The sequence below is a fragment of the Streptopelia decaocto genome, assembly GCF_964273445.1.
Source record: "Streptopelia decaocto genome assembly, chromosome: 5".
In the NCBI taxonomy this organism is placed as follows: domain Eukaryota; kingdom Metazoa; phylum Chordata; class Aves; order Columbiformes; family Columbidae; genus Streptopelia; species Streptopelia decaocto.
Genome location: NC_138659.1, coordinates 21659504 through 21803682, shown reverse-complemented (window position 1 = coordinate 21803682; position 144179 = coordinate 21659504). Strand labels below are relative to the sequence as shown.

Sequence of the window (144179 nt, the reverse complement as noted above, 5' to 3'; positions counted from 1 at the left end):
AGCTTAATACTCAGTTTTCTAGTGTATAGATTTTGAATACTAATGTAGGTATTCATTAGTGCTGAGATTTTGATTTGTTAGTGGTGAGCATTGCTTAGATGATATAGTAAAAATAATAAAGGAGAATATCTGCACAGAGAAATGGAAAAAAATAAACTCTGTCAATTATTTCAAATCATAAGCCATCTCAGGAGATGGTAAGTAAGGGTGGTTTATAAATGCTACATATGATTAAATTCACTGGGTGATCTTACACAGTTGGCCTATATTCTTCTCATTATCTCTTAATTATAGTATTAAATAGAGAAATAACTGAAATGATGTAAGACTACATTCTTCAAGACCTACTTTGTATTAAGCTTATGAATAGCACCTTCGGAGTTGACAGAGTTACTTGAGTGTGTGTATCAGAAGTGATAATTCTGCATGCAGAAATAGTAAGTTGCAGGTATGATTGGTTACATTTGTCTCTACTCTTATTTTAATAATTAAGTTTTGTATTCATGACTCGTCCAGTAAACTTTGTAACAGCTGATGTTCCTAGGGATGACTAATGATAGAAATTCTTAATATTTCAGAGTCTTTCCAAATACAAAACTTTGTGTGCTTATGTATGCATGTATATACATGCATAACTGTATGTGTATTTTTCAGCTGTGAAGAAAGTTAAGATCTATGCATATGAATTAGATGGAGTCATAGAAGTGAGCAGATATTTGCATTTGTGTTGAGCAGTGCAAATCCTTACACCTACAGTTATGGTTCCAGACTAGCAGAGCCCTCATATCAGTAAATCTGTTTTTCTCGTGAATTATGTTAATTACATGATGGCATGCTGTTTAGTGGTAACTTGAACATGATAACAGTTAATATGAGCCTGTATCCCATCTTAAAATATTAATATTTTCTAAATTGGGCATCTCTCTCTGAAAATCTTGGATTAAGGTTTCCAACTGTACTGGTCAACAGCCAGATTGACACTGATTCATTGACTGCTCAGAAGCTTGTGCCCATTCTACATGAGCTGTAGCCAAATTATTTTTTCACCAGGACACCTCTTTTGCTTTGCCATTTATTTCACCTGTGTCTGGGGCCCGCATACTCTTGTTTAGTGTGATCTTTGGTTGTGAAATCTAATCCTTATTTGTATGAGAACTGCACATTTCTAACTATAGAACAAAATTATTTGTTTGGCTTGACTTATTAATATTCAATTGCGTTTATTTTTAAAGTGAATTTGTTCAGTGCCCTAGAATGTTGCACAAAGGCTGCTTTCTAATGTAAATTTGATTTGATTGAAAATTCTGTGGAAGCCAGATGTATTTGGCAGTGATCTCAAAGTCACGCATCCTGAAGTTAAACCATAGATGACATAAAAGGAAAACTGCAATTCTTGTCTGGGTAAATTGTTTAGAAAAATCTTCCATGGGTATGAAAACTAGACATATGCTCATTCTCTACTGTGTTAATTTGCAGTGTATTAAGAAGGGCATCACATCCTTTCTTCAACATTTTAATTAAGACAGACTATAATGTCCTTTACAAGTTATGTATTGTCTGACTTCAGTAACCAGTTTTGTTTCACATAAAGCTGTGCTGATATAATGTAGAAGTGACTGCAGATGGGAGAGAATTTAATATACTTTTGCCCTCTTCTTTATTTAGATTTTTTGAGTAATCTACATCTCTGAAGGTGTATCCTCTACCATACAAGCTGATTTAAAAGGGTTAAAAAATTACAAGTAATTGAATAATAATAAACCGTAAAGGAAATAAAACAACTGATTGCATTCTCAGACTCTGCAGTGTCTGATCTAAAGCAGTCCTAGTGATGCTTGTGCTAAGTGTGTGTGATTGGCACATAACATACAGGCAAGTGACTTCATGAGGAGGAGAATGGTTTACCAGTAAGAAATCACTGTCCTACCTGAAAAAGTATCTGCAGTAGTAGTGATGCTGTTGGAAAATGCTTAGGTATACAAATGTAATGCATACCCATACTAAAATACTGTGGTGGTATGGGAAACACAAAATAATCAGGTATTTTATGATGTGATGCAGGCCATGTTCTGCTGGGGAAAAATAAATCATCTTTGGATGAATGTGGTGCTCTTCTGCTGCGTGCTACTGGGGCAGGGACATCCTGAGGAGCAATAGTCACTGTAGGTGGCAAGTTGCTTTAACACCGTCAAGCTATAAACTTCCTCTTAGGGAATATAATTATTCAATCTCTCACCAATAACAGGTTTAAGGGTGTGGAGAAAAATGTTATGTTCTACAGATAATTGAGACTAAGGCATAGAAATGAGAAACTTTAAGTCTAACACTTATCTAGAGCTTCAGGCTACTGGAGTCCCAGGGGAGTTTTGTGAACAATTATCTTTTGGACAACATATAGCAGCAACATACAACATCGGTCTCCACTTGTTTTTACTTTTAATATGTCATCCGATCCATTTACTAAGAAAGCAGTTTTTTTAATTCTTTCTCTCAAGAGGTAAGGCCTAAAGCAAGAAATTAATAAGTAATAGCACATTGATTGCATTAGTTTGTCCCTAGACGATTAATTGTCAGAAATCAATTATGTTGAAGAATGCTCGAGAATCTGAAAAGAAACCAGAATTAAAATATAAGAAACATTGTGTTTGGAAAAGAAGGTGGCAGGAGAGACAAACATCAGGAGAGGCTCTGAATTGAAAAGCAACATACTAGAAATATCAAAAAGGGAGGTGACCAGGTGTGAATGCTCACCCTCAAGAAGAGGCAAGATAATAGATCTTATAGTCAAAGGATGAAGCTTCTGGAGTCACTTGTAAATCACGTGATCAGTTCCTGCAGATCATCTCTTCTTAGCTTTTCTCCTGTAATTTACTGTGGTCATGCTTGTTCCTCACTCCCCTCAACAACCTTTGGCTTTCTCTTCTCAGCAAGGGAAAGATTTAAAATTTTATTTTCTAAAGCCATTTTTTTTTCTCAAGCAGAGCTCTCTTGATTACTTCTGCTTTGTAACAATGTCCAGATAAAGTTCGCAAGCACCAAAATATTTGGTTTTAGGAACAGGGATTTGTGTGTGTGGCTGGTGGGGTTTTTTTTTGTGCTTTTACTGCAGCAGCTACCTGCAAATACAGTGGAAGAAAATGAGATGTCAGGTTTTTTGTAAGACCATTTGTCAGATGGAAGATTCCCTTCTGAGAAAGGTGGATAGCTGAATACACTTTTAAAAATAAAACTGAATTCTTCAGGGACAACAAATGCTGTCTGTGGTACTCAGAAAATGGAATTTTGGAACAAAGTTTCTTGAAGCCCTGTGCTCGTGTTCTAGCTTTGACTGAAAACTGTGTGCTTCTGATATCTGTAAACATAGATTTTTATGGAACTGCTCAAGTGTGAGCAGTTTGAAAAAAGCAAATGGGGAAGCAAAGAACATTTAGCTTTGAGTTGTGTAGGATGAACATGCTGTGGTGTTGGGTCATGTGGTGGGCAGGCTCCTCCTGCGTGGGTGATCTCTCCTGGGACAGGGTAGAGGCAAATTGAGGTCCTCTTCCCTTTTATGTGGGAATGCACAAATTACTGAAGATAACAGCTTGAAAGAGATGAGGAAAAAAAATGCCATATTCAAGAAAGAAGGCAAGTAGAAATGACTTCTTAAAAAAAAAAAATAAAAATCAGAGCAAAGTAATCTTTCTAACTTCTTTATTAAGGACGTTCCAAGAAGTGTAACTGTTGAGTCTGCCACATCCAGTGGGATGTGCTTAGCCCTGAGCTGGTCCTACTCTGTCCAGTGCAGCTCTCTGTGTGATGCAGTTGCAGTCTGTTCACCTGCAACAGCAGAAATGATGAGCTACCTGGAGTTTGTTGATTTCACTTGTTTTGATGTGCATTGAACTGTATATGAAGTTTTTGGATGATGCTAGCAAAGCATGTAAATAACTTATTGAACCTAAAGAAAAAGTTTCTGAAACAAAGATACATACGGAAAAGGTGACATTTGGAAGGAGCAATAAGTAATGTTATAGCAGAATAGATGATATTAAAGGAGGCAGCGCATTTTTGTGGTAGAACCAAACTGAGCTTAAATTGATCTTATTGATTTCATTATTTTTTTACTACAATGACAAAAAAGCTGAAAAGGTGTTTCCTTGTGATAAAATAGCTGGGCACAGTCAGGAATGGAAAGTGTTCCCTAGCAAACCAGGCAGTTACTCGTACTGAGGTTCCTGAAAGAAGGGTCAAAAAAACAACTAAGCAAAAAACCACAACCAACCAACCAACAAGCCACTCCAAAACCAACACCTACCATTATTTTATAAGCCTTGTGGAGGAGAGAAAAAAGTCTTAGCAATGAGCACGCTGCAAAGGTAATGGTCATTTGGGGTTCTTGAAATGCCAGCCCTTCATCTGGGTGGTTGGCCCTTCCTTATTCTTTCCTATTCTTATCTTTCAAGAACAAATACAAGTCTAAAGCTGTATGCTGCCTTGTTCCTGATGCAGTGAATCCTGGAGAACTGGATTCAAAGTTATGCTAGTTAACTTAGAGTAATACATTTCTGTCAAAGGGCTCTTTTCTATATGTGAGGAAATAGTTAGCTGTATTGTGAATAACAAGCTGTAGCCATTCTTCCTTTCTTGACATTGCCAAGAACAGCTGTGCCAAAATTCTTCCTGGACAAATGGGAGAATTGGATTAAGTGACCATGGCTCTGCAGAATATTTTTATGTACCACGCATGCAGTGCAACTGGGCTGGATCTTCAAAACTTGCATATTTAAGGTTTTACTCTTGTAGCTTGTGAACTGTGTACGTAGTTTCTGCAATAAATATGGAACGTAATAATTCTATTTCTAAAGATATTAAGAAGATTACAAACCAGAGATTTATCAGCCTAAATAATGGAAAGTGTTTAAGATACTATTTTGAAAAGAAAGCCTTTTCTCTGGGGTGCCACCTCCTACACCCCTGTTCAGTTTCTCTGTTGCAGAAGATTTCTTGGGAGAGCCAGAGTCATGGTTTACAGATTTTCAGCTCTCCTATTTGTCATTCCCTTATTCCTAATGAAGCTGAGAGTGTGCTTTAGCTGCTGCAGTAAACCTTCCATTTGACTAAAGCAAATGTGTGAGAGAGCATGGTTCTGGATTCAGAAGTGAGTGAGGTCAGATTTTTGATAGACTTTTTCATATGTTGATTTGTATTCTTACTGTTAGAAATAGTTGATCTGCTCAGAATAGTTATAATATCAATTTAGTTTAAATATTTTTGTTTAAAAATGGCTATTGATTTCTAAGGATCTCTTTGTAATTTATAGGCACTTGACAGACAGCTCAGCCAATACATTTCCATGATTAGGTTGTTTGGGAGCTGCTAATTTTGAATTTTCATGATGTGTGACTAGTCACCTAACTTGCACATTATTACTTCAGTTTCATTTTTCAGCAGCAAGCTTTTAAAAAGCAGGTTTATAACACATGCACATGTGAGCCTCACAGTTCATCAAATACCACCTATGAAAATTTTTAGGCTTAATATTTCTATGAATAAATCCAAGATCAGGAACAATGAATAACAGATCAAATGAACAAAGTTGCTTATGTTTAAAAAACATCAGCTGCTCACTTGAAGAATGACTTTGTGCAGATGAATGGTGAGATGGGGCACATGAAGTGCTGGGTACATATGTCTGTATTAGTTCTGTTTCAATATTCCCTACAAATTTGTTTATAACAATTATTGGAGTCTGTAATGACCAAAACTACTGGGCTGGCCTGGAGTTGTCTTCTGTGGCTAGTGTGGGCTCATGTAAAGGTCTTGGTCCTCATCCCCAAGTATTTGGTGTTACTTCATTTATGTGTTACTAACTCACTTGGGAAGTGGAAAAGAGCTTGCTTTTTCAGAATTAGTCTGATTTGTGGCATGTCCTGATATTGCTGTGGTAATAAACACAAAATAGTGTGTAAGTTGCAACATAAGCTCTGTCCTAAGAGAGTCTGTATAACTTAACTCTTTCACTTGAAAACAGATGTTTGAGCAAATGTGTTTATGGTCAGCCTTCCTTTACGGATAAGCTTTTAATAGAAATGATGAAAGGTGGATCAACAGACTGCTTTAAATATGGAGTAGATATGCAGGTTAGACTAACTAGAGTGGTCATCTATTCCTGTATTATTTCTTTGTAGTAAGATATTAGTACTCATGCCAGCATAGTTCACCAAAACAGCTATTTCATTTAAGTTCATCTTTTTAGTTCCTGTATCAGCTCTACAGACACCTGGAGTGTTGGGTTAGTGGATGTTATACTTAAGTCTAATTACCTCCAAAATTACGGCATTGTAAAGTGCTTGTCAGAAGTATAATAAAATATTTCTTTTAATTGCACTTTTACCTATTTTTTCCCCTGTTCTTTAGTACTTTATATTTTTTGTTTCTTTATTGCCTCCCATGTCTTTTTTCATTTCATTTCTTCATGCTTTTTTCTCTCTCATCTTTGTTAATTTTTCTCTTTATTTTGTCTTCTTGTCTTGTTCCTTCCTTTTATTTGAACAAAAGCATCTTCCTCTCAGTCTTTCTCTTCCTGAACTGATGCCCTCCTGCTCTTTTCTCCACTCTTCAGCTGTTTTGTTTTCTCTACCTTAAGACCCGTAACTGGGGGCCTGGCAGAACTTAGTAGTGCCTTAGTGCCCACCCCCGCTCGAGGGTTGCTGTTTTGTGGTGGTTGTGGGGTTTTTTTGTTTGTTGTGGTGGTTGTTGTTGTGGGTTTTTTTTACCTACCAGCAGTGGTCTATTGAAATGATAATGAAAAATCACCTTCACATTTTAACATTCTGTGCTACCCATGGTAGGAAATACCACTGTTTCTCCTCTGTAGCCTTTGTCTGATTTACACAAAATTATAACCTGTGGAAATCTATATATATCTGCAGTGTGATATTAATGTCAGAATTTTGCTGTTATAAATTATTTGTAAAATCTGTAACATAAATAGATATATACTTATATAGAAACACTGAAATTGCTAGATAAAACAAAAAAGTAATTTATTGTAAGTGGTTTTGGATGAGTTTGGCCCTAAATCTAATAACAAGCGAGCAAAATTCAGTGGAATTGCTAATGTGCTGCAAATATTACTAACAGGATATGAAAGTCTTGTATTATGGAAGTGAAAAGATAGATTCAATCTATACAGCCTTTTTCAGAATGTAAAAAAAGTAATTCCTGTCCTTTGTTGAAAACATGAGGATTTTTTAGAAGTGAAGGTTGTTTCTTTCTCCGTAATGTTGCTGAGGCTCCACTTGCTTCGGGGTGGGTGGTGAAAGGGCCACCTTGGAAATCCCACTGGTCGCAGTGGCCTTGGGCAGAGATGGAAAGGAGGCCGTGATTGTGGATGATCTTCTACCTGACGTACTGGACATGTGAATATCAGTAGCATAATAGTGATGCAATTATGTATTTAGGTAACTTTTTCAAGCATAATCTTCAGTACAGAGCAACCAATTCAGTTTTCAAGACTTCTGTTTTGCTGCTTGAAAACATAAAGCTGTACACATGCTGTGCTGAAAAGTCTTTTGTTGATTTAAGTGAGAGTCTTGCTCAGATAAAGACTGCAGATGTATAATGATATTTGATTGTTGTCTCTAGGTTATCCTTTGAAATAGAAAGCCTGAAAGGATTTTAATTCTGTTTTTTCTCTGCTTTATTTGTCCTTATTCTTAATTGTTCCTGTTTTATAAATGCTGTTGTTCACTGAACATTGTCAATGTGCTGAGAAAATATCAGTTGTGATTTAATAAGGAAAAAAGTGTATTTCTGGCTGTGGGAAAACTCCTATTTGCTATCCATTAATGTGAAATATGAGTTATTTTTCTTTAATGTACTGAGGTCTGTGTCAGTGAAGTTGCCTAACAGTGCTCAGATGCAAAGGGCTGATATGATGAACAAAATCACAGCAAATTTGCATAAACTGCATTTAACTCAGTACAGTTTTGTGACTGTCTGATGTGGCAGAAATTTAATAGCTGAAGATAGTAGTTTAGTATAAGATATGACTTGTTATATAAGTAGATATCATGGAGAAAAACCTTAGGCTGGTTTAGAAACTGCAATTGCCATGTCATTCCCAAGACTTGCATTGGCAGAGCATATTGCTTCATGCTACTGAAATTCGGACATTTCACAGAACTGCAGACATTGCAAGCAGTAAATATGGGAGTCCTACAGATCCTCAGATCCTGGTGTTTAACTGAAACATGCTCAGCAAACAGGAAGCAAAATCCCATCTCTTACTAAATTAAATATACTCTTGCAGCAGAAGGAATCAGTCAAAACAAGAGCAGGACTTCAGAAGAACAAATGGGTATGAATAATGTATTCGTTAATCTGTTTATATAGAAAACTGGATGAATGTTTCTAACAATCAGAGAAATTAGGTCCTGGAACAAGCTTGTAGTCAGAGTAGTAGGAGCAGAATCCTGCCTGGCTATTAGATATAAAATTTATTTGCTTTACGAATGGGACTACGACTTTTGCAAACTGTAGGAAGAGAGAGAACTTAATGCTTCATTTGGCCCCACATGGGAATGGTTTTGGGTCAGGGCATAACAAGTGTGCAAAGACATGATAATGAATGGCGTTGCTTAAGTACTCTGACTGCTGCTGATGTGAAAATTGGGAACGAGCAAAATTCTGCAGGCTCAAGGCTACAGGAGTTGTCATCTGATGTTGTTGCTGTATGCCATGTCGGAGGAACCTGATGAGAAAGAGTCCTTTGGGGTGTTGAGATCAGTGGTGGGGAGCACTCCCCTTGTAATGGACCACTGAATGTACCTGAAACTCAGGAAACAGCTATTCCTCATTTTACTGCCATTTATTCTTTTTTAGGGATGCACAGAGGGGAAGCAAATGAAAGCCTTTAGTGCAGATAAAAAAGGAGAGTTTTGAAGGCTCAGCAGTTTTTGCTCCAGAGTATTATTCTATTAGATTTTATTATTTATTAGTTTACCATTAAGTTCTTCAAGTAAAGAAGTTTCTCTGCTTGCAAGGTTGAACATTACAAAAGGGGCCTCCTGGGACAGTCACAAGATAACGAAGTGAGCTCCTGAGCATACACAAATGGGTCAGTGCATGTTTCAGATGTTGGGTCTTATTCTTTTACTTACATAGGCTTTAAATTAGTGCAATTCTGCTGGCTTTGGTACCACTACCCATGATTTCCATCAGTGTGAATATTAGAGTTGGGCCAAATGATGTGCAGTTTCACATGCACAATAGAATGCTAATTACTTATCAAACTGCAATGCCTTTCTCAAATTTTGAGCAAGTTTTTTCCTCATAGCTACTGGAATAAGTCTGTGGTGCCATAGGTCAACAGTTGTTACTACAGACTGTAAAAATAACTTGGTTCCAGATCACTGTTCACTAGTAGGCAGTAGATTCTAGAATAAATTTCTAACATACAGATTTGTAGAGTATCAAGCAAAAAAACATTCTTGTGCAGACAATGTTTATATGCAGATAGATGCTCACTGGAGGCTGAATTTATATATGTGAAACAGGCATGTTGTAAACACTTAAGTGGCTTTACTGTGAATATTTAAGTGACTATTTGTAGTTTCCTTAATGAAGTGATAAGACCTTAGTGACCAATTTTTATTGTGTGTCTTTCAGAAAGAAAGGTTCATCTCCACACATGGCCATAAAAAAATATCAGGTGTTTACAGGGCAGGGAGCAGAGAGTGCCAGATAAAATGCCTTCTGTGGCCTTAGGGAATTTAAGATGAACGAGTCAAGCATGTTGTGGAAGTCTGGACCTTCAGTATCTGGATTATGAGAAAGATGTGAAAGTTGAGTTTGTCCTTTGATAAGAACAACTTAATCATTGTGTTCACTTGCCTTCATGTGCTGATATTGTATGTTAACTATTAAAAAAGGGAAATGAAGTATCCTGTGGTCTCTAGAAGATGCTTTTTTTTTTCTTTGCTGAAAAAGCAAAGTTGAAAAGCTGCTCTTCAGAAGTTCAGGGTAAAAAAATATTGTATTTTGTTCTGCAAACAAATGTGCTGTCCCTCTTTGTTTCCTTCTGAGCGCATCAGCCTCCTACTGTTTCAGAAGTAAAGTTAATCTTGCTGTCAGCCAGGATAGCAAGAAATGCAGCAGCACCCTGATTTCATGCAGAGCTCTGAAGATGGTGCTTTATGTTCACAGGCCCAAACTTGAAACAGGAATTAAAACCATGTATTTTCATTGTCTGAAAAGGAAGAATCCATTTATTTCTCTGGTGTATTTTTTAAAGAAGTATTAAAGGATGAAAATAGTATCCGTGCTGTATAGGTCTAACTCTGCTCCCATTTGAGTCAATAATAAATCTGTTACTGAATTTAATGAGGGTCACTGGTGTAAGAGTTGGTCTGAATGGACTGTGACAACTGGGGACAAAACAATGCCTGAACAAAAGAATTATTTTAGGCAATTTAATAAGAAACTCTAGCAACATATTGAAGGAAAGCAATTATGTTGTTAGCCACACATGGAAGTTAGTGCTTATATGTGCAGGTTTTAGGATGAGTTTATCCCACTTAACCCATGTAAAATCAGGCACCTAATGCACGGCAGTCATCTGGACTTTCCTTGTGGTGCCATGAAGGTGAACACCCTGAGTGGGTCTAGGCTAATTCCCTTTCCTTTACTCAAGAAAATTCCCTTGCCAAAGTGTTGATGCTAGTTTGAGCTGCAATCCTAATTTGTAAGTATGAAGAATTCATTTGTAGTCAATGTGGTCATGATGTTACAAAGATCTGCAAGATTATTTGGAGTGGGACCAATGTTAGTAGCCAATTAGTACTGAAGATTGGGGGACATTATCTTACAAGTAGTCTTCATTGCAATTCTTCTGTTCTGTAAACCCATTAATTTTTTTACAGATAAACCTTTCCATTATTTAATAATCAGTCTAAACAAATTGTGGTGTCTGAGAAAGTAACAAAATGAGTATTAGAAGGTAGTGTTCGTCCTGGTGCTGCCCAGAGTTGGTATGGATTTGTGTGATGAGCACAGTAAATTATGCTGAAAGGAAAAGGGGTGATAATCCTATGCCAATGTTAGGAATAAACACTTATGTATATATGTGGTTGACTATACTGTTGTTACTGTAATCTACTGGTTTGAGATGTGTGGTGCATTAAGCCAGATACTGTTGCAAAGTAGGAATAGGAAACGATGAGTCACTTTTTCTGACAAGGGAAGTCAATTGGCTGTTAATGCCCTAAGCATTGGAGATGCAGTCTGTTTAGTAACCTATAAGAAATAATTGTTAGATGAAAAAGATGTCACACAACTTTGAAAATATAATGATTATGTACAGTTGCACAGAGGATGAACTGATTGACAGAGACTGTTATATGGGAAACTACAGTGCTTAATAGTAAAGGTCACACAGCTATCCTTCCCAATGTTGCTTCTGTCTGTGTGCATTTAAAGGCCCTTCATTCTTTACTGCTATTTATTACAGGACCCTGTGATCATGAACAAAGAAATAGTAAGGAAAATCCATTCTTTTGTATTTAATAATGTCCTTGTTTTTTCAACAGTTTTTCATTATTTTTTTTCCATTGCTTCCTTTATCTCTGTAGGGTCCTGTGGTAAATGGCAGTGAGGAAACAAATAAGGACATTATTAAAAACTACACAATGAATTTTTTTTTCTTTAGAATTTCTTTTTCTCCATGTTTAAAAGATCCTGTGATTAAACTCCGTTCAGAGAAACAATACAGCATTACGGATTCAGAACATGAGTCATGCTGTCAACTTGTGTTAATCCGTATCTATCCATCTATCATTCATACTCATATGTGATTTGTATAACCATGGGAACTGCGGTGGTAGTTGATTATAAACAGAAGGAAAACCAGCCCCATTTGTTTGTAAGGAGTACAGCATTTGACGGCAATGAAACAGCATTTTCGGCCTTTTCTGGAAACAAGGGATGTTCGATTCATTGTAACTTCTTGTACATTTGTTTGGATATACACTGATTACTTGAGTTAACACTCTCAGTATGTGGTGTGTGATTTTTCTGCTGTAAAATTTGGTCTTTGTTATGATTTTTCATCACTTTGAAGAGCTTTCTTTTTTCTTCACAGTGGCTGTTTTGAGGCTTTGTCATTCTCTGCAGCTTTCTACAGTGTTAATATTTCTTTTCTTCTGCATCCTCCTACCTTCCCTTTGTTCTTCATTCCACTCTCGTTTGACAGTTACTTTAATTTCTATTCTTTGACTCACATGTAGACACATTTTTTCAATTATGCAAATACATCAGCTTTGAAAGACAGTAGAAAAAGTAAGATTTTTTCCTTTTTTTTTTCTTGTGAAATCCCACTGCTGTCTTCCACAGCATTGCAGCTGTTTCACATTGCTTTAGCAGATCCTTTTGTTGTCTCTGTTACACAGCAATTCTTTTAATGATCATAAGTGTCCCTGTGCTGATATCTTACTCATTTCTAATAAATAGTCATTTAAAAATATTTGGATTATCTGAATAGTAATTTAATACACTGATTTCATTTGGGAAGTCAGTGTCAGTAGCAATTCTATTAATCCAGTACTACCGGTTACTTTCAAATAGCACTTCAGCCACCTCTGATGTTGAGTAGTCTCTCATGTCCTACTTCTCTGAACTCTTTGTAGAGTGCCTCATCAATATATTGTTTGAATGCAACAGTGTGTTTGGATTGCAGGTATTCCTGGAATTCAGTTCCAGATGTTCCTTTTCCATCCTTGTTATGAAACACTGATGTTCTCCAATTGCCACTGTGGCCCAGCATGGATATTGGGACCATGCTTCCTTAGACAGTGTCTGATGGAAGGTAGCAGGCAGTTTTCAAAGATCAGGTTTTGAAGATTAAGTTGGCTTTCCATGCTGGCTCAGCTTAAGCCTAATCTTCAGAAAATACAGTTTTATTAAACTGAAACTAGTCATGAGGTTGCATAAAATGTCCAAATAGATGCTTTGAACTAGTTTCATTTTGATATTGTTGAAATATTTAAATATTTTTATTCAATCTTGATCCCTTTTTTGTAGGTTTTTATTCAGAAGTATTTGTCATTAATATACTAGTAATTTTACGCAGTATATGTTGGATATCACAGGTATAGCCTATGTATGAAGTTCGGTAGTTTTTCAGTGTTATTGAGCTATAAGGTCCCAGCATTAGATACAACTAATTTATATTAGAATGCGTTTTAAAGACTTTCATTCCAATGCTAATTCAAAGCAGAATGAAATTAAAGCATGCCAGTATTTTTTGGAAAATGTAAATTGCTGCTTATGAGCTTTATTTTTGAATGTTGCAGTGTAAGACTATGATTGTTTTTCTGACTCACATGTTTATTCTGCTAGGTTGACATTGTGCCTGGTTTTATGGAGCTTGTCACTGAGGTTTTCAAATGGGGTTACATAACATTAGAAAGATGACCTATATTTAAGGAGATAAAGCAAAATTTGAATGTGTTTCCTTTCTCTCACTATTTTCATAGGAAATTACTGCTTGTTAGAACTTCAGAGAAATGTAACAATATGTTAATGCACAGGTTGCTGCAAAGTCTTGGGCAAATGTGAAATGTTTACCTATATGCCTTTTTTAGTAAAGTATGCCTTTTTAGTCCAGCTGTCATGTAATCGGAGAAACAGTCACCATAAATGCTACTTTCCTGTAGAATTAGTCTTACATTTAAGAGTACCTTGGGAGAAACAAAGAACAGATAATCTTTTCAACTGATGCCTACTGCAGTTCAGTTTATCAGCAGAACAAGATTGATTGATTTTTTTTTTTTTTTTTTTTTTTTTTGTCTCAAAGTTGTAGATTACTGCATATTCAAAAGAAGTGTCATGGAGTGAGATTCTCCCAGTTTATCCTTTCCACTTATTTTTAGCATTCGATTTTAAAATAGCAGGAGAAATGTGCCATCTCTTTCTGACTCCTAGTCAAATCCCAGTCCAACCGAAGGCAATGAACTGAGCTGCTGTATTTTGCTTGTAGTTTATGCAGAATTCATTCTTTTTTGGCAGTGTGTGAATCTATAGTGGATCCATAGCCACTGTTCATCCTGTCTGTGCATAAGCTAACTAAATTCTCCAAATAAGCTCAATAGAGCTGTTATTGATAATAAAATATGAAGATTTAAGGCAATGACGTGTAGAACACACACAAAAAAGATCAGGTCTTTGAGCTTGTTTAGGTGCCCAGTGATGTACAAAAGCATCAAAATGATCTTTTCAAAAACATCTTTAAATCAAGGGATTTATATGCACGTGTATATCCTTTGTTGACCTTGTTTTCAGCTTTAGATGTGTAAGCACTTTTGAAAATACAGCTTCAAGACCATTAACAAGTCAGAGGTAAAGAAATAGACAGACATAAAAATACCAAATGACTCTCAAGTGAGGCAGTGATGAAATTTAAACATATCAGTGTTCCACTCTTATACGTATACCTTAAATACTTGCTTGAATTTTTTTGTCTAAAAATCTGCTCTGATGCTTCATCATGTGCTATTCAGCGTTCATTGTTACTCTCTTGTTTAAACCATTTTAGTAATGCAATCAGAGCAGCAGAAACATTGTTACATAATGAAGTTGGCCAAACATTCAAGAAATAATGAAGTAGTGTGGTACCGAGGTGAAGATTTTACAAGCATCCCAAGGACTGAAATTTGTTGACATAAAATATTCAGCAAAGACTTGCAGGTAATGAATGTTTGAATAAAATTCTGGTCAATTCCCGGAGAATTTGTGATAGGAGAGGGAAGTAAATTTGCAAGAATGATTTGCAATGAATAATTCAGTTGGAGGAGAGCTAACATTTGAAACTTCAGTTTGCTTTGTGTTTCACAAAATTCACATCCTATATTTTATTTACCAAGAGTTAATCTCTGAGTTATTTTTATGGAAATCTGAGGACTTATCAATTACACAAACTTAAAAGAAAAAGTTCCTTTACACAGCTGTTGTTTTTCTTTGAAGTTGGTTCTGTGTTTTCATAAGCATGAAAACACAGTTTAATTGATCCTAATGAGATGAAAATGGTATTTACACATGTCTGCAGAATGAATCTAAATATGTTAAATAGCAATTTCTGGAACCTAAGTGTCTTTTTAAACTCAGTTTGCCTTTTGCTATTTTCTGTATTGTTGACTAGAACCACTTTGTCTCATTTTTTTTTCAGGATTGGGAGATTACACTTGGGTTGATGTTAAAATTGTGTGTGCATATATATATATATATATATATATTTAGAGGTGGTCATCAATTATTTGATAGCTAGAGGCATTGGTGTTCTATGGTGAACATGTATTTTATGTATTTGCCCTCTTTTCAGCTTACAAATCACCCTTGAACAGGTTAGCTTGTGTTCTTAATTATTTTCTGAATAGTTTTTGATCTGCTGAGAAATGAGGATTCAGTGTTCTCAGACTACCTAAGAATATATTTGATACTAGTAACATATACAGAATACTAGTAACATATACAGAATCCTTCATAAATGTAGGATTCTGCTACAAATTATTTCATGCCACATTCAAAGTTAACTTTCAAAAATATGTTGCATTAGTTTATTTATAAGTCATTATAAATGTTGCACCTGCCCCTTTTCTCATTTACTCACAGAAAACAATCACAGAAAGAACATGGACGTAGTTGGTGAGGATTCCGGGCTGCGCAGGGAGTTGTTTGATATAAACTTGAGGTTGGGCTGTTGGCTTTTGGCCAGCCTTAGAGAAAAAGAAACAAGTTGAACTATGATGTTAGTTTATCAGCAGAAAAAGGTTGAACTGCATTCTGTGAGACACATTTAACAAGGCTGGTATTGAAAAAGTGGAGAAAATAATGAGATTGTGGTATCATGAAGCATATAAGCCAGAGGCAGCTTTTTTAAAAAAAGTTTTGCTGTAACTAGTTTAACCATAAATGTCATAATGCCTTGTTATCTACGTGCTGTATGACAGACTATACAAATAAAATTGTAGAGATAGTGGTTTATCAACTAACTACGAACTACAACTTCCGTGTAATACCAGATTTTAATTAGTATGAGTTACACAACTGCCTCCCAAAATGGTTAGAATTATATTGTTTCTAGAAATCAGCTGCTCTTCTACAAACAAAAAATTGCTTAAGGAATCCCCTCCAAATTGACAACTGCAATGTTGGCAAAATCAGCACGCTGCTCTGAGATATTTTACGTTTATTTAGCATTTGCAGACACATAGGGCTGAGAAACAGTGTGCTGGTAAGGGGGTCAGTTCTGAAGATGCAACAGCAGTAACAACTATGGATGCTGCAATGATGTGATAGAAGAAAGCAGAATGGACTAGCGTTTGTTACTTCAAAGATGTGAGACTTGTTTCCTGGGAGCTTTTCCAAGCTTGGAAATAGCAATTTCTGCTGCTCTCCGCACCCTGCAAATTTCAGCTGAATTTTATGGGGTTTTAGAACAGGAGAACACTTGAGCTAACAGGGGGGTGGAACAGCTGAAGAGGCACTGATTTAAGTAACACACAAATTTTCCTAGCGGTGACTTTGGCTTAATGCATTGCAGTGTATCAGGTCTATTTTTCTTATATAACTGTGAGAAAATAGGAAAATGAACAAAAACTGAGTGGCCTTGAATTTGAAGACTAGAGGACAGAGTCTGGTTAGAGCTGGTCTTTCTCTCATTTGCCCAGTACTGATCAGTCACTGTCACTCAGATAAATCAATACAAAACATATTGTTATATAGGGATAAAAAAACAATTATTTTCCTCAGAATGTCTGTCCTGTAGTAATTTCTACAGCCCCCTCTATATGCTTTTCAGGTCTTTGTGCCTCTAATTCTGATTTTTTTCTAATTGCATATAAAGAAAATTTGTCACTTTAGCCAGAGCTCTACAATAATGTCTTGTAGAACCAATTTCAATTGAAGTCACTATACATTAAAAATCTGCTGAGCTGACCATAGAGTTCAAGTTCTGTGAGATGGATCTGATTGGAAAGCCAGTGACAGCATCAGGAATCTCTCAATTTGCTGCAGCAGGTTTTGAATTAAGTATTTTGTATGCAGACATTTTAATGAAGAAATTTGGGTTTTTTTTCTGTCCCTCTTATGTACCAGTAGGTAGTAGATAACTGATTTGCACAACATACTAGAATTCATCACTATTTCTGTTTGGGTCAATTACTTGTTATGGATTATTAAAGTTTTACTCAAACTTAAGAATTCCCAAGAGGTAATTTGGAAGAAGGTATCAAAGCAATACGTACTTGATAACACAGATTTTAATTTCTCCAGATACATAACATCTAATCATTAAACAATTTCTGGTTTATGAAGCTTTGCTTTTGGAGAAGAGGGGAACTAGTGGATGTTCCAGAATGGTTTTCGAACATTGAGGTAAAAAGCTATAAACTCTGTACTACCTGAGGGTTTGGAAAAAAAACAGACAGGGAGCAATATTTTGGACCATTTGTAGTTTTCAGCATCCTAAGATAAGGTGAAGTAAATTCCTTGATCCTCAAGGAAGATAATTACTAATTCTCTATAATCCCCCAAAGGAACTTTCCTTATTATAATGCTAGATCATATACCAGTTTTGTTCCTTATCTAATGCAACTGGCTAATTATTCAAATACTTCATTTGTCTCCAGCTGTAGTCTTCCTGGGTAAACAAATTGCTAAGTTCAATTGGCTTCCATTTGCACTTCATTGCTTCTTGACAGCAAAGGCTCTGTAAAAACTAGTTGCCTCAGGGTGTTTATAATCTCCAAGGGAAGAAGAAACAAATCTATGCATAATTTCTCTAATTTTTTTAATATTGGTTTCCACAAAATATAGCACTTAGTTTTGAGTGCAAAACTGTTTTTTCAATAAGCTAATATCAAGGTTACAATATTACCCTTTTTGTAGGCAGGAAGGCAGAAAAAGTCCTTTAAGTGTTTCTTCTGACAAGTGCAAGGTAATTAAAAGGTCAAAATAAGGGCAAGAAGTACATGGTTTTACTTGCATGCAGTATTTAATTTAGAAATGGCTGAAATCAACTTAAACAATGAACAAACTCTGCTGAAACACATGTACTGATCAATTATTTGGTTTATTTCCTTCATATTAGGGGTCTCAAGTCCACCTGCACCCTTCCTATAGGGATTTATATTGCGGGCATTCTCAGTCACATTTTGCTACAAAATACTGATCTGTTACAAACTTTTTAGCTCATTTTCTTTAAGTGTCAGATCAGGGGTAGAGAATTACTAAGTAATAGTTGTGAAGGAATCAAATTCTTTAAGGGGGTTCCAGAATCTCAGGCAAAAAAAATAGCTACAGGCTAGTAGTTTGTCAGGGTAGTTATTTTACCTGCCAAGCAAAATTTTTAAAGGTTCCTTAAAAAAAAAAGGGAAGGAAAAAAAAGGCAACTGAATAAGCTTAACTGTTGAATTATTACATATTATTTTGCTACTACTGTGAAGCAGCAAGAAGTAACTTAAAACTGCGATTGTAGAATTCTACTTTATGTGGAGGCAGTATGAAAATGAGTGAGCATAAGAGAAGCAATTCATATCTAGGGAACATAATATCTTGTGCCTTGTGAAATCTGTTGGAGTCAAAAGGGTCTCCACGAGAGTTCTATGACTGTAGAGTGGCAGCAGGATTGAGCAGGGGGTGGTAACAGGTCAGCCTCCAGTTTGGACATACTGGCTTTATCCTGCAGGAAGATCATGGTCATGAAGATTTTCTGGTTATTATATTCTGCCGTGTTCTATAGCAAAAAAAAATTGATGAGATAGAAAATTATATTATTTCAATAAAATATTTACAGTGGTAAGAATACCTTAGACATAATCAGCTTGTTTAGTGAAATTTCATAATTAAATACTATTCAAAAAATGTAGAGAAGTACATTTATCTGTATTATTAAAAAAAAAAGTGAATTAAAGACAAAAGCAAAAGCTGTCTTTCCTATTAGTAATTCGAAGTTATGATCAAAGTTATATGAGATCTTACTCTCATATAATACTAATGCTAAAATTAGTACAGCCAGAGCTAATGACGAAGCAAATGGCAATTTCTAGAAGCATAATATAATGTTCAGTCATACTGGCACTTGTTAGAATCCATACATGTGTTATCTTTATTCTCTCTCTGTATTGTGCCTTCATGTTTGGTCTTTCAACCTTCTTTCTGATCACAAGCCAAGACTGCCCCCTTATTGACTAGTGCATATTTATATACATGAGTTCATATACATATATTAAACAAAAAAAATAAATACACATGTATATATGGTTCTTCACTCACATATGGGGAATGCTTTTGCTGTTGGGGAAGTCTGGAGCCACTGGTGGTGAATTTAATTTCTAGCAGTAGATGTTAGCATCTGGTTTATGACAAGGATGACACAGATGTGGCTCTGAATGAATCATTTAATTGCTTCACCTGGGTTTTCTATGCGATCATATAACTTTTTTTAAGGAAAGAAGTTAGTGTTTCATTAAGACGTGTGAGTATATGTATTAAAGAGCTCTATTAGTAAGAATTGATGGATATCATAAAAACACAGCATGAATGCTTCAGCATCTTCTATACTGGAGTAATGTGAAAGAAGAGAGTAGGAAAATGTCCTCAAATTTAACTTCTCAAAGTGAAAAATCATTCAAAACCAAAAAACCTGAGGAAGCTGGTTACATACAACAAGTATAACCCATAGCATTCAAGAAGAAAAGTATCTCTGAGGAACCAAATTGGCTGAAGTAGTATGTGAACATCTGTAGGTATTTGGCTCAGTCTGTTCTTGTGGTTCCTATGTTACACCAAGCTCAGTTTCTGGGTCCTTGTGTGTGGTATTTTTATTTTATTTTATTCCCCCTTCAGTAGAACTTAAGAATATTATAGTGTGTTGATAATCTATAAGATAAAAAGAGAAAAAGGAAGAAAGCATGTAATATTGCCAGTCTGATGTATTCTATCTACAGAGATCCCTTTTGGCGTCCGGCTGTACAATTTTCTGCCACTTGGTCACTATCTTTATTTTACTTCTAGATTAAGAAACAAACACAACCAGTGATGTGGTATAATGTTTTAAACTCAGCCTTTTTGCAATGTCTGAAATATCTTTCTTGAAGCTGGTTTGATTTATATGTAAACTTACTAGAAAACTGTCATTAAGTGAAATATATTCAGATATAGCTATGGTCTGTGATTTTCTTTCTGAACAAAACAGAAACATTTGTGTCAAGGACAAAAAACAGAGATAGTGATCACAAAATAAATGCTAGAATGAGGGGTAGGGACCTGCAAAGGGATGGCTGTCTCCAAGGTGCACATGGGTTCCTGTGGGGACAGGACCTGACCTTCTCTCACACCTAAGCTCGGTGTCCTAGTGAGATCCCAGGGGCCTTTCTGGCTGCCCTGGCTTTGAGACTGAGCTCTGCTCTTCTGCCCTGGCTCTCTGTCCCAAACCAGGGAAATCCTTGCATTGAACTTACTTGTAAAAGGTACAAACAAACATTGTTTTTTGGCAAACTGGCAAATAGTAGAGATATGGCACATTGACCCAACCAGGTCAAATGTATGTATTCAATCCAGTTTTAGAAACACTATGAATAGCAAAAGGTAAAAGATAAATAGGAGTATTGACAGGGGAGAGACACTGTACTTTTACCATTCTTGTTTCATTGAATCACAGAATGGGAGACGTGGGTTTTGCATTTTAATTATGCAAGAGGCAGACAGGGAATAAAAAATTGACATATCTTTGGGGAATATTTAAGAAAGCAGGTAGGGAATACCAGAGACTAATGAGACTGCTGTAGTGTTGCGAAAAGAGCAGAGAATAGCTGATAGGAACTGGCAATATGAGAGCAGAAAGAGTTCTTGGGTATTTCAAGGCTGTAATGGGCACTCTGGGGAAGACACTCAAGAAGCTAATGGAAACAATAATTCATTAGTATTTTATTTAAAATATTTATGAAAGTCATGTGTTTCCAGATATTTCCTGTCTGATTCTATGAGATAGGAATATAATGAAGCAGAAGAATTAGGAGTCACAACATAACTAAATGACATGGCAAAGTTTGCTGATTGTGTTTGATCCAGATTGGCTACTTCAAGCAACATAAAGTGAATGGGTTCTTGCTGTAGCTCGCTGTTTCTTGGGGCACAGAAACCTCTGCAATTCTTACCCAAATGTGATCGCATAGCTCAGTGGAGGGGAGGAGCTGAGACACTTTTGTCACACAGGACATTCCTGTGACATGGATTTTGACTGAAGTTAATAATTCAGGAGCCTGTGCAGAAGATTGTTGCTCATTGTCAATGGTAAAAATGGCCAAAACGAGCTACAGCAAACTAAATTGCTGAATTGCTCTGTGCTTTGTCAGTTGTCTGCATTCTAGATCATAGTAAACTTAATATTTAGGAATGAACAGTAAACATATGTGGTAGAAAAAAGAGCTGTGCACTTTTCTCCCTTCTGCTTGTCTCTTTTGTTTTACAGCAAGCTGTCATAATAGTGGCATGGTCCGTGCTCAGCCTTATGTTAACAACTTTCCGGAGATGATATACTTTTCCCTTTGGGCAGCCTGCGTGCCAGCATTTGGCATATGCACAAAGGGAGGAAATAGGAATGGGAGAGTGGATATTTCTGTGATCAGCAGATATCTGGGAAAAGACAAGACAGCAGACTATTTCAGATGGCTTAGTGGAAACCCTGTATTTTTTCAGTCTCTTCCTTAAAAAGGCAGAGAACTGATTAGACCTCAAATACATTTTTCTTACTGTTTAAAAACAAAACCAACCACAAAACCAACAAAAACCGAACACACCCCCCCACACTTGAAATCGCCTCCTACCTGCTTTGTTTTGGGAGTGTTTTCTTGCTATGGAGGTTAGCTGAGGTTTGGAAAAAATCTCTGCAGAGTACGACTGGTAAGTGGGGCTGCTGTCTAGCTGCGCAGTAGGGAAAGGTGAGGCTGTCTGAGCTGTGCTGCCGTGCATGCGGGAGCAGCGCCGGCCCACGGAGCGCCCTGCAGAATGGGGACTGCTCAGCCCCCTGAGCCAGCCTCCCTGGAGGCGATAAAACTCACATACACAATACCTGAGGTAATTCAGTATGACGTTTTTTTCATTTACGGACGTGGGATCTGAAGTATATAGGTCAGCTCAAATTTAATTTTGATTTTTAGCTTTTGGGTAAAGCACAGTGGTCATCTGCTAATCTGCTCTTTATATGTCATTGTCATGCCCAGTGTAGAGTTTGTTTTATTTTAAGGTGGGTCATGGAAGACCATTCCTAGCATAGCTTTGTATTGTAAATATCTCATATGGATTTGGGGACAGTTAGTCTCTGCCTCTCTGACAAGAAAGTAGAGACTATTTGTTCTATCTACTCCAGGAATGGCCAACCCAAATAAAATCAAACATCAAGTATTTTCTTTCCTCTAGTGTTTGGCTCACTCTTTGAATTAAGGATTTACCAATGCACATCTAGGAGCAGAAATATACTTCTTTCCTTGTCTTGTTAAATTCCTCAGAAGCAAATGTTTTCAGAATAGCAACTCTTGAAATAATAGGTATATATTTAAAAAAAAAAAATTGTCTATCTTTAGGTAGCAACCTTGTGGGTGCAAGCTTTGTGTTACATGTTTTGGTGAGATTTGAAGTGCTGTGGTTTTACTGTTTCAGTCATGATTTATACTGGTATTAGTAAGGTCAGAATCACGGTTACTGACTTTGAAGAGGAAACATAACTCATAGCAGAGTACAAAAATAACTTGAAAAGGTCAGAGTATAGTAGCACCCTGTAGGTCAGAGTTACAAGTGTAGTAAAAACAATGTCTCAGTAGAATTTCACAGACTGCCAAACTATCTGTTCTCTTATCTTGTAAGAAAAGGCAGTAATGCATATGTGAAGGTGGTATAATTACAGTTGCTACGGGAACCTGCCTTGGGTTAGGGAGTTCTGTGAGTTGTGTGGATTAAAATTTCTGTCTCAGGAATGTATAATTGTAAAATCTTGAATAATATCTCTCTTTAAATTATCTCCCGAAGATGTAAAGACTGCCCTAAACAATATTCAGGAGAAAATAATCTCCTCTGAGATAATCCTTACTAGTGTAAGGTTATATGCCTTGTCAGTTGATCTGCCTAAAAGCAAAAAATTCCACTGAGCCTTTTACATGATTTTTTAAATAAATTTATCTTCATAATGAGTGTTACATTTTAAGAGAGTCCAGGAGACAAATCTGCTTCTGGACTTAATGCTTTTTGCAGAACAGCCTAAGCTCTTGGTATTTTTGAAGACTTCAGACAAAATGGACTATTTTGCCCAAATAAAACCATTAAGAAATATGTTTTAAAAACAATTCAGAGGAATTTTTTCCAAGTGCTGGCTCCTGAAAGCAATGGTATCTTTTAAAAAGCTTTTGGTTTCTGAGGTTTTCATTAACATTTGAAGTTCAGATTCTTAAAGTAGCTCCCATTTTTAGGTTCTGCTTACTCTCAGCTTGGGCCGAATTTTCAAAACTAAATCTGTGTTTTCATGGATAATGCTTAATGGTTATCATGTGAAAAGTAAAATGCCAGCACACAGTAATTCCCATAACAATTCTTACAAATGTTTTTTTTAGAACAAGCCCTTTTGAAGAGTCACTTGCGATTTGTGTTCTTTTCCCCAAATCTAGTCCCTGGAGGCTTGTGCTGGTACGTGGCGAGGGTGAGTCTGTGCTATTGGCAGAAACATGCTGTGCATGGAAATGGGGCTGTTTGCTGGGTGAGACTGCCAGCCAAGAACTGCAAATCTCGTTAGCTGTGGTTCTACTCCAGATTAATAAGGAGTGGCAGCTGATCCTGTTGTATTCTGTGTTACTGTATTAACAAGGTGACCTTCACAAAAGCGTTCCTAATTTATTATTTTAGAGAGAAGTCATGTAAATACAATCCATGAAAAGTAATTATGTGCATTACTTTCCATCATGGGAAGCTACACGTAACACAAAGTAATAGAACAACGTAGATAAAAATGAGTAAGTTATATAGTTGTTAAGCATCTATCTTTCTCTGATTACCTGCATTGTCTTCCCCAGTGCTACTACATCATTTCTTTATTGCTACTGCAAAAAGAAGTGAAAAATAACAGGAGATAATCACCAGGAGAAAAAGGTGGAGAAATAAGAGTCAAACAGCATGGAGGAGAAAATGTGATCCTGGGCAGTGGGTGGAAGTGAGGCTGTGATGGTGACTTTTCTCCTGCTTAGACAACACGTCATGTGTCACCCTGGGTACGGCAGTCCCCTGAGTTTAGCTCACACCATTGCTCTGAAGGCAAAGACAACTACTAGGCTTCCTTCCTTCCTAGTGAAAAATCTGTTGTAAAGTTGGACAGTAGTCTGTATTTACCACTGAGTGTAGTTTGAAAATAAGCAGCAAGGGGTTTGCAACATCTAGTGCTTATAAATTCAGGACACTGTCAAAACAATGGCAATAACTTTGGTACTTTCACAACTCTGAAGGTTTTAATTTGCCACCAGGAAATACATATGGACAGTCTCATCCAGTAGTAGCAACTGCAGGATAGCCTTTCCTCAACAGTTAGGCTTTCTGTCAAGATATGACAACAAAACCTAATGATATCATAAATTGTATTTACTTGAATGGCAAAAAAGCCTTGCCAAAAATATTTTTCATCTGTTCCTGGCAGCAATATATAGCACAGATGCATTACCAAGTACATGGGGATATATACTGTATATTAAAATACAGCAGTTTTGGGTTGAACTGTACAAATACTTCCATTTTGACACAATCATTTGAGAAAGAAGATAGTACTCAACTTGAGAAAATTAATCAGAATCTGGTCCAAAATGAATGTTCAAAAGCCTATAGCTTGAGTTTTCTGGTTGCTGGGATAGAGTAGTCTCAGGGTTCATTCCAAGCACAATATTGGCAGGCTTTCGTATTTTCATTTAGTGTTGCGCAGCTGAGGTGTGGCTAGCAGCACTTGTGCATACTTCACAGCAAGTGCTGTTTGGACACTTCGAAGACTGCATTTTGAAAAGACCAACATACCTCTGTAGAAATAATCAAGCTTGGCACAGTTTTATTAACTCAAGCCCTTTCCCCATAAAGCATGATTAAAAATGCTACAATTCTAACTTTTCCAGTAGACATTGTGAAGTGGACTATTTGTGAAAAGGGAAATTTCCCATGTGAATTGAGAGTGAACAATCCTGAGCGATAGGTTTGGTACTGCTCACAAATCATCCCTTTTGGAGGCTTTCCCCTGCCAGCTTCCTTGAGGCTATGTTGTGTCCTGTCAGAAACTGAGAAAGATGAAGCTGCTGGGTTCTTCATCACTGTGAGAGCTAATCCCTGCTGTGGGCATTCAGGCAGGCAGAAACCCTGGAGGCTGCACTCTGTTCCTTGCTCAGTCCCTACTTCTGTGTTTGTGGAGCTGGGATCACCTGCAAGAACAGACTGCAGTCTCTACAAAAGATCATCTAATCCTCTACATAGGTTTATAAAGAAAAATCTTAATTTCTGGTGTTGCTATGAGACACTGTAGAAGTGGTCCAAACCTGTGTAACCAAATGTTTATGGCAGTCTCTGTACAGGTGCTTTTTCACCCAGGAGTGTTTTGGAAACATTTATTCTGGCTTATTACACTGTCTCTTCAGAAGTCTGAAATGAACTATGGACCACTGCATGTATCCACAAATGCTCGGCAGGGTTTTCATGAAGAAGTTACTGCAGTTGAGACTGGTGTGCAGTGATTCCTTTTCACAGTGATCTGGCATCTTTTAAACCACCTGTGTTCTGTAGATGAGTGTAAGAAAACAGCCACTCTGTATAGCCTTTTATCGTGATGTTGCCCAAAAACAAATTTGCAGGTACAGGACTACTGAATTACATGTATTCAATATATTAAAAACAATAGTCTAGAAATTGTTGTAATTGGGCAGCTAAGGTTGCCTACTGGTAAGATAAATTCCTATGCAGCAAGAAGGCAGCAGGTTAGCTGTCTGCTCTATTCTTCATCCTCAGAGTATACTGGATTGCAGCAGCCTCTGGCAGGCATAATTTCCCTGACTTTTGCAAACCAAGTGGAATTTAGAGTAGCTTTGAAGCTGCTCTAATTTACATCAGAGAATAAGTATGTTCAGTGTATCCCTGAAAGGCTTTTTATTATTGGGTCATAACCCACTTTTCCTGACCTTTGGGTATTTTTTAAAAATACAATAACTTGAATCCTTTGGGCTTGGTTGTAATCAATCTGTCTCAGAAACTGTGAAATTCCTTATAAAAATAAAATATTAAGTCACTCTTAAACTTTCTTTAACTTCTGTTTTTCAAAACAAAATACTGCAAGGTCTCTGCGTGAATGGTGTGTGTTCAAGAGTTGGAAAATGGATATATTACCATGGTCATCCGTAGTGTAAGATACAGCTGCAGCCAACCTAGATTTCTGTGCATGAGTCTTTTTTTTTTTTTTTTTTTTTTTTTCTTCAAATGACTGCTCATTTATATTTTCTGGTTTTATCTATATTCTCAAGCCAAGACTACTTTGATTTCCAATACACTATGGGTTTTTCAAAGGTCTTTGAATGAACTTCGCTTATCAATGTTTCTTTTAAGGTCTCTGACTTCGGGCATCCACAAGCAGAGATGGATGAAGTCACTAATCACTTTCTAACCTGATCATGGACTGACATGTCTTATCCCTTAGATATATTTTATCTCTACTAAAGTATGACTTAAGCTGTGCCTGTGACTTCAGTAGCTGAGATTTCCAAAGACACTTGAGTAAGAGAAGATGTAGTAGCAGAGGAGAGCTGGCTGAGCCATGACTGTAGTCCTGTTAATTTTGAATGGACTATTGCATATAGCACATGGATTACTGAGTGATTCTCTGTTTCAGTGAGAGGAGGAGTGATAGGAGAAAAAGTCAACAGGCAGGATACATGATCATATCTGCAATACCTATTTTAATCTGTTTTTAAAATATTGTACCTAAAAACATCTTGCAGAATTTTAATACCAAGTAATTTCTATTTTTCCCAGCACCACACTTTCTTTTACACTTTTAAAAATTTTCTAATGTCTGTATCATTCTGAAGGGTGCTGAATGTCACATTAGAAAACTGTAATTTACACGTTTCTACTTGAAATTGTGTGAAAGTGTTATATCAACTTTTTTTTTTTTTTTTTAGTTTTTGCTATTTAACAGGTGGTTTTTATCACCATTAGAGTGGTGTTATTCATATCAAGGTGCCCCTGCCTTTCCATCCATTTCCATGCCTGTAATATTCATATGCAATTTACTGTCCAACAGCAACTACAGTTTCAGGTGTATTCTGGGTCTCCACTGAAAATTGGGCCATTGAATCTAATGAAACCATTATTTCAGACTTATCTCTTAATACTAAGGGCCAGAATGGGGTCTCCTTGCTCACTCTTTATTGTCCCTTCCTCTACTTTAGTGATCTGATGAGACATATATTGTGTAAGAGTATAGCTGCTAAAAGTGACTAGAGAAATTGCTATTTCTATTGCAATTCCCTCCACTTGTGCAGGACATCCAAAGAAAGCAAAAGTTCACAACTTGCAAAATGTTGATTGTTTAAGAGGCTGAGATATGCTTCCATCTTCCTTTGCCTGGAGCGAGACTCAGGATTGACAAGAATCTCCGAGGAAGGATTCTGTACAGGTGTAGTGGAAGGGCTGGAAACACTCTTCACAGAATGTTATGCCTAGAACTGGATCCATTTTTCTTTGGCATATGCTATAGCAAAGCATAATGTATCATTTTATTTTATAGTATTTTTATACAATTTAGTAAATAGAACTCATTAATATTGTTTGAATAGCTATACAAGTTGTGGTATAAAGGACCTTAAAGAAAGAAATCTGGGGGAAAACTGTAGAGGATTTTAAATGGTATTACTACATTCCATTGGGAAGTATTGATAACAGTCAAATTTTGCTGGAGTTAAAGGTAGTTCCAAACAGTCAGTGTCTGGAGAACATACAGAATCTGATTCTTTACACTTGCCTATATCTCAAGCTGTTACACTGGGAAGAATCTAAAAGGCCAGAGGCCTCTAACAGTGTTTACAAATCTATAATTATTTTAGTATATGTATAGATATGGTGGTGTGTAATTAGTGCAGAATTAGGAGTTTCTCCATCCATCTTATTCCTATTTTCCTTGCTGAGATCTGTCTTTGTAAAAATCACATAGTGACCTGTTCCTTTCACCGTTTGTGCAGTAAGGATGACTTAAATGTCCTCTGTGGACTTTCCTCCTTTCAGCTGGAACAGTGCTAAAATAGAGAGGAGGCAGACTATAGCATTGTGCCCCCTCACTAGTTACCTGCAAATTCTTATCCTCCTGCAGGGGAACATGTCTATAGTAGCACAGCTGACAACTCATCCTGGATCCAGCTTCCTCCACCTGCCCCTGCCAGCCGGGCTGCACACAGCTCTGGACAGGCCTCCTGATGCGCTGTCAGGTCGCTTCGGCGCAAAGCGAAAGCCTTGCTGTCCTATAAACAGGCAATCTTCCTCTGTTGTGGAGAACATTTGGATCTTGGAGCTAAAGAAGCAGAATGTAGTGCCAGTGTAACCCTAACTCACAAAATAGTTTCTGGAAAGAACAAACACAGCTCTAACATCTTGGAACTTGTCACGTTGCTTTTGCAGATTCTGAAGTTCTTACAGCAAATTTTAATCTTTAGGTTCGAAATTGTTTGGGTGTGCAATACATCCTGGTAGGTACTTCAGTTTATTTCTGATATCATTTAATATGTGGTTTATCTAAATGCTGTTTTAAAATTCTGTGTTCAGGATTAAAATATAGAGATATCTTTTCATGTTCTGAAACAATTGCTTCATAAACAATTCAGCGTGAAAACTAAGGATATTTTCTGGCCCATTGTTTGACCCTGTGCTTGCATTATATTCCGTGTTACTTTCCTCAGCTATCATATCAAATATATTTTGATTAAACACGTCATTAGAAATAAATGAGTTATGTTCTTGATAGTAGAACTGACTCTTACATTTGAACTGAATTCAGACTAAAGCTGCCAGATCAGATATAGAGATATCCAAAAGCAATGAAAACAAATCCATTAGTGTCTAGAGTGTGTGTTGGAACAAGTTGCCATAATATTATTGCAACTTTAATTATTTCTAACACCACAGTACCGAAGTGGCACTTCAATAAGAAGACAGATAGAATATAGGCCACATGTAAACTAGAGGAACGGCACATAACTATAGAAAATCAAGTATTTTTGAATCAAAAGGATCTTAAGTTTAAATAAATTCAATAGATTGGCCCCATGTATTCATAATTTATTAATTAAAGAAGCAGCCAAAATACATTGAAGTCCTAATTAAAATGCTTACTGTTGTATGCAGTCTTTTTCTTTATTACCTGAATTCAAGAGAGTGGTCAGATGCATTTTAGCAATATTCACTAAAATAGTAATTCAGAGTGGTGTCTGCTCTAAATGATAAACTTTGTTACTGTCCTTGCTGAAATATTGTAACAAGTGTGATCAGTGTATAGTTGAGAATCAGCATGCTGAAATCAATGGCAGAAGTGATGCTTCCTGAAGAAATGTTGAAGGTGCAGTATTTATGTTCTCAAAATATAGAGGCCTTTCCAGTAAAGCTCTGTACAATAATGTCATTTCAGACAGGCAGAAAGAGTTCAAGTTTTTACAGAAGGGTGGAAATGGAAATTGTTCTGTTCCCATGAAGAGTGGGGGCAGAGAGAACAAAATCCCCAAGACAATTTTAAAATCTAACTTTCAATTGTAAGCACTAGTAGCTAGGTGTGAAAATGTACATATAGAGACTTCGTTATGTATAAGCAAGCAAAAGCATATGTTAACCTGAAATTTGGTAAGGGCTTGTTCTCAGGAGTAATTAACAAAATATCCAGAACTAAATCAAAACCTTAGATGCTTGTGATGCTTATATAACATCTGCAAGCATCATTCTCTTGCACTGCTTTAGCATTCAAAAGTGTCTTTATAATCCTCATGCATAATATAGAATCATCACTTGTTCACCAGTAAAATATCTGTATGGAACGGCACAACATAAAGGTGGTCTAAAAACATGATAATCAAGGTGGAGAGGCAAGCTTAATACTCTGACCCCGATGTTGCAGTGGATTGTACTTGTATTTATTTGAACTCTAGAATCTGCTTATCACTCTGAATGTTATATTTTTAGAATAAGTGCAAATAAAGTCTGTGCAGAGTTATGGCTGCTTAGCCTTACTACAATGCCAATCCACAACACAAGGTCACTTTTCGCAGCAATCGATAGAGATGAGCGCATGTTGTCAAAGAGAGTGAGAAGAGTCAGATAACGTGAGCAGTTAGAAAATGTAATAGAAATGATTCTGTTGGCAGCTGCTGCAGAGTGGGACACCCACGGACCCCTGGAGAATGGTCCCTGTGCACTCCTGTGGAGCAGCCGCTGCCTCGGCAGCCGCCCAGCACTGCTGCTTTGGGAACCTGGGGGAGGGAGGGATGGGTCAGAATCCAAGTTTGTCTTGGTTTTACAGGAATGTCCGCTTTGCAAACAGCTACAGCAGATTAAATACAGCGTGGTCAACCTATTTTAATTCAAACCAATAAAATGAAGTTGGTGTAAATGGGAACCATTGCTCACTCACCAAGGTTCATTATGCTGTCATGAGGTTTCAGCATGTTGTTAATATTTTTGAGTGCTTGATCACGTATTTACCTGTGAAGTATTCTGTATGAAATTACTAATCACAGAATCACAGAATGTTCGGGATTGGAAGGGACCTCGAAAGATCATCCAGTCCAATCCTGCTGCTGGAGCAGGAACACCCAGATGAGGTTACACAGGAAGGCGTCCAGGTGGGTTTGAATGTCTCCAGAGCAGGAGACTCCACAACATCCATGGGCAGCCTGTTCCAGTGTCTGTTACCCTCACTGAGAAGAAGTTTCTTCTCATATTTAAGTGGAACCTCCTGTGTTCTAGTTTGTACCCACTGTCTCTTGTCCTATCATTGGTTGTCATGTTTCATTGTTGTTCAGATTTAAATATTCTTTGTTATTGTTGGTGTTGTTTGTGTTTTGTTTTTAAATCCTTCCACCCTAAGATTAGTCAATTTTTTATCTAAAAATTCTTTGTACTTTAAAAATAAAATATATATTTAAAAAATTCAACTTACAGTGCTGTATTTGGCAGTGCCTATTTAAGTCTGCTCCCCAAATGGAGAAGCTTTTTATAAATTCAGAAAGACAAGTAATTGAAAACCTTTTGTAGCAAAAATCCCATCAGTTTTGAACTGATAGCACAGGTACAAACTTTCAGCCTGATTTGATTTGAAATTGTCTGATAGTAAATGTACAAAATTGGGGGCAAAATTGTTAAGAGCTGACAGAGCGTGGTTTGAGCTGTTGTCCAAGTAATGCTGAAAAATAAAGTGGTTTTTCACTCTGTATTTTTGCCTTTGTCTGTAAAATATTGCTCTTGGTGTAACTGCAAAGTGAAGACAATTATTCTGTAATGCCGTGTACTTGCTAGATGAGTACAGGGCCAGGATTCAGAACTGATTTACTCAGTTACTTTTTTCAACAATGTTCTTACCAGGATATTGGGTTTTGGGCACTTAAGAAAACTGAATAAGATTGGATTTTATGCAAGGTGAACCATAAAGGAAAAAATCCACACACCACCAGTACATGGTTATTGGCCTTAAAAAAGCATAAACTGTCAATATGACACTTGATGTTTCTCGAATATTCTGATTTTTTTTTTTTTTTTTTTAGCATCAGGAAACAGAAGTGTCTGAAAAAGGTAGCACAATCAACACAAAATTTATTAAACAAGCAAAGCAGACTAATTTCTTTTATGTGTTTCAAAATACAGCTGTGGTTCTAATGTTATGGAAAAAAAAAATCCTAGCTGTTCCAAGCATTCCAAAATTCTTCTTGATGTAGTACTGCCTTAAAAAAATGAATTAATTCTGCAGCTACTGCTAGTAACATTGATTTCTGCTGTGGACTTTATGTACTCAGTAAAATATTTCTTACTCTGTCTCTTTTCACACATACCCAACTAGGAAAGAAAATGCAAATAAAGCCATAACATTGCATGCAGCATTGCATGTTATGTGACAAAATCCTGAACCTGTAACAGTTGATGGGATTTTTTTGGTGCTGTTTTTAGAAAATGAGGCACCTTTTTCATAACCTTTTTTTTTTTTTTTTTTTAAATTAACTCATACATTTCACAGTACATAAGGGTTGACCACATATTAAATGTATTCAGCTAAGAGAAAAACAGATTAGGGTTGAAGCAGTAGTTTGAGGAGCTTATCTGTTTAGCAAGAATATTTTACACAACATCTAACTTAGATCTTCTGCAATTGAAGCTTGTTAATTGTCCTGCCCACAATGAATATGCAGTACAGTTTACTTCTGGTTTTGTCACAGCAGTCTCTTAGAATCACTTGGTGAATCCTTATTTTTGTTTCTCCCATACTGTGAAGAAACCAAACTCTTTCAAGCAGAGGTTATATTTTCTAGATTTCAGAAGACCTCATGATGTTCTCTGGGCTTTGTCCAGTTGTTTCTTATCTTTCTTGAATGGGATGCTGTAAATCAGCTACAGCATTATAGCCTGTGTGATGAATTTTAAGAGCCTGTGAGATTTAGTTTATGTCCAACACCTCTACTTGTATGCTACATGTACCAACATGCATATTAGTACAGTTGATTACCCCCCCCACCCCCAGCAGTAGAGTTTTAATTTCACTTTGAGCTGGAGGTCAAGAGTATCCCTGTATTCTTTTTTTGCAGAACAACTGTCATTGGTTTCCTGCATTTTCATAGTAGACTGAAAATTGCATTCTGTACTGATACTTATTGCACTGTATTGCATGTATTTCAGACAATTTAGTGGTGTGGTTTTTTTCTTCCATTACTTTTCATACTATTTAATCAGAAATCGTTTCATCAGAAGAGAGCCTTACAATTCCCAACAGTACACAACCATTTTGTTTGGATCTGCAGTGCTATCAACAATAGTAAAAAAATATAGCAAGTCCTTACTTTGTGGCTCTAGGCAAAATGAAATTTGGCTTGGCATTGATAAGATAACATTTATTCCATTCAAATTTTTCTTTTTAACTATACAGAATATGTGTCAAACAAAAGGAAACCCTCTAAATGGAGCATGGAAGAAAACTTCCTTTAATTTTCAAATCCATCCTGGCTAAATAGTAAGGCCAGTGGCAGGGAGTTTTGCAGCGCTTGCTGGGGGGCTGTCAAGGTGCTGTTAAATCAGCCAATGGCTGCATTAGGTGACCCACAAAAGCCACTGATGCCTCATGGCACTTGCCGTTTTTCAGCAATAATGTTTAATACAAATAAAAAGTGCGATGCGGAAGTTATTTTCAGCACAATGCGTGGTTTTCTGGTATTAATAAAAATGGGAAAGTACATGTCCAGTTCACTTCAGACATTGCTGAGATGTCTTGGTGTACAGAGTTTGCAGATATTACTGGTTTTATTAATTTAAAACTTGTCTACAGGGCAATGTCAATGGAGACTGACTTCAGTAGGGATTTGAAAAAATGATATTAAAAAAATATTACATGGGCTGTCTCTGGGATATTGGTAGTAGGACAGATTTTAAGGGACTGTTGCACATGGTCACCAATATTTTATGTATGAACATATAAAATTTGAGAGTTTTTGTTTCCTGTAAGCATTTTTTTAAATGTGTGTCTTTAACTCAAGAAACAATGTATGCTGCAACATTGATTATATCCCTGTCTTTGATTTTGACCTTGGATTTACTGTTCTGATTCTTATATAACCCATTGTCAGCCTATGATTTTCCAGACTCGGAAAACTGAACAGAGTTGTGGAGAAGCACGACTGCGCTTCTCTCTCTCCTGCATCCTGAGGGAGCCTTTGCTCCTGTGCTGGTGTCCTAATAAACAGGACTGCCCTTTTGGTCTCAGAATCAGCTTGGCCTCTTAAGGCTCAGTATCTGTGTGATGAGCAAAGAACATGAGCGATGAAACATACAATGCCTGTGTATGTGGTAACTGGGCAGATTTAAGAAGCAGAGTAGTTTCATGGGCAATGCACTGGAGATGAGGTGTCTCTGAAATGCCTTGTTAAAGATTCTACTTTGTACTTAAGGCAACGTGTTTGTCTGGAGATTTGGAACAATTCTCGTTATACTTAGAGCTAACATTTCATTCAGCTATGCAAACTGAGAGGAAATGAATAAACATTGACTAAGAATGAGATGGGCATTTTGTGTTATATCAGGCACACGGGAGACACTGTATATTGCTGAAATAATTACTGGTGGCATATATGCATATTTGAGGCACAAATGGGAAAAACTGAGAAAGCTGTAACTAGAGGTTTCTGCTGTTTGCTGACACTGTGGCTGCATATGTCTCTCACCCTTTAAAAATGTTCTTTACATTCTTAATGCTGATGGATTTTTTTTCCTATGGCAAAGCTAATGAGCTGTTTAGATTAATGAAACTGTCAGGTTGTTTTGTTTCTTCAAATAGACATATTATTCTTATACCTTAGCACTTTCTTTGGATCCTTGTATTCACTCTGTTGAATTATTATTTATTAGGTATTCTTGAAGGCTTGTAATCTACTTTGACATGGTTAAATTAAGAGAACTGGAGTGCTTAATATTTATTCTGTACAGACTGTTGTATAGTTGGTGAACCAGTTGAATACTTGAATGTGGTCTTTTCATCTACTGAGGGAGGAAATTGAAAGGATTACTATAGAAATGTGAATGTTTCTGTCTTAAGTTGAAAACATTTTAATGAAAAATGACTAGTAGGCTAATATTTGCATTCAGATAAACCTTACAAAGTACATTCAGTGAGTGGTATATTTTAATTAGAATTTGCATTTTGAAAGCAGATATTTAGCAAGTCTCAGGAATTCAGGAGAGGTGAAGTGATGCTATCATGATTCTTAGATGTCTATAGGTTTGTGCTAATTCCCACTAATTAAGCATTTGGCACAATGTGTTCCATAGAGTTCAGCCCCCATCACCAAAAACTAGATGTAATACTGGATGCAGTTTCTAGAAGCCAGATTTGAAAATTTCAACAACCAAAAGCCTTATTTGATGTGCTGTTTGAGGTTTAGCTCCTGATGAAGTGTAATTTATTATTTTACCAGTAAGGGAGACAATACTTCCTACACAGGCACTACGATAAATGATAAATTCAATAATTAAGTGGGCAGTAAAATCCAAAATTTATCACATCTCAGCCATGGGATGACAGCCAGAGAATATTCAAACCAGTTTCAAAACTATTATAACGTTGCTTCTTGGTGTCATTCAAAATCAGTATTTTACATATGGTACTTTTCCTCTACAAAAATTCTTATGTCTCTTGTAAGGATATTAATGACATTGTCTTGCGTGCTTTTAGATTTGAACAACTAGAAGAATAGCATGAGTATGTGCAGCAGCACTGGTGATTTTCCAGAGGTACCCAAGCAGTGCTTTTTATGTAACTGTTTATTATGGATCTGATTCCTTTGCAGTGTAACTGTGCCAGCTTAAGAAGCCAGTTCTGTATTGTTTCTGTACATATCAGACAGTTATATAATGAAGTCATATGTAACTGACTTTTTCCTTTGTGGAATAAAGTTCCAATATACAGTATTTAAGTTCCAGAAATAAGGTTTTCCAACTGAATAAATCCTTCTGATTCCTATGCAGACAGAGTGAAGGATTAAAGAGATTTCGTATGGAATATTTCTTTCCAAGCATCTCTGCTCTCCTGTGTGCTGTAGCTTTTGGCCAGTATATCTGTTAGCCACTCATAATGCTTTACCTTGAGCATACTTCTGAACATAAAGCTTATGGTCTAATAGGAAAAACCCAAGGGCTACTGCAGTTGCATGACAAAAGACCTGCTTCTCTTGAAATGATGCTTTAGCTAATATGCAGATATTGCGACATATATGCACAATGCTGCCAGAAAGGACAAAGCAGAAGTCCTGAAGGACTTGGTGTGATGCAATCATATGCAGAAGGATCCTTTTATTAAATATCTGGCTTTAGATCTTGTCAACAGACTTAGAGATACTATTCTGAATGGCTTTGAATTTTCAAAACACTTCAGATCCCTGTGAAAATAGACAACAGATATCAGTCAAGACTGTCTATCCAAACAATATTTCAATCTCTCCCTTCCAAATGTTAGTGGGGAGAGAACAGAACTGAATCTTTTGTTAATTTTGCATGGAATGTTTTTCTCTTATCTTTCAAACATGAATTGGATTAGTATTGAGCTTCTCTAATGCACAATTAATTACTTTGTTTGGGAAACCTGGATATTAATTTCAATCTATATTTTAATGAGCATGTGTACAAACAAACAAGTACATTTGCAATTTACATTTAAGATGTCATCTTTTAGTAAGTGAGTTTGAAATATAAGTCTATGAAATGTAACAGATAAGTTGTCAGTAAGAATGACGTCTATTCTCCTTTCTCAATTAGGGACTAAGAACATCAGGTGTTCAGTTATTTATTTTATTAGAAAACAAACAGTGGTATATTTTTCTCCACAGTCCACTCAGGGGAAGCATTATCATTGACTTATTATGGGATAGAACTTTAATAATTCCTGTCTGATGCAAGAAAGCTTCTCTAAGCGATACAATAAACTATTTCCACAGGTCTGTTTCTGTAGTCGAAAGATGATCCGTGTAGTGCATCCCAAAAGTTAGTCCATGTACACATGCTGTACAGCCACAGCTGTGAAATGCAAATATAATTTCAATTCTCAGAAAACAAGTAGGCATTTTTGAAGTTTGCCACAGATTTATTTTTAATCCATGCTTAACAATGTGCTGCATTTCACAGAGACTTCCAACATCTTCACACCATTTGATGAGGCCTAACAAAATCTTTTGCCATCTACAAAAAGTGCACAGAGATGTGTACAGAGACTGACAGACCTACTCAAGTGACTGTAAATCAATGTTTAGCTGTAGGGAAGTAGGGAACAAAGAGTCTTTTAGAGTCTTTATTGATCTGCTGAAATGTGAGTGAAGACATAAAGATATGAAGCTGTGGATTGCCCACTGTGTTCATGGGACAGGGAGCAGGAGGCAGAGTCTCTGGCAGGAGGTATGGCACGGCACATCTATGCGGATGGCTGTTCTTCATTAATTTATCTGATCTGTTTTGCCTTTCATAGCCCTCACATTCCATATATAAACAGGGTTTAAAGTGAAGGCAGCATTTATTTTCTCCTCTTTCATCCTCTTATTCCTTTCATCTCTATAATGACATGGGAATTCCAGGTTATAATGCTAAGCATACGTGTATACTACCCACTGTGTGGAAGGAAACTTGCCCTGGAGGGGCTAACCATGGGTTAGGGAAAAACAACAGGGCTCAGAGTAGACTGGATGTCATGAAGGAAGAGAGAAGTGTGGGCAACCTGCTTGATGTCTTCAGTTTGCTGGATGAAGACATGATCGCAAAGCACTCCTTGTTCCATAGCTAAGGCAGATACTCATCCTCTTCGTTATTTTGCAGAAGTGAATTTTAAACTGCCTAACTCTCTGTTGTGCACTCTATATAAAGTACAGAAATGTGCGAAAGACACTGTGCAGTTTCAATAAACCATATTAGTGCTGCCAGTCTAGGGTGCAGGAAAATCGGGTTAATTAGAAATGGATTTATTAGAGGAAACATTGAGTCTGGATTTATTCTTGTGGGTGTTTTTTTTTAATACGCAACACTGTAACTACTAACTAGATTAAAAGGAGTCAAAGTAATCACTGCTAAATATTCCTCCTTGCAAAGTGATTAATACAATAATTTTATTGTCTATCACCAGACATTATGTATCTAAATAACGCTTATTTTTCAGTCATATTTAGTATTTCATGGAGGGAAAAGTGAAGAATGCAGCTTGTCTATCTATTCAAATAGATACCATAAATCTCTCTTTTGTTTTTCCATACATGAAAACTGATTATGACTTTTAAAAATAATCTGCATGTAATCTAAAGAAAGCCAGGTATTTTAAGTGCATACAGCTGACTCTTCTAGTTCGAAGAAGGGAAAAGAATATGGGAGGTGGAGGTCTTTTCTGACTGCTGTTAATACATTATTTTGTCTTCATGCTGTGACAGTTTAAATTTAGGTATGATTGTACTGTCAATGCAATGTCTATCCATCATAAATGCTGTATAAAGGTCAGAACAGAAAAATGTCACAGCTTTAGGAGAGGAGGATTGTGAACATTTATCTGAGCCGAAGTACTGGTGAAAAAAAAATAGATTTTTCTGTACTCACAGTAAAAAAATACTGTAAATTACAGTTTAACTATGTATTTTGATAGTCATTTCATTTAACCAGACACCTTGTAGAGTGACTTAGCTATGTTAATGGAATGCATAAAGTAATCACAGCTGATGATTTTATAGTGCACTGGAGTGAGTGGATGGACTTCAGTATTAGTTAATCTTCACTGGGCTTCTCATTTTATTAATATAATTGACATTACAGTGCACATTTAATCTATTTGTCTTATTTATCCCCATGACTAATGCTGTTCAAGGTATGAAACTTCAGGTTCTCATGTTTCTCTCTGCACTATGATGCCTCCTGTAGCTATTAGCTGTATTTCTCTGCTTCTCCAAAACTTGAAAAAGAGTAAGCACAAAGACATATTTATTCTACATATCCAACATTTATCTGAGAGTTGTAAGATTCTGCATTACTTACTGGCAGAAACCAGACTAGGTAGCAGAATGGAGAGAATTGCTTCAATTCAGAAAAATATGGTAGGCATTAAATGTTGGTAATTGTTTTCAACTGTAATACACCTGCATGAGTGTTCTGTTCAACTAGTGATTCCCTACATCATTCAGTCTGATGTTGTTTCTTCTGGCTCTTTGGTATGGCAAGAAAATAACTTATCTAGAGCCAACATAAGGTTCCTTCATGTCTAAATTGAAGGTGTTTGTGGTGCTGTTTTGTAACACGTATGGTGCATGATAATTAGAAGGTATTAATTCCCTGCAGACTTCCTCTTGAGGGTAAGGTAACTTTTTGTTTCATTGGGAGCTCAGCACAGGTCTGGGGCACGGGACTTGGCAAAAGCAAATCCTGTATTTCGCTGCATTCTTGTCTTCATTGATTTGCTTTGAAACAGCCTGTGAACTATACAGTTTGCTGTATCTTATCACCTTATCAGCTGTTGCACTTTTGGTTTTTAGTAGTTTTATGAATTTGGAAACTGTTGAAGGAAATGGTCTAAAAGCAGGTCCGCCTAGAACAGTACAAGAGAAGCTCAGGAAGAAGAGGGCTGCTCTGGAAATCACACACACTGGCACATCTCTCTTTAATTTCTCATTTGTTGCTTTAGAGACTAACGCTCCATTTCCTTCAGGGTTTTAGCTCCAACAGCACCTATTGCTGAATTATGTTTTCTAGGCTAAGAAAATAATGTAGTTTTAAATTCAGAACTGATGGTTTTATGCTGCTTGAATAATCTGGTCTATTACTATACATGGTGTTCCTGTGTGGTACGATGTGCTCTCTTTCATTGTGGTTGTCAGTCACATAATCTGAATTCCATAAAAGCACAAAAATCTGCCGTTTCTGTCTTATATGGTCTTAAAAATAAAATGAAGATCCCCCAAACATTAATTAAAAGTACTTGTTGCTAGCCAATGTGAAGAAACAGGGAAAGTTTGTCTGAATCTAAATATAGCCATATATAAAGACAGAGCATTTGAAATTGCTTTACTACATAGGAAAAGGCTTTTAAAGCCAGATTTCAAAATGAAACTGCAGACATACATTAAAAATATGAAACTTTTAACTATGAGAAAGTCAACATAGAAAATGCCATAAGCAAATTCCTTAGGAAGCTGAAGACTTACACTAGAGTTTTTATATGTACATCCACAGTTATTTTTTTAACCTACAGTCTCTGTGAATGAGAAATACGATTTGCTCCAAAGGTTTGTCTTTTTCATGGAGCAAAATTAGACTGCTTGTACAGCCACCATCACTGCATTAGTGGAAACAAAATGCTCTTTCATTATTAGTACTGGATTAAATATTTTCTAAGGCCACTGAGGTGAGCAACTATCCTTAGAGAGAAGAAAGAATAGCACCAAACACAGTATTTTCTTTCCGGAACCCTCAAAGTCATCACTGTGTGTAGCACGCAGTTAGCAGCATAAATTCTGAAGCTCATATCAGACTGGAAAATAGCTAAGTCATAAGAAAGTGCTTTAGGTGAGGTAAATTAACTTTCTCTGAGAATTCTTTGTCATTCTGAAAGGCGTTTGCCATAAAAGTATATTAAAAATCTCAAATCTTAGTGAAACAAATGCAATATTTCAAAATAGATATAAATTTAATGACACCTGAATAGTGAGTGTTCACCCTCTGATTCTGAGAGGTGATGAGTAAAGCTCGATCGGTTCTTTTTCTTCTCTGGCCAACATGGAACACTTCCTGCTTCAAGATCTGTCTTGAGTGAGTACAGGCTTGGCTGGTTAAAGACAGAGAAGTACCATGTCAGGTTTGGAGATGACAGGATTAGGCACATTGTCCTGTCTGTCCCTTGAGGGCAGTTATGGAAATTGTAATTAAGGCTGAGTATTAAAATAAGATGTGTAGGCTCGGAGGCAGGACCTATGAGAAGATAATTCTATGGCATCCATGCACCTTAAAGGCCCTCTCAAGGAATTAACTTTCTCTTAGTGTGAGCTACCACCAAGTTCGATTGTTGAGGAGGAGGCACAGAGAGTGAGTTAATCCGTGTCTGGTCCCCGAAGCAACATGTGAGTGACATGGAAGGTCTAACACCTCCTGGATGAAAGTGCTGACAAATGGGTTGTGAGAATGGATGGCTGGTCCAGAAATGGACTCTTCCACTGCCCTTGGTGCAAGAATTCCTGGGGAGGCTTGAACCAGGTACTTCTGCAGTTGGAAAGAGCTCCCTGCTGCTTATCAGCATGTGTTGACCAGTTTCTGGACAATTCCCAATATGCTGTTTGTGTTGCATCTAATTTCTGGCAACCAATGCAATTGTTGGATGAATGACTCTTCTCCCTTTCATCCATGATGGCAAAAAAACCCCCCACTCTCCCTTACACAAAGTGAAATATGTTAGCTTTGCACTAGTAGTTCAGAAACAACATACTATTCAGAAGTATCACATTATTCTACAAGTTAAGTCTGTGTGCAAGAATATTTGGGGTGAAAATGTCTTTTCTCATTTGACCTGGATTTGTTTTAATGCTATTGAAATATTTTACATCTTACGTCTGCTTTCTTCTCATTTGAAAAAACTGTTTCAGAAGAACTCTCTCCCTGTTGGCTAAGTTCATAGAATCTAATGAAAAAATTATGCAAGTTCTTTTAATACTTCTCTCTATATGTTTATTGGCATCTTTCATTTTCCACCAAGGTTTAGAGTATTTTGGGTCAAATCTCGATATAATCCCTCATTTTGTATTCCTGGCCATTATGCTTCTAACATAGCAAAAAGTGCTTATCTCCAGTTTTTCCTGTGGTTTGATCTTGCTAAAGTTCAGGAAGGTACTTATGTGTTTTAAAATAATATTGTCAATAACCTCTTGTTTTAGAGAGAGTATTTTTTTTTTTTAAAGAATCGTTGTTATTTTGTTGCTAAAGAATGAGCCAAAAATGATAGCTGGTAGTTCTTTCACAAACATAATCCCTTATAGCATGCTTTTGTCTGTTTATGCACAGAGCTGCTGCTGACTGAATGGAAATAGGATTTAGTGGGATTTAATAATATTCTCAGTAGAAAGGCTTAACTTAATATGCAAGTTCTAGTGGGAATTTTCTTTCCCAAAGATATTTTTATTAGCATTTAGATACTTTAAAGTGTACAAATAGAGATCCGGCTCTCAAGCAGAGAAAGCAAGTCCCGTCAAAGTATTATTGTATTTTAAACGTAGACCTTTATAGAAGCTGCATACTCAACTCAAGAAGATAAAATGTGGACTTATTTCTTTTAAGCCTTTGAAGTGTCTGTTCTGTCTGTTGTTATTGACTGCATTGAATAGAGTCTTTGAATTTATGCTAGCTGTAGTCCCAGTAAAGTAGAATGAAATTATCCACAACTGGCCAATGATAAAGAATGATGAAGTAACCATCACCTGCTGAGCGCTCATCTTCCCACAGTCCGAGCCTCCTCTATATGATGTGTATTTTTTATCAACAGTGATCCAAAGAATGTCTTCCACTTTCCACGAGTGACAGATTGATACAGCTGCTGCTACCTGGTGTGACAGCGCAGATGGAAACTTAGCTGTAAAACTTGCTGGTTATATAGGTTTATGCTACCTCGAGGTAGCTGTGAAGCTGGTGCAACATCTTTTCCCCAAAAAAAGCCTCAGTGATTGTGAACAACACAACTGATACGGTCTAGCGACTTCAGCTTCTGAATTATTAGTGTGAGAAAAGCTATTTAGTACCTCTGGAAGTTATAGCTGAATGGTAGGATAGCATCTCAGACATTGCTGTTGTAAGTGATACTGATGGATGGGTTCTGTAAAATTGAAAGAATGGTAGAATTTTTAGAATATTAATGCAGGAAAAGCTGCCTCTGTCAGCTGAGTCAGAAAAGGAGCAACAATTGGTTACTTAATACAGGCGTGGAGATTCCTGAGGATGGTTTAGTGAGCCAGAAAATTGTCTAATAATGTGACTTTTTGTATAGATGTTTTCTGTAAATTCATGGTTGTCTGCTAAATTACATTGCATGTGATTTTTATAAAAGAGTTTGAAAGGTACTTATTTTAGCCTTTTCTGCTGAAGTTAGATGGATAGGCCTGGATCAATTAATCAAGAAAATACTTCCTGAAGGGAATGATAGCTATTTTAGAAAGAAGATAAATCAGATACCTCAGAGATACTCAAAAAGGTGAGGCTGGTGTCTTTGTATATTCTCTTAGAAATATTTCTGTCTGTGGCATTTTAATATACTGACTTGGAAGCTGAGTAGGCAAAATATTCTCAGAGGACTGCTGTTGCATCTTCAAGGATGAAAAGCAAAAAAGTACACTGACAATAATTGGATTTCTCTTTCTGATAATAAAATTAAATGGAAATATGGAGGCCTCTAACTTCCTCTTGTGTATTTGTAAAATAAAAGGTGGTTGTTAAGAAAGATGACTGTTATTTGCAAGCATAATTTATACATACACCACAATATTCACTGAAGTGAATAAACAGCCACTTCTTGACTCATAAATATGTAGAAGTAAAGGTCATGTTATCTGGTGGCTAATCTCTGTCAAGATTATCTGGCTTGTATTTTTCCCTACTGTCTGGGTTTGTTTAAGCCACAGCGAGACAGACTGAATCCCTTCAGTGTGCCTGTGGGACAGAGCCAGCCAGAGAGTCAGCACCATGGGCCATCGGGGGACTTCACGCAATCCCTCTAATGCTTCTCTCCTTATCCAAAGGAGTTTACTCAGCCAAATCCATCAGTAGATCACCATGATCTTCTATGTAGCTATTGTAATGTACTTTTGTTTTAGCCAAGGCGCTTTTTAAACTTAATCTTAAATATCGTCAAAAATATGGAAGTCAGTTTGCTGCATCCTGCTGTTTGTAGTTGATGATTTTGTATTTCTTGCTTTAACATTTATATTCCTTGTGCAATGTTAACTTTACTATAGTCAGGATAAAGGTCTGGAGGAGTTTGTATTTTGTTACAATTCAATATCCAATTTTGTAATCATGTTCCAAAATTATAGCAGATACTGAATCTTTCTTTCCTGTTTTACTTAGTTTCTAATTCAAAGCACTGAGTACTGCGTTTTTCTACCTCATACGACACTTTTGGCTGTTTTTCCCAGTCTATGTTGGTAATATCTGTCTAGCTAAACAGTTGCATCAGTGCAAACAGGCTGTGAGTTGCAGCAGAGCGGTGGGAATGAAGACAGGAAGAAAAACATGGGAAGCTCTTTTACTGGATTTACTACTACTGAAAATGAAATATGAAACTATACTCTTAGTAGAAACTTGTGATTGCAGTCTCGATTCATGCCAAGTCTGTAACAGTCATTGACAAAACAGAAATCACTCTGCAGTTTTTCAAAGTAAATTACTTATGCAATAAATCCCCAAAGTTAATGATTTTTCTGTTAAGGACAAATTTTAAAAAAACAATTAAGTGGTGGTATCTTATATGTATTCCCAAAAGACAGCACAAAGTAACCATTGTTTAATGTTATCTACTTTTGAAAAGGACAAATTCATGAACATTTATTCATAACAACTTTCATAAATGAATGTGAGTTTCTAGATCAGTAATTCAAAAAGCGCAGAAAGTGCGAATCAATGGGACAATGTTTTAATATTGACCTTTTTGTGTTTCTTGAAGCATTGCTATGTTTTAAGTAGTCTTTATAAATCTGAATGGAAGAATGCACCCAAAAACGCCAATAAATGCTTTAGATCTAAATATTGTCAGAGATTCATGCAGTCGGAGTTTAAGGCTATAATGAATAATGCATCACCTGATCTGACCTTTCCTATTTCACAGACCATTACACTTCTCCAAAACTGACTCCAGTGTGGGCTCCTTGTTGAGCCTGATAACTTGGGATTGACTGAAGGAAAACTGAGGCATAACAGATGGCAGTTCACACGTAGCCACCATCGCTGGGTACAGGAATCTCCTCCGTCAGTTCCTTCATGACTCTCTCTGATTTTAAAATGTTTTCTCCTTGGAAGTTGTTACTTAGTGCCTCTTTTAAAACTAATGGACAGTATTGCTTACGTAAGAATGGAAATGGAAAATAGAGCGTTTACTAAACCGATATCAAATTGCGTGAAATGTTAAAGCCGCTTGTTTGTAACTTAATGAAATACCTTGTGAAAGGGTTGAACAGCTGCACAGGAGTGGGCCTGGTAGTGTCAGTGAACTATAATTCAGCTCATGATATTGATACGTGGATTCAGACAAGACCATATCCAAATGTGACAGTGGGACCAATTTGTATGTCAATGTATGTAAATGTATGCTAATTTAAATGGGTTATTTGGCAGGCCAGAGGAATCCCTATTTAGTAGCAGATGAGTAAGGCATCCCAAAAGAATACAAGTTAGAAAAAAGTTGTAAAAAAGCCTGATTAGCTTTTCTAGGCCTGCTGTACCTGTCTGCTCATTTACCAAAATTCTGTAATAAATCTCCCCCATCTCCCTCACCTAATTCCAGGTGACAAACATGGAAACACATGCCCTCTTCGTGAGTCTGTGCCATTGAGTGGACCAGCTGGGCAGTGCCATGAAACTCTGGGAAATGGGGCTTGTTCTGTCAGACACAAGCTGGTTCTGCTAAGGTTGTTTTCTTACAAAGTTTGTTACACTGTACAGTTTCCTTGACTTTATTAACAAGCTTCCTTTGACTATTCAGATGAGCAAAGGAGGAGCATTGTGATTTCTCAGGAACATCTGCTGAGAGCTGTACAGTTGCCATAGGATTGAATGTACAGTTTGCACTGCGCAGGGGGAGCTGCCTGTGCCCCTGGTCCGTGGCTGTCCTGCTGCCTCTGGCAGGCTCCAACCCCTGCGTGGCATTGACAACTTTGTCCTAGGTAGAAGAAATATCTCAATTTCAGGGAGTCTGACCACCAAGGGGGTAGGTTTTTTTTTTCCTGGATGATGTTGCTTTAGTCAATGCATAAGTGATTGCCCAGAGATGCTGTATTCTCTCTAGGTATGGTCGTAAATACTATCCAGAAATCAGGTACAGTCATGTATCTCTATTTACATCTGCATCTATGTGTCTATATTATCTGTAAAATCAGTTCTGTGCTTTTTCTAAGTGCAACGGGGAAGGGAAAAGATAAAACTGAAATTTATGCGGCTCCTTTATCTAGATGCATTTGATGCACTGTATTTACAGATTCCTAATTTATATCATTACTATAAGTATCGTCTTACCCTGGGGTGTAAAAAATTTCTATTTCCATATGTTTTCTGACTCTGTTTTAATATGGCAAATAAGCAGTGTTCCATGCTTGTAGTTATAGTATTTTCTTGATTTTTTTTTTTTTTTTTGGTGAGCCAGTTGAATGACATAAATATCCATTTTCATGTGGCATATGAATATCTAATTCCATAATTATCTAGACATACGTCATGCATATTGACTTCAGTAAACACTAATAAAATCAACTGAGTTGGTATTTATTTAGTATATTCTATTGAATAACTATAACTGAGTGCTATTAAGCTACAGGATGTATTGTGTATATGAAACAGTCCATTGGGATAATTTTAATATGTTAAATTTTACAGTGTTTATTGTCTTTCAGATTATGGGCTCTGCTGTATATGGTGTCATTTTTTCTCTTCTGTTTCATGATATTGCCCTACTATTAGAATAACAGCATATTACCATTAGCTGTAAGAATGCAGTTTAGTCTGTCAGTGAAAATCCTGGGCACAGGGCCAGAATGAGGCCTGTGAGTCTCCCAATTCCTACTTCGGCTCTCAAATCAGTGTAAAAGCATATAAAAATGGTCATGTTTCCCCCCCTCATTTGGCCTGATGAACAGAATTGCTTTTGTGTATACTTTGATGAGGTTTGTGCTCTGAAGAGAGCTAGTCCAGAGATGTAAGAGCCTCAAAGATGTTTTGGTGGGTACCCAGTGTTCTGTCTGCTTGCGGGTCAGGGCAGAGCTCTGCTGAGGGCTGTACGTGGGGCTGTACCCCAGCCTGCACACTGCCCTGCTCTGGGAGCATCTTGGGTTGGATCAAATGCCCCGTGCTGTGGCTGATCCTCTTCGTGACCCAGGGAAGCTAGTAAAGTCTGGTAGTCTTGAAGTTGCTGTGAGTCAGTCTGTGGGAAAGACAGACCTTTGGAGGTATGCAAAATACAGGCAGCATAAAAGTAGGTCACATACAGCACCCTTTAGATTCCTTCTCCATGAAGGCAAGCAAAGTGCCTCCTTCTAGAAGTGACATTTTTTCATCAAAAATCATTGGAGTTTGTTGTCCATGACAAGAATACTAGGATTGTGAATTAACTAGCCACCTCTGCAATACATACCACTGAGACTGAAACTCTTGAGTTAAAAATAACACCTTGCTAATGAACAAAGGCATCTTTGCTAGACTGAGAACAAAATAGGAAAATTAATTAAAGAATTGGTGTAAGAGTGTGAGAACTGAACTTTTGGGCACAGATATCTGCTTCTGCAGGACAGCTAATGAATGGTACGCTGACTCCAGATACTGGAAATCTAACATCAGCTCCTGGTGAGCCAAAGAAAACCCTGTTGGGCTTAAGCTGAGCTGATCTATGTCCAGACTGCTCAGCCTGAAGATTTGAGATTTGTAAAAATTTCCTTTCTTTGCTGATGGGGTAGGAAGCTGTGTTAATTAGTGTCTCTAAATTGCCTGGCAGTCCTGAAGAGATGGCTGCTACAGAAATGCCAGGTGGTGTGTGCTGCTTCTCCAGGAGCGAGCTACGGGTAGAGCTGTAATCATGAGTTAAAGCAATTCTTCTGTGTACGTTACTCCAAAAGGCACTTCTCTCTCAAATGCTACACTGATAGTGACAGTCCTGAATAACCATTAATCTGTAATGTCCTTCAAGGTGGCAGTAAGCCCAGTTTACCCAGATGAGGGAAGCCTAAATAAATGGCCTGTCTGCATGGTGTGACACAGACCTGGAGATTAACTCAAGAGGCATAAGCACCTTTGGCGGGCTGCACACTCAGTTACTGTGGTGCCTGATTCCCTGGAGATGGAAATGTTGCTGACCACCTTGAGGGTGTGATCCAAATGGATAAATGAATTGTCTAAACATGCTGTGATGAAAGATCATGCTAATTTAATTTCTCATCATTGCAGAAATGAAACAAAATGTTTCCTTAAAAATAAATAAATAAAAGGGAACAAAGCTATCTTGAATCTGTTTTAAATTATTTCTGTAGAGCAACACATGATATACAATCAGTGCTGCTTGTAGGCAGTTTTATGGGCACACTAGAGCTAAATTTTACATAACTGAGAAAATAAATTTAGGCCTTCTCCAGATGAAGCTTGGTGTGCTCTAAATCTTCCGTGCAGTTTGAGTTCTGTCTGAACAGCCCTTTATTAAAATTCACTCTGCAAGATGAGAGGGGTTGGGGCAGATTTAGGTGAAGATCAAGAAGATTAGAACAAAAGAAGAGAAAATGCGAAGAAAAATAACCTAGAGTGGGTTGCACATGTGGTTGATAATGTGTTGAAAGTAAGGGAATGATGTTAGGAGGCTCAAGAAAATCAAAGGAGTAACACAATTCAGTAATACGGTATGGTACATTTCTTTCAGATTACTTTAAAGCAGCAGCTTTGTATAGGTATTTTTCTCTCCAAATGTTTTTCATGCAGTCACCTTTCAAACTAACTCTATGTATAACTTTACATAAAGCACATATAACAATTGACTCCTGGGAAAATGTGACTTCTGTACAGTGGACTCCAAGGTGGAGGCTGAATGCAGCTGATATGACTTTTACCTGTCTTTATAGTGGGCTGTGTTTAAAATGCCATTTTTTGAAACAAAATCCTGAAGAAGCTTTGTTTCACTCGCACTGCTGAAATATTTCTGAGATGTAATTATATTGAATGTTCTGAAGCAGTAGATACAGCAAACTCCACAGGCTCTGCTGCTGATGCTCAGCTGGGAAGCTGTGTATGAATCTACCAGAAATTTCTGTTTATAAAGAAATGTGAATTTTCTTCCTTTCATTTCAGAGACAGGGACAAGTATCCTTAATCTTTAAGAGGCAGAACACTTTTATGAGAAGCTTATGCAAGTCCTGTAGATACAAAATCAATAAACATTATTTTTATTTTAAAAGTGAGGATTTTCCTCCATGTGGCAGTTTCAGAGGAAATACATCACCCTTGTTCATCACCCTTGCAGCCTGACACAATGTGTGCTAGTTACCCAAGAGGCCTCTGAGGAAAAAGAGAGAGATGTGGGGGGCTAGAGGTTGTCTTGAAATGCTTACTAAACACATTGACTCGCAACAACGAAGTCTAAGAGTTCATAGATTATCAGAGTGGTAATTAATGATAATACTAGACTAATCAGGTGGATGATCTGTTTGCAGTTTGGAGAAAACTCCAGCACATCTCAGTTTTGTGAATCTGTGATCATAGCTATTTCATTGATGCAGTATGTCTGTGTTCTAGAGCCCAGCAAAAGCCATACTGCACAAAACATTCATTTTTGTATAGTCTGCACAACTTGGCACTGGGTAAGTCTACATCCCCTTAGTTTCCCAGTAACTGAGTGCAGAAACCCCAGGAATAATGATTGTGTAATCTAAATGGTCTGTTTTCTGTGAGAGAAATAACCTTATTATTCTAGAATTCTAGGATTAGTTTACAGTTAAATTATTTGCTTTTGCATATTGATGTGTATGTATACGGTTGCATGTGGGAGAATTACTGAGGAAAGCTCAGCTTAGAAAATGGGCTTTGCTTTTTGTTTTTGCAATAAGATGGCCCCTATTTTTGACAGGGAAGTGAATTTCAGGAGTTGGCTCTGTGATCTGTGGAAGTTAGTCTCTGCACGCTTGAGTCTGTTGAGCGTGAGCTTTTGGTGGGATACAGTTGTCACAGGGTGTGGTGGAACAGGAGTTGGTCTCTTCAGAATTAGTGCAGAGGGGAGCCTGTCAGTGGGCTGAGATCAGCTCTGTCCCAAAGCTCTGCAGCTGCAGCACTCATCAGCCACTTGTGGAAAAGGTGCCCAGATGCTCAGCATTGCTTCCTGAATGTCACGGGTGTAGAGTAACATTCGCAGCAGGGAATGCTTGGATGATTTACAGGAAGATACATGCCCATCCAAATGATTTCCAAGAACATTTTGACTAGAATAAAAATGAGTATGAATCAAGATTGTTCCCTGGCAATCCTTGTACTGGAAAGGATAAAATTTACTGGATGAATAATTAGATGTGCATGGTTTGTTCATCTCTATTGTTTTCTAAGCAACTGTTTATTATGACAAACTACCAGGTAACCGTTTTATTCAGGCTGTGGTGTGAAACCAAGATCCTGTCTTCCTGAGCTGAGAGACAGCTATTGCTCCCGAGCTTGTCTGGAAATACTTAGATATGAGCAATCTGTGATTAAAACATTGTTACACTCTGTCTCATTCAACTATTCTGTTTTCATTTTTCAGATTGAATCCCATGTTTTGCTAGCAGTGAGTAAAGCACTGAGCAGGCTCTGCAGAGTCACTCTGCCAGTGCTCTGCTCTGCACAGGGTGACAGGAGGGCAGGCCTGAGCAGCCTACATGTGTAACAATAGATTTGGCAGTTACTCACTGGAAAAAATTGCCAGAAGGAACTATAAAAAATGATTACTGCTCTTGGAAGCTTTCTCTGGGGAGGTTTGTTCTACCTGTTTTGTCACAGGGAATGGTTACCCTGTTCCAGGGAGAAAGCTGTGGGCTTTGTGGTGTGCGTCATTCGTGCTCCTGAGGTTCCCTCAGGAGAGGGCTGTCTGCTGGGTTGGCGGGCTCGTGTTCCTGTGCTAGACGGGGGGTTGTGTGCATCCCGCTCTGCTGGCAGCACAGCTCTGTGGAAGTTAAGAGTTCTGGTTTGGGTGCAGGAATAATGTAGTCCTCTTACGTATTTATCTCTTGAAGCAGGAGGTTACTAAGCTATTAAAATAGGCTCTACAATGAATTTTCTTATGTTTAAGGAGAGATTACTTTTTCCCCCCATAGTATCGGTACCTCCTTGTAACAAACAGCCCATACTTTAACTATAAGAATAAAACTTTACTTGCTGATATGTAGGTTGCTGCTATATAATGATGATTTTCTGCTTGTTCTGCTCAATTATGAAGGCAAAGCTTCTCACACAAATTTGCTGATATTGAGGCATGATGTTTTTAGCCTTTTGGGAATATGCCTTTGGAATTTCCAATTTGGAAAAGAGAGGTGATGAATACTGATTCACAGAAAAATGAACTTTCCTTGGTGGGAAGCAGTGATAATATCTCACCAGGTTCTGTTGTATTGATGCTGCGCAAGCTGTTATTTTATTTTATTCCCTCTTACCCACCCACCTCTAGTACCTTGTAGTTGTGTGTCTTTAATTTTTTCCGTGGACTAATAGGAGTTTGTTACCCTTTAAATGGCATTGAGATGCAGTGAGATTAATCTTACTGTAAGGACTTATACTAATGTATGCATGCTAATTACATTATATGAAATTCTTACAAAGAAATATGGTAGGAACCATTTTTTTCAGACGCGTTGATCCTCGTGCCATGACTATTAGTCTAGTTTATGGTGACACAGTAGAAGGAAGTTTAATTTCTCAATCTAATGACTAATGTTTGTAAGAATGCTGTATTTGTGAAAAAGTTCTACTTTGTTGAAGTTACTCTGAGTGCAGGAAGGGCTAGGATTTGTTTTAAGGCTTTTGATAAAAATCTGAACGTACTTCATAAAACATTCCTGTATGACATAAAAAACATTTTTAAAATCAGTAGTTGTATACACATTCATGTGTCACAGAGGAGGTTTCATTGTCGATACAGGAAAGCTGGTTACAGGAGTGAAGTGTTTTGATTTGTCTGTTTAGCTGAACTTGGTGTCCCCAAATCCTATGTAACTGATTGCAAGGGATAAGAACTATCATTTCAGTGAGGCTGGAGAGTAACTTTTCTCTGGTTATGTTGTAGTGTCATTTGTTTTTCCCCCCCCTCTGCTTTCTTGAAACCTAATTAGTAGTTTTCTGGTTTCAACCAGAATGAAAAATAAGGCAATTTGTTATTCAGGTTCACATGGGCTTATATTGTAAAGGAGACTTGTAAATGTATATAGACATATATTTATAATAATGAAAACTTTCATGAGAAATAAGGTGGACTCAGCTGGTATGTTGGAAGAATCAGGAAATCAAATGTCTTCAGAATAGATGTCACAAAATGTTAGTGCATTTCAATTTTTTTCTTGTTCTTAAATAGGAAGATTTTTGTAAATATTCTTTCTTTTCTATGAGCCCAATTTCAAAGGGTATAAAGAGGAGAATCTGAGATTTTTTGAGGAATGCAGCTCTCCCATATTTTTCAGATACCTGTCCTTTTGCATTATGTGATAGCCCAGCTTAATAAAAAGTCTTCTACTAGTTCTTAATGTTAGTTTCTTAACATTTATGCAAAATAGATACATAGCACCTCATTCCTTTTTCCCAATAAAACATGTCCTCCCCCCATTTCTGAGATAGTGTAGCAAGCCATATAGCCTTCAGAAATATTTGTTTCTTAAAGGCATCTGTTTTGACCATAAGTAACAATACTACTGCTTGCAAAACCCAAACCTCTTTGCAAGAGGTTGGCCTTGGTGTTGTGGCTGTTTTCTAGCAAGGGCAAGGAATACGGAGGCTACCGGGTGCCACACTGATCATTTGGGCTTTGAACCTTTTCCTTTATGTTTTCTCCTTGATTACGGTCATCCCAGAGAAGAGCTTTATCAACAGAGAGTTCTTCTATTATGAGTAAGATGACAGGCAGATTAAGGAAAGAACTTGGACTTCTAACGTTGCTCTTCATTGTGCCAGAACAGCACAAATTGGGGATGCGCTCGCACCCTCAGGCCGGGGGCACCAGTAGCAGCTGCTTTCAGGTTTTCTCCTGTAAAGACCAGCTCAGGGTGTGAGCATAACCAAGGGAAGGAAAATGGTGGAAGGAAAGAAAGTAGGAGAAAAACAGATTGACAGAGGGCAGCCCCCAGCATGAGATTACAATTGGACAGGGCAAACAATTGTAAAGCCAGTAAGCACCAATGGTGAATAAGAAGGGATCTACTGAGCAAAGCTGAGAAGAGGGATCATGCACCTGAGAAACTATTGGTCTTTCTCAGTAATAACAATCTTTTATCAGTTTTTTATCACTTTCATAGCCAGAATTGCAATTAAGCTTCAATATATTTTATAAAAAATAGTACTTAGTTTACTTTCACATAAGTGAAGAGATACAATTGCACAATGGTGGTTACAATGGTAGAAACACATACAGTAGATAAAATGTTTGCAAGAGATTTAAAAACATACTGTACAGCACCACATCTGAAATTGGGTGATGGCAAAATGAATCATACTACATGTCTAGGTAAATTAAATTCCTAAGTCTTTCTTTATAAATAAATAAAAAATACAATGTGCAATATGTGTCTGACACTACCCAACTATTTCCTGAAGTTCAGCAAGAAATTAAAACCAAAAATGAGGTAAAAAAAGACATTCATGCACTTAAGCCACCGTTAGTCTCTAAAATAAGGCAGATCATAATCTTTTTTAAAACTATCTTTAGCCACTTAAATCCTCTTTAGTGCTTTTCAAGACAAGGTCTTGACAGACCTTGTAGAATCATGAGTTAATATGCTTTTATTTCCAACAGGTCATTTTTGACAGGCTCAGCCATATTTGAAATGCATTATATGGTAGAAAAATGTTGCTTTTCCTTAAAAAAAAAAAAAAAAAAGGAATGTAAATTAAAAGGAAATGAGAGAGATGGATGCTTTTAGGGTTTATCACAAATGACACTGCTTTGAGGGAGGGAGGTGAGGGAAGGGGAAGGGAAAGAAAATTATGTGTCGTCTTCAGTTTTAATGACGTGGAAAAGGGTGACGTTAAACAGGACTTGATGTCCGTTATTCCAGGCATAGAGAGCTCTATCTCTTGCATTGTAGTCAAGCATGGATATATGAAAATACTGATTATGGAAAGGAATGTCTGTATACTCATAAGTGGAGGTTTTTGTGGAATAAGAATAGTAGACCTTGGCTCCTGTTAAGTGAGAGTTAGTAACATACAAGGTACCACAGATCATGAAGGATTCTCCAGCACTTCTCTTGGGGTAGCCTGTGCTCCAGCTCTTCAGCACCTCCAGCGTATCTGGGTTCAGCTGGCTGATGACAATGTTGCCTGCGTTCTGGTTGGTGGCATACACAGCCCATAGCCCAATTTCATCTGCCATCAGGTCAATATCAGAAAAGCCACCCCAGGTGTAAGGATAGACATTGTGAAAGCCAGCATACTCAAGGCTACGCTGTGCAAGCACCCGCCCAGTGTCAAAGCTGTATTTGATGATGATGTTGCTCTGATACTTGTTGAAATAGAGGGAGCCATTGTAGACAACGTGGTTGGTTCCTGCCCATTTGAATGGAAGGTTGTATGTCCTTGATTCAGCCCCACTGACAAAGTCTGCAATTGATTTAAATTCACGGACAATTTTATTGTTAGTGTAACTATCCATGTACCAGACCTGGAAAGGAAACAAAGATTGGGAGTGAACACCTGGAACACCATATGTGGTATGTGATCATGATATGGCATGATGGATACATTGCAGAAAAACAAGGAAAAAATATTTTAGGAGTGCAGTAGACTACCAAAGTACAGTATTGTCTACATTCCCATTACAAAGCATGAGGAACTCTTGGATTTCTGAGTTATGGATTATTTGGATTATTCAGTGTTTAGCTCTCTGCAATATGGGGGTTGCTTAAAGAGAATTCCAGAGACTAATAGTCAAAGTGTGAGATGGGAAATGGCATGTGAACTAAGCTTGGATTTATGCTCAGGAATAAATTTGGTTTAATTTTGTTCAACTGAGCCTCTAATCAGTGAAAAATAGTGTAGTCTTAGTAAAGAAACCAAATGCAATAGCAGTGAATCCAATAAAGTTTAGGAACCATTTTTTTCCCCTTGAAACAAATACTTTTTCTTAATGTTCTTTATGCCAGCTTCCATTCCCCCCATTTTTCTTTCATGCATTTTGCCTTTTCACCTTTTAGTTTGTCAGAACAAATAAAGTCCTGACTCACAAAAGAATAGAAGAGTCTGTGGAGATATTTTTGGGGCTCATTTCAGAACTGGCATTAAGAAAATTGTATAAACACCAATTCAGCTGCCCATCTTCCTGTCAATTGAGATGCTAGGAGGGTTCTGGTTTGTTCTGATTTGCAGGTGCACAGGTAGTCTCTGTGTTACTTTCGGAGGATGGTGGGATTGCCTGGGGGGGCACAGGGCCGCGGGTGTGCAGGGAGCAGGTGCTGGTGGAGGTGAGGGCCCCGGATGGGTATGGAGCAGCCATGGGTGCTCTCAGGTGGCACAAGAATCTTCCTCAGGGCAAGATGAGGCTAAGCAGAGTTTGCTGCTCTCCTAGAGGTAACTGAGATTGTAGCAGAGACAGTAGATTGTGAGTAGTAAACCTGCATGGACACACCAGGCAGGGAAAAGTTGCACACGTATCTTTAGTTATCACCATTCATACATTGCCTTTTCTGTTGCCTTTGGGTTTTTCTGTATGCAGGAAAATGGACCTTCCAGGCCTCACACACATGAAATCTAGTGTTTTGACTTCAAAAGCCCTTTGATGGAGGGAGCACCTCCTCAAAGCTGTGGCCAGCTCAAGATCCTATTGCAGATCCAAACAGTAACAACTTGGATCTGAGGTGGCAAATGATCTGAATACAGCTTATATGGGGCCTAATCCTGCAAATTTTGACTGTGCTGCATTATGGGTTATGCTTTTGGGTAAAAGTGTTGATGTTTTTGATTACTTGGGTTCTTAAAGACCAAAGCCCAATTAAATATGGTTGGAAGAAGAAAATACTGTAGTTGGTTCAGACAGGTGTGTGTCATCCTGAAGCAGATGAAGGACATGGCACAAAGGTGCTTAGCTAACTTTTGTCTTTGGATATTTTTGCATAAACACTGTTGCTTTTTCTCTGAAGGTGTTTAACAGTGAAAATGATGGAAGTAGAAGCAGCATGCTTGCACGTGTAACCTCCCAGGGGGAGAAAATACATTTTTAAAGATTAAAATAAAGCAAGTAAATCTCCAGAAGGACACAAAGGTATATTCAGTGTCTTAACGTACTCGGTTATTTTTCTCTGATGCTAATGGATCTGTCATCCAGGCTCCAAATCGGGTTCCGGATATCTTGACTGTAATGGGGCCTGTAATTTTCATCAATTTGCCACATGCTGAAATTAGAAAAACAAATGCATTAATGCAAGTAATTACACAACTCTCCTTGACATCAGTCAGAGCACAAGACCAATTGCTCTAAACTAAATAGTGGCTCCAGGGGATTCAGGCTTATGTTGAAGATGGATTGTCATCTTCACTGTATGAACTTTTCCATACTGAGCAGTAATATAAATATGTCAAAATATACAAATGAAAATGTATTATGTATATTTTTGTTTACGTATATATTAAAGCACAGCTACATTTTCTGCACATAAAGAAAAAGACAATCTAGTTAAATATCTTCTGAGCCGAAGTGAATAACATTTAATAATAAATGAAAATAAGACATGAACCCCCCTTGCTTTTTGCCTTCAGACATTTCAGTGCAAGGCCAGGGTTGATGGATGTTTGTTTTCCATTGACCAGGGTAACAAGGAGGTTCAAGGCAGACAGGAATGAGCTTATACACCAAACCGTGTATAAGGGCTGTGGCTGGTGGCCCTGTTACACACACGCAGCTGTTCCAGTACCACGGGCCTGTCTGGAGTTAACAAAGCGAATACGAGAATTATTCAGCAACCTTGGCCGTATCGGCTGGCTTCTAATCCATTAGGCTGCCTCAAATTAGACTGTCTGGGAGGAAATAATGAGAGTTGATATGATCTTGGATGTCGACCTTCCTAACAATCCAAAAATCTATATTTTAGGGGACGTTAATAACATACCTATTAACAACAAGCCCCTGATGGAATTCATGTGTTTACTAAGAGGTCTAATATCTTACAGTGGTGTGTATGTGATTAGGTGAAATAACAGGTTTTTGAAGAAAAGATGTTCAATAAGAATGTAAAAAGAAGTGACACATTTCATTTATTTTTTTAAAATAAGTGCTTCTCTGTCATACATGGTTGTGCTGTATTGTGGAACCCCATTTATCTAGGAAATGTGGAAAAGAAACTGTATCTGGTGTCGAGAGTGAATTTATTCAGTTCAAAAGGGAAGGTCACATCAAGTCTGTATTTTCTTCTTTATGTCACGGGCAAGGGATGCGCTGTGCAAGCCCGTTGCAGTCAGCTGGAAGGGGGTTAACGCTGGGCTGACAGCTCAGGGGCTGCTCGTGGGCATGTTGATCATGGCCAGGGACCAGGGGTGTGCTGGAAGACAAACACAACTGAGTACACGCGGAGCCCTCAACGAGCAGGGCAGGCTGTGTCTGTTTTCTGGGTCAATTCAAAGGCATTATTATTTACACATCTCAATGCATTTTACAGTCTTTTGAAGTTATTTTTGAATTTCCCATTTTAAAGAATCTTACAGGTTTTCTACAGTTGGTTATCGCAGTATATGGTTTTTTTTTTTTCTGAAATTTTCTGCAGATAGGCTGCTTGTATTGTGTGCTGAGTGCTGGTTTTCTACAGCAATGAACTGCTATTAGCTTGGAAAGTAGAGAACTGTATCCTGTTAGGTGAAGGCTTTTATTTTTAGATAATATGTTAGTAAGCAGTATCAGAAATGGGCAAGAGAAACTCAATAATGAATAGAAAGAAATCAGGAAAAAAAATAACAACTCCCGAATGTGTAGCTTTTAAGATAATTAAAGTACAATGAATATATAGATTAAAGGATAGATTAATTGGTGCATTTAGAACACAGCATTGAAATTAGTAGGAAAACATAAGCAAAGAATTGGGAATTTTGAAACCCTGTTTATTCTGTTTTAAAAAATATCCAGGAAGCTACGTGCAGAATCAAAAATGAGCTGTGAAGTTGCACTTCTGAACTGGACGGGGGCAGCAGGGGTTGGGGCCCCCCGTGCCCCCTGTGTGCAGTGTCGGGCTGGGGGCAACAGGGACATGGGCGCTGGAGGCCCCACGGTTCCAGCAGCAGACGTGTCAAACGGGGTGGGCTCGTGGTAGCCCGCGGTGGCTGTTGGGGGTGTGTGCGCCTCACACTGTGGGTGGTTGTGCACCTGGGGCACTGTGTGTGACTGGGGCTTCTTGGTACCAACTACAGAAGGGTGCTTAGAAATTTGTAGGTTTATTCATGTTTCTACTACTCCTCTGTTGTATTACTTGTATTGATGCTGAATGTATAGTTCACTGATTGCCATTTAATTACGGGTTGTTAATAATTAATAAACCTCTCCGGTCTTGATTTGGTTTGAACTATATGAACCAAGCAGCTTTCTCCTGTGACAGGGAGAGAATGATCTTTCAGAATGTATTGAGATACAGTACAATGTGAAAAGAAACACATGTTGTTATACTTCAGCCACTAAATGATCATCAGTTTGGTTCAGACTATATGTGATTAAATCTTTATTCCCTGGTAGCATGGAGTGATATCAAGAAAGGAAGACTGTTAGGAGAGTTGCTATATAGCTGAGGGGCAGTTGACTGAAAAGGTGACAAAGGTTCTCTTTTCAGTATCACAAACCAGAGCATCTTGAAAGAGGCACAAGTAATTTTTTTTTCCTCCTCCTGCCTTATAATATGTCCTATCTTTTATTTTCCTTGTTCGTCAAACAGAAACCCATAAATCTGTTTATTTGTGATATAACTTGATGGAACTAGTATTTAAAACTGAGGAATAATACAACAAGTATTTTTCCACATATGGTAAGCCATTCCCATTGTAGCGGTAATCCATATCCCATCTTGCTGATGGTGTGGGCAGTAAAGAGGAAGCAGCGGAGCTGTCGGTGTCCACACAGCCTCTTAGAGCTGGGAGATCCTTAGGCACTGCACTTTAATATGTGAACTCTCCACCAAAATTCTAGTAATATAAGTCTAGTACTTGGCTATTGCAGACAACCTTTTAATAAAATTATTAACGTTATTTTAAAAATGGGGAAATATTGTTTGCATTTGCCTACCCTCACCCTTATTCCAACAGAAGATTGTTTCAGAACCTCACTTGTCTATTAATTTGAAAAATGTTCAGGGGTAAGTACATGGGTGTCATCTCTCTCTTCTTTTGAGTAGTCAGAACTCAAAGCATTGCTTCCAGACACATGTGGACTGGAACCCCTTATCAGGAAATTCTCTCAGTTCAGAAAGAACTACTTGAAAGAACAGGACGAGGCCCCAAAGCATGTCTTGGCTGAATGGTCAACTTCATAAATCATCTCCTGCTGTTTTGAACTGTTTAAGGCTGCACAAGTAACTTTTGTAGAAGTAAATTGTGCCAAGTGTTCCTCAAATCAACTGGCTCGCTAAATACCGGTCTTGTGAATACAGTCAACCTGTTGCTGACTGATGGTGCAGGGATATGTGATACAAAGAAAAATGATCTCTGAGGTCTTTTCCAACCCAGTCGATTCTGTGATTCTGTGTAATTGAGGCCAAATTGTCCTCCCCTTCTGCAGCTGCATCTTACATTAGAAAATTCCAACCGTAACTGATTGTAGTAATTGGAAGATTAAGCTTTTGAGTGTTTATCCATCCTAAATTGAACCGTAGAAGGAACGTCATATAATGCACGATTGTTTATGGCTTGGTTCCTCTCTTATAACAAGTTTTGTACTGTGGACTCCAGTAAGTTCATTTGTGACCTGTATTTATTTATATTAAGGAAGAAGTTGAGCACAAAGTGACCATTAAAAAAGAAAGTAGATGTGCTAACCTTATGGGCTAGGAAAGTCTATGGGGCAGAACACATCTGGAAAGCTGGTCCAAAGTGAGCAAATAACAGGAGAAGGTTGTGATACACCCATTGGACAGGAGCTGTTTGAAGATAGCTGGGAACAGGTAGGTGATAGTCCCAGTCTCTGTGATGCAAATGAATATTGGCAGCTGCTATATATGCCAAGTGAGTGTATGATTTATAGAAGGACTTGCAAGGGAAATAAAATCAAAACATCCTCTTAAAGTGTTTGTAAGCATTATTACTCTATTTAATGTAGGTAATAAATAGGGGAAAATGAAGTGAGTATTTCTTTCAGTGGTTGCACAAATGGCTTCCAAGTGTTTACTACTTGCACTTTCCTGCTTATGATCAAATTTGTCATTACATTACTCTGTAATGTGAGGGAATGAAGAATTAGTTCTTAATGGATGTATGTCTCTTGTCCTACATAATACAAACCCAGAAGCACTCCAGTCTAGTTATTAGAGTTTGCTGCGAGGAAGCCTCTGGATTTCTTTGCATGTATGCAGGGACTTGCTGCATAATCTATGAGGAAGTAATTTATCCTCCTGGCCTGCTTGTGCCTTCATTTACAAAATGGGGATAACAATTTATATCTTTATTGCACAGTTTTGTACTAAATGATATTTGTAAAGTTCTTCAAATCCCAAAGGGAAAGATGCTTTGGAAGTACAAGTACTGCTGCAATCAATAAAGTAATCTCATGCCTGCACTAATGCCTCTTCTGCCACTGATGTAACAGCATTTCTTTGGATACGTAGAATATTAATCTTTAGAATTTCTAACCAAAAATGTTACTCGAAAATATTATTTAGATTCTACGTTATAGTCAGATGTAGCTACAAATGAATCCAATGTGTATCTGCTCTAATTATTTCTTAATAGTTCACGAGCAACATTTGGCAGAGCATTGGCTTCTATGAATGCTACCCATATATTTTTTTCCAATTTCATAAACACGTTATGACAGGAATAGGGGGGTCCCAAGCAAACTGTGCAACCTGCATTCCCTTATAAATGCACATGCCTTTCGTGACTGCCAGAAAAGGACCTATATGTGCGTAACTGTTTGTGAATTTGTCATGTGTGCAGTCATACACACTCTATTTGTATGTGTTTAATTGCATGCAGCCTTTTAAAGTTTTGTGGACAAATTTATCACTGGTTTCAGCCTGAATTTTCTCTTATTTCAAAGAGAAGGAGCTCATTTCTGTCACTACAACTGCTGTGGTAATCGTTAAATCTCAGTGAAAGTCAGACAACTGCTTACTGTATGTTAATGAGTGTTGAAGTGTTGCCAGTGCAGATGGAAGATCCCTTTAAGTGGCCAGGACAATATAAATAATGCATTATATTGCTGAAAAACACCTGCTAGGGAGAAGAATGGAAAACAGCTCTCACACACACTGGTTAGATAATTATATTGTGAAATGCAACAAAATCTGTGCTGATTCGAGCCAGATCCTGTGGCACACGGGGGGCCAGTCCGCCTTCTGCTGCCACGGGCAGTCCCAGCTGGATCATCTCCCGCGGGGTGAGTGTGCCTGGGGAGAAGGGCTGGGCAGGAAAGCTGTTTTGCCTTTAGGTGTGCTGCTCTGCACACACAGCACCAGCTTTGAGGAGTTACAGTAAACCTAACTGAAGCTGGTTTTACTTTAAAAGGCACATAGGGTTAGGCCAGAAATAGAGCCAGTCCATTAGCAGGTGAGCATAAAAGTCATTTAAGCATCTAACACGAGGGAATAATGCCAATAAGACTGTATTAGAGCTTGAGAAGGCCAAACCCCTTTTAATAATGGATGTGCCTAATAATCTATTTTATACATTTTTTTTCTCTCTATTTTTAATATACATAATTTTACTAGGGGTTTTTTGTATTAGCACATCTAGATAAATAGAATGTGTTCCAGGAATTCAGGATAGATAGGAGGGGAAGTGTGAATGAAAAATAGGGAAACAGTAAATAACTGCTGAGAAGAGAGCCCCCTGTGAATACACCTAGTTGTTCTGATGTATTAATGTATCTTATACTGTAGTCACTTCACTTATCAATGTTGCAAGAATATGCTGCAAAGAAAAACAAGATACTCATTAAAGATAAGCTGATGATCTGTTGGTGTCAAATAAACTTACTGGAACACTCGCTATCAGAAAATACTGTCTATTTATATGAATTTTCCTGCTTGCTGAGGTATTGCACTGCAGCCATTTTCTCCTGACCGCCTCCTGTCAATGCAGTAATGTGCTATTATGTGTGTGTGCTGAGAGGAAAATAGGATCACAAGAAATTTCTGTTTGAAGAAGTCTTTCATGTATTTTAGCCCATCATCACTGTGTTATTTCTAGTGTAAAATGAAGAAATTGAAAATAAATAATTTAAGAGGCTAACATAACCTAGATTTTCCTCATCTGATGGCCTCCCAAAAATAAAGAGGTACTGCTTATGAAGTTAATAATGTATTTCATGTCATGTGTAGCATTTAAAAGTAAACATCCCAGACTTCATAACTGAGATACCAATCACAAGACTGAACTTTGGAATTTCTAATTTTAGTATTAACTTACAAAGCATTTATTTCTCATAGAGGGGCTGGATTATTTGCTACAGCAATCCAGATAGCAATGGTGATCCATTCAGGAGTCTCAGAACGCACGGATGGGTTAGGAAGGGGCGAGACTTTGCATTGTGATTGTAAAGCAGCTAGGTACTAATTATCCCTCTTCGGATAATGGAAGTTAAGGCTGACACTTGATTATGATACTTCAGGCTTTTAGTTCTGGTAGCTGATAATGAGCTAGTGGTGATTTTCAGAGATGCTGAACATTTGACTTTTCCTAGCTAAAGCCAGCATGTGACAACCAAGACGGAGGCTGCCTGGTGTAAATCTAATGCAGTGCTCGCAAAGGTTTGGTGATGTGCTTCCTACAAAAATCATGCTTTGTTCACTTAAACAAGGGATAATTCTTAATTAGATTGTATTGCAAATTGGAGAGTGCCACACCTCTCCTAATGCTTCTATTACAGGTCTAAGTACCGTCAGCGCAGCATCTCAGGTGTCACAGCAAGATGAAAGGCTTATGATGTGGAAATCTCAAAGCCAATCCCAGTCTACTTCCCACTATTTTTTTCTTCTCACTGACATCCCAAACATGACCTAACATGAACTTCTTTTTAAAGAATATTTGTAGCTCTCCAACTGTTGTAAATCTCTTAAGGTTTTAAAGTTGCTGTCTGTTATATTTTTCCATCTTAATTCCTTCTGTATACAGCAGGGCAGATCATTCTGTAAGATATGACTGATGTTAGGTTGAGTTACTCTTGACTTTTATTAGGGTAGCACAGATCAGAATAAAATGCGGTCTTTCATCAAGCAAGAAAAAAGAAAACTTAATCTTTCAAAAGAGAGACAACTAAAAATATACAGCGGAGGGACCAAATTTGCCATGAAATTGTTAACTTACTGAGCTTTTTCATGCAGTCTCGTAGCCTGGTTTCTAAACTGAGTACACGCTGGTGTAGTTCCTCATAGTCATAAGCACCAATTTCTTCCTGAATCCCAGTGAGGACAGTTGACAGATTCCTGATTTCCTCCTTGAATTGGGTGATCAATTTGGCATCAGTTTTGTATTGTTCCAGAACTGGGATCAGTGGCAGGAGCTCATCCATCTTTTCTTTCAACTCCTGTTAAAGGCAATCAAATGTGTGTTAGAGCAGTTTAAAGGAGTTCAATCCCCTGATTCCTTTAATGTAGCATTTATGCTTGATTATTAAAATGACTTGAAAATTATTGTTGATTTTAGTTACATATCTGTTATTAGTGTATTTTGAAAGTCTTAGAAATCCCAGACTTAATGGTAGTAAGCAGTAGATAAAATTCATGAGAGACTAGTATTTCTACTGGAAGTACAGAATTACCTTCACGTGATCTGAATCAAACCTGCTGAAGATCTGACTTTCCATCCAGGGGATCTAAACCCCCACTAAGTGTATCTTTCTTGAGAGAAGATGATTAGGCCTGAACACGCAGTGACATTCAAGGAGGTCATACCTGGTTTACAGTGCTGTTGTAGTTGGTGAACAGTTAATTTCTATTTCACTACTGAATTCGTTTTGAATGGCTGTAGAACCCTGTTTAGTTCTGGCTTGGCCACAGTGGTACAAACCTCTTTCTTCTGAAGTCAAAACCCCATGGTTCTTAACTGTGCTTTGTCATCATGCTACATCATTAGGTGCTTCCTCAGCTGATCTTTCTTCTGGACTATCACAAATCATTTTTTTTGGCTATGTGTAGTTGTTGTTGCATTGTCAATCCTATTTTTAAACACTGATTAAATAAAATAAAGCTCCACTTTGGAATCTTGTGTTGTCCCTTTCTCAGACTTTTGCTGAGTCCTAGACTTTGAGAATTTGTCTGAGTTTGTAACCTATATTGGCTGCTTATCTTTAATTTCTTGATTATTCTTTTAAATGCACCTTTATTAATCGGTTTGAGGTTGTTCTTTATTTGGTTATTATTCTGTAGAAAACCTCAAAGAATCCTTGCAGTCAGAAGGTTTTGCTTTATTGAAATGCAGACAGGTTTGTCCCTGATGTATCATCTGTATATAGAGATTTGCATCTCTTTTTATAATTTGAGGTAACAGCAGGACTTCATGAGGAAATGCCAGAAGAGACATGAGGAAATGCAAGCCTGGACAAAACAAGGCAATGGATGGAAATAAAGATTTGTTAGGCACCAGCATTAGGTGATAATAGACACTGGGAACAGATGAGGACACACAGGGAGAGGCTATTGGGGGGGTTGAAAAAATCAAGTCCTGAAGAATAGCTGGAGTAGTCAGCAGGTGAAGGGGGAAAGCAGAAGAGATCGAAACAGAAGCCCAAGCACAAGAAAGAGGTGTGGAAGCAAATGCGGTTAGAGGTTAGCGTAGTCACTGGGGTGTGCGGAGATGTGCACGCAGTTTGTTACATCGCTTGTATTACAGATGCACTAAGCAGGGCAGGACATTTCCCAAATAAATAACATGATGATGCCAAATGCATTTTTGCTAAGGAAATGTAAAAGACGCTGACAGGCAGGGTCACCATTTGAGCTGTTTGAAGATCTACCTCTGAATTTTTGCCTCTTGAACTTTTTCTACAACAGCTTGAGAGTTCTGCAGTATCTCTTCATCGCCTAGTTAATATATCCATACTGTTTTAACAATTGCTTTCATATTGGAATTATTATTTACTCAAAACAAAGACTTATGTGTTGTTAGGAAGTGTATTTTGCACACAGGTCATCTTAATAGCTAGAAAATTGCATTTTAAATTATAAGTGGATACATCATTATAAATGGATTTGAGAGTATTAGGAGTTCTATTATCAAGGGGTCTTCCAATGACATTACAGTAGCAGAATTACTGAAATTGGCAGAAGTGGAGAGTCTTTTTATCTACAGTTAAAACTATTTTTATTTGACTGTTTTTATTAAAAACTTAACTTGAGCCTACTTTATGCCTGTTAAAACAAACAGTTATTTTCTCCTTGATGACAAGGAGAGCAGGCTTTGTGGCACAGAAAGCAGAGCTCCAGGGGCCAAAGCTTTTCTCACTTCATTTTGAAATGATGAACTTGGGCTTTAGTTCTGTGGGGCAGTGAACTGCAAAAAAAGATGGGTAAACCGCAATGGGGAAAATGCAAAGCTTGTAAAAGCTCTGGAAGATAAAACATGTTTAAAAGAATTAGTGAAGGTAACTTATTTCTGATAGGATTTATGCCAGACAAACTCTCATTTGAGCAAACTGCTGTAACTTTTTGTGGCGATCAGGTATTTTGCCGACCTGGCATAAGTACTGATTTGACTGAATCTGACCGTATGTTCAGGTGTCATCTGGGTGAAATTTGTACTCTTTGGTTCTTATCAACATGGAACTACAAGTGTTAGAATGTCACACTTCTGGAAATGATAGAAAGATTTTTTTGTGTGTGTGATAAAATAATTTTATTGGTTTCTGCTGACAGTCCCAGGTTGTTGCCGTGATGAGTGGTACAAGAACTCATTTGTATTGCAACACAGGTAGGTGGTAGGCATATTCTGGCATTTCTTGCCTGCTGATATGAGAGGTTATGGTATATCCAGAATGAGTTTCTTTGTCTCAGGAAAGATAAAGCACTGGAATGTGAAATTTCAGAAAGCCAGCATCATGTTGTATTCTGTTGACCTTTTAAATTACTCTGTAATTTGCCTGGAAATCTGTTTTATACTCCTGGCAAACCCTCAAACTGAAGTTAAATGACTGACCAACACAAATATTGAATATTTAAAAGGTTAGAGTACTGCAGAAATCTGCTCCCTTTGACACTGTGTATCAGGCATTCAAATTTTGATATTCTGTTCCCAAGGACAACTATAACAAAAATACAGAATGTATTATGACATTATACAAATGTGTTGTTATTGTAGCAATGAGTGATGAAGGGGAAAAAAGGTGGAGCTGTTTTTTACTACCTGAAAATAACGGGAAGTATGTGCTCAAACTATAAACTAAGAATGATGGATGACATAAGGAGTAAAGTTTGATAGTCAGATCATTAGTGTACTATAATTCCTGATATTATTAAGGCCCATTGGGTATTCAGTGTCTCTGAAAAATAAATTAGACTTATTAGCTATGTAATTGTTCAGGTATCTAACTGTAGCACCACTTAGAAAATTAAGTCCATTTTATGAACTTTCATAAACACTTTAAAATATATGTGTGGTTAACATAATATAGTCCCCAGAATGTATTTTCTGGACCCTATCTTTCTGTCTTGCTGTCTTGAAATATCAATTTATTAGACTTCACATTTAAAGAACTTAAGTAGGTCCTTTAACATTTTTTCCTTAAGAGTACTTCAGATTGCTTTTTCAGAAGACACAATGCTATTTTGTAATGCCTACGACCTTCCTTCCACACCAAAGATTGGCTTGTAGTTTTTGTTGTCATTAAAATTCCTTGGAAGTCTTTTTAATCACACAAATGTGACTGGGAATGATTACATTCCTATCCCAAAATCAAAATAGCAAACTGTCAGACATGAAATTGGATCTTAATTGTAGTGGATAAAAATTACAATAACCTGATTTATTATAGGCTTTCTTGCCTTCAGCTGCAGTAAATGTCAGGCAGTGGTAAAAGTGCAGAACTCTCTAGTTGTTTGCTATTAATTCCATTGGATCTTCCCATTTATCAGTGGAGCCTGAATGAATATTAATTTATCAGTATGACATGCACATTGATACAGAAAAAACAAGAATCTGTTTATAGTGACATTTCTCTAGTGACTTAATAATTAATGGTTACTCCCTATTACAATTAAATTGAACAGAGCAAAAGATTATAATCATAAAGGAAGATTTATTATGCTTTTATTTTTAATATTGCTCTGTCTGAGCATTTCAAACTGAAATGTTAGTACTCCATGCATTGCTGCTTAGTACATTGCTTCCAGCAGGCTTTCAAAGTTAGTGTTAAAATAAAACCTACTTGAAAATGCTTTGTCATTAAAGTCTTCCGATCATCTTCAATTTGCCGAAACTTGGCCTTCAGCCCTTTCATTTGTGTTTCCATTTTTAAAACATACTGGAAATCCCTCTGAGTCCGTAGATTTAAAACTTCAATAGATTGGGACATATTCTGAACCTGTTAAAGAAGAACATTCTCTAAATGCACTTTTTTTGTTGTTTTACTTTTTTTCCTGGTGTAGTTAAATATCAGGCAATAAAATGAGCTAATGTCAATGCTTTAGTTATGAGTAATTTATACCACAGTATAGCTTTAAATTCCATAACTGCAAGACAGTACCAAAATTGTGGAACAGGGCTAACAGCGGGCTATCAACAGTGGCACCTTGAAGCCATAAACAATTTGGTCTAGCTTCTTTGAGGCACAGAGAGATCCTTTCAGCACCATTATTAACTGGCTCAAAAAAGGCTGTTAGGCAGCAGAGTCTACTTTGGCACTTGTAGTAGATGCTGACTGGTCTGCAGAACGTGCTGTATGGCATGTGTTTCCTCCCGAGCACTTCAGGTCAGACAGGGCTGAGATTGGGAGATTTTAGTCAGTATGAAGAGCATGATTTTGATTGTTAGTAGGCATTTCGATAATAATTCTGTTTTGGGAATTCATGAGACTATGCAGAGATAAGCTAGGGTGTGCCCATCATTGAATAGGTGTTTGCTTATCATTTGGTAAGTAGACAGAAAATCAGAAATTTTATTCAATTTTCTCATTTGTAGAAAAACACTTTTTTTTTTTTTCTTTTTTTTTTTTTCCCAGATGAGAAGTAGTGAATGTTCAGGTAACATTTGTAGAGCAAGTGACTTTGTAGCTATAGCGAGCACTTTTACCACCATGAAGCAAGAATAACTGTCACCTATAGTGAATGACATATATATTTTGACATTATCTGTTACAAAAGCAATGCTTTTGACAGTCATAAAAATGACACATTTTGCAAGTGCAGTTATTCCATTTCAATAGGTGTTTTGCTTTCCCAAAACATGAAAAAGTAGATTGTACCATATTGATGTTTTGGTTAAAGGGAAAAAAAACCAAACAAACCTACCTTCCTAATAAAAGACAAACCCAGCAGCATTCCTATTGTTTGCAAGAGTATGCAATATTTTACATGATATTCATGTTTGAAACCAATACATTGTGGCTTACAGAACGTGTGGATTCAGGAAATCCTCTTAAAGTACTCTTAAAAATAGTATACATTAGTCATTGTGCAGTTACCATTAGTGCTTCATGGAAAGTATTTTTAATGAAAAAAGTTAATGTTTCTCTTTTATTTGCTTTCTAATTGTTGAAAGCAGGAAAATAAAGTCCTTCGGGTTTTGGAAGAGTGTTCCATTTGGCAGAAGCAGCATTCACATAGAGACTCTAATTAAATGACTCTGCGTGGACTTAGTGAAATTATAATATGACGTAACATACACATTGTTACCACAGTTCTATTCATAACAACATGTTTTAGGTTCTTTTCTGTGGTAGCTCAAAAACTATGTTGAGATCTTAACACCCCCAAGTCCCCACCCCAAAAGAAAGTAAGGTGGTTTATTTGGTGGTGGTGTGGGGTTGTGTTGGTTGGTTGGTTGGGTTGGGTTTTGGTTTTTTTCATTATTATTTTAGCATTTGGGAAATCTGCTAGAGCAAAGACTCTTCATCTGGTAAGTAAACAGCGTTGAGTGGAGGTCGCTCCTTCTCTGTGTGCTGGGTCACCAATGTCCTCTCCCTGCATCTCGTGCTATGGGCCCTGTCACAACCTGAAACTAAGGCCCTGCTGAAGTTCATGGAGGTTTAGGGAGGGCAAATCTGCAGGGACCTGGTGCTATGTTAGTACCGGAGTGATTTTTCTATAGCTAGAAAAATGCTGAAAATTGTATGCTAAAAATGTAATTTTCAGTCTGTATTTTATGCTGTTTTCTGCTGCTTCTCAAACGCTCAGGTCTGAGGTTCTGTACCACTGGCTGTGGTACAATAACTATAACCTTGGTGACTTGTGCAGGGAATGCAGAACAATAGTTTGTGATTTCTTGGTTGCAGCATTTTTTAGATGTTGATGCAAAGTAATGCTTGCCAGGTTTTACTATACATGGAATAGTGGATAATGATGAAAGTACAAATTGTGATGTTCAGGCAAAATTTGCACCACTAGAGAATAAAGAAATAGTATTATTAGAGGAAAGAACAAATGAAAGAAAATTAGAACCATTGCTGTTCTGTACAGTCAGCTTTGCAGGTGCTATCATGTCTGTATCTTGTTATTTGTTAGTAAGATACAAGGAATGACCTTCAAGAGTCTCATATGATTGAAGCAGAAGCTGTAGTTTAAAATCCCACAGCAACGAGTAGTTTGAGATGGGATTTGTAACTGTTTTTACACAGAAAAATCAGTCCTGTCTGTGTGTAAATAATAATTTTTGGAGGAGGGAACAAGAAGGAAGATGCAACTTGAGTTTGCTAGGTAAGTGGCTCGGGGTAGGAAAGGTGTGATGTAAGGAAAATAGACAAATAATGATCAGTGGTGAGAACACAGTAGGGGATATACCCTGAAGAAATATATTTACTAGATAACTCTTCAGTACTCCATTATGTATTACGTTTAGAGGCAAAAGAGTGGATTTCCATGGGAAGTTTAGTGATTAAAAGGAGGAATTTGTTGGGAAAACTTACCTTCTCTAGCAGTTGTCTGAGTTGCCTGCTTTTGGCATCTCTTGAACATAGGTTTTGTTCGGGTGCAACAACAGTGCAAATACAACGGCCATCAGGATCCTGGGCTGAACTGTAAACTTGCCACCCTTCCTTGGGGCTAATCTGAGTCTGCAACAACAGAATAGTAAAAATAAAGGGAGCTGAACCGATTTTCTTGTTTTTTGAAAAACAACGACCTCAGAATATTTTTGTTTATTTTTGCAGTATGCCTTTGCAATGAGGTTCCTCCTAGTCAACATTTATTATTCTCTTAACTAATCAGGTTGGTCGTTTCACACAGTTTTGTCATCTCTCACACCTTTGTATAGTTTTTCATCAGCAGAGAACAAACACGTCCTTTCAGCCTGAATGACTTTTACTTTAGACTAATGGAAACAACAAAGGCAGAAAAGAACAAATGTAAAACCCCAAAGAGACAGCACAGTGTATGTGACTCACACGTTGGGAATTGGTTCCGAAGTGGTTGGGGATGTGGGTTTGCAGGTTTGCTCTCAGAGACGCAGCACGCAGAAAACTGTTCTGCATTGGCTTCTCCTGCACACGCAGCACAGGGCAGAGCCCCGCTGCAGGCTGGTACTCACAGGGCTCTGCTTAGCTTAGGTGACTGGGGCTCATGGCAAGTGTGGCACAGAGCAATTAAGATATTGCATGTCCTTCACTGGGACAGAATAATTCTGGAAATTCCTAATCTGTTACTTAGCTTGCAGAGCAGGCTAACACTCTGCTGCATTTAAAGTTTGTGTGATACCTTCTGAGAGTAGGTACCTATCTATTTAATGGCATGTATCATAGAATCGCTTTGGTTGGAAGAGACCCTCAGGATCATCAAGTCCAACTATGAACGTATAGAAATACACAGCAGAAGAATGAGAGAAAATATTATAATTATATGATTGAAAAGATTCAGGTGATGGAATTAAAACTAATGGGCACAAGAAGTAATTATTTTATTTTCTTTTAAATCTCTAATTTAAAGTTAATATTACACATTATTCTTTTCTAATAATATAGTAGTGACTACTGAATTTCATAGTACAGATGCTAATGGATGCCATTGAAATAATTTTGGTCTGGACACAGTTGGAATCAGTTACTAATTATATTATAAAAATGTACTCAGTGTCAGCATGGAGAGTAATTCTTTAAACTGGCAGGCTTTGATATTGATGCTTTAGTGGTGGCTTAGTGCAGAGCAAACTGCGGAGCTCCTCACCTCAGAAGAGGTGCAATATCTCTGCAGACTGAGGTTAGAAAAGAGCACAGACTTCTCACAATAATAATTCTTCTGAAGAAGTCATTGAAGCTAGCAGTGACCTCTTCTACTGCAGAGTTAATGGAAAACTCAAAATTGTATTGTTCTCCTGGTTTGCAATGAAAACCAGAGTGTCATAATGTAGATGACTGTAAAAAGGGGACAGCTGAACTTGCCTTAGGTTTTGCTGGAAAGGCATATCCAGAGCTCAGTGCTAAATTACACTGCCTCTATGGTGTTCTCTTTGCCTTAATCTAGGGCAAAGGGAATCTAATTTAAGACATGGAGAACAATAAAAACTAACCCAAATCACATCTGCGGAGACAATTTAAATTGCTTTTGAGCAGCAACTAAGATTGCAAGCTTGAAAAAGTGCAGCCTATCAAGGCTGGTAACCCTTGCAAAGTATAAGCTCTGTTCACTCCAGTAGAGTCCATGATTCTCTGTAGAATTTATGCCCAGTGTTGTCATGCAAGAGCAAGGAAACAGAGTGCAGGAGCCTAGAGCTTGGGACTGTAATTCCTTTAGAACAGTAATACTTAATATGAGTACATTTAGATTGGTTAGCAACTGGGTTTACTTCGTTCAAGTAAGTTTTCTACAGTGGAGCATGTATGAGGTAGGAGGATCACACAGAGTCTGTAGTAAACCCTTTGTAACCCAGGCTGTGCTATCAGAGGTACTTATGTATTCTAGTGATGTCATGAGTGTGTCTCTCAGCTTTAGCTAAGGAAAAACAAACCCACAACTTTATTGATTAACTCAGCAGATATTTACTTATGGTGTCTAACATACAGCTTGATTTTTAAAAGTAACTGCTATTTGGGAAAATATTTCTCCCAGTGAGAGGCTGTCAGGCCCAATACGAGTGCGTGGTTGTTGGCTGGCCATACAGAGGTAAGCACTTGCATGGTGCTCCTACTATTTAGGCTGCAGTTCATTGTGGCATTCTGAGGTTCCCTGTATTTGGGCCATCAGAGTTCCTTCATTAATTAGGATGGGTAATATGAGTGATCACAAAGAAAAACAAGCACATGTGTGCAGGTACACTTTTCAGTTTTTCTTTTCCCCATTATTTTTTTTAGTTTGACATTTAATCCCCACGTCAAGCAGAAACTGCTGTGCAGGGAAAGAGCTACAAGACATCAAAACCTTACAGAAACCACTGAATCTACTCTTCAAATGCAGGCTTACTGCTGACAGGCCTTAGTAAACACACAGGAAAAAGAAATAACAAGTAGACAACAGCAATGATAATAAATTATGCTAGTGCTTGAAAATCTGGGGAAAACAGAGGTGTCTGTACAAAGAGCAGTATTAATCATTGCCTTGGCAGGGTGCTGTGCTGCACACTTACTTCACTTACCTCCAAAAGATTTATTTTTTCACTTGCACTTTTATATATTCTGATAAAACTGTTACAGCTGCCTCCATTGCTACTCATGACAGGGCAAATAGCAGTACATATGCTCAATATGGTTGCTTAAATCTAAACAGTATTTTTCAGTTTGTCTTGCAATTTTGATCCTGGGACTGGAACAGAACTTAAAAGAGGAGACCCTTTCCCCAAGTCCACATCCTTGTACAATTCTTCCAGCTTAAGGGAGGAAATTGGGAGTTTTTGTTCTTTTTTCCTGGTACAATACACACAATTCATGAGCTGCGTATGTGCTAGGAAAGAACCGGCGAAGTGCACGTGCTGCACTGTTTGCTGGACAAACTCCCAGTGGGTAACTCTGGATGGTGGTTAAATACAGTGATGACCTCAGTATTGCTGAGTACCTGCGGCATAAAATCTCTCAGCCAACATATGAAGTTTAGAAGAAGGTAGCAGATTTAGGGTGCTTGGTTTAATGCTGAAAGAACCCCACATGATTCAAGTGTGGGGTTTTTTTTGTTTGTTTCATTTTGTGTGTGTTTTTTTGTTTTGTTTTGTTTTTTACTTGGCAGATGTTGCCAAGCTCAGATAATCAGGTTTTTATGATTGGTTCCCCAGCTTTCCAGTCTGCCACCCCTCTTGAAACACAAAATATGTTTCCAACTCAGTGAGTGCCAAGAGCACTATTTCAATAATCTTTAGGAGGCATTTATATCAGCAAGACTCTGCTGTAGCCAAGGGAAGCATGAGAGTTTACACTACTGGGAATCTGAGCATGGTACTATATATAAACACATATATGTGTCTGTGTGTGTATAAATAAATATATATGTGTGTGTGACTCTTAGTTACTCAGTTACAACTTTAAACTTGGATTTAAATGTGATAGGGAGCTTTATTGCTTATAATACATTGCCACAAGAACTAGTAATACATACTATAGTAGAATGAGCACGTTACATCTAAGGAAAATAAAACAGAGCATTTCCTTGTCTTACCTTCTTACTGCTCTAAAACATAACACAATTCTTTCTTACAGCATCATATATTTAATTTTAAAGTAGTAATATTTAAAGTATAAGTGCAGTCATTTTCTGCAGTAATGGATTTCCTGCATGCATATGTTCAGTTAATTAAATGTTGATTAAATGTATCATTTTTAGTTACAACTAAAATGCTCAGTTCTGAGCATAGTGAACTACTGCACAAGTAGTTAAATGTAGATTTTACATAACATACTATTATGTAAACAACTGATTGCAGTTAAAGATACAGAGAGTGTTTTACTAAACATTTAGGAAAACAGTGTTCTAGTTTATGTATATCAGTATAGTGTTCCCTCTTGTCCAATTAGGTATTACTTTAATATTTAGGTTTCTCATGAGTACTTAATCACAGCTTCTCTGTAGGTCTTCATTAACAGAGGCTGCTGTATATGAGTATCAACCATACAAAGTGATATTTTTGTCATTTGTAATATTCCCATATCAGCCTTTCTTAAATTCTGGAGCCCAGCCTCCTAGAAGCAATTTTATTTTGTTTCTAACAGCTATTTATTTGCTTAACTGTACTCTGATAAAGGAAAATAGGAAAGAATCAGACTACTTGCATATTGTAGTGAATAACTAACATGTAACATTATTCAGCCAAAAAGAAACTTACTGCTAGATATTCTTTTTCTTAATAATGCAATGGATTTTTCTGGAGCAGTAAGCATAGGAAAAAAGTCTAGACAAATGAAATTACACTGCCGTACTATTTTTAGCATTTCACACTCAAGATGGTGTTTGTTCTTAAATATTTAAGGAGACTATTTAAAAATCTTTCCTTTCTTAGTAAGACCACAACATGCTCACCAATGTGCAGTTTTAAGATGCCCAAAGAGAAGCATGCATTAAAAGATGACAGGAAGATTAGTAGCTTAAAAAGAGATTTACAAAGAGGCAACAAAGTACAGCTTTTGCTGGCACTTAAATACTACTTCAGCATTAACATGGCTTGCAACACAGCAGAGCTACTTACTAGAGTATCTGAAGTGATTATTCTGGTGGTATTTAGTCCTACTAGAGATGGGAGAGTTTGGGACATCCAGTTCGAGATCATTGCCATGGTACTAAGAACAGCACCAAGCTTCAGCAGTGGAGGACTCATTGCTGTGGAGCTAATGAGGTTTCATGGTGACGGATGCTCATCCCGGTGCCGGCTGGCAGGGAGAGGCGTGACTGCAGCACGCAGCATCCACAGCAGGAGAGGAGATCAAGCTACCCACATTTAATCACCCATTTAAAACACTCATATCCTTATTTGCCCTCTGTTTTTCTGCTCTTACAAACAAATACTTAAGACTGTCTTACTCTGACCACTAAATAAGCAGCCCTTTCTATGCTGATCATCCCTGCAGTTTCCAGTAGGAGATGGCATGGGTGAGTTACCTCTTTATAGGTGCTACAGAGTCAATTAGCATTTAATTAGTTCAGTCCTTGTGGAGTGGTATGTGTTCTGCCTGAAATGCAGAAGCCCAATCACAAACCCAAACACAAATAATCCCCAGTTCCCATCACTGCTTTGGTAGAAATATGCTCATGTTTCCTTCTAAATATGATTGTACACTTGTGCCAGTGGATGGGGAAAGGGGAGCCTGCCCAGGAAAACACCAGAAACCTTTCTGAACCTTCCTTGATCTGTTTATCTCACATAAATTACAAACATCAGTGACTATAATTTGCACAGCTTGTTGTTAAGATAGTTATTGTTCATAAAAGAACACTGAAGCAGTAAAGATTCACATTTCTCAGTGTTCTTGTTAGTTTATAAGTTTTTATAGTGAGAATTGCTGCATTACATCCAGGGCTGGCAGACTTGGTATTTCTTCATTGCCATTTGGGTGGAAAGAGAAGACAGCTTGTGGGGTGCTCATGTAGCATTTTGAGGCTTCTTTTGGTTCTAATCTGCTGTTAAGTCTACTGTTCTCTAGTCCTGTAAGTTCAGTAGCAATTTATCTTTTTCATAAATTTAGCAAATGTGGGGGGGGGGGGAAGTGTAGAAATCATTGTGCCGTTGGGGTAGTTTTACCTTTTTCAGAATTATTTTTAAAAGAAATGCTGAGCAAGTATTTCTAACAGCAGTTATTTTAGAGAGAACTTGTTTAAAAGTTTGCAGAGAGGTAGACTACTGTATATATTCCAGAGGCAGTTACGGACTTTGTTTCTGAATTTGGTTCCAAAAGACTATATTTTTCTTAAGGAATTTTGGTGGTTTGTATGAAGGAAATCTGTAGTGAAACTAAAGGGAATCATTTTTATAGGAATGCGTGATCATGAATGCATTTGTTAAAGTTACTAAACCCCTGCAAACAGTTTTTCAGATTCTCGGAGCTCATATTCCAAATTCAGGTTAGACTTTTTTCTTCCAACATTCATTCAGAATTATTTCAATAAGTCTCTGCAGTTTAATAAAGACACATGGAAAATTGTTGAAAAAGGAATTGAAAAACACATTGAGAGCTATTATATAATCTTAAGAGGAGTCTTCCAGCATTAGAATAGAGAGGGAAATTCTTAGATTAAATGTTTTCTGGGAGTTACACAGTAAGGGGAGCTGCGAAATGTTTCAAATACTCAGAAAACCCAATTCAGTGAAGCGTGATGCATTTGAAAACAGTGAAAGACTGAGTTTGTTAATATACAGATTCTGCTTTTTGCTAGTTTTTCTGTATATATAGACATTGCAGTAAAAGAGCTAAATATAAAAATAATAATTGAATACTAAGCACGTTATAGTTTTATTTACCTGTAGCATATTAAATGCACACACTTGTCTGCATGCGTTTTGACTTATTTCACGTACTTCGTCTAACTGATACCAAAACTTGTGGGACTAAACACACAAGGGCAGTTTTCTCCAGAGAACTTGGATTGCTTTCAAAATATGAACTGTTAGTTGATGACACTGATGTCTGAATAAGAAAACACTTTTTTTGCTCAGTTCAAAAAAAAAATATTCCAGTAAAAAAACACTGCACTGGATCAATCTCCTTAATCCATTGAGCTCCTTTCTCTAGCAATGGCCAGCAGTGAATGCTTAAGAACAGAGTATAAGAAGAGAACAAACATACAGTAATACTTTCCTTGGTGTAACCTTCCAGCAAACTGCAGTACTTATTGGGCAAGAGGTTGTAAATTTATGTTCAACAGACTTTTATAATGCTTCCTTCCATGAATTTCTCAAGTAACTTTTTAAACTCATCTGTACTTTTAGGAGGCCCAACATTCACTGTCATGGAGTTCCACAGTTTGTCTTGTGTGAAAAACGTACTTACTAGAAGTCATTATTGGATTGCAAATTTGAGAAATGCCGGTGTTCAATCCAAATACGCGATTTTCCATTGAAAACCCTTTTTTTTTTTTTAAAAAAAAAAAAAAAAAAATATATATATATATATATATATAATCTTCATCTACTTCCAACACCTAGAATTGCTTTTCAGGTACTTAATAGAAAAAACTCTCCATCAGTGCATTTTGGATACTAAAAATATGGTAATCAAAGCCACAAAACAACCCTTGTTAAATCTCCTAACGCTGTTGATACCTTTTGAGAGCCAGTGGTGACTCTACTTGGTGGTGTTTTGTTGACTCCAAAGGAGTCAATAGCAGTATTAGGTTTCAAAAATCAGCTTTTGCAGTGGTGTCTGTGCGTTACGCTCCGGGTGTGTCCTACGGCCTTGGCCTCCTGCTTGTCCTATTCAGCATATGGCATAAGAAGCAGTTAGAGGCTCTTCTTGCTTCTGAGTGAGATCCTGTTACATTTTCATTTAGGTTAAATAAAGTCTAATGTAAATGAGAATACAGCCCAATGTTACATTATTACAATTGAGGTGCAATGCTCTCTGTACTATAAAAGTAATTAATGTCAGTCTTAGAAGTCCCAACAAAGCAAATGTCCCAAGAGTCAGCAATATGTGAACACACACTCATAAATACATGAAAAATGTCCAGTTACCTCCTGACTGGAGGAAAAGAAAAAGTGATTGTAAGAAAGAGGAGATGTGAAGTTCAGCAGCAGTCATTTAACCCTGATGTCAGCTTATTTAATGTATGTTGAAAAAAAAAGCCTCATGCCCAAATATTTCTTAAAATTCTAAATCGTGTTCATGAGTAAATGCTATAAAGGTTTTTGCCTACAACCTTGCATATTATGCAGATAGAGATCAAAATGAGTGCATACTCATGGCTCAGATGTCTTAAATAGCCTCCTTTGAAGCAGAGCATACTCAGGAATCTTAAACCTCAGGAAGTTTGTACTTTGACAGGTTAGGTTTAGAAAGTTAGTTCATGCATAAAAGTCAAAGCTTCCCTTGTTATAGTGTTGTTCTTCTGTAGAGTTCTTTGTCTTCATAAGATATGTTCTAGCAGTGACTCAGTAGTACATTGTTTTAAGAAATTTATGTCATTAGTCATGTTCCTGAGCATTATTATTTATTCACACGAGGTTAATGCGTGCATAAAGCAAAGTTCTTAGAATTTGAATAGCAATTAAAATTCACAGAGCCCTGGTGGACTGAGCAAGTACATCGTTGCCCTTTCAGTTCAATTCCAATTCTCAGAATTTAGAAACACTGATAAAACATCAGCTTCCTCATCTAACTTGATGTTTCTGTTCAACAAAACCCTCTGGCTTTGCAGTGTTACTTGTGAGTTCTTTGTAAGAGGAGTTTGAGAGTTGTGTATCCTTTCTAGAGAATGTCCTCGTCTGTGTATCCTTGGTGACATTCTTCAGTCAGGCAGCTCTACTGACAGCAGTACTGAGCAAGGGATTTCTGAAGTCTGTTGTCCATTATGTGCTTCTGTACCAATGCTGCTGAGGTGACATTCTTTTGAAAGTGGTCTTAGCTGTCTCCTTGCTTGTCTTTTAGGATTCAGGGAGCTTCCTTTGAATGAAGGAAGATTTTGTTCTTAGAGAGCATTTTCATGGTTTTTTTTTCCAGCTATTCTCTAGTGTTCTGCTGTTAGCAGTTCCCAAGTGTACAGCGTAACAAAGCAGTGTGTCTACAGTGGGCTTAGTTCATGACCAGAATTGCCTGAAACCAGAAACAGACTGGGCAATGTGCTTTATGAAAGTTTGCGTTTAATTGAAGCAGCTGAGGGAAAAAATGGGCAGGGGAGGACTAACTGAAATGAAAACAAAAAATCCTTTCAGTTGATTTCCTGCCATTTTCATTTTCAGTAACATTTATATCAGATACTCAGCAAAACCTCATAAGCTTTTCCCTCAAACGTGTGATATGATGATAGATCTAATGGGAGAAAAAGAGTTTGGAAAAATCATTCTTTTCTGTTCTATCCGCTTTAATTCTCTGAGTGATGAAGGTTTTCCATGCATACTCACAAAGCTTCTTTTCTAAAATGTAAAGAGATATCTATTTCATAGAGGACGACTAAAGATTGTGCAGAGTCCTTTTCCCTTCAGCAGAGGTTGGGATTCTGCATGTACCTGGAGGGTCCTGGCATCCCTGCTCTTGCCATGGACATCCCCAGGCTGGCAGGGTGCAATGCTGGCTGGCCCTGGCTCTGGAAGCATCACACAGAACTGCAGCCTCAATGTTCTTTTGAAAACTGTAGGGAGTGGATGTAAGGATTTATGCATAATTCCTCCTGGAGTAATCCTCATGCTTAAGGTTTTTAACCATATGTAATTTTGTCTTAATTCCGTCCTAAAAATACATACTCTTCTGTTGAGGGCAGGTGAGCTGGCTTGCATTGTGGTTAAATTTAAAAAGAAACTTGGTTCTTCTAAGATGTCTAAAAGCTGGAATTCACCATGAAGTTAGATCATATATAATCCTAGAGAAGTGCTTGAGCCATGAAAATCAGTGAATTCCATAATCTCTTCTAAATGCTATATAGAGCTTTGAATACGATTAAATAGGTGGTGTGTTTCACCTCAGAGATGGCTGCATTTCATTAAAGAGGAAATAGTCTATGGACTGATGACACCAAGCTGGGAGGAGTGGCTGACACGCCGGAGGGCTGTGCTGCCATCCAGCGGGACCTGGACAGGCTGGAGAGTTGGGCGGGGAATAACCTAATGAAATTTAACAAGGGCAAGTGTAGAGTCCTGCACCTGGGCAGGAACAACCCCAGGTTCCAGTATAGGTTGGGAGATTACATATTAGAGAGCAGTGTAGGGGAAAGGGACCTGGGGATCCTGGTGGACAACAGGATGACCATGAGCCAGCACTGTGCCCTTGTGGCCAGGAAGGCCAATGGCATCCTGGGGTGTATTAGAAGGGGGGTGGTTAGTAGATCGAGAGAGGTCCTCCTTCCCCTCTACTCCGCCCTGGTGAGACCACATCTGGAATATTGTGTCCAGTTCTGGGCCCCTCAGTTCAAGAAGGACAGGGAACTGCTGGAGAGGGTCCAGCGTAGGGCAACCAAGATGATTAAGGGAGTGGAGCACCTCCCTTATGAAGAAAGGCTGAGGGAGCTGGGTCTCTTTAGTTTGGAGGAGAGGAGACTAAGGGGGGACCTTATTAATGTTTATAAATATATAAAGGGTGAGTGCCATGGGGATGGAGCCAGGCTCTTCTCGGTGGCAAACAATGATAGGACAAGGGGTAATGGGATCAAGCTGGAACACAAGAGGTTCCACTTAAATTTGAGAAGAAACTTCTTCTCAGTAAGGGTGACAGAGCACTGGAACAGGCTGCCCAGGGAAGTGGTGGAGTCTCCTTCTCTGGAGACATTCAAAACCCGCCTGGACATGTTCCTGTGTGACCTCACCTAGGTGTTCCTGCTCCAGCAGGGGGATTGGACTAGATGATCTTTGGAGGTCCCTTCCAATCCCAAACATACTGTGATACTGTGATATGCCACAAAGAATGATCTGAGATCAAAGGTGCAATAAAATGATTTTATGTTTAAATAAGGGTATAGAAAGCAAACACGTGTTATTTTGTAAGGCTGTCACAATCCTGAAAGTTTCTGATTTCAGTAATGCTGAGAAGAACTAAAGATATTTATTTGGAAGTGTATCAAAATTGTATTACTTGCAGAAAATAATACCAGGTGTATCATAGACCTCATTGAAATTACCACGTATTCTTTTTCTAGCTGCCTTTTAAATTTTCTGTTTTACAGAGCAGAAATAAAAGTTTTAGAACATATTTCACTTTAAGGATCCAAATGCTGATTGTTATGTAGCTTGCCCTTTACCCTGTGGTTCTTCTTCTTACTGAGATTTCCTGACCCGGCGTGTGCTGCCTAGGGTGCTGAGCGGGGCGCACCCCCTGAGCCATGGGGGTGCGCTCTCCAGGGCCGTGACGCTAATGGGAGCTGGAGCTTGTCATGGGTGAGAAATTTGGGTGTTGTATTTAAGGTCCAGGGTTCTGTTCCTGGCCCCTAGTGAGCGAAAAGAGAAATTTATTGAATCGGTGCTGTTGTCTGAAGATATTGCTGTGAGAAATGCACTTCTGTAATGCACAGCAGAGAACAAAACTAAATATAAGTATGAAAAAACCACAGATGTGTCCCTGATCAGTGCTTTTACCTCTCATGTAGTAACACTCGCTTGTACAAGTAAACAAACCACTCAATAAAACGTACTTTAATGTTGGCTGCCATTTTCCTGAAACGACGAAGTGCCAATTTTGTAAGTTTTGATATGGACAATTGAGATTTCTGCATATGGGTGAGAAGTGAGATCATAAAAGCTTGTTTGAACATGAAAATTTTGAAGTAGCATTGTAGAAGTAATAGGAGAAAGGAAAAGAAACCTGTAGGGGGGAAGACAGGAAAAAATGGAGCTGTAAGTACTGAGACATACTTAGTGGTGAGGTATTGGTGATTGCTGCCTATTTGCTCTTAAATTGTCACTTGAATAGAACAAAAGGAAGACACCTAGAAGACAGACAATCCAAACCACCTTTTTACAAATTTAGTGCTTATGCATGGGACAGTGACAGTCCTGCTAGTGTGTCATTCTGTCCCCTCAGGAATACAGTTTGCTGGTGATGGTAGGTATCCTTCCTTGAGAATTAAAATCCTGAACTGGTTAATATGCTTAGTGGAATCTGCCCTCCCCCCCTCTTTTTTTTTTTTTTTTTTTTTTTTTTTTTTTTTTTTTTTTTTTAACAAAATAGCTACTGTAGTTCAGACAGCTTATGGTTTTCTAGGATCCCAGACTCAGCAAGAGTGTTGGACAACCACAGATATCCACATTGTTTTTAAAGCAGTAATTTGTATTCTGACCATCCTTCCTCCATTTCTACCAGCAGTTTGTTTAGGTGTGATTGGTGTAGCACTTTTGAGAGTTTCAATATTCTTAATATCAGTGTAATGCTCAGAAAAATCCATGTATGCAATGGCTAGTAACTCAGGAGAGGCCATGTTCTTCTCATTAGAAACGAGTGATACACATTGGAAGTCCTTGTGAAATTGGGCAAAGAAAATTGTGAGCCAATGTAAACGGTGAGATAGATGTAGAATTAAATCTTATTCTCTGAGTTAGAAAGCTGTGGTCTGGGACTAATAATGAGTGACTTCTACAGTTGTTATAGAACATGGTTGCAGCAGTTGAGCCAGTGGAAAGTGGCTGGGCTTTGTGTTGCTTGGCAGCCGAGCACTGGAATGGCCGATAGTTCAGGCTGCGGCCGGGGAAGAGGACAAAGCTCTCACAGCACAGCGAACAGCTCTGGCATCAAACCGATCAGTGACCTACCCATACAAAAGGCTGACATCTGAGCTCCCAAATGCAAAGTATTGTAAAAAGTAACTGGGTAGATGTCATGTTACGTTACGCTGGTTCTTTTGTAGTTGCATTTTATGACCAATGGAAACAAGGGCATTCCCAACTTAGATGACTGGAATTTTGTAGTTTTGCAGGGTTCAAGTGGGCTGACAGCCGAGGAGCATAAATGATGAAGACTCAGGAGATACCCCCTCTGAAGCTTTCTGTTTACTGATACCATGCAGTCTGTAACCTATATTTTTAAAATGACTTTTCAGTGGTTTAAGGCTATTTCATACCATCTCTAGCACTTAATCCTTGTGTGCAGTCATAATCCTCTGTTTACAATTTCAAAATTAAAAACTGTAGAGATGGCTGTTGTTTCATAGGTGAAAAACATTAAATGTGTGAAGAGTGGGCATTGATGACTAGCTTAGAAGCAAAGATTTCCAGAGAAAAAGGTTTCTGTCCACAACAAGTTCAATACAGACATTTTTCTTTCTACCTTGAGTTAGGGGGAATTCACTAATTAAGAATCACAAAGTCAGTGAGTCTTTAAAGGACTGCTTAGCATTATGATTGCGAAGAGTAAAATTCATAGGCCAAGCTGGTGAAGTCTTACATAAGCTCTTAGATCTAATTAATAAAAAAGGGCTAAAATTTTGCTTAATGATGGCATTTACATAACTTTCGAGATTTGATATTAATTTCACAGGGAGATTCAGCTAACTCATTAGCAAACGACAGAGAAATTTAAGAAAAGATTTTTACTAAATCTTGTAATTAGTTTCTGCAGCTTGGCTAACAGTAATGCAGAAAGTGAAGGAACTCTTTGCACAGGGGCAAAAAAAGGACTTTGGACACACAACTTGTGCTGGAGCTCCCAAAAGGTGTTTTCAGTCCCAAACCAACCATTTAAAAAACACCTACAAACTCTTCCCAGGCCTGTTGGAACTTGAATGCCTGGGGAGAAGTTTAAATTCATTTTTGTGATAGACCATAACTGGCAGCTAAAAGGGTTGACCATGTCCTGAGGTGCATGGAGCGCAGCATCGCCACCGAGCTGGGGGCGGTGACAGCCCCACTGTGCCCTGCTCTGGCGCAGCCACACCTTGCTTATCTGGGTTTCATGAAAGAAGTTCTAGACTATGTGGCATGCACTTTTCTGTAATTTAAAAGGAAAAAAAAAAGCCAAACCTCAGTCATATAGTATATAATATAGTATTCAAGATCCAGAAATAGAGTTCTCTTGCATCCAAACCATTCATATATTGGTCCTTCATACACTGGAAAGTAACTGAGAATATTGATATTTTGGTTTTCAACAGAGGAAAACTGTTGAAATTATGTTGTCACTTTTGCTGGAGCTAAAGGTGAACTTCTTTAATAATGGGAAAGTATTTTCACAGAATCACAGAATGTCAGGGACTGGAAGGGACTTCGAAAGATCATCCAGTCCAATCCCCCTGCCAGAGCAGGAACACCCAGATGAGGTTACACAGGAAGGTGACCAAGTGGGTTTTGAATGTCTCCAGAGAAGGAGACTCCACAACCCCCCTGGGCAGCCTGTTCCAGTGTTCCGTCACCCTCACTGTGGAGAAGTTTCTTCTCACATTTAAGTGGAACCCCCTATGTTCCAGTTTGTACCCACTGCTCCTTGTCCTATCATTGGCTGTCATGTTTCATTGTTGTTCATATTTAAATATCCTTTGCTGGCTCATGGTCACCCTGCTGTCCACCAGGACCCCCAGGTTCCTTTCCCCTACACTGCTCTCTAACAGGTTGTTCCCCAACTTATACTGGAACCTGGGGTTGTTGCCCAGATGCTGTGCATTGTATCAGGGATGCAATGTGTGCTGTATGTGACTTCTTGCTTAGAGGAGTGAAACTGTCTTTTTCTGCATCTTGATAGCAAGAGAGAGGTAGGAAATGCTGTAAATAAGTAGAGTTTACATTTTCAAAGGTAGATTGGGGAAGAAAATTATGAAGTATTTAATATTTCCAGCAAAGTCCATGTGAAAAAAAAATCTGGCTGCTTTTTTCTCATCTTAATCCATCTTGAGAACAGTAGAGATGGTGCCTCGGCAGTGAAGGGTCTGGCTATACCATAGCTGCAATTGTATTTTCTACCTTTTATCCTGAGCTGGGTAAAGCATATTAGTGTTATGTTTTCTAGCAATATTTGAATCAATTGATACTTTCAAAATGTCTCATACAGAAATGATTAAAGAACACAATGGAATACATATTGTTTTCAGGCACTTCTAAATATAGGGATGTTGATGATTGCTGGTGGGCTTTAAAATTGTTAGTATTTGAAATCTAATAAATTATCATAGCTTTCCTTTTATTGTTTGAAGACTAATAAAATTGCCTGCAAGTTGCAGGCAAAGTGCTTGTCCTATTAAGGGCAGTGACTTGCCGTTCTGCTGCTTAAGCAGCATAATGCAGAAATAATCAGACCTGGACAGTCCTTTTCTGTATTTTACAACCATCTGTCCCAGCCAAGCAAAAATTCTGTTCTGGGTTTTTGTCTTGCATTGGTGTGTTCCTACCCAAGGTTCAGATATTAGCCGCTACACATTGACTTTTAAAACACCATAACGTTAAACTATAATAGTAAAAACTATTAACATGAAACTGGAAAAAAATGGGATACATCTTAGCCAATTTGTCAAAGTGCTGGTGGTGTTAAGGCAATTAAATAGCAATAAGTTCCATTATTGTTAGCCTTGGAAATAAGTTTTAAATTGATAACTAGAATAATATGATTTAAAATCTCTATAAAAAGAGACAGACAATAGGAAGATGCTGAAGAAAATATTGCAGAGGTCAAAAGTGGGAAGTTGAAGAAACTGTATTTCACATATACTTCTTTTTTATTGACTTTTTCCTTTTGATGGACTAGCAAATTATTGTTTGATTCTTTTCTTCTTCTGAACATAACACGGTCTGTTACAAATAAGGAGAAAGGTGATTCCAGATGGAACCCACCTCAGCGACTGCTCAGGGAAAATATTTGTCTTATTTCAGGTCAGATGAGATGCCATAGGGCTATTTGCAAAAATTAGGTGCCTTTTTTTTTTCTTTAATGTAGCATATAATGTGGAAAAAAAAGGTGAAAATACCTTCTTTAGCTTGAAAACATGGTTGCCATACGGAAATGCCTGCTGCCTGTGTTCATAAGCTCATAAGCTTTCTTGCAGTCAAAGCAGCAAGGAATGTAGAAATATTAATGCACAACTTTAGCAGTGCACAGTCAGTAATAACACAAAAACTTGCCTAATGGATAGACAGTAACAGGTGATTTTAAAGACATTGGCTTTGTCAATAGAAATAAAACCAAATGAACCAATAATTAGCTTGTTGCAGCTTCTTGCATATTTTACACTGTTCAGGAAACAGACTTCTGCAGATCTTAAATCTGATGCAAGCAATGACTGCTTGAGGCTGAAGACTCTTAATAATACTTTTCTAAATTATCTCCAATGAGAGCACTTTTTCTTTTACTACCACATACATGTTTTACAGATAATACCAGCCTTTTCCTGAAGGGCACTTCAATAAAACCCAGCTTGAATTTATACCACATTTTCCTGGAAGAATTTAAGTGGAGTTTTAAAATAAAATGCTGAATTTTAGCTCTGCAGTAACTTAATTAAATGACGGTCAGTTTGCAAATGTTTTTTCCTTATCATAGGCAAATAATCAAAATCAGTTTAAAGGCAAAGCATGACTTGCATGATTTGCCCAAGAGGTATATCACAGTTCTTTTGGTTTGGATAGATTGCTCACGTTAAGCTCTGCTCTCGACTGTAAGACTTTCAATTCATCGTTCAGTGCACTAGGGATACAGATGAGTCATTTCATGAGTTAAGGGGAAACTCAGTAGACATAATTATTGACATGCGTTTTTTTTCATCTATAGTGTGATGAAATAAAAAATATTCTTATGAATTTAAAATATTAAACTTAGCACTGGAGATCTTGTTAAATGACTTTGATAGAATAATAAATATTTTGGAATGCTTCCTTTTAATCAATTGTTAATATGTTAAAGAGAGAAGTCCCTAGGTTGCACATGACTTTTTGATCTACAGAAAGCTTGTCAATCAAGTCACTTTACATAAATTCAATGGTTTATTAGTAACATGAATGGATATTTTGGGGTGAACAACAAATTCCCATTTCAAAGGGTTTAGAATAAATACCAGCTTAAACACTTTAGTTCTTTTGAAAACTTGATAGAGAATTGAAAAAAACAAACCAAAACAAAGCAACTTGCTTTGCTGTTTAACAGGGCAGTAGGTACAGCCATACTCTAAAAGCAACATGGCCTATGGGAATGATCCAGAGCCTGGAAAAGCAGACTACAAAAACACACTTATCTGGGGACATTCGAGCAATCTTGTTTCATCCTGAAATCTAACCAAATGTTCTGCTGGTGGCAGTCTTTCATGTGCGTTTATTGTTAAGATACACGTTTGAGCTGTACAGAAGATGCTGTCTGCAGTTCTTGTGTGTTTTTAATTCTTCAGAACTCATGACTATGGGTTCTTAAGTGATACAAATTGCCAAATTTTTCCTTTAGCAAACCATTTTCTATAACTCTATCAGTTGTTTTGATAAATGGTATGACCTCTTCCTAAAACCTTGGCTTATGTGCATACATGAATGTAGAACACTCCCGTAACATGTATTAGTCTTCTGTGCTACAGTTTGCTTTCTGGGTTTAGAACAATTGATTTCAGAATCACATTCCTAAATCTGGGTATCTTTTCAGAAAATTTCTCTAATCTGGCTCCAGATTTTCCATCTTTCCTTGCAGGGTCAAATACTTTCCTAGGAGTTGTAGCTTGAGGGTACCTCTATTAAGGAACTGAGGTATCAGTCTGTAAACTTACATTTGCTACCAAGCCGTCCTAGTTCCTTGAGGGTACAATTAATTGCTTATAAATAAACTTTGGACTGTGCAGTATGTTTAGAACAGATAGCAAAAGACAAAGCAATATCCTAAGCAGTATTCCCTTCATTCCTGCTGTGAATTCCCAGATGTATGGGAAATATCATGGCTATAAATCCCTTGAGCTGGTCATCAGTCCCAGAGACAAACAGAATATATTACATTTGTAAATATTTATTTCAAAACATAACAAGATATCATATATAAATGAGCTCACTTGTGTGATGCTGTCCTTTCTCAATTTATATCACTAACTTGAAACAAACAGAAAATTAAATGGAAGTAAAGGGAAGGTCCAGACAAACTGCTGCAGGTGGTTTAAAATAACAGTGGCTTGATCAAGAGTACAGAAGAAAGTATGTTGGACTCCTGCAGCCTTGAATGGAGTACTTATCTCAAACCTGAAATGTGGGATCATAGGCAGTTCTGCTCTGAACACGTCAGAGCAAGGAGGCAGAGTGGAGGAGATGGGGAAAGACTGGTTTACATACAAGACGAGAAACTTCAGCTTTTACCTTAGTTGCTTAGTGCTCTAGAGATAAAGCTGGAAAACTAAGGTTGAGTCTATAAAGGTGACAAATACTATCTAGATATAGATGCCATTTATTGTTTTTTCTCTTCCTCTTTGCACATTGGGCCTTGGAGGAACTGGCGTTTAGTTCAGAAGATGTTGTTCCTGCGTTGCTGCGAGTTTACATTGTCCTGAACTTGGCAAGGGTACTATTAGAATCTAGTGGAATGAAGGTTGGGAATCAGGGGGTGCACAAGAATAGTAAAATCTCTTGCCTTGACTCAAGAGTGAGGTATTAGAAGTCAGATGCATTAAGGAGGGAGCAAATGGAGTCTCTACTGCAGCTTTCTTGGCAGTCAAAAGAATGTGATTATAATGGCTTCTTAGTCAGGTGAAAAGATGCAATTTCCCCAAAGACCAATCTGGTTTAGCAGTGCAGACATTCTGACTTCATAGTCTAATGCGGTACTTCACAAGATTCCTCATTTCTCCTCATGTAATGAATTGGAAACAACATTGTTTCAGAGCACAAAATGCAAGTACCGCTCCATTAGACAAAACAATTCTCCAGGAACTTATGAAATAGAAAAGAGAGAAAACTGGTCCTACAGTCTATATGTGAAAGAATTAAAATTTTAAATATTAGATACCTGTATGTAAGATAATAATACATATTGCTATCACTGAGACAATCTGGAGAAAATAATGTGCCTGAGATCACCATACAGACCCTTTAAAAATAGAATAGAAACTGAAAGGGCTGACAGTTGGGGGAATATCAGTATCTTGGGAAAGAAAAGCACCCCTGAAGGACAACGGGGTTTGTCAGAAGTTGAAGGACAGGTGATAAATTCCATATTAGTTAAAGCAGTTACTTCTGCTAAAGGCATATGAACTGCAGTGTAGCTATAACATGGTATATTGTTTCATGCATTATAACTGTAACTATTAGGATAAAAGCCTTCCAGCATTCTATACAGATAGTTATGTTACTACATAAAGTTAGTCTTTAGTAATCATGAAGAATCACAGGCAATTCACAATCTATATTCATACTGTAACTTAAGTCTTCTGGGTTGGCAAACAGTTGTCTGCAATCCATTGTAGAAGGGGAAAAAAATCAAAAATACTACGTAGTCTACTACTTACAAGATTAAATGAGAAAGGAGGGAAGAAGGAAAATACAGTTATACAAATAAAAATAACAGATTACAACAGAAGAAAATATTTGCAGTATCAGAATAACTGAGATGTAATGGATAATTCTATCTGTCTTATACTAGGGGCAGTCAATGTAAAGAAACTAGAGAGTCAGTGTGTGTTTGGGCACACAGTCTGGAACGTAATTATGGAAAGCAGAACGAGGTAATATTCTTTATTCTTTATTCTATAGTGACCCTTTTAAATAAGATTTTTCCTCAGTCTATCTAGTATCGTGTTCTTACTAGGCAGTATGCTAACAATCTATGAAAAGAAAACTACTGCAGCTGAAAATTGAGCCTTTTCACAGGGAGAGTGAAACAAAAGCATAAGAACTAAGGCTGACACAATTCAAAAAACAGACTCTTCCTGGTTTCTGTGAGGATGCTTTGGGGCTCTCTGGCTGTCCTGTGCTGGCTGAGAAAGGACGTGTTGGCATGAAGAGACCTCTGGGTTATGTGACTCCCTTGCTCACTGTCTTCCTGGACCTCTGGGGTGAGGTCACTTGCTGGCATCACAGCCTTCAGGCAGCTCTGACTGATGTTACGATGGGGAGGTTCTCTTGGCAACACCAGGGCTGCAGTACTGCAAGTGACTTATGGTCATGTTAGCCCTTGTCATCTGATCTTGTACTGAATATGTGTCAGTGGTTCATGAAAAGTGAACCTGTAATCTTTAGGAAATTGCAGCCAAAATGCCAGGCTGATGCATGAGATATAGTTGTAAAGGAAAAAGACTGGTGTGCTACTGTTTCTTCTGAGTTCTTTGCTAATGGTAAAGGAGTGGGCACATATCACTAAAAAATCTCATATACAGTGGTGCTTTTTGATGGGTTTTTATTCCATACATTCATTAATCACACTACCCAAGTCTGATTTACTGATACACAAAGTACTTATGAATAAAAATTCCCGTGACTAGTACCCAGCAAAACACAGAATCATAGAATCATTTCAGTTGGAAGAGACCCTCAGGATCAGCATCTTCCATTCCAGTCAACAAGTTGAGAGAATTTCCAGCTACAAGTTGACTATTTCATCAATGAAGTTATGAAAGAACCTCTTATGGAATCACTATTATTTCAGCACTTATTTTTCCTTCTCAGGATACAGATTCGTGGATATCCTGTGCACAGGAGTGAGAATATGGGTTCTGCCTCTGCTCTTGAAGTTATATATAAATTACTGGTTACTCACAGGAATTGAAGAGTTAGAATTGAGGAAACTGTTCTGCAACTTTTTGAAGAGTTTTGTAAAATATAATATTAATTTCTAAAAACGTGTCATCATTTCCACCAATTAATCCATTGGTATTTGCAATGTTACATGATGAAATATCCTTGACTTGAGAGATATTGTGTTTTAGTGGATTTCTGAAATAGGAACACTGAGGTAAACCTTTCCAGGCAAATGCGTCTCATCCTGTGCAGAAGAGGAGGCACTTCCAGAGGACAGCAACAGCCATATGTTCAGACCCCGAGCCTGTACAGTGTTGTAGGAGGGAGGATGTACCACTGGGAATGGCTGAGATTGTCTTAATAGAGTAACACCCTGTCAGTTGAAAAATAAGTACTCTGAGAAACTTTTCTGGGAAATGGAGAGAAAGTCACTGCTTTCTGCTGAGGGGGAATCCCCCAAATACCATTAAAATGAGCTATGTTCTTAGGGGGCAGCAGAGTGACATAAAGTGAGCTTTTCCAATACAGCTGCCAAGAAACCAAGACACAGAACTCAGCACCAGGCTCTGGTCTACTAAACCCAGTTAAATAGCACAACTGTGCTGTCTTAGTATAGATAAACTAGCTGTGCCTCTTAGCTTCTCCTTAAATTAATAGTTCATTTGTTAATTTTTTTTTTTTTGGGGGGGGGGATACTGGTTCATGTGTATCCTTGTGCTAGTATGTGAGCTTGGACTACGAACTGCAGAGATGGCTTAATGAAGGTTAATGGAGCTCTTGGGTTCATGTAACTCATATGCATTAGAAATAACTTACTAAAACAGGGGAGGCTCCACAAAATCAAATCTAAAAGTACTTCATGCAGAATTCATAACAGACTAAATAACACTTCTAGACAGCTGCAATGTAATTTTACTGAACTGAGATAAAACAAATGCCAAGGAAATGTCACACTGAACAAAGGAAGGGTCCCTCCTGTGTCCCTTTACAAGTATTTTTTCTCTATTATTCCTTTTGTAAACAGGGATGGAATAATAATGGGAAGAGCAAGAAACATTGAAAACCAAACTGAGCTCTGGACCACTCCCTTCCTCCTCCAGTTGATACAGGAGTATACATTCCTGAAATCTCCTAATTTGAAGTAAAACACAAACAGCATTATCTCCCTTATCTTGGTAAACACTGGAAGCACTACGAACCTGGCACTATATTGTGAAATCAGCTGTGTGACTGCTGAGGAAACTAAGGAAGAATGAGTCTTGTTCTTTTGTTCTTCCCACAGAGAGCCATACAGAATTTCAGGGTAGAGAGGAATACAAAAACATATATAGGCTTGCCTCTTCTCTTCCCAAGATATCTGCCACTGCAGGTGAGCCAGTGTGACAAGAATAGTAAATACTTTCTTAACAGCAATAATTTACATCTTTGGGAGAAAAGGGGGAAACAATTCTTTCTTTGTTCTGTTTGTGTAATAGTAAAACACTCTAATGCTCATTAAGAATTGTATCCCCAGGGCATAATTTGGAGGCAGATGACCTATATAGTTTCCAAAGGCTTAATCTTATAAAGAGAGGAAGAATGGTCTTAGATCATCTGAAAATGAATTGTACACTACACAATGGAAAAACTTGAAGGGTTTGGAACTCAATTTTCATTACGGAAAAGGGAACAATTTGTGCCACTTGGCAAATAATTCTCCTGTGCTTTCATCTTTTCAGGTTCAGTCAGTAAAGAGTAGCCTAATTTTACAGTGAGGGTTTCCTGATGGGGATGCTGTGGCAACTCCATGGAGGTGGAGGCTGTGCCAGCAGCGCAGTTAATCAGCCACCTCCCACGTGCCACAGGACTCCTCAGAGGGCTCCACAAAACTACTTCATATAGGTTAATTGTGGGTTATCCAAGCTCAGGTTCTTTGTTCAACCAAATTCTAATTCACAGAAAGACATGAAGTATTTAAGTCTGGAACAAGTCTGACTGAACTCTTTTCCACTTAATTGTCTTTCAAATTGCTTTTTCATTTCTCTTCGATAATAATAATGACTTCAATTTAGACAGAAACTTTAATCTAAGGACACTATATTATTTTGACATGCTCAGTCCAGCCCACCAAAAAAGAGGAGTTCTAAAATCCTGTTACCTCCTATACAATATGAACAGTGTGTGTTCTTATCATGGATATGAAACTACAGTTAAACTCCTAAAACCCTGGAGTGACCGCAATAGAGGTAGAACCGAATGTAATGTCTGTTGATTGTAGTTGAATACTCCTGTGATGAAATCTAGCCCTTAAGATGCAGGTTTGTTATAAAAATGATGTCCTATATGTCACATAAATATATCTTCTGTATGGCTCAGTAGCATGTCTATATATTACTTCACAATATATGGTGATTATATGTGCACGTGTGAGACAACATCACATAAATGCACTTTGTTTCTGGATTATGTACAATAAATACTAAACAGTAGGTGACAACATATTATTTCACCATTAAACATGGTAAAAGAAATAATATATTAATAATGTGAAGGAATTGTTACATAGAGCTAGATCCCTAAATTCTTATTCAGTTAAACTCGTTAAGGATTAAGGATTATGCTCCATATCATTGTTCACCAAACATAATTACTGGGTTGCAAGTTGTGTTGTCTGTCACTGTGTCCCCTTAATGTACAATCACTTTGTCTGGTATTAATGAAGAAATGAATTCCCATTCTCACTTTCCTGCAGCTTATATGCTGGCTTTTACTGTTCTCAGTTTTAGAAGTTTCTTTTTTCTTATGAACCTTTGGACAAGCCAGAGCAAAAATAGCTAAGACATCCAAACTTGCAGAAACTTTCCAACTTTTTTGTTCTTTTTTCCCTCAGGCTGTAAAAGAGTACTGAAATAGGAAAAGAAAATCATTCTTTTCCCCAAGGAAATAATTTGGAGTGCAGTGTGAATGTATTTTTTTTCTGATAAAATGTCTTTAGAACTGTTCAGTATGAATAAATAAAAACTGTATACCAGTTCTGTAAGACAGAACTTTTAGGATCAGCTGCCTTTCTTGATGTTCTTTGGTCGTAAGTCAGTTCTTAGTCGTCTTCTCCATTTCCTGGCTGCAGTGCAGATATTGTTTGCAACTATGTTGGTCCTTGAGCAGAAACATTGGCCTAGGTGTCCTTGTGCTTTTACCTCAGACTAACTTAAATCCAACGCATCCTTTTTCTAGCTATAGAATAAGGAAATTTATTGCCCTGAGATTGTGCTGTACGAATCCCTTGTGAACACCACAATTACATTAATCTTCTTTACTCTGCTCTTTCTCATATGGAAGTTATCTGTTGTTTTTTTTTTTGGCCTACTGTATGATTTCCTCAAAAGAAAAAATCTGGACAGAAACAGAAGGGAATGGCTTAGCAGTTCCCAGGAACGCAATGAAAGGTTTACTTGAAAGCAAATCCATACACTGGATCTATTCATAATCATGTATTTGTGGTAGGTCTATAAAACAATATCTGTTTCCCAGGTAGACAAGAAAACAGGGACATTCCCTTGAGGAGTTTTAGTAACATTAATTTTTATGTTACCCAAAGGCTATTAGGTCTCATGAAGTTCTGAAAGCACCTTCCGGAGTTGTATACGGTATCTATTCCCTGTCAGAAAAACAACTCTAAGAGCTGGGTGGACTGTTCGGAGAAAATATGATGTGGTTTCACTGTCTAACCACAAAGTACCTGATTCCAGACTGATGTCCTCTGGTGTCTTTGGCAAAAGCTACGGTATCCATCCACCTGAACCCTTGCCTTGAAGTTTTGTTACAAATCTGTCTCTGAGAGTATCCAGCATTCCAGTTTATATGGTTAATTTCTGACTAGTGACATTAGTCGTATGTACTTATTTTTGAATCCTGACAGAACAGCTATTTCTAGTGCAAATACTTGTCTGAATTTAAGAACATGGATTTCTGAAAAAACTCACAACTTTAAAGTTGTATGTGTATCTATGCTATTGAAAATCTAAGACCAAAAATGGTCTTGAAAAGGAACAAAGTGAAAGAATACTTCTCCAAAGTAGCAAGTGATAGGACAAGAGGAAATGGCCTCAAGTTGCACCAGGGGAGGTTTAGATTGGATGTTAGGAAAAAATTCGTCACGGAAAGGGTTGTCAGGCATTGGAACAGGCTGCCCAGGGAAGTGGTGGAGTCACCATCCCTGAAGGTGTTTAAAAGGTGTTTAGACGAGCTTCTTAGGGACATGGTTTAGTGCTAGAGTTAGGTTAGGCTATGGTTGGACTCAATGGTCCTGAGGGTCTCTTCCAACCGAAATGATTCTATGATTCTATAATAAGTATGGATGGTACTAGTTTTATTTAAATCTTAGTGGAGTATCCCAGTAATATTTGCTTAAGTCTTAACACAATGTGAGAGAATACTGAGTTAGAATTGCTATTTCCTGTCTTCGTAGCAGCATAGAAAATGTGATCTCACCTTAGAATAGTATTGATATTTTCATTCATGATCTTAACTAATGACTTTTCTTCATGTGTATCCGTTGATCTATTTATACAGACCCATCTTGCAAAGATCTGTATGTTTGTAGTAGGAAAAACAAATACAACTGAAAATACAAATAAACAAATAAAACTGAAAAATTATTTAAAAATTCAAGCATGTAATTTTTCCCCTTATCCTTTAAGATGCATTTATGTTATTGTGCTCATTATTTTGAGATATAAATAAATTACTTCAAAATCTAGTAAAGGATCTTGCAAGAAACTATAAAACTAGTAGGAAAGGGATTTTTTGTTCCACGCTACTTGAGACTGATGGCTCGCTAAAGAATGATAAAACCTGGGAATAGCTGTAAAGCACTTTGTGTAGGATTCTGTTTCAAATATATAGTAGCTTACTCCTTGCTTTGTTTGCTTGCTGACATGTTTCTCACGCATAGGTTGAAAGAAAATGAATCATCTCTCAGTCTTTCACTCTTCCCTGCCATTGTATAGTACTTAATATTCTTCTCTAAGGCTTCAATGACTGAGCGCTTTCCTTCCCGTTTTTTCTTTGGGTCTATACAGTAAGTCAGAGATCCTTTGCATGCTTTCCCTAATTTTTCATAATTTTGTGGAATTAACTTTCTAGAAAGTACAACAGAAGCATATATTTCTTCTCGCCAGTACTCAGGAAAACAGATATTGCATTTGTTAGCATTACTTAGCTCTGGGTGCTTTTGTTATAAAGAGCAGTAGGAACTGAATCTGAGTATGAAGAACTGGGAAAAAAAAAACTGAGCAGTGGAATGTGCTGGGCTGTGTCCTGCTCTTCTGAGAAGTGCTGAGAGTTCCATCACATACTTAAAAATAGACTGCACTGTATCCTCAGTAATAAGACTAAGCAGATAATTTGATCTAAACAACTAACAAAATTAGCTTCATATTTACTAGAATCTGTCTAAAGGCAGAGTACTATTTTCAGCAACATTTCTATAAATAGCTCCTGGCGTGTAGCTATTCTATGAATAATTCACAAACCAGGATGCTAAAATTGGAGCTCCTTTTGAGTTGATAAGCCTTAAAATATATCAGTATTTCTTAAATGAGCAGACAAAATTTGTTATCCTGTACAAATGCAAGTACAAATTATAAGCTCATACTCAAAAATATATTACAGTATTCACCTAAGACTCTGTCAGCAATTTTGCTTGCTGGAAAAGGAGTACAAACAATTTTTATGTACATTTGTTTAATAATTAGAATGACTATTTGTGGAAGATTTTGTTGCTGATTTCTTTCCTGTCTACAGAGGACAGTGCATTAGGAAAGAAAAATATTGAATCATTTAATCTTTTTCATTCTCGTTTTCTTCATAGGCAGTTTGCACTGATGTACTTGTCCACTAAGAGATAATCTTTGATGGGTATATGCCTGCTGACCCGGTCACAGGTGTGGTAATGTTCTGACTCACAACTGATTGATGTCGCATGTGAGAAATGAACCTGGCTTTGCTGCTGTGGCCAATGCGTTTTCCTTGGAGATCTCTTGGTTTTGTCCTTGGTGGAAGGCAGAGGGAGGTATAGCTGTAGGGCTTGCTTTAGGCAAACAGCGGAGTACTTTTTAATGAAATATATTCCAGTCACAATCTACTTTGGTACTGTTAGTCTGATTTTTAATATGCTCATTCGTTAATAGGTCAGTACCTTTATGAAAGGCAAAATAGTCCTCAAGACATTATCATGTTTTTTCAGTTCTTTCCATTTTCAGTGTTTCCAGGGTATTCCCAGTAGAATTATTGATTTTGATCTTGCGTCATATCATTGGTGTTTCCTGTCTTCCCTTCCCTCAGCCCATTCTTTCCACTTCTCAGAGTAACTAGTGCATTTTTCACACTGTGCCCACTATTTAGCACATTCTACGAAGTCCCTGTTAGTGCCATCCTTCTTCCCATCACCAGCTATCATTGTACCAGTCTGTTCATTTGAGATTGATTTTGTATTTTATCCAATAAGGATGATATGTCTTCCATTTACCATTTATAATATAGGCATTGTTCCAAAGAACACAATTCAGAAGAAACAGGGTTTGTGCCATGTGACAACTGAAGTAGCAAAAAAAGTATTTGGACACATTTATCTGCTCAACTCTGACTTTCTACGTTTGTGCTCTTGAGAGTGCTTGCAAGGTATTAGCTCTGGGTACAGGCTTTGGCTGTAAGCCCACATAAGTCTAATTATGGACATCTAGCCAGTTTCCCCCATACCTTGGTTTAAGTGGGAGACAAACCCAAGAAGGAGGCCTGCAAAGAAGTCCTGGTGCCCACTGACCCTGACTGGAAAATGCACAAGTCAAGCCTCCAGATGCACCCTAGCATGTATCTACCACTCAGTCTAGAGACAGACTCTGTCACCAAGAGGTGCTTCACTTGTAGAAAACAGATTTTGTAAGGGAAATGTGCCAGAAACTACACCCATCATGCTGGTTCTCACTTCAGAATCAGTGGTGTAAAAATATAAGGAGAAGAAAGGCCCAGTGAAACTCATGATGTGCTTGGCTCTCAAAAAAAAATAAGAGTACAAGCCAGCTATCTATATCTATATCTATATCTATATCTATATCTATATCTATATCTATATCTATATCTATATCTATATCTATATCTATATCTATATCTATATCTATATCTATATCTATATCTATATCTATATCTATATCTACATCTATATCTACATCTACATCTACATCTATATCTATATCTACATCTACATCTACATCTACATCTACATCTATATCTAATCTATATCTATATCTATATCTATATATCTATCTATCTCTGCAGTTGTTCCTAAGCCTGTATGGCTTCCTCTGTGCCACACCTAATCTGTGTGGTGCTGGGAATGTCCATACTGCAACATGCCTGTAGGTGCTTTGCTGGAAGGTTTTCCTCTGGCATGCCTCCGGGGAAACAGCCATGGTGGTCTAGAATGGAGCTCTGAATTGGATTTACAGGTCACTTGTAGAAGTCAGCCATGGCTTAGCTACTACCCACTGTTAGGCATTAAGGGTTTATTCTGAAGTTCCCACTACTGCCAGTATTATCTTTGGTCTTTCAGCCATTTACTTTTCAAGGAAGTTGATCTTCAAGCAGAGTCTGGTAATGAATAGACACCACAGCACTCGCTATACTGTGGAATCAACCGTGTCATTTTGTTAGACGAGAATTTACCCAGCATCAGTGATTGTAGGTCTGAGCACATTGCAAAGTCTTATTGACTGGGAATGGAGAGGATGTGCTCTGTTTAGTGTAAAGATGTCTTTAAAAGGATGATGCCGATTTTAAAATGCTTTGAATTCAAAGAAGAGTTCAGCAGAAAAAGCAGAGACTCCGAAATAATAGGCCTGATCTCCAGATGTGAATTGACTGGATAAATTTTTTTCTTTTTAACTTAAAATAACACAGTATATTATTTAAGATATTTCTTAAGTTTGTGGTTTTAAATTGATGGTGGTAGGTAAGCTGATCATTAGTTCCCCTTGCTGCAGTCAACACTTCGTTTAAGCAGAGGTGTTAAATAACGGCGTCTCCAAAACAACCAATATATATATATAAAGGTACCTTTAGGCAGTGTAGTGTGGTGTTTTTTGTTTTGGTTTGTTTTTTTGTTGTTTTTTTCCTTCTTCTCTTCCCAATGCCTGTCATAAAGCATTTTAGTTAAACTGATATTAATTGGAGTAACTGTTCCAGAATTTGGATATATGCCCTTGGAAGGATTGCTGAAAGTCTTTCCAGTCCAGTGAACAAGTTACTAGATCTGTCTGTTTTGGACTTTTAAGTAAAATCATATATATATGGTGCATGAACCATAATCATGTGCATTCCTGTAATCTTGGGATGTTTAGGTTAACAGTGTATTTGGCTTGAAATGCACTGATTTGTAGCACAGATAATTTGGTATCAATCATCATTAAAAAATAATAGAAATAACAAAATTCAGCATATGAAGTGATATGGAGGAGACTGGAGGAATCTGTCAAAACTTAGCAAAGCTCTACAAATGTAGGAGTAGTTACATCTGTACAGTCCTAAAATTACTTTGGCCCTTTGAAGGCAACCACGAGGCCGATGTGGCCCCCGGTGAAAATGAGCTTGATACCGGCTCTAAAGAATCTCTCAAAACTGAAAAATTTCAAAAAGGTCCCTGGAAAAATAAACCATCCTATAGAGACAACTGAACACAGCAAAAGCAAATGCCCAGCAGTTCAGGGGCTCTGAGAGGAACATGTGAGAAAGCATTCCAAGATCCCAAACAAGGAGTGTGCAAGTACAGAATAATTAGCATTTTGGAGGGAGAAGAAAGGAGAAGCCTAAGGCCTTTGGTAAGAAATTAGCTAACAATAGCACATTTTCCACAGAGGAAGCAAAAATATTAGAAAAGAAAGATATCATATTTACTAGTTTACTTAAAAATTGCAAACGTTTGGGAAACTAATGATGACATGATATAGCCAATCTTTAGAACTGCAATAGAAAGTCATGACAATGCATGAGAGAAGAGTAATATTTTAACATGAAAAAAAAATGCTAAAAGATTACTTTCTGGAGGTAAGGGTCCAGAATAATTAGGAAATGAAGTTATAACATCAGTTGTTCTTAAATGTTAAAGGCTATTAAAACATGAAAATCACAAAATACAAATAGTATATGTCCAAGAATACTAATGAGAAGGGGAAAGCAAACATGAGACAATACCTTGTTTCAGAAAAATTCTAAAGGAGAAAAAATTGCAACCTTGTTTCTGTTTAACAGAAATAGGTGATATGGGCTTATCAGGATTTTTGTTCAGTAGCTACCATCACTGTTACCATCCATTTAGAAAGTGCTCTGTGGAACAGTTTGAGAAAACCTGAATTGGTCATGTCCTTTGTACAGAGATGGACTCAATGACCAGTCTTAACCTTATTTAATTTCTGTGGCGTTTCAAAATAGGAGAGAACTATAGACAAGAGCAATTTATTCTATGCCTGACAGAGAACAGTGAATGCAATATGAATACCAGTAGCATCTGGGTAAATTTTTCTTCTCTATGAACAACAGCAGTGAACCATAGCCATTAGTGTAGCTTTCTCACTTGACAAATCTAGAGCTGGGCAAATTTGAATTCTACAGCTACTGTCAGTATTGTATCAAAATCCCTTTTCTTTCATTTTCTCAAAAAAAAAAGAAATCTAAAATTCAAGGCTCTCAGTATCGTCTGGTGATTTCTTGTACATTGGCCTTAGCAGAGAAGCCATTGTCATTCTGTCTTCAGAGAGTGTTCAGATCTCCAAAGGAAGAAGAGTGTCTCTTCACTTCTCCTTCAGGCCAGGGGAAACACAAATTAAGCCAACGCATGCCTCCCCTCTCCTTGTGCATCCTGTCCATCGGGGTAATGTCATTGTCTAGTCTGACAAGTGGAGGAATAGATCTGCCTGTGCATCCCTCCACACGCAGACAACGCTGGCAGAGCTGGAAGAGCAGACGAGTAGTGTTTGTGTCTTTCCTCCTGTGCTGCTTTCTGGAGCTGGAAGCTCAGCACGGGAGGAGGACTGGGGGAAAAGCAGTGTAAGTTACAGGTGTTTAGGGAAGAGGAATTGTACTTCTCTGCCCACTCCAAAATTCCACAGTCTAGTCCCTGGTAGCACTCACAAAAGCAAAGTTATCGCTTCATGAAATACCTGTTAATGTTAATTGTGTGTTTCAGCCAGTACAGTTTTTCATGGTTGTGTCCTTGGGTTGAGAAAGACCACGTTAGAGAAGGGAGTGCTTAATATTTCAAAAAGATAACCACCATGGTCTCAATAAATGGGACATTCTGAGATCACTGATTCGGTCAATATTTCCATTAAAAATTTTCTTCAAATGCATCCTCTTTTTCATTGACAAAGAGGAAGAGAACAAGTCTGTATGTCCCCAGGTTGAAGTTGTATTTTGCTGCTTGAAACAAAGGACAGAACATTGCTGCTCTTCTGAACATCATTTATTGTCCAGCAGTGTTTTACACCAAAGCAAACACAGTGGACACAAAGGAGGATGCTGCACTTCTGAAGTGTGTGTTTCCCAAAATGGACTCCTTACTGAAAGGACTAATGCAAATGCTCAAGGTTTAATTTATAGAAAGGTTATAAAACCAAAAGAAACCAGCTACTTCCTCTGCCCTTAGTCCTTAATCCTTCACATCCCTCAATAGAAATAATTTTCTAAGAAATGAGTATTTAAAATAGAAGCTGTCTCTTTAAATCAGTAAAAATAGATATACTGAATTAAACATGTTTCATAAATGAGCAGGAAATAAATATTAGAAATAATAAAGATAACTTGTCTTTGGAAATGAGAGATTATGAAAAAAGATTGGTGGCACAGAGTGCATAATGTAAAATGAGATAGAGATCTTATTTTCCTTAAGTAAACATTTAGCCATTACCAAAGAAAGGGTCAGCGTTCATGCCATTGCTTTTTTGATAATAAATCACAGTCTCACAAAGAGCCACAATCCATAGGCTCCATAGTTAGCTTTTCTAAACAGAATTTGTGATGTTATTCTTTCATGAGCATTTCTCCGTAAAAAGCCTTTTTGTCACTCCAAAACAACTGTTTTCTGTCTCGGATCATGATAATAAATCTGTAACACTTCAGCAAAAGTTAGATCTGGGAAAACAATCATGGGGAGCATAAACTACTGTATATCTAGTTTTAATTTTTTTCTGGATGCTGCAATTTGCATTAAAAATAGATTTTATGAAACTTTGAAGAGTTTATGATAAAAATGATGTAGTAGGCGGTCTTTGTATTTTGCAATTTCTAGTACTTCTCCTGATTCAAATGCATTGGACCAGCACTAACCAAAATGACTTACATATCAAGTTATTTTGTGAGAGACATCTGAATAAATGTTCCGGCTGTGGTGCCGAGAAATATCTAAAAGCTGTTTAAATTGAAAGAAACTCTGAAGATCTCAGAAAATCCCTCTAGATAAGGACAAGAGCAACCATTTAAAGCCACTGGGGTCCTATATTGTCAATGTACAGCCAATGGGTGGAACTGTGGACACACTGATTTTACTGTATCACTGCCCTGAAGATATTCACATTCACTGACTTGAGCTTTAACACAATATGGGTGTGGGTTTATGAGAAAGTTTGTCTGGAGGGCAAAGAAAGATCAGCCAAAGACGACGACTACAGCACTGAAATCTGAACTCCTTGAATTGTGCTGTATAGATTGCTGATCACAGCAGGAGGTGTGGAAGGAACAAGGCAGAATGCATTGCTATACCATCTGCTAATACACAAGTATTTATTTTAGCAGTGTCTGCAGGACCAGTATAGCAGAAGGTCAGTAAATTATCTTTATAAACTTCTTATTAAAAAGAATTAGAATGCGAATCACCTATTTAACCTTGTGACAGCCACAACTGACAGATTTTTCCATGTTGTAAGTGAATTTGTAATATGACAGAATGTAGAAATATGTGGGGCATACCTAACTCGAGAAGTTTTATGTACAAATTCAGTAGAGGGGTAAAGATATCTCACTATTTATACACCTTCCTACCTTAGAGGAACTTCTTGTCGTCTTTGCTTCTGGTTTCAGTATACTTTCCTGGGCCAGGAGGGACTTCTGTAGGGCTGGAAACTAATTTTTGTGTGCCATAGTGTGGAATATAGCTTCTCGTGTGCCTTACCACTGTATTTTTGCATATCTAATTTAATTGCATGTGTTACTAACACATGTACTGTTGAGCTTGTTAAACAGTAATGTCTGTATCATTTTCATATAAGCATATTAATCACAAAGAGAAAGAAAAGCAAGAGCACTTGCAAACTTTGTGTTGGGGACTGAGGAGGTGTCTGAGAGTCAGTAAATTACTGCCTGTTAGGTGGCAGGCAGAGGCAGAAGTAGGATTGGCCTTTAGGTTAAAGAGTCAGAGGGGAAGTGAGGCTTTGAAAAGACAAAAATACAGACCATATTCTTTGCTTGTGGCTAAAGCTGATTCTCATGGGAGATTGTTAACACATGTGTTTTAAATATTTTGATAATTGTGAAGTATGCAGTGACAGGATGGGAAACAGGTCAGTGGCCATCTTTGTATCTTGAGCTGGTTTTAGGATACATGCAAAAAGGAGTGACTAGGGCTGCAAGTCAGAGAACAAACCTACCCGTGAACCAGGTGTCCTCCATGTTGACCAGAGATACATTTAGGACAAAGATATGACAGATTCTCCCTATGTGATGTAATGTACATCTCAAAAACTCTAATGAGTTTCTCTCAGAATACTTCAAAAAAGAGTAAGCAGAATAAACTGTGAGGACAGAAGAGTTGCTGAAAAATCTATTAGAGTATTGGGAGAATAAGTACCAGAATAAATTTATTTAGAAAAGGAACAGACTGAGAAGTACTAGTAGTTGTAGTGCAAGTGAGCAAGGATATTATACCCTGGGTCTAAAATGGAGAGATTTATACCAATAGATAATTATTTCTCAAATATAAAAGTGAATAAAAACCCACTGTCATTAGGTAGAATTCAGTTTAACTAAGAGTCATGGCTGTTAATTAACTAAGAGTTGTTGTGGACAAAGTGGCAAAGAAAATGGGTCGCAGTATACTGTACAACATTTCTGCATCTCGCATAGGAAAAAAAAAATGCCCAGGAGATATCTCAGTATCTCGCTAACAAAATAATTTTCCAGTCATTCGGAATCAACCAATCCAAGAACTTCACTCAAGTCTATACTTGTAGCCCTTAGTTTGCTGCTGAAAAAATTGAGAAATATAAATTCAGTCTTAATGGCTTTAGAATAAGAGCTGTGATGCTGGAAAAATCAGTATGTCCTCTTCCAATAAAAAAGAAGAAAAACAAAGATAATGTTATCACAATCACACAATGATAACATTGCACTGGGAAGTTATATAGACAATGACTTGGATATGAATCATCATTGTATAAAAATGCCAGTGTTTCTTTTTGTCATAGAGTTTATGAAGTGTTCAGTATTTACTGAAAAATTTTTTTAGGGGTTGATGAAAGCAAATGCCAAAAGGCAATTATATGAGCTCACAATTACTATTTCTATACACTGGATAAAACTATTTTTCCTCTAGGAATGGACTTTAACCATACACAACAGAGCCTGATTGAAAACTAGGAACAGAAACACATCACTAATTGTCTCAGATTACCTGAGCCACACGCAGGGGATGTCACATCCTGAGCCTTTTGGCAGGGTACCCTGCAGCATCCCTGCTGTGGGCACACTGGGGGTGGATTACAAGGCAGGCAGAAAAATGTTTGGGCTGGTAAAGGGCAGTGGTTTGAAGTCTGACCTGCAGCTGCCGGTGAGGGGTGTTGCTGAGGGGCTCGCACTACTTGACACCTTCAGGATAATGGAGAAGAATGACACCAAATTTGGGGAAGTAGCTGAAGGTCAGAGCTGCTGTTCAGAGGAGCTATGAAATGCTGGAGGTGGGGACCTGAAGACCAACAAAGGTTATAAAGTTTCATAGCCTGTTTTGTATAAACCAGCTTCAGACTATTAAGGAATTCTTGGCAAGATTTTTGTCAGCTATTTAAGGATTCATTTGCTGTGAAAGAGCAACTACCAAGTATTATGTTTTAATTACACTACATTTCAATGGCAGTGGTGGTTTTTTGTGTGTGTTGGTTTTGTTTTGTTTTTAGTTTAATGTATATATATATGCGTGTCTTAAAATAATTACCAGGAGGAGTAACCTTCGAAAGAGTTATTTAAGGTTCTGATTTTGGCAGATTTTACTGTATTGTAGCCATGAAGACGTTCTGGCTGGGGAGCCAGGGGCATAGAACAGGTCCTGGGAATGCACTGAGACCAACAGTGGGGGAAGTCTGCATGGCCCTTTACTCCTCTTAGTAAATTAATTCCTGAAAGTATGTTAAGTAACTGCTGTTCAAGATGAATCAGTTATCAGAACAGAAGTTATGTCCAGGCTGAATAAAGTGAATATAACATTACAACTGACACCTCGAACAAGGCTTTTTGTATATCTGAAAAATAGCTACCGATTTAAAAAGTAAATCACTTAGTGTATTAGACTAACTTAAAATAATCAGTTGAATGATGCTGATCTCACAGGAAACATAATTTGACGGTGAAGAAAACAACCACCATTTTGGACGTTCTTTTAAACATAGATTTTAAAATAATCCCTTGGCTAAGTTGAGGCAATAGAAGTAACTTTCAGGCTTAAATTTGCTTTGCAGAAACCTTTTCTCTGAGTAAGTTATTTCCCAAAAGCTTCCAATTCACTGTCATTCTGAGTAAAATATGTGCAGGGCATATTATGAATAAGAGGTCACAGTTCTTCAAGAAAGCTTAAGAATTTAGCAATTTGATTTCATTAACTAGCACTTTGTCATTAATTTCTACAATTATTTTATTGATGCAATAATTTGAATATTACATAATATCTGTGGGTTTTCTTATTTAATATGGTTGTAGACTTTTGTGATGTCTGATCTTATCTGACTTTTTTGTAGTAAGACACCAGACATAATCAGTAGTTGATTTCTGCAGATATGAATTACTAAATATTCAAAGTTCCCTACTTTATGTGTCAGAAAAAGCATATTTGTTGTAACATGCTCATCTGCTGCTCTGCCTGATGTGCAACTCTATTCTTTATGCAAGAGCCCAGCAACACCTGTGATGACAGCAAATAATATTGATCTGAGATCTCATTATACACTCAAACCTGTCACACACTTGCTTTGAGAACAGAGAACGTGTATATCTGCAGCTGTATCTGGTTTTTTTTAATACCATCCTTTCTTCTATGTACTGTTTGTTACTTAGTACAGTAGCTCAGTGTTACTACACTGTTTTCTATGCGTTTTCTTCGAAAATTCTCAATACCATAGATTTAAAATGCACAGAATCTTATTATAAGAAGGCAGATTTGTTAGAATAATATGTAAGAGATTATGCAATATGAGCTGAGACTGAACACCACCATTTAATATGAGTAAGCAAGTATGTGACAGGTTTGTGTTTATGACATCTCAGATCAATAATATTTGCTGTCATGGAGGTATTAATGTATTCTGAACATACGGAAGTTCATATTTCTGTAAATCCAATTTTAAAACTGAAGTCCAAACTCAAATAACATCTACAATGTAATATATGGAAAATTATTTAAGTTCTTAATTATCTCCTTGAAAGAGATATACTGAAACACATTTTGAAGTATTTTTCTAAAGGAGTGGTTCTAAAAAAGGAGGTCCATGAAAATCTGTATAAAACTTTGGTTTTTTTAATAACATGCACCAATAATTTAAGAATAATATTACTCACAGTGTTGTGATTGGCTCTTAATAAGAGAGTTTATGAAACTGCAGTTCTCTGATCTGAGTGAGTCTTTTCCAATTGTTCTGGTTCCCCCCTTATAAATAACTTTACAGCTTCAGGAGGATGTGAATACTGTTTCCCAAAACCACAGGAGTGACGAGGGCTACCTGCTTTCAGAAGCTGCTGTAATGCTGACTGATAAATAAATAGAAATATTAAATCTGCATTCACAGTTCCAACAATTTATTTGGTTAGAAGGCATTGCAGCAGGCAGGTGACTGGTCTTGAGGGGAATGCAGGATGAAATAATTAAATTTGTGTTTTCTGGGACTGCTTTAGTTAAGTGATTTAGAAGTCTGAGAAAGGCTCAGAAGTGGTCAGAATATTAAAATTACTTCAATTTCTCTTGAGGAAAAAGGCTTTAAATAAATAGGAGAGCATATTTTGTGAATAATTACAGAATATGTTTTTCTTTCTTGTGAAAAGACAGATTTAGAAGCAGCTGGCTAAGAGCTTACAAAATCCTGTATCCACAGGCCTGGTATTTCCTGTTTAACCTGCTTTTGGCTATAACTCAAGCTCCAATTTATGATTGTTTACTAACTTATAAAAAATCTGCCTGGTTGTTTCTTTTGCTTTTCTGATGAGCAAACCTCTGTCATGAAGTGGAAGAGGGCATAGAATAGCATATTAAAAAACTATATATTATGTGTGATACTACCGTAAACACAGTTACCTCCTTAAATGTTAACTGCTTGTATCACTAACATTTTGCATTGAGTTTGCTTCCCTAAGCATGCACATTTTGCAGCATATTTAGTTCATTAATATGAATCAGTTGTATTGTCAGAAGAGGCAGTTATTAAGAAACTATTTGTAGAAGCTGGCCAGTAAAGATGAAGACTAGAGATCACTTAGTTTTAGTCAGCATAGAGCTAGCTAGACAAATGGTACTAACTTGCTTTGGCTGATATGTAAGTTATTTTCCTATTTATTAAAAAATCTTTCATTACTCTACCCAATGAGAAGGTCTTACAAATGGGGATAAGATGACCCATATAAGCGGACTTGTTATTTTGTATTGTGGTGTCTCTTTCAGGCAGAAAAAGAATTATCTAATTCCAAACAAAACTTTTAATGGCAGGAATAAAACAGTAACAACAAAAATAGTAATGTTTTTGAAATACTTTCAAGTGTTCTGATAAATTATGCTGCTGTTAGAAGTTCAGTTGCCTTGAAGACTGGAGTCACTAATGAAAAAATGTGAAGCTGCAGTCTGTGCTTGCAGTGAAGTGTCACTGAATCTTGGAAGCAATGCTGTGACATAAGAGCTTGTGTCCAAGTTCAGTCTCCTTTTTTTTCAGATACATTTCTTGACATTGTGCTGTGCACAACATTAAGAAATAATCTCAGAATTGTCTTTGCTTGAGCTTCACCATCAGCCAAACATTGTAATATGAATCTTAAATTCATGAGCAGAGACAAATACTCCCTTAACTGAACTACTCAGGTTCGATTCCTGCATTTTGAAATGAAGGTAACTCCTTTCTTTCAGTGAAGGGTATCAAGTGGCCATCAGTGGTGGACGGGTGTCCTTCAGATAGCTAGATAATAATGTGCTATCATCAGAGTCATTGCACTTGCAACTTTTTGTCCCCTTCTAAATTAGAGTTCTGCGCAGCTGTCACTATAAAACAGCTACCTTTACACTTCTGTTTCATTTATATTATTTCTTATTGAATAGCATTCACTGGCCTTTCTGCTTAATATTCAATGCGTTCCAGAGCAAATACAATCAACTTTCTGAATTGGTGATAAAGATAACTTAGTACTGAAGTAGGAGGAATTGTGTCCTCTAGAAAATGAAATATTTTTTCTAGTGTTAGGGAAATTTCCCAGCTGACTGAATAAAGGAATGATTAAGATAATCATCTCCTGTTTTTTTTTCTTTTCAGCAAACTCAACAAAAACATCATTAATGCCAGGATGAAGTACATGAAGATTGATACTGTGTACTTTGAGAGTTCTTAAGAGATCTCCCTGTGAGTGCATTAAGATCATTTCTTCTTGGGGGGAAAAAAAAAAGTGAGTAAAAATACTGAAGAGGTACAGATTTGGAGATCAGGAGCTGGTTGTGTGTGTGGTTTTGAAAAGTGAGGTCACATGAGGTGAACTGTTCTGCAGGTGCACCAAGTGCACACTTTTTAGCTGACCATGTGGGAAGTAGTGCACACTGCATCCTTATGTAAAACAAGTACAATTTAAACTCTTTGATCTTGTTTCAGAATTCTTGAAATACATAAAAATGTTTAACACTTAAATATTTTATTCTGTAGACCACTCAAAGTATTTTTAAGAATTATATGTACTGCTACTGCATTTCTGTTATTGGCTTGGAGGACCAAGAATTCTACTGTCTGGGTTCTTAGGTGGAATGATTAACATGTATAGAAACATGTGCTTGTGCCATACATCTTGGTTTAAAAACATGTGAATAATAGATCTGGTCTGGAATTCTAAGCTGCATTGTTTTTTTCTGGTTTTATTATACTTAGGCTTAAATACAAGAATTTCTGAAATTTTCAGTTCATTTCTGTAGGTAAGAGAAGTTTTCAACTTATTCCTGAATTCTCCCTCATGAAAAGAGTTCTGTATTCAAACCCAGGCACACAAAGTCCTCACTTTCTCCAGGTTTTATCTCAAACAAGAAATCTCCTGCCTTGTGAAGGTAAGCAGTAGGATGGATTGCTGTTCTTGTTAAAGGTGGCCTTTGACAGGACTCCTCCCAGAATACTGCTGCAAAAATTTACACAAGGCTTTTGAATTTTACCTGGTTTTCAGAGAGGATCCAGTAAGAATGCTTATGTGATGCTCTGAAGCATTTTTGTCATTGTACAGTATTGAAAAAGGGATTTCAGTGCCCGAATAGACTGGAGACTCTCCGAGGACTCCCTGTTCATTTCTTAATGGGCCCCTTATGAACTTCATGGATTTTAACTTGAAATTTCTAAATGTGTTAAATCTGTAGCCAGCTGGAAACCCCATCTTCAGACCTAGAGCTGGATGTTGTTTTAATAGCTGTTACGCTGCATTCCCTGTTCCTGACAGTCACCTCCTCAGCTTTAGCTTTTTCTTCTTTACGTATTTTGTGAATTCTTCTTCCTTTATTGGCTTATGACTTGACCAAATGATAGAAGAAAGGTGGAAGCCTGGTTACCTGAAGGCAATATGCATATGATGAGAAAATAATTACTTAGTATTTGTAAGCACACGTCTGTGTATACATATATAAATTTTTGTTTATAGTGTATATAACCAGTGTATGAGTGCTTTCAAAGAAGCAGTAATCATATTAATTGTGAACAACAGAGGAATCTGGTTTTAGCTGGAAGAAATAAAGGTCTCTTCACACAGCATCAACAGTCTTAGAAAGCTGTTAAAGACCATGTGGTGTCTGATAGCACCAGCAGAGTTAGCAGTCGTGCAGCTGTCACTCATGCATGTTTTTGCATAGTCTATTCCATTATCATTTGTATATGTTACTTAAAATGATGCAGTGAATATTGTTATGTGATTTTACTCAACACATGGTTGATGTGTGTCATTGAGTATGCGTAAATAGGAAATAGATGAAGCTTTTTTTTTCTTTTTCCCCGGGACTGAAAGGTTAGAAGGTGCGTTGTATTGACCACTGCAGGAAGAACCAGTTGTGTTATCAACGGTCTCTGGTCTTTACCCATTGACTGAAGTTACTAGAGTAACTGGAATGACACCTGGGAGAGGGCCCAGGGTATACTGATGGCAATAGCATCTTCTTTGGTGGCTGAATCGTGTTGCTCAGAAATGCGAGAGCAGACACCAAACGAGAGTTGGCCATGTTCAGCAATTAGTGATTTAGAGCATTCTTAAATCATGCAGGATAAATAATTATATATGGTTTTCATATTGACTAATACTGTAGGAAACAAGGTAAATCAATTTCCAAGTAGCTGATGAAATTTCCGTTTAATTTTGCAGTGTTTTGTAGTACCATGAGTCACGTTTCCAACAAAAATAGGGTATTGTGGTAACTCTTATACATAGTATTCTTGTTATAAAATCTCACAAGAGGGATGAATGACTTTGTATTGCAAAGCAGCATTATAGTACAACACTCTTCCTACTGACAAGTTCTTGAAATCTGTGAAAAGGAATATTTTGGTGGCTATAATTGTGTAGTCTGACTCTGTGAAAATCATAGATTTTTGGAATCTAGAAACACAGCCATTCCAAAGATCAAAATGCAAAGTTTAATTAAGCATTCAAAAATAGATGACTGGTTTTAAATTTGCTTTTATTTTTTTAATGTTAATATTCCCAAGCATCCTATTATGCCAAGCAATTAATACAGGTAACAGTTGCTTTCTGTAACTGTTCTTAATGATACTATACTTAGCTTCTGTTTGGGGTTGTACTTGCCAGTCTTCTTCTGAAACACATTTTTGTGAAATTCAAATAATTGAAACCCATACAGCCATTATAAAATTTAAAGGCATGAAGTGCATTAACTGCATTGAAAAATGAACATATATTTCACATCTATTTAAATTTTCAAAATTAAACTTAAAAAATGCCATCTGAACTTTGAAACCTGCTGAGCTTGATTTCTATGTGGAGCAGCATTACAACGCTCTAAAATGCTCACTTGGTTATACTCACTGTGTTTATCAAATGGTGTCCAGCAAAAGCAACCCCCATAAAGGAAGTCCACTTTACATACTATGAAGGTCATTACAGAAAACTCCAGGCTTGTAGAAAAGCAGCACAGAGATGCCATCTAGCAGTAACTCTTAGAAATTTTGTAATATATAATAGCTCCTTCTTTCAAGATACTGCACTTAAGTGCAGGAGAAAGGAAAATTTTATATTCCGAGTCCTTTCCCTATATCTGGCTATCTGCTGAATATCTACCCACCCTGCTGGAAATAAAACTTTACTGAAATATATTGTCATTAATAATTATATTTATAGTATTTTTCTATGTAAATACAGAGAACAATTAGAATCAAATTAACAGATATAACATTTATTTAGTCTCTTAAAATTGATATTCTGTAATTAGCTCTAAGAGTGTTTAAAATTAAGCAGTAGAGAGCTGTCTTCCATTTATTAAAGAAGAATTTCTAGAGCTGGTCAATATTCTATTTCATGTTTAGAAAAAAAAATCATGGGCAATAAATTACTGTAGTTGAAATAAAATCTTACGGTTCCAGACATTTAAGAGTAAACAATATATATTTGTTACATATTTTACCATAAGATGGCGATACTTAAACACTTTACGATCAGTAAATAACTTAGTAAGTTTGGCATAAAAGCCCCATCATAATACGAGTGGCTGTGGACAGCAGTCTTGAGTCTGTGATGGCCTGGTACTAAATCAAAGCGCCTTTTTTTTTTCCCAGGCATTATTTCAAAGTTGTCAATCAGTATAATAGGTTATAACTTGATTATTAATTATGTAGGACATGAACAGGAATGTATTACGTATACTTTGAAATGTCTGATGGTTCATTTTCATAAGCTGAATAGTTTGTGAGTGTCAAGGGCATGTAAAAAGTTGTCTGTCTAGCCGTGACCATATTGCACAATTCTTTTTGGAAAAGAACGAACTTAACATCCTCTTGTTTCCTACAGTTAATTTCATATGACATATTTGATTTCCAACCTGCAAGTCAGAAATTATTATTCCATTTCAATCTAGCATAAAGCAAGATAAATAACTGAGCCACTACTTTGATTTCTGAAGTGAGATTTCAATCACAACTTGTACTTGTTTTCTAAAAGAAATTATAAACAGTTTATATATACAATTTTTCACAGAAATATGAGATCTGTTGTTCATATTCAACAAAACTAAATTGTTACCTGTCATGTGGCATCTTCTATGTGCTTAATGTGCATCTTGACCAAGGATCTGAGTAACCATTTGATCTCGTGCTTTCATTTCTGAAAATCCAATTTATTGATAGCTCTGGTAAACACCAGATTTTGATTAAAGGCTCTTATTTTTATATAATTTTAAGGACTTCTGAGCTTTCTGGCTCATGACCCATTCACGAAGTTGAAAGAGCCTGCAATGAACATTTTAATATCCCAGAAAATGTCACACAGACTGATGAATAAAAGGCCATTTTTATGCCCTCTGCACAGTATGCCACAGCAAAAAGGGCTGGAAGCAAAGTTTCAAAAGTTAATTTATGCCATTTCATTCCAGTGGGTCATCCTGCTTTGTAGTGCTGGATGGTGACAGACAAATAAGATGGAAAATTTCTTCCTGCTGTTATTTTGGGGCCTATCTCTGATACCTGAATTAAAAGAATAATTCTGTCAGCTGAAGCTTGTTTGCTTCATTAGTGGTTTTACTTCTCTTTGGATAGACAGTGACACAAATTTTGCTTTCCCTGCTTTCACACAGTCCCTTTAAGTCTCTTAACTTTAATAGATTTAGTTACGTGTAATAGAAGATACAAAAATGAAGAAAAATGAGTGTGTGAAAACCTGTAATTATAACATGAGCATGTGCTGTTATTCACACAGATGTGGAAACTGTGTGTTGCTTGATGAGTCTCCTTACAGACATAGCACTAGGTGGTACTTTCAAATAGCTCCTATTTAATAACATTGATATAATTAATTGTTTAGGTAATGTTATTAATACCGTACCACCTCCTGCCTTTTTGTCACTGTATCTTACTGATTAAAAAGCGGTCAGAATACCGCAGCCATAAATCAGATTTCCTTTTAAAGTTCTATCTTTATATTTTTAAAGAGGAACATCCCTTTCATATTGTTGTAAATTCAGAACATATTTTTATATGATAAATGTATGTGATTAATTCCTTTATTTTAAAGGAAAAAATCTGCCGAAGAGTTGAACCGTTGTCTCATACGGTTGTTTGGTACCTAAACAGCATCATTAAAATGACATTCACCAGCACACAATGTAAATTGTGGCAATACGGTATGAACTACTGCTGGTAATGGACTGCAATACTGTAAGAATGTTTTCTCTCTCATTACTTTTTAAAAATGCTCACAGTTAGAAGGTTGCATGTCACAAAAAGACAAATGAGACAAGTTCTATGTCTATGAGACGCAGCAGTACAGACATCTGCAGGCCTAGGGGGTTTTGTCATCATTCCTCTTAAGTGGTATAGTGCAATTCTGATTTTTAAAAATTATTTAATCTAAAATTCCTGTCACAAGCCAGGTGGCAGGGCTAAGATGTATTGTTTACTTTTATCGTTAGTTCAGTATCAGCTGTGATGTTTTGGCAACCAGAACACAATTGAAAATAACAAAACTCTGCAGCAGCCGCGAGCGTGGCTGTAGTACTAAAATCAGTATCTTCACGTGATGCCTCCGGTTCCCCTTTAAGCGAATTTATCGCCAGACGGAGGCTGTGGCTCCCGGCCCCTGCCGAGCGCGGTGCAGTCTCCGGGCGCTGCTGGTGCCTCTGTCCGCCTGCGCTGGACAGCTCCCGGTCCCGACCCGGCCGGCCCCGCGCTCCCGCCGCCGCCTCTTGTGCAGAACTTGTGCGTGGAGTGCTGCCGGGGGTCGTGGGGGGACTGGGGGTTCGGGGACACGGATGCGCTGCGCGCCAGTGCCGCGGGCCCGCACCCATCGCCCCTCCGGCCGCCTGCACCCGCGCTTCCCCGCCTCGCACCGGGAAGCCCGTAATCCCGGGAACAGCGGTTTTCGCGACAAACTCTCCCTCCTGGCCGATCACACAACCAGGGACACGCACCCGCCTCTCCTCGGAGCGATCCAGCCGCGCCGCCCGCTACCGCATACGCCGTGCGCGGGCCGGCACCGCCCGCCCTGCTCCGCAGCCGCGGGGCGGCCGCACCTGCCGTCCGCGGGGGCGCCCGGCCGGCTCCTACCTGGGACGGATCGAGGCCGGCCAGCAAGGACAGCAGTAGGAGGTTGAGGATGTTGGCGGGCGCCCGCATCCTGACTCCGGGGCTGCCTCTCCGCGCCGCTCCTCTCGGTCATTCACTCTGCTCCCGCCGCAGCGACCGCGCCGGCAGCCGCACTCTCTGCCCGCCCGCCGGAGCCCGAGTGGAGGCGGCAGCGGCAGCCGCCCGGGGGACGCTCATTCCGCGGGCAGCCTCGGCGCGGGGAGGGCGAGCGAGCCCGGCGCTGCCCGTGCTGCCGGAGCGGCTCCCTGCCCCGTCCCACCCCCGCCCCTCCCCTCCGCCCCCGGCCAGCCCACCGCCAAACTTTGGGCCCGGGAGACGGCGCCGGCAGCGCGGCTGGACGGGCGCGGGGGCTGGCGGCGGATGTGACATCACCGCCGCCGCGAGGGAGCCGCGGAGCGTTAGCGGGGAGCGGCCGGGGCTGCGCTGAGCCGGGCTTAGCCGAGCCGGGCTTAGCCCAGCCGAGCTGCTGAAGGGCACCAGCAGCCGCAGGCTGAGGAGCAGCGCGGTTATAGTGCCATGTCCCGGCTGACGGGGCGGCTCTGCGGACCCCTCAGCCAGATTTCGGTTCATTACCCAGCGGTGCCTAGTGGAGGCTCTTCCCTCCGCGCAGAGCAGCGTGCAGCTGGCACCGCTCTGCCCGCTGCCGCCCCGGGGAGGTGCGCCTCTCCTGGAAGGAGCACCTGGCAGAGGAGCACTGGGAGGCGGCAAGGGCGGGCTGTTGGGATGTGTGGCTGCTGCAGCAGGGAGAGGGATTTTGTCTGGGGAATCCCACCCTTTCACTCCCCCATCTAGAAAGTTAAGTCAGGGCTTGGCTGAGGGAAAAGTCACCACTTTGCTTTCTGGTTGGACCATGAGCCAGCAAGGGACTGTCATGTCTGTTTGCATCTGGCCAGAGCTGTGGCACGAAGGCCTGTGCAAGTGAAGGTTGGTGAAGTCATTGCTTGAAGAATTCTTTGGGGGCTCTCCCAACGACACATTGTGGTGTGCAGTCAGGAGTTTCCTTTACCTCAACAAATGTGTTGTAGTCAGATACCACCAGTTCGCCAGCCAAGGCTCTGGGTGGGCTTCAGCTGCCTATGCAGCAGCTCGTGGTCACTTTTGCACAGAGATTTATGGGAGGTTTAGGTTGGACATTAGGAAAAGGTTCCTCACCCAGTGGGTGATGGAGCACTGGAACAGGCTCCCCAGGGACGTGTCACAGCTCCAAGCCTGACAGTGTTCAAAAAGAGACTGGACAACGTCCTAAAACACACGGTGTGAGCTGTGGTGGTGTTGTATGCAGGGACAGGAGTTGGACTCGATGATCCTTGTGGGTCCCTTCAGAACATTCTATGTTTCACTCTATGATTCCACAGCTACAGATGAGGCAGTACAAGTAGGGATGTGATTTGCCTTACTCAGGGTTGCATGTTCAGTGCAGCTGAGTATGGCCCAAATGTAAATCGCACTTAGTACCACCCTGTTAGCATGGGCAAAGTATGTTGAATTTGCAGTTTTTTTCCCTTATAAGACTCAAGCTCACAATCTATGGTCAGGGTAACCCTATTTATAATAGTATAATATTAATGTTATAACATTTATAGTTTATAATGTTATAACTAATATTATTATAAACGAGTTTTTCAGCTTTGCATGTTAAAAATGTATTAGCTTTACAATTGGCAATTTTTTAGTCTTGATTAGATTCTCTGGGGTCTATGTTGTGCACTTTTTCAGCAGCTAGCACTGAAAAGCCAACACTATTGTAGATTTTTAGGTGCTATGTGATCTTAACAAAGAGAAAGCTAGGGTAAAAATATCTTTAAATATGCAAAACTTCAGCTTAAAGAAGTAAAACAAAAATCTAAGCTTGGAAGGGTTTTTTGGTTGCACGTCTATTAGTATGAGTATGGACAGGACATGGTTTTCAAACTTAGTCTTTCCAAGTCTACAAGATTGGTGTGTCTTGTGTTTAAGAGTTAAGACCACCGCTGAAAGACAAATAGAGCAGAAACTGTTCTGCCTATGTACTATCTGAAAAGATCGTATATTGTTGGCATAATGTTCCCCAATCAAAAATGCCAACTTTTCCTGCAGTGGTTTTTTGTATTTTTGAGTTCTGAATTTCTTCTAGGGATTTTCTTTGGTAAGTGAATAAAAATTTAAGTTTTATGCTAAGATGACTTAGGGAAGCCCCCTTTAGGTCAGCAGTATCTTTGACAAAGGTATAGTTTTTCATTTCCATGGAAGGTGGATGTACAAAGTGTGGTTCCTTATGTCTAAAAAGGAAATAGTAGAATTTATGAATGAACTTCCATTGACATTCCAGGGTCCACAATGGAAAGAGAATCCCCTCTGATATGGACTATTGAATTTCCTTCTATGAAGAAAAGATAAAAAGTGACAAAAAGGAGGCTATTTTTTTTTTGTGTAGAAAAATTTAAAAGGTCTATTTTCTATGAAATAACCAGAAAAAAATCTAAAAAGGGACAGCTGCATGTATCAATATGGATTCAATAATAAGTAGCAGTACCAAAGCACTGAACATCTGAGGTTCTCCAAAAGACAAACCAAATGCTGTTTTCAAAAGAAACATTTTCTTATGAGAAAAGAAGACTGATTCAGAAGGCACAAAGGCTTCACACATATGAAGGTATTTAGCTCTTTCCTAGAATACCTCAGTGACTTGTTTTCTTATTTCCCCTACCTTTATTTTCCACAGACTTTTCTGCCCTTCCTTTTTTTACAGTCTATTGTAAACAAAATTGACAAAATGTATGAACTATTAATCACAGAATGCAAACTTTTCAAAGAGCTTCAGCAATGTGCTGTTTGTCCACTTCCTGATGCTGCTTGGAATATCTGTTTGTGAAATCGGTAAAATATCGAAGGGTACAAGTTAAAAATAAAACAAATTGTTCCTCAGGCCCTTGAAAAAGTGAGACTTCAGATCTCCTGAACCCCTCAGATACTTTTGTGTGTTACTAATAGGTCATTTGATATATGAAAAGATACCAAAACATGTTGCAAAAGGATGTGGCATAAAGTGATCCAATTCTATTCTACTTGATTTTAACAATCCACTGAGAAGAAAAAGACTTACTCATAACAGACTTACTCTTCCAGCCTCTAGCAACCTGACAAATATTTTTTTGTCGGAAAAGACTGAAGAGTGGTGAGAATCACTAGCAATTAGTACCTGAAATAATTTGGTTTGTTAAAATGTATCTGAAAATTTAAGCAAAATTTAAGTCCGTATAAGGAAGTTTTTACTTCTGCTGAATGCCCCACAGCAGCAAGGGAGTATCTGATTCTGAAGATCTCTCTCTAACAAAGCTTTTAATTATCCTTAAAACCTATGAAATGACATTTCTTCTTGAATTCTTTGTATGGAAATGGCTGCAGTCAGGGCAGAACAGTCATCAGAGGGAAGAAGAGATATCAAAAGCTTTCGTGAGCAAAATGGAGGCACACTGAATATGGCTTGTCTAGATAGTGAAGGATATTCTCTGTGTGGCTAAAGGTATAACAACTTTTTTTTTCACACCATGTTGCAAGATGTATTGCTAGCAGATGGAATAAGATACTTGTTCACTTGGGTATGCTGGAAACTGAAGTTGATAAATTGGACGTAGGCAGTGAATTATATATAAATAAGTTCCAAGTTCTGCAATCTGAGTTTGACAGCTTGAAAGTACTGACAGGAGTTATGATAAAAGACAACAGATATATGCATCTTTAGAAAGACACTCTTTATTTATAGCAGGTCACATCTGAAAACTCTATTTTTAATTGCAGTGCTATAAAATATTTTTTATAGACATTAACATTTTTGATGGAATTGGTCTTACACTGAATATTTCATGAGTGTGGATTTTCCCACCAAGTTACGAAGGTGGTCCAGATTTAGAATTTTAGGCATTCCCTGTATTATAAGAATGAAAAGTTAAGGGAATTGGGAAGAGGGATGGAAGACTGACCCATGTTGACTTTATGGGACCTGAAGTGTCCTGGTAGAGCATAAATTTGTCTTTCATTACAGAAGATATTTTGATATTTCAATGAGACTAAAGAGAGAAAAAGATAAAACCAAAATTAAGCTCTCCATGATACAGAAGCTAAACTTTTTTGATAAATTTGTAAGGAATGTGAGAGAAACAGGTTACTTGAAGTGCTGTTAAATCAAGTGAATGGAAACATCGGTTTATTTAATTTAGCCAGTGAAAGTATGTAATGTTATATAAAATACAAAGATGTTGCAGATATAGGACAAAATTCAGGAGTACTGTAAATTATTAAATAGGCCTGTATTTGGATAGGTTTTGACATCTGATTGAAATCTACTTTATAGTGATCAGTCATGTAAGGAGAGTCATCTCTTTTTGGAATATGTCAATACTACAACCTGCCTTCCTAATCCACAGTGCTGTATTAGTTAGTTCCAATACTGAAATTAGATCTCAGCAGCATGTTAAGCACCTCTTTTACATCTCCAGCTATTTCTCTGAAACTGATCCGTATTTAGAATTTACTTTTCTTGAAGTATCTTTAAGCATCAAAAACAAATTAGTAAAATAAATCCTTCACTTTCTGGTCTTTTAGGAGTTAGCATCACCCTTACTTTAGAGCACTACATGGCTATAGTCTTTTCAGAATTACAAATCAGTTAAATATCAATATAAATTACTGTATAAATAGAAATGAAAATATGTAATCAAATATTGTATTAGTTTGAAATGTAGGAATGGCTTTCTTCATTGAAGTGACAGCATACATGAGGAATGTTATCTACCAAAAATGCTTTTCCTAGAAGGTTACGGAACTCTGCTCACAAGCTTCCTGATATTTCTGATAGTTTTTGACCAGAGTGTTACAGTAAAGCGGCTGTTTGCAATATTCCTGTGTAATGATATGATGTTTGTGGGAACTGAAAGTACCTGGGTATCCTCAGCTGTTGATCATTGGGGAGTTTCTGACACTCAGCATCCTGCAGGACTGGCTCTCAAAATAATAAAAAAAGTAACAAGGAATCACTACTAAAAGTTCAATTGCAATACCAGTATTTGTCACAATCATTTAAAGGCAAAAGTACTTAGAAGATTAGGTCATGATCACAAAATACGTTAGAAACATTCTGATGGATTTTATGTTTTTTTCTATTTTAAGGTTGTGAATGTTACCTGTGTACCAGATATTTTGCCACAAATGAAGAACCAGTGTGTCTAGTATCTCACGTCTGTCTTCTGTGCAGAAATTTCTGCTGGAAGGAAGGAAGGAGGAAAAGTTTGTGTAAGAACTTGCCACAAAGTCAAATAAGCTTAAGGGGTGAGCATTTTCTGTAATACAGTGTTCATTGCTTTGATTTTTAATCAGTTTTGGTTTTTAAAAGAACCTTGTAGCATGGTGCTATTTGCAATACTCCTGGTTTTGTCCCACATAGCCAAGATGCTTGTTGTAGCAGATGACATAAACTCAGGCACTGTTATGATAATTTTTTGTTAGTTGACACATATGTGATATTTTCATTCCAGCTGGATGCTAGAAAACATGTGAAAAAAAGTAATCATCTAAGGTGATGCTTACAGGCATTCCGCTTGTGCTTTTGTAGGATTAGGTTTTGAATACTGATGTAGGCTCGTGGCTGTGAAAGGTATGTGTCAGTGTTCTCTCTGAGATTAGTTTGAAGTAGAGAGATGGTTTTTAGAAAGGTGAGTCCTAAGAAGAGAAATATTTTAAAAAGATATTTCAGTTTTCTTCATACAAGATTTTTTAGGTTCTAAAGTAAGTCTTTCTGAAAAGTAAGTTGGTGTGTCTCTCTTCAATTATCAAATGGTATCTGCTCTTCTTAATCTGTGAGGAAATTATCCAGGTTATAGACAAATTCTCATGAGCGAACAGATGCCAAAGTGGCTCCATCCGAGTCTCAAAGCATTGTAGGTGTGCTCACCGGGAGCTGCACTGGTAGACTTAACAGCTCAGCAAAGTCTGCGTTCCAGAATATGTACAGTGTCATTTGTTTTCTATTTTCTCATTACAGTATCAAATTTAGGAAACTATAATTTGCATGTGACACATATTATCCCTTTTTTATCGTGTTCCATTTGCCCAGTGTTACAACAAATGCTTGAGAGTTGGCTCTAGTTTTGTTTTGATTTTACTCCTCTCCTGTTGCGCAGCAGATGAACAGATGAAATGATTCGGTTCATTCCAGCTCCACTCACTCATGGCTTTGGCTATGATACTTGGTCAAAGTAAACACAGTATCTCATCTTTAGAGAAGAAAATTTATGAAGGATTTTCTTCAATTTTCTGTAGGATATCAGCCCATTTGTAAATTCTATAGGGAATAACTAGATTAAATAATCCATAATAAATACTCGTAATAAAATTATACTTTGAAGTGAAAGGTCTTGTTTTCCCTCATGCTGTGCTTTACATTCCAGTAATTTTGTTGGTCTTTTGGACATCTGTCCCCCATTTACAACTAGTGGGTCAGAAAAGTGAATCATACCCATGATACCTGATACTCAGGAAGCATAGAAGCTATAGATACCACATGTTTGAAGACATGAGAAAAACCTTTTTCACCATTAGGGCAGTGAAGCAGTGGAACAAGTTGCCCAGCGCTGTAGTATAGTCTGTGTCCTTGGAGATTTTCTGGACCAGATTGAATAAAACTCTGAGTAACCGACTGACTTGAGAGCTGTCCTTGGTCTGAGCAGCAGTTTGGGCTGGAGACCCTCTGAGGTCTCTTCCAGCCTGAGTTGTGCTGTGATCCCGTATCAGTGTAACAGTGGGGATCTGCACAGCTGGTTCACCTCTTCTGCTGTGTGTGAGAAGGGAGTCACTTATTTTATCCCTCAACATGTCTGGCAGAAAACGGGTGCTGTATGTCCCAGCAGTCCATATTTTTGGACCAATATGATGTAAATTGTATAGTTTTATGTGTATATATATATGTACATATTTTTATGTGTATATCTATAGTTTTAGGCCAGCTTGATGTATATTTTTATTCACAGAACAGTAATGTACAAATCACTCAGTTTTCTTATTTGGTGGTGTTTTATTGAAAATCAGAAAGAAAAAAGATGTATGGAGTTTTGGTACCTCTCCACTTTTTTTCAGAAGATAGCTGTAGTCTTTCTAAGAATGGTATCAAGCTTTCTCATAATTATGTTCTTTTAAAAAGTCCCTCCTCTGTGTTGGCCCCAACCATTGTTTTGCAGGAACTTCAGCTTATACGTTATTGCCATTTTTTTTTTCCTTTCAGTCCAGAGGAGAGCTCTTTAAATCAGGGTAGCGCTGAGTCTTGACAGCGACGTACATAAAATATGAACTCCCTTGCTCACATCTGCACTTGTATGAGTGTTCACATAAATCTCATGATCTTTTTGAACATACCCTAGCTCCAGCTGTTAAACAGTGGGCTCAAAACCAAAGCTTTAATGAATTCTCTGAGATAGTTTCCCTTTTCATTTTAAACCTGTGGGTCAAAAAACCCTAAGATACTATCAGTCCTCTTACAGATCCTGAACAGTCTTTATTTAACTTGTGAAGCAAGCTATGAGTGAGGGGGCCGGTAACATATTTCCTGGAAGGCTCTATATAGCTTTTCTTTCAGGAAGAGTAGTACAAATCCCTTGCTGTCACACTCAGCAGATGACAGCATGTGTGATGTTAACTGGCTGGGTATCTGCTCCAGTCTTTAAGCTGCAATGCCATATTGACTAGCAAAGTAATTAATTTGTCAGTGTCTTTAGGGTCAATCACTGCAGCAGATTTCAGTGTGTTAATGTAAAAAATCATCTTTACCCTGAGGGGGCACTGTCACAGCAGGCCGGAATTAATTGTGAAATTATATCTCTTTCTTCCTAGAATACAATGGTGTTGGAAGGAAGGATGAGTATAAAACCAGCAGAGTGCAGTTCAGGACCCTGGTGTTTAAAACGTTGAAGGACAGATTTAACATTTCCACACATGCGTATCTGAGTGGTACCAGGATCAGGGCCTGGGGATTAGGTTATGGAAGGTCATTAAAAAAAAAAAAAGAGGGAGAGCGGTTTGTTGTTTTATTTTTAGTAGAGAGAACTGTTTTTGTCATGAACTGCTGCAGTGGTAGCAGTCACCTGCATCTTGCAGATTCTTTATGTTAAATATGAATGCAGAAGATATTTGCAACTATAATGTACTGTCCTGCTTGGTCACTCTTGGTTCCAATTTGGCAGTGCAGTGGCTCAAGTAATTTGCTCATTGATTCACATCTCTCTTTATCTAGCAGACAATCAAATGCTTAGGTTGGCTCCAGCAGATGTACAAGCCATGTAAATAAACAGCAGGAGAATTTCTTCAGCTGAATTTTTGTGAATGCTGCTATTTATCAATAGAAATATTGTGAGGCTTTGTTTGTTTGTTTTGTCATTTTTGTTGGTGTTTCTTTGGTTTGGTTGGGTGTTTTTTTGTTTGTTCAGTTGTTTTTTTTGTTTTCATTCTGAAGCTTTATTTGTTGGCTTATTGAAATATTAAAACCAGCACACCCATAAAGGAATCCGACTGTGTTTCTATTCTGTGCTTCAGATTGTGGAGGCTTCCCTTCTACACCTATCCATTGAGAACTTAACTCCTGTAATGTAGGATACAATGTAGTTGGTTGGTTTGTTTGTTTTCCCCCAACTAGTTGATTTTTGCAGTTAATAAGGAGTGTGAGTTCAGTTGGATCTTCTGTAAAAGTCAAGAACAAACTATTATGATATATGTGACAGGATTTAAGTAATACAAGGCACAAATCGATGTTCCTGTCTTTTTACAGATGCGTTACTTTCTTAACTGATTAAAGAAGACTATCACAGTATCACAGTATCACAGTATGTTTGGGATTGGAAGGGACCTCAAAAGATCATCTAGTCCAATCCCCCTGCTGGAGCAGGAACACCCAGGTGAGGTCGCACAGGAACATGTCCAGGCGGGTTTTGAATGTCTCCAGAGAAGGAGACTCCACAACTTCCCTGGGCAGCCTGTTCCAGTGCTCTGTCACCCTCACTGAGAAGAAGTTTCTTCTCAAATTTAAGTGGAACCTCTTGTGTTCCAGCTTGATCCCATTACCCCTTGTCCTATCATTGTTTGCCATTGTTTGCATTGTTTGACTAAAGAGAAAGGAAAGCTTTATTCACATAATCAATTCCGTTTTTCTTTTATTTGTGTATAAAGGCAAACATTTGCTGTCTCATGTTTGAGCTTGTTACAAAATGAATGCCAAAGTAAAATCACAGCTCAGGATATTAATGTAACATTAGAAGAATAATTTGAAGAAAGAAAAACAATTACCTGTAGACTAGGAAGTCTTAGTCTTTTTACAGAAAGACTTTAAACATTGGTTCTGGTTAATTCATTCATCCAAGAAAACCAACAGTTTGGATCGCTGTAAGCTTTCAATTTGATGCCATTATAACTGTCTCTCCGCTGTGCTGAGATGCTTACAATCAAATGATAGGGTATTGGCATTGTCTAGGGCCATAGTACTGAATATTTTGCATATAAATCTAACGCTGTGAAAATTCTGTTTAGCTTATAGAAATGGTCAAAACTGTCCAAATTATTTTAGTCAGGGGTTTTTTTTTTTTTTTGTGCTTTAATGCAGATAGGAATAGTATGAAAAAGAAGGAAAATTTCTGATTGGGCAGAACTGCGAGATCAACCAGGAAGGAGAATGATAAAACCTTAAAAATCTATAATAGCTTAAAATTCTGTATGTGAATTAGTTATTTGGAAAGTTACTGAAGTTCTTACTGTGTTAATAAAATGGTTGCTGTGGGTATCTGTTGGTTTAATTTAGGAACTGAATGCTAGACATGGCAGAGAAGGCACCCAGTGCCTCCGGACAAACTTCTGACGGCCTGAGATAAACCCCTGAGCCATTAGTTGAGAAGATGCTGTTTCCATCTGCCAAGGAACACGTGCAGGATGTCCATTGCTAAGGTGTGAGGCTTAAGTTCAACAAAACATTAAATACTTGAAAATAATTATCTGGGGGGGTGGAAGTGATGCGTTTCGGAGAACTGTTTCAACAGTAGCAGACTGACAAGAGATGAACTATGTTGGAAAGTCTTTGGGTTGACTAGCTTGTTTGTTTCAATCAAGCTTTCATGTTTTCTACAGGGAAAAAAAAAAGCATTCGCATTGTTTGTTTGCTTCCTCCTTCATCTTCCCATTATTTTTTTTGAAATTAGATGGGTTCTAATCTCATCCAAATTTATAGAGGGATAGATGTGTCAAAGGAATGAATTTCTTACTGGCTTTGGGTAAAAAGGCATTAATGCTGGTACAGAGGACAGACCTACAGTAGCAGAGAAAAGGTCTTATATTTTCCTGTACTGTTTGACTTGCTAGCTGGGTGATCAGTGTATCTTTACTTCTGAACTAGTCATGGACCAAAGGAATCTCTCACACATCTGATATTGAGAAGTCCTTGGACAAGGTGAGCATACTTTGACAGAGAAGGGTTCTGTGTCTTTTAGTACACTGTGTCCAGATGGGAAAATCTTCAGCTGGAGTTGATGACATCAGTTTAATGGTTGCTTGTTAAATATTCCAGCCTCTGCGTGCAAATGCTTGGGAAAAGAGTATCTGCAATTTATTGGTTTTCAAATAGGTACATGCCTGTGTGCATACCGTGTAGGTCTGTGACAAAATATATTAGAATATAGTACTAAATTGTCTTACCTTATAGACCTGTAGCTATCATTTGTGTTCAAACACTTCTGAATTATGCTTCAGATAGAAGAATAAGATTACCTTTGAAACAGCAGCCTGACTGGGCTGGCATACAGACATTGTATCCCCAGGAATGGGGATACACATGTTTAAAATGTAATTTCACAACAAATTGTCTTCACCTAAATGAAATTAACAGGCATTCTGCATATTTTGATTGTTTGAAAACACTGATCTAGAAGCTCTTGATTTTGTTATTCTGTCTTCTAAACTGAGAAAATGTTTTGCCTAAATAGATTTAGAAAATGTATTACGTCAAATATATTGACATTAGTAATTTTTTTTTTTTAAAACTACCTCTTTCAGTCAAAGCTCTACAGAAATCTTGCTAGAAGTTTTTTAACAGTCTTGCTTTTTCCAAAGGATTCCATGATAGCTTTTAAAAACACGGTAAGGATTTAATGTGACTTGAGTCTCATTCTGTGAGACTGACTGCAGTGAGATCAAAGCAGGATCAAAGGCACTGATATGAGACAAAAGTCTAATATAAGCAGTAGGTCCTTTCTGAAGAAGCTTTGCATAAGACAACAAAGATTTGTAAAGATGGCACAGCTATCCAGGCTAGTAAAGGAAGATATTAGAAATACTTATGTAAAATGTTGCTCTGTGTGTTTCACAGCTTCAAACTGTAGCCTTCAGAATAACATACAATTAGGTTGGTTGAAAATTTGCATATGAAACTGTTTATATTAATTTATTTTTGTATGTATAGAACTTACACACAGAGAAGACTAAATGGAGCAGTTTTTATGTTTTTGGTATATAGTTTTCAATCTTTGTGAGGAAGAATGATGTTTGTTGGTAATTAAGAGAGCATAAATTAGAAGGAAATCTTTCCTGTTGGTCCTAATATTTTCTGACCTGCTCAGTTATCAGGGTTTTTTTTAGAGTTTGGAGTGGTGGCTTAGAAAATGTTTACACTGCAGATATTTATTAATTATGCATGTAGCAGTGGAAGGGCAATGAAGGTAAGAGAAGGGGAGGGATTGTGAACAGAGGTATAAAAAGAGGGAGGGTGGCCAAAACAAAAATGTTGAGTGACAAAACAATACAGAAAACAAAACAAATCCAGAACGATATCTTGAAATTTTCTCAACTTTTTATTGCCTGCTTACACTAAAAAAACCCAATCTTAAACACATCCTAAAAACACATGCTTTACTAATTTTTATTATTTTGAATTATGTTATACGTTTTGAGTTTCAAGTCACTAAAACTGAAAATGCAAAAATAGTCCCATAGCATTGCATTTATATTATTTCTAGTTTCTAATAAACTCTTAATTAGCAAGGACTTGCTGTTAGTGTGATATAAACCTGTTGCATAGGTATAGCTCTTTTTTACAGATAAGGCATTTAATAATTAGAGATGGTGAACTGACTTGAAATTAGGAGCCTTTCGGTAGTTACCTGTTATTAATTTGTAGCATTCTGTTACCAAAGTCTTGGTTTGCTTGCATGCATACACATATTGCTGCCTTTTAAGTCACATTCAGTGTAAATGACATATATAACATGAATAGGTTATGTTTGCTCCTTTTTTCTTGCGTAATCTACAATGATATTAAAAAAGTTAGTTTAATTGCTCAGATGTTGATTAAGTATCTGTTATACTAGAAAATATCCCAGTGTTGATGTTTGTGTTGCCTCTGTTATGTCTCAGCATCTGAGTCATAGAGTTGAAGGAACATCATCTCTGAGGGTACAAATGCTGCTTGAGAAGATGTTTGGTACAAATGCTGTTTGAGAAGGTGTTTGGAGGAAGCAGTTGCTGTGCATGAAAGCACAGTCCCTGTATTGCTATCATGAAGCAGCATCAGCAAATAAGTGTGAGCTAAGCTGGCTGGAACCTCTGTTAGCTGCGGCAAAGAATAAGTACAAGTAGCTGGAATCTATTTGGGAAATGCAGAGTTTATTCAGTTGTTACTTTTCATCTGTGATGCCAAGCTGATGATTTTACCTTTCCATTTTTAATTGTGTATATAAGAGCTACTGCAGTTTTGTCTTTGGGTTTCTTTCTTAGGCTCAGACCAATAGCTATCAAGCTAATATTTTGTGAACATTGAGACTGAGTCTAACTGTTTATAAGAACTTGGGATAGTTTTTACCAGGTAAAAACAGAGGGGTGCACAGATCATGGGTATTCATTTTGTTTCTTCTATTCATTTCAGAGTAGTAATTGCTGGAAAAATGTTACTTTCCTATGAGCTCTGTGGTAAGCTGCACATCTTGTGTCCAGTCTCAATGTATATGTGGGTGAGGTCAGGCACCATATAGCTGATGTGGCAGGTGTGCTATCTGCACTCTTCTTCTGATTTTATATGTTGGTGTTGGTATGGTACTCCTTCAGATCACAGTGGTCTAGATCATTGCAAATTAAATAAGAGATTAAACGAAAGCTCCTTATTTGTATTTGCTCTGCTCTCGAAGTGTGGCATATGGTCTTGTGCAGACTAGCAGTAATTTCTGTGCCAGATTAAATACCCTAAATACAGACAGCATATGAAAACTAAGCAAAAAGAAGCATCACAAGCAAAATAAAAGTCAAGCACAAAAGGTATCATAGAACCATAGAATCATTTCAGTTGGAAGAGACCCTTAGGATCATTGAGTCCAACCATAACCTATCCTAAGTCTAGGACTAAACCGTATCCCTAAGAACCTCATCTAAATGCTTTTTAAACACCTCCAGGGATGGTGACTCCACCACTCCCTGGGCAGCCTGTTTCAATGCCTGACAACCTTTTCCATGAAGAATTTTTTCCTAATATTCAGTCTGAACCTCCCCTGGCACAACTTGAGGCCATTTCCTCTTATCCTATCTCTTGCTACTTGGGCAAAGAGACCAATCCCCTCCATGCTACAACCTCCTTTCAGGTAGTTGTAGACAGCAATAAGGTCTCCTGTCAGTATCGATAAGCTTAAGCATATAGCATTAGGTTCTTTGCATTAGCAGATATATGAAAATCCTTATAATTTTTCACTCACTCATAGATGTTTTATGGCTCTAGGGGGGCCAAGCTTTGGGTCATGAATTACTTGCAACTCTGAAGCAGTTCATACTTCTTGCTTGTTCCAGCTGTGTTGTATGTGAATCACTTGAGGGCTATGCTACTATAGGATCTGCTAAGTCATGTGGATTCCTGTGCGGAAAAAATGGGTCAGGAGAAGTGGTTAATCCAGCATCAATTGTTTGTATCAGAGCCAGCTGCAGACCCTGCCTGTTCCTGCCCTGTGAATTCATGTGGGAGGAGGCCAGGGTCCTTTGGAAGATGTCACCTCTTGCTTGGGAACTGGTCCCACGGGCTCTTACACATTCAGACATATAAAGATTTTAGCATACACCTGGAGGAAGAGTATCTAGGTTGTTGATGTAAGGGGTAGATAAGGAATGTTTTCTTCATATTTTTATTTCCCTGAGTTGGCAAGATTTGGTAGCATGAGGAAGCAGAATGGCATTGATATGTCCCCGCTTGCTTCTTTCCCCACCCCACTAGCCTCATACTAGGTACTGTGAAGAAAATGAACTGTACCCCAGCCAAAACCAGCACACCCTCATGGCCAGTTTAGTGCAGGCTGGCAACTTCACACCAACCAAAGTCTTTTCAATCTGAAGATAGTTCAGAGTGCCACAGTTGTCAGGGAACAGATCCTTTCTGACACAGTTTGGTCAGAAAGGATCTGGACCCTTAATAAGCCAGAGCACAATGGCATTGAAGAAGATAAGTAGAGTCAGTATTCTGAGGAAGGAACTGGGTAAAAAGATGCAAGGGGAGGGCAGTTCAGTCTCAGCAGTGGGTATGGGGACTGATGACAGTACTCTAACCAAGGGAAATAAGTAATAAACCATGATTTGTGCTGTATGAGGCAGTGCTGAGTAGTTCCTTGATGAATTGATAATGTTTCTGCTTAGCTAAACCATATCCCTTGCATGTTGTCCTTTTTTTTTTTTTGTGTCTAGTTAACAATTTAACCTCAACTACCCTTCTCTAAACTAGTGCTCATTGAAGATTAGAATAGCTCAGCTACGGAAATAGCCATGAAATTAATATTGACGTTACTTGAAGTTTGGAAGAATACTACAGAAGCTCCTTCAAACACTTTAGACACAGTTCTTCAGCCAAGACAGATACCAAAATGGGATAGAGATTGCGTCTTCATTATTTAACAAGAACACAGCTTTACCTTTATTGTTATTTATATCTAAGTTTGAGTCTGTATGAAAGCAGGAGTACAGAAATAGCCAAGAATGTATTTCTCCTAAACTTAAATATTACAAGTAATTATTTAGTACTCGAAGTGGATGTGGTAGTATAGTAAGTCAATACATAGACTTCCCTTTCTGAACACATGCGATGAAGTGCAGTTCAGTTCACTAGTAGAATATGTTGGATAAACTGGGACTTCATACCCATTCAGGTACTGAGCTGTGAGACCTGAATGTATGACAGTACCTGATAAACCGTCTGACCCTGCACTATGCATGTTAGCTTTTTTAAGATTAAGCAGAAAATGATGGTTTAAATCATAATTAGTTTCTGATGCTTAATGGACCAAACGTTTCCCCCATTTCTTGTATGTGCAAAACTCAGCCATGCAGCTAAGAAAGGGTGTCGACAACAATTGTTAAAAGACTGTGTACATCATTGAAAGAATTTACATGTGTACATCTCATGAGGAATGTTTTATTACAATGAAAAAATCTGTAATCCAGTTAAAAATTAAACCAGAAAAACACTAAAATGGAACGTAAAAATATTTCCTGTCTGAAACCAGCAAAAGTGGTGCCAGCTAAGAAAATTCAATATCTTTGATCAATAATTTCATTACTGAAGTTCTTTAGTTTCATTTGCATTTGTGCAATTTCATTAAAAGTCTTACAAATCAACTCAGAATCAAAATTTCATTGTTTGGATGAACATGAAAATGCTTATCTCGTATTCTCATCAGTTCAATAGTAACACTCCAGAAGTACAAGCACACTAGGAATCCTGGCCAATGTCTAATTGCTGTGCATTCAAAATGATGGTGGGGATTTGGAGAGAGGGAGAAAGAAAACAACTTACTTATAATTGTGTGAAAACAATAGCGTAAAAATGAAATACACCTGGTTTTGTGTTTATTGACTGCTCCTCTTAACAGCTCCATAACCACAAGGGAAATAGCTTTAATTTAAGGCACTATAAAGAGAGTACTGTCTGAAGACGGCTTATTGCTTACTATCCTTCATGAAAAGATGTGGCTTTTAATGAAATATTCATAAAAGTCATTTTAGATATGTGACCTACATAATCGTACCCATCCTGAGAGGCTAGGGTAGAAAATTATTCTATTCAGAATAATTAAACTCCCCCTTTGTATTATTTCTCATTAATTCTATATTATTCTAAAAAATAAAGCTCCCACAACAGTTTTAGTAATCAGCCTTTCAGATGTACGAGCTATTTTTATGCTGGTATTGTTCTGCAAGACAAGGCTCCTTGACCAATTGCCAGGTAACTGTTTCAGTCTTTCCCCAACAGCCTGCTAATCCAGCACATTAACTTATTTTTAATTGGGTAACTTCATTAGTCAGAAAATCCCCTTTGTCATACTTTCATAAACATTAACAGTATTTTATACAACCAGTTATTTAAATACAGACGTGTTGTTTGCTTCAGCTCCGTCTCTCTTCTTGTGCTTAAAAAAGAAGTTTCCAAGCAAAGAAGGAACATACTGGAAAAATTAAAGAAGTTTATCATAATTAAAATTATTCGCCAAAGCGTGAGACCTATTTTAGTTGAAGGTCCAAATATAAGACAGCTCTAACATAAATTTTTGAGAAGCTTAAAAGTGATTTAAGGATACTTTTATGAAAAAAATTACACAGTCGTTCTGCTTGTCTGCAAGGAAATATAATATCTGAAGCATAAGTACACATAAAATGAGAAAGTAAAAAAAAATACTAACAGAAGTGATTCAGATAGTAACACTTTTAGGTCAAAATAAGGAAGAGATTACAGTGACAGTTTGCTGTAAAGCAATATGGTTTATGTTACCCAAAACTATGGAATAATTGAAATTAACATTCATGCATTCTTAGTTACCTAGTTACCATGTACCAGCTGCCTTCTGCTCAGAAAAACTGAAAGAAAGGCTTTCCAGCATCAGTCACAACAGCGCCGCTCCTGAAAGAGGCACCGTGTGAGTGGGCTGCTGTGATTAACAAACCACCTTTTCTACAGGATTTTGTTGGTTCTCATAATGACTCTGAAATGCTTGACATTCACGACAGACGGAAGAAGGAGACCACAGAGAGGAAATGCTTGCTCTCTGTAATGAAAATTTTATGTTTTATGAGTCCTTGTAAGAATACTTCCACAATAACAATATTATTATTTTTGCCATGGGTGAGAAAAAGGTATTCACATCCCACATATTTATTCGAAGTGTGTTCCCTTGGTGGAAACTTAGACATCTTAGACATCAGTATCTTGCAGCACATTAAATGATCTAGCTATAAAAGATAACCAAGCTGCCACTATAATTGATTTTTAGCTATACATGCCCTTGAGGGCTAATCATTATTAATTCTGTGCGTTTTCTACCTAACAGTAGCTCGTGTTGTAGACCTCATAGCACAGTTTTCTGGTTTCCGTTCATGAACCATGCTCAAGGCAGTGAAGACAGTATCAGTTTCTAGTCAGACTTCAAGCAGAGCAGCTGTGCAGCAGCTGGTAGATCAGAAAATACCTGCTGATGGAAAGAGGAACCTGCACAGGACGCTGGTGAACAATGTGGCGTAGCATCGCTTTAAGGAATCCAGTTGTTTTGAATCGATCCTGGAGAAGAAATTCAGTTCACAATATATGGTTACTACACCAAATGCCAGGTTTAAATAATGAAGTCAGCTGTGTTATTTCTGGTAGGTTTTTTTATCATTTAGTATGTATTTTTTAAATTTAAAACTGTGTGCCTGATTTTCTCTTCCACTAAAGTCTTGTGATTCTTGTTATTCAGTGTTCTAAATCATCATTTCTGTTGGCAGTGTCTCCTTGAATACATTATTTTTTAAAGATTGTAATGTATCATGGGGATGATGGAGGTTAGAGGTGCTTTGAAGAGGTATGTGTCTGTGTATCGGAGGTGAATGTGAAGAGATCTTCTCTTGGAGTGACTGGTAGTGTTTATCATGAGGAAGAAGCATTGTAATATGAATGATTCGTGCAGACGCACCCTAGAAATTGGATTAAAAAAAGACTAAGACTTGCAACTATTTAGTATTCAGAAGCTGGGAAATGTCAATATTGCTACCTGGCCAACTTAACAGAAGTGCCGTAACCTGAACTATCTAATTGTATGAAATACCTGCCCGTTATGCTGTGTTACTTACCAGCAGAGCACATTCCTTGTTCAAGGTCCAAGATGGACAGTACTCACTGAGCATCTATGTAATATTTTCTCTAATATTTCTGGAATCTCTTTTCCCCCAAAACATATACATGCACACTACTTAAACATGGCATTTTTTGTTAGTAATTTATTTATGTGCTTCTAAATGAAGTTCATAACTAAAATATGAGTGCTTTTAAAAATACATACATTTCCACAATGTACTTGCAGATTGGGGTAGCACTGTTAGCCTCATTTTTCTAGAAAGTCAAAGAGAGAATACAGAAATTTCAAAGTTAAAAATCTGCAATCACTGTACATGCCAAATTTGAATGTCTAGAGTCTTACTTTTCAGACTTACTATTATGCGATCACTTAGTATGCTTAAAGCATAGCTCCCATTAATTTCAGTTGCAGCTGCGGGAATTTGGCACTTCTGCTGATCTCAAGACCAGGGCATTTAGAAGTATGCAATTATGAGCCATGTGATGGTCTGTTTTAAGTGACTTGCACAATCTCACATATGAGCTCTATCCACAGGTGTCATCCATTGTTCCAGAGTTACAGTCATCCCCTATATTTTTTCTATTTCTTTGGCTGCTGCCTGAGTTGTGTTCATTAAAATAATTTTGAACTTTGAACGAAAGTAAGAAAACCATAGATGTAACATGGGTAAAAAAATAGAAGATGGATGGGATAAAATCATACATCACTGCACTTATTCAGTCTTTTATTTGTAGTTGATAAGAACACAGGACTAGAAATGAACGTGTTTGAAGGGAGTGGCAATTCCACTCCTCAGAATTGTAGACATAGGCACAGTTTGAGGACCAGTTTAAAAAGACTCAAAGGATGCTTATGCTGCATGCTCTGAACCAACTCTCTGTAATGACTCCAGTACTATAGTAAAGACCAAAGATGGTAAGTGTAGTGTGCTACAAGACAAAATTGTGGATACTAAACAAGTAGATTCATTAAAAAGCTGGAGATGTACTCACGCTTCACTGTGTGTAGAATGATGAGGAAAAATTGCTTATCTGATGGGGAGAGGAAACTCAAATACCTTTGACTAGTTGTAAACTAGCATGCAAATGGAGCGCCCGAAGGCTCTTAATGGAGGCAGGAGCAGGGCACCCTTTTTGCCTGCCTGGAAGAACTAGTTTTGCCTCCCTAGGAAACTAGTGCCAGCATTCTGTGGCTCCTTGTTATCATTTATAAATTGCCTGCTTTTGTAGCAAATTGGAGTGTCATGGTGCTGACATTAGTTCAGAGCTTTCAAGTTTTGTGTTTTTATGAAAGATGGATTGGAATTCATAGAAAATAGTTTATGAAGAAAGTGAAAGGCTAAATTTGGGGTTGAGCTTGTATTTGAAAATCCAGGAATGATTTGGTTTAACTAGCTGTTAAGCTTTTGAATCTTTCTGCTTGAAGAGACAATTTTATTCCTTCCCTTGTGTGCCTTTTTCGAGAACATACAGTACAGTTTTATATACAGCAAGACTATACTTTGCTTTACTATATTGATTTATTGTTAATTGGCCTAGAACCAACTCTGAATACAGATATTTCAACATACTTTTCTGTTACCATCTCTAAAATAAAAGAAATCAGATTATGCCAAAGTGAACTTTTGGACTGGCCATTCTTAGAGACAGAAGCCATGTGATAAATTCTCATCTCCACACCTCTTTTCGCTCACATACGCTTCTCTTAACGTACACACATGCTCCTTCTCCTTGTGGTAGAGGAATAAGACTTGCCTAGTCCTACAGAAGTCTCTTTTTTGCAGATACTAGAACTGCATTAGTGCATTTGTCACAGGGCATGATTGTTTATACAGCTGATTATTCATCATGAACCTCAAATTATTTTAAAAATCACTGATTCCAGAATAAGTAGTTCCTCTTATCACCTGGTATTTATTCTGTGATTTCTAAAAGTAGGACCTTGTGTTTGTGATGCAGATGATTTCACATTGATTAACCTATGTCTTTGTTATTTAAATTTTTTGTAATGATTGTGTCACTATTCATCTTTCCCAGTGATGACTTTTGCATTTTATTTTGGATCTGAGATATATATCTTAAAGTGTGCTGCTCCAAATAGGGCACAATATGCCAGCTTAGACCCAGGGTGAGCAGGTGCTTGGCACATCCCTTCATTTTGACAACTCTGACTGTGGCTTCCTGACAGCTTTTGCCCAGATTTGGAAGTTTTACATTGCCACTGTTACCCAGCCTTTTTTATAAGGATGTCATTTTAACCACTCACTATTTGAAGGCCCTATGGTATTTTGAAGACATACTTTCTTCCACTCTTACCCTTCAACTTTGTTGACAAATGAAGGAGCTGAATGAGCTTGGGATGAACAGTACAGCACTTAAAGCTGAGCTGAAATAGATACATTTAGCCACTCTTACTTTCTCATGTGGTTCCAATGAAATTATTTCTAGAAGCTAATATATTATTACTCTGAATGGTTATTGGTTGGAATGCTCAAGAAGAATCAGAGAGATTTCATTTTTTTTTCAGAATGCTAGGGATTGGAAGAGACCTCGAAAGATCATCCAGTCCAATCCCCCTGCTGGAGCAGGAACACCCAGATGAGGTTACACAGGGAGGCTTATGTTAGAGATCTCTCGTTGTTCATAGAAAAGTCCTCTACACCTTCTGTCCTGTAGTTGTGTGAGCAGTTGAGAGCTATCTGGCATAGTCAATCTTCTTCTCTTTCCATTGCCTACCATTTTTATCTCTGGTTCAGCTCTGCTGACATCGCTGAACAAGAACAGCAGCTGTGGTAAAGCTGAGAGCAGGGAATACCTGGTAAAGACAAGGTCATTTTCTCTAAAATCTGTTTGGAAGAAATAGTCTTCAGTCTATTAGGTAAAACTGCTTTGTTAGAGTTGCTTAATCTTTCACAACCCAGTTTGAGTCTAATTAGTGAACTGTTGAGATTTACTTTTTACGTGGTATCATCAGTAGGAAAGGGCAGCTGAAAAAGCTTCTTAGCACCCTCACAATAACATAAACTATGCTCACAAATTAAATATTTTTGTAGCCATGAAAAGAGAAAAGGAACAACTTGGTTACAAATTTCAAGACTAGACAAAAACGAAGAATAAGCTTCAGGATAGTTCACTTTTTTAGAGTGCTGCATTCTATGTACTGACATGTTGATTTTTGTTATCCAGCAATTTAAGAACTTTTTTTTTTTTAATAGGGTCTTTAAATAAAGTTTTCTAAGTAATAGCATCTGTCCTTACAGGGGAATTGTTTTGTTTCTCTCTTGGAGCATTGTTTTTGATATCTATTTCACCCTAACGTGCTACCATATCTCATTTGGAAGCTGATTACAGGGCTCCAAGCAATGTGTCTGCCTATATTTAATTTCTACAGCTATCAGCTTATATTATTGTGTCTATATTATAACATAAAACCATTCTTTCCTCTCCTCTCCCCTGTCTCTTCTTTTTGTCTGCTGCTTTCTGTCCTCTTTCATCAACAAAGACTGAAAATCTTTGGTACTCAAAGGTAGTTTTACATTTCCTCTATTTCCATTCAAAATACATTCAATTTGCTTATTAAATTGATTTTAAATTAAAAAAACTAGAAAAATGTATTTCCAATTATAATTTGACATAATTTTTTCTATTTTTTATAAACTTATAAGTTTATAGGAGTCTACTAGTGGTTTTCTTCATCAATCACAGAAACTTTATAAAGCTTTAGTGTTGTAATTTCTTGTATGTTTATAGACGTAATAACATTAATTTCAAACTGTCTTTTCTATTTGCAAAACATAGTTTCTTACTGTAAGCATTTGTTCCTTTTTCTTCTGTACACAGGCTTTAAAAAACTCATTTATAGATGAAGTTCACTTTCTTGTGTTGGAGCTATATATCTCCTAAAGAAGTAGGCTTCAATGTAGCAGGACAAAAATGGTTTCAACATTGAAGGGGCTAAAAGAACAGGGGAGCTGATAATTGACTGTTGAATCCAAATGTTGAATATTTTGGGGGTTTAGGTTAGGATTCTAAGTCTGGTGGATATCCTATTATTTATATTTGCTATTGTTTACTTTGCTTGTTGAGTCTCCTGTTTTTCTGAGTCTAGAATGATGTAAGTATTTGATGGCAAGCTCAGCAAGGAAGGAAAAGCCTCCAGACCAGTTTTCTGGCATTGGAGTGAGGGCTGAGGAAACCATTGGGCTCCGAGTATGACAATGGCCAGATTATGTCTACTGGACTCTCCCATTTGCTTAAATGCCTGCATGCTTCTGACAACATTGACTTCTGGCTTCCTGAAGCTCTTTGCTTTCTTGACAGTCTAGCAGTAGTGTAATTGTCATGCTAGGTAATTTACTAAGTGATCCTGAAACTACATCTATATATATGTGTGTGTGTGTCTTTGAAATAATTTGTACTACCTACACCTTCTGTTAGCTATAGGTAATATTGAAAATAGCTACTCGGTAAGAATTGTAATAAAAACCTTATGTAACTTCATGTTTTGCATAACAAAAAATCACAGCAGCTGAGAATAGAAAAAGGTGCTATTATTGTCAATACTCCATGATGAGTATTTAACATATATCTTCAATCTAAATTTAAATACACTTTGTTGTTTATTTCGTTTCGTCTTCCTTTGTCTGATTTTTACCTGGATGGCTCTGTTCTAAACAGGCACCATAAAGAAGTAAGTAATGACTGAATGCTACGTTGGCTCAGCTTAAAAACAGTGCCAAAAGGTAATCAAATGTTAATGTAGGTCAACATCATCGCACTAGTCAGCACTGACATACAGCATTTTTTATGTGCTCAAGGTCAGCATCAAGTTATTTCTGTTAATATTGTTCACGGTATTCCGTGAGGTATGGGCTTTGTAGCAAGATTTTTCTTTTGACACCACATGCAGATTCCAGCCCTCTAAACTGGAGTATCATTTCACTTTATTACATATTTTACCCTTTGCAACCTCAGTAAAACCACTTTAAAATGTAGCTCCTCCTCCTCAGAGAATTTTTTTTTTTAAAGAGTCTTGATAATTATTATTTTCTCAGTGTTTGGGAAATAGTAGACAGCAAAGTATCACACAAAATAGCAAAGCAGTCCAGGAGTGCATGCATTTGTTGAAATGTTCCCCATAAAATATGTCTCATTATAAGTGATGATTCGATTCCCTTATGGTATTCAATACACAAAGCAGTTTTAACACTCCACTGTACAAATGAGTTATCTAATTCTACATTTTAAGGCACACCTTGAACAAATTTTAGTTTATAATTAGTAAAATAAAAAATGCAGATCTGTAAAATGAATCAAAAGGCTTGTATTCTTACCCCTGAACTTTGAATTAAACCACAAACACTGAAATTATTTGTAACGCCAAACATACAGGATCACACTGAATCACTTCTGAAGAGTCAGTTTCCGGTGATTTCTTTGTGAAGAAAAAAAAGCCACTTGGTATTTTTAGATTCTTGTGATTGAATGCTCTGATTGATTATAAATGTGCCACTAAATAGCATATGGCAAAGCAAACAAATCCCAGAATGCTAGGAGAAATGTTAAAAAGTAGTTGAAACATCATGGAATGAAGAGCGCATGCACATAAAACACTTGAAAAGACAGCTTGTCATCCTTCTGGATGTATTTGAGAATAGAACACATTTCAATGAAATGCCATGGAAGATTAACAAATTAATTATGTATAAGCTGACTTCCTGTATCCTTGGGTTCTCAGTGCTATCTCGCTCTCAGTGCCACTCTAATACAATTTTAATTGGAACCACAGTTGCTTATGGCTGGTTGAGTTTGGGTTTTGTTGTTTTACTGCTGCTGCCTTGCATGGGAAGGGCTACCCGTAAAAGCAGGAACCAGGCGTTCTCCTCAACAGTTTTTTCTCTGCTTCGAATTGAAAACCTAATTCTAAAGGAATATGGAATGCAGAAACCTCTGAACTCCATTTTGGCATTTAGGATTAAACAGAATTTATTTGCAGTTATTAAAAATAAAACAATAGTATTCTGTAAACAGTACATTACATGCAAGAGACATTTTAGAGAAGAGCAGGTGCAAGGAATAAATATAATCTATTCAACTAGTCCACTACACTTCTGGTGTGAAGCTTTTCTGCATTTTCTTCTTCAGTGTTTCGGAAGCCATTTGAAAATTAATCAAATGATGTAGCAACTCCCTGCACCTAGAAGATAAAAGCATTAGTAAGTAAAGCTTTGCTTTTTCTCCACTGAAATTCTCTCTTGCTTTTGTTGTGTGTTTTTTTTTTCTTTATTCATTTATACTCTAAGGTTCCAATGACTCTTTACTATTCATAACATTGTCATTAAAATATCATTCACACAGAAGGGTAAATGATCTAATACAGGCTGCACAGGAAATGGCATAAGCAATGGCGCAAACTTTTAAAAGCCGTACATCCTTGAACTCTTTCCTGTTTCATACGTTCTTCCTTCACAATGCTGGAGGTGTCCAGAGGCAACACTTGTCAGAACACTGTGTCTGAGTCACAAATAGCCATACCATGTAGCCCAGACAGGAGTAATAACTCAGCTTGCCCTTTCCCTTTCTTTGTACCACTGTAGCAAATGGAGTGGTTGCTGTAGAAAGGATTATGCCGGCTGTACGGTGAAGGAGAGGAGAGGTGACATGGTACGGTGACATGGAGAGGTGAGGGTTGCAGTGGGGAGGGGCAATACTTGCTAATTATTTCCCGAGTTTTACAGCAAGTGCGTACAGGTGGTGTAGCACAGAAGAAGTCTGGGGTCTAACTTCATTCTCCAGGGAAACTCCTCTATGTTGCCACAGTTGCACATACGTTCTCCTTTTCCCTCATGGTGAATGCTCTATTACAGGTTCAGCAGCAAAATAAGCTGGTGTAGAGCAGGCTTAGCCTGACCTTTAGAGATTAAATTAACATACTTATATCAGTAATTTTTTTTTCTTCTTTTTAAATTCCTTGGACCTGCCTGTTAAAAAAAAAAAAGTCTGTTTCTCAATGTTACTGATACTTTTCTGAAACAAGACAGCCTATTGTGTAAAATTTCCACTTTTTGCCAAGCCATAAGGAAATACCTGTGGGGAATGATAGAACAGATGCTTGAATATTGTGAATCCAGTGCTTTTTTAGACTCTGTGTTTTGGCAGGAGGTGTGAAGGGAGGTGGAGGTGCCGTGGAGTGTGATAGAGAAATGCCTTAGGGAGGAGAGAAGGTGGTTTGAGGGGAGGGGTCTGTGCTGCCAGCAAAGCCCCTCTGGGCACAGACCCTGCTGGAGCTGCATGGTGCTGTGGCTGTTGCTGTTGCCTGGAGTCCCAAAGCAGAAGAGACACTGCTGCACTCTATAATGCTTCAGTTGATGCCAATATTGCAGGTAGAAGATCAGAACTCAGTAACTCGTACTGACGGCTTGAGACTTGACAGACCTGCTGATAAAAAATGTCAGCATTTTCCTTCTAAATACTAGAAATGCAGACTTGTAAACTTTGGTGAGATAAAAATTTGTTTCCAAGCCTGCAACTTCAATATTTTCACAGTTTATTTTGCAGCAATGTTTTCTTTATTTGCTCAGCTGCAAGTGAATGTAAGTGTATGCAAGTAAGAGAATAAGAGAGCGGGAGATTGCAGTGGAGTACCTGGAAACTGATAAATCAGGCCAGTCTGAAGCTTCAAAAAAGAAGTATACTAGATTGACATTTAGGAGCACTACATATTGCCAGTGGTTAGTTCTTAAACATTATTGGTTATTATCACCGCTTTAAAGTAGTCACTTGTTATTAACAAGCTTATACTAAATTAATGGTAGTACCACAGAGCTGTGTAGTCAGTGCTGATGGATGTGGTCCTTGGTCTTGGTCACTGAGGTTGAGGTGATCAGTGTCTAGAGCTCTTCACCAAGGGAAGATGGAACCATTCTGGGTAAAGCCATTCTTCCCTATATTTCCTCTCACACTGTTGGTGTTTTTATATTCTTTACCCCTTTTCTTGTCATGTATGACACTGTCATCATGTATGAGCATTTTGTAGCACAGCTAAGTATATGTTTATGTTTATTTGGAATACCTATGCCTGAATTCAAGAAAAGCAAACATTATTTGTATCCTGCTTAATATATTTCTACTTTTTGGATGCATCAGGCCTCTGCTCTTGCTACAGCATTGTAGCGTATTTTTCTTCATTTATTTTCATAGCTAGCAAATGGAGTCCATGAGAAAATTTTTATTTTCCCACAATCTAAGCTTTTCGAATGTAAAATTTGTATGCTTTTTAAAATTTTTAAATTTTTTTTTTTAATGGTACCTATTCAGTTCATATCAGTGTCTGGGAAGGGCAGCGATTGCCCAAGGATTCTCTGTCATGGTCAGGGGGACACCTCATGGGAGGCCTACATGGATTCCCTGGGTTCAAGCAAAGAGCGAGCTTCACTCCTGAAGGAAAAAATCTTTCACCTCCTTTCTAGCCCCTGTCAAGCAGAGGCTGCTCAGGTGAGCTGTCTGGAGAGGACAAAGGGAAAACTCAGGCCTTGAGAATCACCGTGTGCTTCTCGCTTCTCACTGTAATTTGAATTCTGGACCTTCATGTTCATGAGGTCACAAGAAAGGCTGTTCTGTCTTCTCTTCCTGCCTTTCATGATCTCATTAAAGTATTAAGTGTTTCATTTTTACTTAATATGGGCTTGGACTATTAATACTTAGTGCCTTACATCACTGAAGTTTTTGACTATATGGGGGCTTTAACATGCGGGTCTATGGCTTTCTGAGCATTGAAGGCACTATGATGCCAGCATAGGCTGCACTGTTGGCATCTGAATCAGCCTCCTGTTTCCGTACAGAACAAACAGCTACTTTACACCCTAGATGGATAATAATAGAAACTGCTCTAGTGTATATTTCACAGCCAGCAAGCTCCTACCTGGATCCATACAAAACGGGCTTCCCGTGGAACAAATACATATTTATGGTTACAGAGATAAAATTCGGAACCAGGTGGTTTTTTGACCTCTGTATATTTCTAATACAGATGTCTTAAAACTACACCTCTAACTAAATATTTTAATACTCTGAAGCAATGCAGTGCTCTTACTTAATAAATACAAATAACTAGCTTTATGCTCATAATTTATTTTACTGTGTTGTATGCTTTTAAGATTGTAACTGTTTTGACTCTGCTTGGCTTGCTTTAATTACAGCCTCTCCTGAAACACATTGTAAACATATTTACATAGAAAGATATGGTAAAGACATAGGGAAAGGGCTGTTCTGCAAAGGAGTATTTTTTATCAGCTTAGAGTTTTTCATCTATATCCAACTGAAAGCTTTTTTAAACCATGGATTGTCCTGAACTCTGTCACATTTTTAAATGATATCATTTCATATTCCTTTTGCTTTATGATTGCTAAATGAGGTCTGGAGCAAACACAGTTTTGATATAACCTTCAGATACAAATTTTGTGTCTAAGCACACCAAATACATTTTTAGCTCTTCACCTCAGCATTTCCTGTGACTAATCCTTGTAGCATTATTTTTGCCTCCCAGTTTTTCATTTTCTTACCTGCCCCCTAATTATTTGGTCATTTTTCAGTTTCTCAGCTGAGCTATCTCACGCTATGGTTCATAGCACTGTTCTTTGACTAGCAGCTTTCCCAAATGTCTTGGTTCTTTTTGTGTTGTCATTGTGTGGTTTTGTTTTTAATAGAAAGCTTATTTTGTTTTGGGAAAAAAAAAGAAAAAAGAAAAAACGAAAGAATACTATACCTCAATATTACCAACCAAGAGGCTAAAAAAGACAAATGCAAAAAGGCAACGAATGCCCTATTGGTTTACCTAGCTCAGAAATTCTTCAATTCAACAAAGACCCTGAAATCACAAAGAAAAATTTTCCTTCATGTGTTCTCAGTTTCTTTTTTTAGAAAAAAAAAAGAACACTTGGTAGCCAGTTGCGAGTTAAAACGAGTCAGTTTTCAGTCACCGGTGGTTACAGTCGTACGCAGGGAGTGTGTGTAGAAGCTCAGAACTTTCTGCTTGCGCAGGCAGCGTGAGCTCAGCTAATCCTGCAGGCAGACTGAGGGGACGCGCGTCCCTGCGAGCTCGTTGCTGACCGGGCAGTGAGCTCCAGTGCAGGCAGAGCTGGCAATCAGGCTGAACAGTATCTTTTCTTTCTTGGGGCTCATATGTAAAGCTATGGAACTAACTCATTTTGTTGGAAACACAAACAGAGATTGTCATTATGTTCTGCTTGTGAATTTCCATATTTTAGTCTGATTATAAATTTCTCCAAATTTGCATGGTCTCCAAGAGAAAGAGCATTTTAGCAAAAGTGATTCAAGTCAGTTTATCTAAAACAACGGTTTGTCCTTATGGATTATTAGGTGGTATAATGCCTGAAGAGTTAGCTCTGCCGGGTTTATTAGGAAATGATAAATGTTAATATAAAAACAAAGAATTAAATTGTGGAAACGGAGGGAAATCCCTGAACATCATTTCTGTATCAAGAGAAGTTTTAGTGAAAATTGTATCATTTGAAGTCTTTTAAAAATAAAAATCAGTGCAGAATTAATTAGCAGGTCTGTAAAAACACCATAAAATAATCTAATGGAATATTTAGTGATGGTAGTATGCTTGCAATCCAAGTTTTGTTTTGTTTTAAAACTTAAAATGTGTAACTAGCATATTTTTTATGAAAAAGTTTGTTCAGAATAATAGCCATTGTTAGGTCAAACAAAAAAGTTAATGCTCCAAAGTCTGAAGTGTCTCAGTTCTTTTGTACTCTTCCTACAAATTGCAAAGCATTAATATACCATCTCTGAATCAGTCCTGGAGGAATTAATATAGTACAATGTCCTATAGAATTGCATTTACTAGAAGTTCACTGTGAAGAAAAAGACATGAGGCAGCTGAAGTGGAGGATGTGGTTTATTTTTCTTGCTTGTTTCTATTGTCCTGCTAACTCTTTAGTAAACTTACTTTCTCATTTATTTTAAAAGTTTGCTTATCAGTTAAGAGACAGCTCATGTGATAATCTCATAAACCTCCAGATGAAAATCCCTTCTGGTGTAGTCTGCAGAATGCTTTTGTTGTACTTCTGGTTCACTTCAATCTTCCGTTGAAACCTGACATAAGTTCAAATGGCTTATTATTAAATGGTGACACACAGTCTGTGCTAAACATGCTGGTTAAACCATGTAAAATTCTCTATCCTCTTTTATATTTTGTAATTTCTTTCTGAAAAGCCACTTTATAAAAATGTATCAGTGTTAGAAGTGAGGGAATACGAACATTTCTTGTTCCATCCGTGTTATGTAGTTGGTAATTTATGCAGCAGCTGTCTTTCTCCTATTATTTCTCATCACAGTGAACTCTGCTAGAAAATGATGGTAATTGGTTCCTTTGGTAGCAGAATTCCTCGCTCTGAAACTGCCGGTGAGCTCAGGTTATCCTTTCACCCCAAAGGATTTTCTGTCTCAGTCGAAGCTGAGACGTGGAGGCAGGTAAAGAAAATTGTATTCCTGTTAGTGTGGCAGAAAGTGAGACTTGCAAGAGACAGAGAAAGGCAGATCAGAATTCTCTTGAATTTGGGAAGATAATAGACAATGCTTTTGTGATCGTAGAGAAGAATATGCACAAATCTAAGCTGATAGGAGAATAGGTAAAGAGCGCTTGAGGTTACAATGAGCCCCACAATAACAAAGGACATTGGAGAGAGAAGTCAGATAAAAGTGGATTAAAGTATAAAAAAAAACATATAGTGTGTTGTGAAGTTATAGCCTGTTATGTAAGTGGATCTTAATTTATCACTGGGCTATATTTGGTTATTCTTGTTCTTAACTGCCTGCTTCAAAAGCAACTTGAGACTTTAAAATGGATGCAGGGAACAGCTCACATTTTTCTATTGTCTTATTCCCTAAATATATGTAATCTTTTTCCATTGCTGTACGGTTGGGCATGTACTGACCTTGCTGAATGACTGCAGCGAGTTGTGAATTATGTATGAAATACAAAGCTCCTGCCCAGTGCACAAAGAATATAGATAGCGTTGGGCAAT

The 144179-nt window shown here is 37.7% G+C and overlaps 1 protein-coding gene across 2 annotated transcripts; it reads right to left on the bottom strand.

The window, feature by feature from the left end:
• Positions 1–53117: 53117 nt before the first annotated feature.
• OLFM3 (olfactomedin 3) lies at positions 53118–114187 on the bottom strand. Of its 2 annotated transcripts, none has more exons than XM_082052466.1 (6): positions 113967–114187; positions 69959–70105; positions 67265–67420; positions 63211–63430; positions 56005–56111; positions 53118–54385 (listed from the first exon to the last, which is right to left on the bottom strand). In XM_082052466.1, exons 1-6 carry the CDS (start codon positions 114033–114035, stop codon positions 53708–53710), a joined length of 1377 nt encoding a protein of 458 aa, XP_081908592.1. In that variant the 5' UTR covers positions 114036–114187; the 3' UTR covers positions 53118–53707. The 2 variants fall into 2 exon arrangements, with proteins under 2 accessions (XP_081908592.1, XP_081908591.1); XM_082052465.1 differs by lacking the exon at positions 113967–114187 and adding an exon at positions 74650–74801.
• Positions 114188–144179: the final 29992 nt, after the last annotated feature.

What these genes read in the sequence shown, in the direction of transcription:
- OLFM3 (XM_082052465.1), bottom strand. Translation starts at nt 74,778, where the DNA reads ATGAGTCCTCCACTGCTGAAGCTTGGTGCTGTTCTTAGTACCATGGCA. An exon ending in TAATCACTTCAGATACTCTA is followed by an intron (nt 70,106 to 74,649) that starts GTAAGTAGCTCT and finishes CTGTTGTTGCAG; the next exon opens with ACTCAGATTAGCCCCAAGGA. An exon ending in TCAGACAACTGCTAGAGAAG is followed by an intron (nt 67,421 to 69,958) that starts GTAAGTTTTCCC and finishes CTTCTTTAACAG; the next exon opens with GTTCAGAATATGTCCCAATC.